The sequence below is a fragment of the Amblyomma americanum genome, chromosome 7 (assembly GCF_052857255.1).
Source record: "Amblyomma americanum isolate KBUSLIRL-KWMA chromosome 7, ASM5285725v1, whole genome shotgun sequence".
Lineage (NCBI taxonomy): Eukaryota > Metazoa > Arthropoda > Arachnida > Ixodida > Ixodidae > Amblyomma > Amblyomma americanum.
This window is the reverse complement of record NC_135503.1, coordinates 36,913,294-37,057,472: the sequence shown is the minus strand read 5'-3', so window position 1 is coordinate 37,057,472 and position 144,179 is coordinate 36,913,294. Positions and strand designations below refer to the sequence as shown.

At 46.9% G+C, this 144,179-nt stretch overlaps 3 protein-coding genes and 1 non-coding gene across 7 annotated transcripts; 3 read left to right on the top strand and 1 right to left on the bottom strand.

The window, feature by feature from the left end:
• The first annotated feature begins 38,505 nt into the window (after nt 1-38,505).
• LOC144098905 (THAP domain-containing protein 5-like) lies at nt 38,506-44,202 on the top strand. Of its 3 annotated transcripts, XM_077631847.1 has the most exons (7): nt 38,506-38,742; nt 39,644-39,800; nt 40,250-40,330; nt 40,410-40,469; nt 40,531-40,611; nt 40,691-40,750; nt 40,962-44,202. In XM_077631847.1, exons 1-7 carry the CDS (start codon nt 38,581-38,583, stop codon nt 40,985-40,987), a joined length of 627 nt encoding a protein of 208 aa, XP_077487973.1. In that variant the 5' UTR covers nt 38,506-38,580; the 3' UTR covers nt 40,988-44,202. The 3 variants fall into 3 exon arrangements, with proteins under 3 accessions (XP_077487973.1, XP_077487975.1, XP_077487974.1); XM_077631849.1 differs by lacking the exon at nt 40,250-40,330; XM_077631848.1 differs by lacking the exon at nt 40,691-40,750 and having other exon boundaries at nt 40,531-40,646.
• A 9,264-nt stretch (nt 44,203-53,466) lies between these two features.
• Nucleotides 53,467-120,190, bottom strand: LOC144098904 (E3 ubiquitin-protein ligase SHPRH). 2 transcript variants are annotated; one of them, XM_077631846.1, is made up of 24 exons: nt 119,903-120,190; nt 119,147-119,412; nt 117,674-117,911; nt 115,837-116,128; nt 112,159-112,297; nt 110,958-111,209; nt 109,183-109,417; nt 108,051-108,251; nt 103,185-103,348; nt 100,103-100,276; nt 95,765-95,847; nt 93,387-93,481; nt 87,533-87,853; nt 86,566-87,490; nt 85,857-86,030; nt 83,904-84,097; nt 83,442-83,512; nt 81,848-82,000; nt 78,678-78,779; nt 72,980-73,237; nt 71,583-71,675; nt 56,699-56,785; nt 55,738-55,916; nt 53,467-53,810 (listed from the first exon to the last, which is right to left on the bottom strand). In XM_077631846.1, exons 1-24 carry the CDS (start codon nt 120,078-120,080, stop codon nt 53,666-53,668), a joined length of 5,019 nt encoding a protein of 1,672 aa, XP_077487972.1. In that variant the 5' UTR covers nt 120,081-120,190; the 3' UTR covers nt 53,467-53,665. The 2 variants fall into 2 exon arrangements, with proteins under 2 accessions (XP_077487972.1, XP_077487970.1); XM_077631844.1 differs by having other exon boundaries at nt 86,566-87,853.
• A 205-nt stretch (nt 120,191-120,395) lies between these two features.
• On the top strand, nt 120,396-120,468 carry TRNAT-UGU (transfer RNA threonine (anticodon UGU)). The gene has a single exon. It is a non-coding gene; the product is annotated as a tRNA-Thr (tRNA).
• A 12,668-nt stretch (nt 120,469-133,136) lies between these two features.
• Nucleotides 133,137-137,838, top strand: LOC144098903 (headcase protein-like). The gene has a single exon (XM_077631843.1). The coding sequence runs from the start codon at nt 133,795-133,797 to the stop codon at nt 135,073-135,075; it is 1,281 nt and encodes a 426-aa protein (XP_077487969.1). The 5' UTR covers nt 133,137-133,794; the 3' UTR covers nt 135,076-137,838.
• Nucleotides 137,839-144,179: the final 6,341 nt, after the last annotated feature.

The window sequence follows — 144,179 nt, the reverse complement described above, 5'->3', positions numbered from 1 at the left end:
CTTGCCTTCTCTTGGAATCCACTCCGCTACCCTTAAATACCTGCGGTTATCTTTCCTCTGCATTACATGCCCTGCCCAAGCCCATTTCTTCTTGATTTTAACTAGAATGTCATTAACCAGAGTTTTTTCCGTGACCCGCCCTACCCTCTTCTTGTCTCTTAAAGTAACACCAACCATTTTTCTTTCAATAGCTCGCTGCGTTGGCCTCAATTTACATTGAACTCTTTTCGTTAGCCTCCACGTTTCTGCCCCATAAGTGAGTACCGGTAAGATACCAATCAGCGAATTGCCGGACCCCGCCGGATTTTTTCTTCGATGATTATTTTAACGCGTAGTGTTAAGGGTCTCGTTAATTCAGCGCAGAACCCGGCGTAGTTGGCGTCATCGCCGGTGTGTGCGGAAAATGCCGATTGGTCGAAAGGGTCGTGACGTCACACGCTGAGCTGTGGAATGAAAATAATTTCAAGATGAGTTAAATTGTGATTACGAGGTCGTAGCATGTCTCAGAAGTCGTCATGACAAGTAAGGATGTAAATTAATTGCGCTGAAAAGAACATTGGGGAAATTAGTTGGGAACCGAACCCACGACCCTTGGGTTGTGAGTCGCACGCGGTACCGTAGGGCATCGAGGCCCGTTCGTTCGACTTGGTCAGAGGGAGACCATATGTGTCATCTGCTGAAGAAAAAAAAATCGAAAGATCAACAACAAAAATTAGAAATAAAAATTAAAGAACTTAAAATGGAAACAAAAACTAGAAATATACAAATAAACAAGAGCGTCCGTGCCTGCGAAGTGATATGCAGAGAAGACCCCAGGACGCTGAATGGGACACATTAACGCTATCGCGCCATACTGTTCATGCGGAGCTTACGTGTCCTCTGAGATTTTTTAATACTGCTTATAGGAAACGATGGTAGTGCTCCCGGTGACTAATGTATCGGTCTAGCCTAACGCCTTGCTTAGTTTGCTATTTCATTTCAGTGTCCCTTCAAGTCATCCGCGGCTGACCTCTGGGGCAGGACTGAGTGGGCGTCACTGTGACGGTGGATCCATTGTCGTCTGGTGGTTGTAAACTGAATCATGCTTATGATAGCGGCGACGGTGACAAAAATTTTGATTGTGATGGTGCGTTTGTGTTCTTCCATATGAATCTGGGCAATGCCCCATTTCTGATGTGATGGATGCTTCCAGCGAGTGTTCAAGGACCAAGATGCTCATAACGTTTTTTTCTGGCAGTCATACCGTACTTTCTTCCGCGAAGGCAAGAAATACAGCTAGTGGCAGAAGACAAGCTCTCTTTCCTTTCGCCGAAGCTCTCCATCCGCATAGCAGCGCAAGCCCGCTAATTTGCATATACCGCAGCACCACCTCCCCTGCTCAATCCCTCGCGCACTGAGCTCTTCCGAGGGCGCAATAACAAATTATGAATCGTTATATGCGATCACGAGACAAAAAGTTGTGCGCGCGCAGGACAAAAGAAAAAAAAACCCTAGGGGGGAAACATTTAAGCCTTGCTCGAGAGAGGGAGCTCGCGCCGTCGCCGAGCGAGCGATGAATATTCATGCCAGCTACCCCGGTTCAGCCTGGTCGGGAGACCCTCACTATACTTCGCGTTTTATTAAAACGTGCACCCCCGGCCCTGCGTATAACTGAAGACTTCCAGACGCGTGCCCAGGCACTTGTCGATTCGCAACGTCGCACGAATGTTCCCGGTGTACCTTGCATTTCATCCCGTTCTAAAGAATGCATAGGCGCGCCCGAATATTTCTAGAGGCGTCGATCGACACATCCGCCGATCAAAGTCGCGGCAGCGTGCCGTGCAACAATGATTCAATGCGATACTTCTGGCCTCTTTACATAATGCTTACCAGGCAACTTTGGTCGGCTACCTGTGTAGAACAATCACTGCACGTAATAGATAGTGCTTAACTGAACACTGAGCTGGAACAGCACCATGCAATTATTGTCCGTAGTAAAAATCGATTGTCCGGGCCTTTGTGGCTATACTGAAGTTTGTTCAGGAGCGTAAGGCGCGTCTGTTGGTCAGAAAATAGAATTTAAAAATTGAACACTTTATGCTGCCCTTTGATTCAAACTCGTGAAGTCGATACTGACAGTGACTCCTTGATCGGAGTTTGGAAGTGAATGGCGGTACAGGCTATAGCCTCAGTGATCCGCATGAATTTTAAAACTGGCCTTTACGTCATCGCTGTTTGGTTGCGAAAACGAACGGCCACCGGGCGAACTTTGTATTTCATATTTTGGCCTATTCCAGTTTATAAATCTCCGTTTTCAATCAATCAATCAATCAATCAACCAACCAATCAATCAATCAATCAATCAATCAATCAATTTACACCCAGTGTGTTCTGACAGGAATAACGCACACCAATGTTTAGACTAAAAATACGCAGCCACGCAAAAAGAAGCATGAAATCACATAAGGTGAAATAAAAACTTACTCCCAGGCCAGCACCTCTTTTAAAATAAAATTCACTGTGAGGGGGTAGAATTGGAGTGAAATTAAAATGATTATTTCTACATTTTCAGCTGCAATGAAGTGGAAAAAAAATGGTTGTTGGGGAAACGAAATGGCGCAGTATCTGTCTCACATCTTGGCGGACACCTGAACCGCGCCGTAAGGGAAGGGATAAAGGAGGGATTGAGAGAAGACAGGAAGAAAGAGGTGCCGTAGTGGATGACTCCCCATTGAAGTGAATTTTTGCATTATTCCTTGTGCCATAGTATACGTTACGCAAAGTCATCGGTCTCGCCCTGACCGCCGCCGAGTCCCAAGGGATTCCGGCCGACGGTTAGGGGAATGAATGGTGGTTTAGGCTACAGCCTTTTCCCTCGTCATTTTTGACGGGCGCAAATTAAAGTTATTTCTCTCTCTCTCTCCGCTAAGTGACATATATAATCCTTACAAGGGACCGCCGCCTGCTGTACCCGCCGCGGTGGCTCAGTGGTTAGAGCGCTCGGCTACTGATCCGGAGTTCACGGGTTCCAACCGGACCGCGGCGGCTGCGTTTCGATGGAGGCGAAACGCTAAGGAGCCCGTGTGCTGTGCGATGTCAGTGGACGTTAAAGATCCCCAGGCGGTCGAAATTATTCCGGAGCCCTCCACTACGGCACCTCTTTCTTCTCTCAGTCCCTCCTTTATCCCTTCCCTTACGGCGCGGTTCAGGTGTCCAACGATATATGAGACAGATACTGCGCCATTTCCTTTCCCCAAAAAACCAATTTTCATTTCATTTTCATTTATCGCCGCCTGCTTTGAAAAAAAAAAGCCAATCTTTATTATTCGTGCATCCTCAACTACACTGACGAATATACGTTGTGTACACAGCATATTTTCCGAAAAATAATTTTCGATGAACTAATAGCAGCCAGGCTCGTCTACCCAAGGGAAGGCCCGAAGGGGACCGCTCCTCGCCCACCCTTGAAATCAAGCTCCGCCCTCCCCTGCAAAAAACGCTAAGGCGCCCGTGTGCTGTGCGATGTCAGTGCACGTTAAAGATCCCCAGGTGGTCGAAATTATTCCGGAGCCCTCCAATACGGCACCTAATTCTTCCTTTCTTCTTTCACTCCCTCTCTCATCCCTTCCCTTACGGCGCGGTTCAGGTGTCCAAGGATATATGAGACAGATACTGCGCAATTTCCTTTCCCCAAAAAACCAATTATTATTATTATTACTCCACTCCAATTTCCTGGCTGTGTTTCTATCGGGCATGCGCACTCTACCAACAACAATGAAATTCTGGCTGTGAGCCGGATGCCAGCTATTGTTATAAAGTGGTGGAGGCGCACTGTTGCGTGTCTCTTCCCTTGAATTATGCGCAAGACGAGGGTAACCTTCAAGCACCAGATCGAATTCGCCTATATGCACGTCATAGGTGAACTGTAATGGCGAATGGAGGGAAAGTCAATTTTAATTTAATTTATTCTCTCATATTACTTTACTTTCAGTTTCAGCAGCCTAACGGTGGTTCTGACGTCGCAAGTAGTTTGAATTCGCGTGGAACACAGAAAAACTGCGATGTGATCATCGTTTCGTCATTTCATTTCGCTCCACTTATTATGGTATAAACTGCCTCGGATGGTGGAATGACACGTGAACAAACGGCCATGACATTGCAGTTTTTGTGTGCCATACGTAATCTCCAAGCTACTTGTGACGTGACACCCACCATTCGGCTGCAGAAACCGAAAAATAGAGAAAAAAATTAAATTAAAATGATATATCGGGCGAGGGGGAATTTCGCGGGAAAATACACGACCGCCTTTTGAACAATTTAGAAGAAAAACCAAGTAACCAAAACTTTTCTGACGCTAGCGTTTTAACTAGTTTATTACGAACACTGGAATAATAATAATATAATTGGTTTTGGGGGAAAAGAAATGGCGCCGTATCTGTCTCATATCGTTGGACACCTGAACCGCGCCGTAATAATAATAATTGGTTTTGGGGGAAAGGAAATGGCGCAGTATCTGTCTCATATATCGTTGGACACCTGAACCGCACCGTAAGGGAGGGGGATAAATGAGGGAGTGAAAGAAGAAAGGAAGAAAGAGGTGCCGTAGTGGAGGGCTCCGGAATAATTTCGACCACCTGGGGATCTTTAACGTGCACTGACAACGCACAGCAGCACACGGGCGCCTTAGCGTTTTTCCTCCATAAAAACGCAGCCGCCGCGTAAGGAAGGGATAAAGTAGGGAGTGAAAGAAGAAAGGTAGAAAGAGGTGCCGTAGTGGAGGGCTCCGGAACAATTTCGACGAGCACCGGAAGAACTTTTTGATTTCTGCTTCCTTTGTTCTGCGGCCCAGATACTTTTCGGTATTTCTCCACTATATCTTGCACTTGCGATGCAGCGATGGCGTAGAGGTAGAACATCCGCCTCGCGTGCAGGAGGACCGGGGTTCAAATCCTGGTGCCGCGCAATTCTCCACCGGGTTTAAAAAAAAAAAACCGCGTGTCGATGGAATTGCATAACCAGGCCTGGAGTGCGGCCTTATCTCGGTGACCAGAACCGACAACGCACTCTCTCACCAGAGCAGGATTTGGCCACCCTGGTGTAGTACTTGGCCACAACCTTCTATGATCAAACCAATTAACCCTCGGCCCTCAGTCCCCAGCGGCTGCAGAGCAACTGACCACGGCGGCGGTCAGACCTGTGACGCAGCGGAGGGTGCTAAGAATCTCTGGCTCCGGACAGGCCGCCATTGGAATCTGAACCTGGCAACGTTTAACGCTAGAACTTTAGCTAGTGAGGCTAGCCTAGCAGTGCTGTTCGAGGAACTAGCGGGAATTAAATGGGATGTGATAGGGCTTAGCGAAGTTAGGAGGACAGGTGAGGCGTATACAGTACTAAAGGACGGACACATACTGTGCTATCGCGGGTTAGAGGATAGACGAGAACTAGGTGTGGGCTTCCTCATTAATAAGGATATAGCTGGCAACGTAGAGGAGTTCTACAGTATTAACGAGAGGGTAGCAGCTATAGTAATTAGGCTGAATAGGAGGTACAAGCTGAAAGTGGTGCAGGCCTACGCACCCACATCCAGCCATGATGACCAGGCCGTTGAAAGCTTCTATGAGGACGTAGAATCAGCAATGAATAAAGTAAAATCGCAGTACATTGTACTGATGGGTGACTTCAATGCGAAGGTGGGCAAGAAGCAGGCTGACGACCACGCGGTAGGTGACTATGGGATAGGCTCTAGAAATAGCAGGGGAGAGTTATTAGTCGAATTCGCGGATAGAAATAATTTACGGATCATGAATACCTTCTTCCGCAAACGAGAAAACAGGAAGTGGACCTGGAAGAGCCCCAATGGTGAGATTAAAAATGAAATCGACTTCATACTATGCACTAAACCTGGCATCATTAAGGATGTGGCCGTCCTCGGAAGGGTGCGTTGCAGCGACCATAGAATGGTAAGGTCTAGAATTAGCTTAGACTTGAAGAGGGAACGGAAGAAGCTAGCGAAGAAGAAGACCATTAACGAGTTAGCCGTAAGAGGGAAAGCACAGGAGTTTAGGATAGCGCTGCAAAACAGATACTCGGCTTTAACTGAGGAAGATGATCTTGATGTTCATTCAATGCACGATAACCTGACATCAATAATTACGGAGTGCGCAGTAGAAGTAGGCGGTAGGACAGTTCGAAAAGATACCGGGAAGCTATCTCAGGAGACGAAAGATCTGATTAAGAAGCGCCAAAACATGAAGGCATCTAACACTACCGATAGAATAGAACTAACGGAGCTATCAAAGTTAATAAATAAGCGCAAGGTAGCCGACATAAGGAAGTTTAATATGGAGAGAATCGAGCATGCTATAAAGAACGGAGGTAGCCTAAAAACAGTGAAGAGGAAACTAGGCATAGGTAAAAACCAGATGTATGCATTAAGAGACAAGCAGGGCAATGTCATTAGCAATATGGATAAGATAGTTAACGTAGCCGAAGAGTTCTACACAGACCTGTACAGTAGCCAATGTAATCAGAGCGCTAATGAGAAAGACAGCAGTGCACAGCAATACGTCATCCCGCCAGTTACGAAAGATGAAGTAAAGAAAGCCTTAGAAGCAATGAAAAGGGGAAAAGCAGCTGGGGAGGATCAGGTAACAGCAGATCTGTTGAAGGATGGAGGGGACATCGTGCTAGAGAAACTAGCCACCCTGTATACGCAATGCCTTATGACCTCGACTGTACCAGAAGCTTGGAAGAATGCAAACATTATCTTAATTCATAAGAAGGGAGACGCCAAGGACTTGAAAAATTACAGGCCGATCAGCTTACTATCCGTTGCCTACAAAGTATTTACTAAGGTGATCGCTAATAGAGTCAGGGCAACGTTAGACTTTAATCAACCAAATGATCAGGCAGGCTTTCGTAAAGGATATTCTACAATAGATCATATTCACACTATCAATCAGGTGATAGAGAAATGCGCAGAATATAACCAACCTCTATATATAGCTTTCATTGATTACGAGAAAGCATTCGACTCAGTGGAAACCTCAGCAGTCATACAGGCATTGCGTAATCAGGGGGTAGAAGAGCCTTACGTCAAAATACTGGAAGATATATATAGCAACTGCACAGCTACTATAGTCCTCCATAAAGTCAGCAATAAAATTCCAATAAGGAAGGGCGTCAGGCAAGGAGACACGATCTCGCCAATGCTGTTCACCGCATGTTTGCAGGAGGTATTTCGAGGCCTGAATTGGGAAGAGTTGGGAATAAGAATAAATGGAAAATACCTAAATAATCTGAGATTTGCTGATGACATTGCCTTGCTGAGTCACTCAGGAGGTGAACTGCAAATCATGATCAACGAGTTAGACAGGCAGAGCAGATCGATGGGTCTAAAAATTAACATGCAGAAAACCAAGGTAATGTTCAACAGCCTAGCAAGGGAACAACAGTTCACAATTGGCAGCGAGAGCCTAGAAATGGTGCCGGAATACGTCTACTTAGGGCAGGTAGTGACAGCTGACCCGGATCATGAGAGGGAGATAACTAGAAGGATAAGAATGGGGTGGAGCGCATATGGCAAATTCTCGCAGATCATGAGTGGCAGTTTACCAATTTCCCTCAAGAGGAAAGTGTACAACAGCATAATCTTACCGGTACTCACCTACGGGGCAGAAACGTGGAGGCTAACGAAAAGAGTTCAGCTTAAGTTAAGGACAACGCAGCGAGCCATGGAAAGAAAAATGATAGGTGTAACGTTAAGAGATCGGAAGCGGGCAGAGTGGGTGAGGGAACAAATACGGGTTAATGACATCCTAGTCGAAATCAAGAGAAAGAAATGGGCTTGGGCAGGGCATGTAATGCGAAGGCAAGGTAACCGCTGGTCTTTAAGGGTAACGGAGTGGATTCCAAGAGAAAGTAAGCGTAGCAGGGGGCGGCAGAAGGTTAGATGGGCGGATGAGATTAAGAAGTTTGCAGGCAAAGGGTGGATGCAGCTGGCAAAGGATAGGGTTAATTGGAGAGACATGGGAGAGGCCTTTGCCCTGCAGTGGGTGTAGTAGGGCTGATGATGATGATGATGATGATGATCTTGCACTTATACTACGTCTTATGAAAAACTATACTTGTGGGCGGAAGTAGTTGTGACAGTAACTAAATAAAATACGGTCGCATTCGGAGCTCCTTCTTTGCAACTCGATTTTACGACACATCGAATCTTTTTTTTTTTCGGAAACATGGTATCGAGAATAGGTGATTGAAATAAATGACTCTGTACGTGTTTCGTGATCCGTACACCGTGATCACCGTAATTCGTGATGCGACATCGTTTGGTAACCGGCTTCTTATCGTGTCTCTTGACGTTATGACCCGAATCACGTCGGTGGCACCGCGGGCGAACAAAGAGACGCTAAGAAGTGCGTATTCTTGTTTATGCAAGCTGCTGGCGTATGTATATCTTCACTGACTTGGTGACGCGTACCACAATGTTCGTTTTAAGCAAGCAAACTGAGCCATGTCAGTACAGAATTCATATCGGTTCGCTCTGCAGGAAAGAAGCGTGTGCATCAGCCGTAAGCTAGATATATTTATTTATTTCAGTGAAGCCTTTTTAGAGGTGTCGCAGTGGGTATGAGAAAGGTGTACATACAAAGTACACTATAATGTTCGACATCCCGACGGCGAGAAACCAAAAAACGAAAGGAAAACAAGCTCAATTGTTTCAAAATAATTTATAGCTGAGCACCTCGCTAGTGCTAGGCACTTAATTACAATTTAAAATATCACCACTTAGTTACGCGGCGTTCGCCAATGGCGGCCAACAAATGGCTTTAGTTGTTGATGCCCAGTATATAATTCAACACTATAGTTACAGTGCCTAGAATATACTGGCAGTATATTCTAGGCACTGCACTAATGTCGAGCAAAACTGGGCATGAGCACAGTTTCTCTCGAGCGGACGAGCGGGTGCACACCGCACTTTGAAAGCATAGAATGTTCATGTCATGAAAGACAGAAACACTGGAGAGGGAGGGTACTGAACCGCCTTGATGTCAAAATGTTTAGAAAAGCTGCACTCAAGAAAGCCACCCGCATCTTTGTTCGCCAGGGGCAAATCCACCGCTGAAAGAGAGCTGCTGATCTGAAGATGGCCCGAAACGTTATCCACGTGCAAGCAGGGCAATACGCAAGCCGGCGCTCCAGAAATCGGCCACACTGTGAACAATAGCAGACAGTCAAAAATTATGTGCACACCAGGCACGTATCTAAGGGAGAGATCCAGGGGACACCCCGCCCAAAATTACATACCCACAGATCCTGGACAAGAGCCTTTTTCAACGGAAAATAATTTATGAACGCATTTTTTCTATATATCTGAAGGTTTAGCTATAAAAGTCAATATATCCACAGATATACGCTTATCCCCCTATCCTCTCTTCCTGTCCCCTCACCTCTTTCATTTCATTCCTCCATTCTGCCTGCTATCCTTTATTTCCGCTGCCCCAGCTCAGCTGCTTCAGTATCGATGGCAGATGCCGGGGCTAGCAAAAATCTTTTCCTTCCTTTTTACTATTATTTTTAATAAAACCACTACCACCACCACCGCTCAGCAGGCTTGCATTTTTTGCTATTAACGTTCTTGCTATTGTCAAAACATTCTCAATTAGTTTTATATAACATATGTTCATATGTAAATAGAATACTTGCATGTTATATCTCTCTTCTCTCCATCCTTTCTGCCTGTCCCCTGAACTTTTGAAGCGAAAAGCTTCACCCGCTAGTCAACACCGCGCTTCGCGCGAGCCGGCGTATGACGGAGCACGGGTGACGTCACGTACGGCGCAGGTGGCCGCCGCCGACTCCGTCGCCTGACCTTTCGCCGCTGTCTCTCCCTCTTTCTCTCCCTAGTCACTACTGCGCATGCGCCACTAGTAGCACCGAGCCACAGGTGTTCCGCCGCTGCGTAGCGCCGCGCCTTTCCTCAAAATCCAACTTTCAGTTTTCAGTTTTCTCTTTCCTCTTTCGTTAAAGATCCCCAGGTGGTCGAAATTATTCCGGAGCCCTCCACTACGGCACCTCTCTCTTCCTTTCTTCTTTCACTCCCTCCTTTATCTCTTCCCTTACGACACGGTTCAGGTGTCCAACGATATATGAGACAGATACTGCGCCATTTCCTTTCCCCCCAAAACCAATTATTATTATTCTCTTTCCCTCCCTCCTTTATCCATTCCTTTACGGGGGGGGGGGGGGGGGGGGGGGGGTTTCTGGTGTCCACTTAGACATGTGAGACGGTTACTGTGCCATTTCCTTTCCTCAAAAACCAAACAAAACAAGTGAGCCGACGGCGTTCCTAGAGTTCATTGGCGTTAACTTTGCAAACTCCGTTCATTTTCACGAAATGAAAGGCGCACAACCGGCTCTGTGGGTCAGTGGAGACCTGTCTCGCTTTTCGCTTTGTATATTCTGGATTAGCTGGGCTAATCTATATATTTTTTTTTCATTTCACTTCTACAGTCTGCCTGCTATAACCTTTATTTCCGCTGCCCCAGCTCAGGTGCTTCCAGTATCGATGGCAGATGCCGGGGCTAGCAAAAATTATTTCCTTCCTTTTTATTATTACTTTAAATAAACCGCTACTACTACTATTATTAGTTTTTTTATGAAAGAATTCACTCGATGCGAGAGATGAACCAGCTTTTGCTGCGTACCGGGAAAGTCGACCATTTTCCCATTTTCCCAGTGGACCATATTCCCATAGCAGTACCTTACAGTATTACAGCTGCCTCACAATTACAACTGATTTCCAATATTCCTGGACTCGTGTCTGAGCATGCATGGCCAAGTACCGCCCCCCCCCCCCCACCCTTTTTTTCCCTCCCTCCCGGTACGAAAGTTGCCTTGAGCACCTAATAATAATAATTGGTTTTTGGGGAAAGGAATTGGCGCAGTATCTGTCTCATATATCGTTGGACACCTGAACCGCGCCGTAAGGGAAGGGTAAAGGAGGGAGTGAAAGAAGAAAGGAAGAGAGAGGTGCCGTAGTGGAGGGCTCCGGAATAATTTCGACCACCTGGGGATCTTTAACGTGCACTGGCATCGCACAGCACACGGGCGCGTCAGCGTTTTTCCTCCATAAAAACGCAGCCGCCGCGGTCGGGTTCGAACGCGGGAACTCCGGATCAGTAGTCGAGCGCCCTAACCACTGAGCCACCGCGGCGGGTTTAAGCCTTGAGCACCTACAGAAAAAGAAATCACGGCTACTACAAGCAGGGAAGGACTTGCGCAACTCTTGGAGGAGGCGATCTTATTTTCGCAACGGATTTCTTGAAATTTCTTCGAAAAAAAAAAACGTGGGTTTTAATAATAATAATAATAATTGGTTTTTGGTGGAATGGAAATGGCGCAGTATCTGTCTCATATATCGTTGGACACCTGAACCGCGCCGTAAGGGAAGGGATAAAGGAGGGAGTGAAAGAAGATAGGAACGAATAGGTCCGTAGTGGAGGGCTCCGGAATAATTTCGACCACCTGGGGATCTTTAACGTGCACTGACATCGCACAGCACACGGGCGCCTTGGCGTTTTTCCTCCATAAAAACGCAGCCGCCGCGGTCGGGTTCGAACCCGGGAACTCCGGATCAGTAGTCGAGCGCCCTAACCACTGAGCCACCGCGGCGGTTTTACTGATTTCAAATTGAAAATTTCTCGTTGATCGCACAGACACGCGTTGGTCAGCGTCGCGTGTGCGTGTGCTTTGCCACGTCTTTATCTTGCCTCCACAGCGTAGTGTCTGGATACAAAGTGGGCCCAGCAAACAATTGTACTTAGTCTGGGTATTTCCCGTAATGCCTGAAGCGACCTATCTTCAACGCTCGGTGACAGAAGAGGGCAGTAATGGCTAAAACCCAGTTGCCTTTTGCTGCAGCCAATAAATCACAAACCTGAAAGCCCGGCTTTATCATTCTCGGTGCGAACCCAGGTCGGCTAATCAATCCGAAAGAGGCGCTACGGTCGAGCGCGGTTTCTAGAGGACAAAGAAGATATGGTTTCCGGCTCATTTCCGCTGTTGTTCATTAACATAATCAGCATAATAAATTTCCAACGCTCATCCATTTCGCTTATATGTGTGTGTGTGTGTGTGTGTGTGTGTGTGTGTGTGTGTGTGTGTGTGTGTGTGTGTGTGTGTGTGTGTGTGTGTGTGTGTGTGTGTGTGTGTGTGTGTGTGTGTGTGTGTGTGTGTGTGTGTGTGTGTGTGTGTGTGTGTGTGTGTGTGTGTGTGTGTGTGTGTGTGTGTGTGTGTGTGTGTGTGTGTGTGTGTGTGTGTGTGTGTGTGTGTGTGTGTGTGTGTGTGTGTGTGTGTGTGTGTGTGTGTGTGTGTGTGTGTGTGTGTGTGTGTGTGTGTGTGTGTGTGTGTGTGTGTGTGTGTGTGTGTGTGTGTGTGTGTGTGTGTGTGTGTGTGTGTGTGTGTGTGTGTGTGTGTGTGTGTGTGTGTGTGTGTGTGTGTGTGTGTGTGTGTGTGTGTGTGTGTGTGTGTGTGTGTGTGTGTGTGTGTGTGTGTGTGTGTGTGTGTGTGTGTGTGTGTGTGTGTGTGTGTGTGTGTGTGTGTGTGTGTGTGTGTGTGTGTGTGTGTGTGTGTGTGTGTGTGTGTGTGTGTGTGTGTGTGTGTGTGTGTGTGTGTGTGTGTGTGTGTGTGTGTGTGTGTGTGTGTGTGTGTGTGTGTGTGTGTGTGTGTGTGTGTGTGTGTGTGTGTGTGTGTGTGTGTGTGTGTGTGTGTGTGTGTGTGTGTGTGTGTGTGTGTGTGTGTGTGTGTGTGTGTGTGTGTGTGTGTGTGTGTGTGTGTGTGTGTGTGTGTGTGTGTGTGTGTGTGTGTGTGTGTGTGTGTGTGTGTGTGTGTGTGTGTGTGTGTGTGTGTGTGTGTGTGTGTGTGTGTGTGTGTGTGTGTGTGTGTGTGTGTGTGTGTGTGTGTGTGTGTGTGTGTGTGTGTGTGTGTGTGTGTGTGTGTGTGTGTGTGTGTGTGTGTGTGTGTGTGTGTGTGTGTGTGTGTGTGTGTGTGTGTGTGTGTGTGTGTGTGTGTGTGTGTGTGTGTGTGTGTGTGTGTGTGTGTGTGTGTGTGTGTGTGTGTGTGTGTGTGTGTGTGTGTGTGTGTGTGTGTGTGTGTGTGTGTGTGTGTGTGTGTGTGTGTGTGTGTGTGTGTGTGTGTGTGTGTGTGTGTGTGTGTGTGTGTGTGTGTGTGTGTGTGTGTGTGTGTGTGTGTGTGTGGTGTTGATACCGGAGCGACGGAGGGGAAAAACGCAGACTTCTTGCCGAGTTCATTTGTCACCTGGCTTCTATCCTTATTGGGCATAAAGAGCATAATAAAAAATTGAAAATTGGTTCTTGAGGAAAGGAAATGATGCAGTAACTGTCTCACATATCTCGATGGAAACCCCGAACCACGCCATACGGGAAGGGACAAAGGAGGGAGTGAAAGAAGAAAGGAAGAATAGGTGCCGTAGTGGAGGGCTCCGGAATAATTTCGACCACCTGGGGATCTTTAACGTGCACTGACATCGCACAGCACAGGGGCCTTTTGCGTTTCGCCTCCATCGAAACGCGGCCGCCATTAGCGCTGGGTTTCCAATGATCAGAGCATAATGATGTAATTGGTTGTGATGAAGGAAATGACGAACTGCCTCAGTTCTTGTTGGACACCACAACCACGTCGCGAAGGGAGAAAGACAGAGGCGACGGATAAATTTCAACCACCTCCGTTAACGTGCACTGACATGGCACAATGCATGGGAGTCTTGCATTTCACCCACATGCAATTAAGTGCTGCGTGATGCCAGTGTACGTTAACCCGTCATCTAAATTTAGCCGGCGCCCTTCACTACGCGGCGCCTCTGTCTCTCTTACTTCTAGAACTTCATTCTTCATCCTCTCCCTCGCGACGTGGTTGAGGCGTCCACCAGGCAGTGATACAACTATCGCACCTTTCTTAATAATAATAATAATTGGTTTTGGGGGAAAGGAAATGGCGCAGTATCTGTCTCATACATCCTTGGACACCTGAACTGCGCCGTAAGGGAAGGGATAAAGGAGGGAGTTAAAGAAGAAAGGAAGAAAGAGGCGCCGGTATCGGCCCTGGGCATATTAGCGCGGCGCGTCTTTTCTTTCACTCTTTGCTCTCCTATCCTTTACCCCTCCTACTTTCATCACGCGGCAGCGAGCGTGGCTCGGCTTTGTGCCAGTAGGCAGGCCCGTGATCTTTCCTTTTCCTTCTTCCTCTCAGAAAAATCAACCAATTAGTCGAGCCTGTGAGCTTGATTCCGAAAAAGGGGGTGGTGGAGGCATCCTCGGGCTCCCCGTTGAATGCCTCCCTAACTCCGGGTTAACTTCAACCAACCAGTGTTCCATAACGCGCCCTGACAACGCACAGCGCACATGCGTCTCTTTCATTTCGCCTCCATCGAAATGCGACCGTCGGTGCCGCGGGATTTGTTTCCGCGTCCTCGTTATGAGCTGGCGAACCCCGTATTCTTCTCTGTGTCAGTCGTCTGCATAATTCCCTTTTAAAGTTGCTTGTCTGGACTACAGGATATATGACAAGTGCTCTCTCTACATATAGAGAGTGATGGTCGGGTAGTTATAATACCGAAGATGCGGTATTATCGTGCAGTTAGGTCTAATAAGCGCGACAGCGCATAACCGAGCAAGCACGGGAAACTACTGGGAATTCCCACACGCGACGCGCCGCACCGCACCGCACCGCAACGTGGCAAGTTGAGAGATCAGCACAGGAAAGCAAATAGTGGGAAAGAAAGAGTGGCGTTCTTACAGGCAGACAGCGCCAACAAGTCTCTGTGGCGCTTCTCGACGGCATAAAAACGCGCGAAAAGAGAGCGACGACTTCGCGCGCGCAAAAAAAGAAAACTACAAAAAGGCGCCCACGCGTGCACACACCCGCATACTGTTCGCATCGCAGGAAGAGCAGCGACAGCGCAGCGCGCGCCACGGTTGCAGTCGGGCGTTCATAATTAATTCCCGCAGCGTTCCAGAAAACAGATTACTCCGGCCGCTAATTACAAAGAGCTCATTAGTATGCAATAATCTTCAGCCACCTCCACTCGTGGTAGCTCTCACTGCTCGGCGGGATTATTCTTTTGCGTCTGCCGCGTGTCTGTCGTTGTGTCGCTGCGCGCTTTAGTGATTCAAGCGTATTTGTTTCGCGCGCCTCCCTCGTTCGCAACCCGGCCTGTCTGCCTGCAAGCTTGGATAAGCCTTTCAAGATTTTTCTTCTGTTAAAAAAAAACAAGAAAATAAAACAAAAAGGCAAGTCCCTGAGTCCTCCATCTCGATATGTGTGTGCCTCTCTGACCGGTAGTTTCGCGTGAATATTTGGCGTTAAGTTGGAAGTCAGTGCCATAAAATAGGAGCTGTCGCGGCAGCGGATTTGAAACTTCGTTACTACCTTAAGCGTTAAGTGTTTATCGTCGCACTATCTATGGCGTCCTGTTGTTGAGCTCGAGTTCGCGGGACCGCATTCCAGCCACGCCAACTGTATTTAAATGTAGCCGAAATACAAACGCCCCCTTGTGATGTGCTATATCAGCGCAAAAACATGTGTTGTCGAAATTTATCCCGAGCCTTTAGCTACGGCGTCTCGAGGAACCAATGTGCCGTTACAGAACGTTTAACTCTGCACACAGTAAGGCAAAAATGCGGGCACGGTGTGTACATGTCCCCGCTCGGTTGATGATGCCTCGAGCTAGAGCTCATTTCCCTCAAGTCCCTCGTGGCCTGGGGTCCAGGTAAGCACCAGGTAAGGTGGTGCTTGGTGAGGGGTGTATAGTGCCCATGAGCCGGCTGACGTGCTTGGGAACTCGGCCTCTCAGGAAGTTTCGACACGCGTGTTGCGAGTCTGTGATCACATGAGCGCTTTGGCCTTGGGACCCGTAATGCCTAATGGCTATGGCCATGGCGGTGGTCTCCGCGGCCGCTGGTGTTTCGGCTCTTACAGAAGCAGTGAATAGAGTGGAGAAGCAGTGGTCCACTGCCTCCACTGCGTGCTTTTCATGGTGCGGGTAAGCTGCGGCGTCCACATAAACCGCGTTCGGGGAAATGGCTAGGCGTCGGCGTAGGTACACTCTAAACACAAATACACCCATGGGGGAGTAAAAAGGGAGTAAACTGTCCTCTATCGCACACCCTTTTATAAAAAGATGCGCGCTAGAGGACAGTTTTACTCCCTTCTTACACCTTTTGCTTAGAGTGTAGGGTACTCGAGCCCCACTTCAGTGAAGTAGGCACGAACTGTGGCGTTGTTGGGCCTGTACTCCCATGCGACCCTCATGTGTCGCCCACTAAAAGCTCCTGACGGGGAACGGAGCCTAGAACCTTCTTTCAAATACTTCAGACGGAAGATTAACAGGTGTTGCGACAAAGCCAGCATTAACGAATATCAAGCGCAAATGGCTCTCGCGAAATTCACTTCCGCGCAGCGTTCTAACACCACTGATATACATGCAACCGCGGGAACCACGGACGTGTCCCCAAAGCAAGCCGGACGAACTGTGGCCACTTCCAGTAAGCAACGAAGTGTTTAGACCGCATAACGCGAACAAAATACGCGCACTTAAAAGTTGACCGGTGATCACACCGCTTTCTTTTGGGTGTCGGGATCGGCAGTCGGGCATCTTATAAGGTAATAAGCCCATCAGCCGAAAGCAAAATCCCGAGCACTGCTTTAGCGCCAGCCAGCTTGGTTTTACGACCGCTGAACTCGGGCTTTATGACACACCAAAGATGTAAATGGACTGCTCATAAACTCACGCTATACGCGATCTGTTGGGCCGGAAGCAAACGCGCAAGCCACAACCAAGCATATTTTTGTGTAGTGCATACACGAAAACAGTTGCAAACACGGTCGCTAGTCCGACGTTTTGCAGCGTACATTGTAATGTGTGCATGAACAATTTTACGAGCACCATAAACTATACTGACAAAAAAAGACTTGCGAGCATGTAGGAAGGGAGTTTATGACGTCGGGTACACAGACCAGTTGTATACCGTGCTCTTTGAAGCAGATTAAGCCGCTCTGCTTAAAGGCTTGGTCCAAGGACAACATATATAGCTTAATAACCTTCAGCACAATCGCTGCTGAACCTTCGGAACTTGTTTTTAAGCAGACAAAGGTACTAGCAGCGCGCTTTCGTGCAGGGATTCAAAAAATATTGTTGCAATGTGGGCACACACTATGAAAAACATGGAGCTTGTATTTTATTCTTGTAAATTATAGACGATGTTACACCACTGCAATGGGAAACTTAACAAACTGATAAAAAGAAAAAAATTAGTCATTGGTTTGACGGTCCGCAAATTGATGACACGGTCCTCAAGGTGGCATGTTACTATAGTAGGATACAACTTTAAAAAATAAGAAAATTAAGCATCAGTTGCTGACACTGGGCCACAGTCCGCGGCGTACTATATTACTCTTCTAGCCAATCGCAACATTAAATGAAATCAACTTTTTAATGTTTGACTATATTAAACAAACCAGGTGTCAAAATTCTAAAGCTCACCATTTTTTTTTCTTGTGTTTAGCCTCTTGTTTAGGTAGCAAGTCAAGTTTCAACAACGAACTACTTTTTTGTCGCGCAGGGATTCTGAGCGGCGGTCCTGAAAGTGGGCAGACTGAACCGACTATAGAGAACAAATTCCGGACACCATAAATTCCGTTTGCTTTCCCGGACGCAGTCTCACCATTACGGCACGGACGTAATGCATATTTCTAAATCCGCCGAGTCACAACTCGCTTATATTTAATCGCACGCTGTTTTCCACTCGCGAACATTCCCCCGTTTTCAAAGGTGAAAGTTGTAGCAGAGTCGCGCCGGGTTCTAGCTATGTTATAAATGCATTCAAGAGCAGATATTCACCAGACGATAATGATACTGTTCTTTCAGTAATGAAAGCTGCTGCTGATGTGATCTACGACTCACTCTCATATTCGTGATAGAGAATGTCATTTAGTCGCTTTTCCAGATAGAATGAAACCTATACCCAGATGTCTTGAACTATTATCACTCGATATCAATTTCCCGCTCGCTGAACGTGTCACTTACAACTTGACACACTGCTAACATCGAAAGCAAGAGATGTCTAACATCCAGTAATGGTCTGAGCCAAGAATGTCGACGCGAACAGCGCTTTTAAGCACAGACCATTAACTGCAGGCCTACACAAGGATTGCTTATAACAATAAGCAGAAGTTTTTTTTCCACAAGTTATCTTTCTTAATTTTGGAAGAACAATCGACTTTACGAAGCAGCACATTTTACCCAAGACCCTGGAAACGTGCGGTATTCGTGAAGCTTCGAAATTTAAGAATGAAACTGAACTCCAGTTTAAGAGAAAAAAATATTTTTCCGTCATAACTGAAATGCGATGCCTACCCCATTAATAACGGGGGAAATCACTTTTAATTTATTGTGTGTCCTCTCCATTAATTTTTTCTGTTCTCTTGTAACGCTCGTAATCATCAAACTTTTGTTCAAACAAATGTTAAAAAGATATATTAAGCTATCTCTTTACTAGTCTGGAGTGTGCTAGATCTATAATAACTTTCCTCTCAGTGTGTATACTATATACCGTCTGCTTGTAGATGTCTCATGGTTTATCTTTAATCAACTTCGGACGGTTGTTACTGTGGTTCAAGCGTAACTCGCAGGGCCAGCTCCTTTTGGAATAAGCCCCATTTACTACAGCTTGTGGGAAGTGATACAACATACAAAGAAGCTAAAAATGAAATGTCATGAAATATGGGAATATTAAACCAGATAACTGCTCTCGCACTGAATTGTCCCGCGAGCTAATTGTCTTTTGTTCTGTTGTCGTTGGGGCGACAAGATGCACTCGAAGCTGTTCATCAGCGGACGAATTCTTTCGTATTCATGCCAGTAAGTGAACAATACCAACTGTACCGCTTAAAATGCGTCCTTCTCGTCCCGGTTCCTTGTCACTGCTGTGCTGTTTGGCACCCGTATGTCCGAACGCCAGCTCGTCCGCAGGCCTTCGGCCAATTTGCGCCTTCCTGTTTCGGTACCTCGGTGGGCTGTCATATCCGCCCTCGATAAACTCTAGTCGACGACGTCTGAACGTTAGTTTCTACTATAGCAGCATATTAACACGCATAAGAGTATCAGCAAACTGCAGCGAACTTTCCAGATACACCGATTCGCCAAATTTCTTCATTTAAGAGACTCCGTCATAACATATTTTGAGAATTTCGCACAGGATAAACGCCGGAATTTGTTTTTGTATATCTTTCCCTTCTCAGGCAGCGCGACGTGATGACATGTACATTCACTGTCGCAAAGAGGAGTGCGATTGCCCCGACGGAGATACGCGGAAGCTTTCAAACAATTCAGCGCACCTTAAAAAGAAAAAAAAAACACCGAGTTAGGAAAACGCTTGATGACCGTTCCTGCATTTGCTTTTTGCACTCCTGCGTTCCTGCATATGCGTTAAGATTTCGTGCGGCTTCCTAGACAAAACGAACGAATAGAGTTTTAAGCATAAGTGGGTGGGGGTATGGGAGGCTGCAAAGGGGAGGAAACAGCCATGAGGTGGGAGATGGAGTGGAGGGCATCGCACAACTTGTTGCCGCGACACCTGGCAGCTGCAGGGTTGGGCGCGGCAGGCTAGCATTATAAGGCCATCGATAAGCGGCGCCGACAAAACGGCGGCTAACAAGCAACAGGCCCTTGGCGGCAGGGCGGCGATGGGGGCGCCCCCTGGGCGCAGAATCCCCGCGACGAAGAGGGCGAACGCGTTCGTGCACTCCCGGGGGATGACAGGTGCACCGGGAAGACGCCAGCAGGTCGCCCGGCACGCCGCCCGGGGGCGCGGCGGCAGCCGGGCCTCCTCCAGCCCGGCGGACTCCCGCGGTTTTCTCAATGGCCATAGTGGCTGTTCACACCGGCGGCGTGCCGTTCCGCGAACACCCGAGCCAGACGACGATTCAGCCGAGGATAGAGCGACGAACGCGGAACGCGGGCGGGCGATGCCGAGAAAAAAAAAGAAAGAGAGAAAGCAAGCACGGCGCCCTTTCGAGCGGCAAATAGGGATATAAAAAGAACGACCGGAGGCGGCGGCGATTTTCGAGCGGCCAAGTGCAGGCGTTAACTGCGCTCGATTGCCAACTTCCTCCGGGCTCATCGGCGGCAGCACGTCCCGGTATAATCGCCAAATTGAGGCACCCCCCCCCCCCCTTCTCGCTTTAGCCACCTACCTCTCCGGCATGGACCGCTCGGAGCGGGGCCCGAAAGTAAAATAATGACGGCGCAAGATGCAAGCTGCGGCCCTATGTGAGAGGACGGTGTGAATCTTGGCGCCTTCGCAGCAAGCCGCACTCACGCGCGCGCGCGCTTCGGGGCGTGCTCCCGCAGTCGAGGCCTAGCGGCAGCGGCTGGCAAAACACGTAGGGAGTCTCGCTCGGGGCGCTTCGCGAGTTGTGTGCAGCGCATTCAAAAATGGGCCAGTAGAAACTCTGCCCAGTCGAAAGAAGAGATTGCAAACCCTCGATTCGCCCGTACAGCTTTCAACTGGCTCGCACGAAAGCGGGCTAACCGAGTTACATTCAAAACCGATAGTGCAGATGGAATCGCGTCCACGCTCGAGGAGTGTGTTTGTGTGCAGCGTTTCAAAAGACAGAAGACTGTGCGCCCTAGACCATCGCCGCACGCTGCACGCAACTCCTTGCGGCTGCGCGGTCAGGAGACAGCGGCTAACAAGGGTCATCATCGGGCCGCCGCCTGCCAGACGAGCACGGCGCGTGAAGGGAAGGCGTCGCCCTCTCTCGGTCCGGTTTGCAGAAAGAAAAACAGGACGCGCGCGCGTCAATGAGAAACGCGCGGGCAGCAGGCTTGCATATGCGCGAAAACGAGTCGTCGTTACCGCGTTGAGTGGGCGATGCATCATGCGGCTAGCAAGCAGCGCGGGTCTTCTGCCTCGCGGGGATCGCCACCTCGGCCACCTATCAGCGTCCGGTGCCTCCAGTTTTTCAACGCCGTGGACACCGCATCCCCCTCCCCTCTCACGTGCACTCCTGTTGCTGCTTGGTTTGGCATGTGAGGATGACCGTGTGCAGCTCTCCAACGCTCGCAGCCCTCTATTCCGCGCTTACGAGGCTGAGCGTCGCCACGCGAAGGCAGGCTACGATGAGCTGAGTCTGTCCTGATCCTACGCGGCAAAATGATTACTATAGATGGGGTAAAGACAAAACACAGACGAAAGAAAGCGGGTTCAACAAAGTACGACACGTAGAGGTTGGAATTTTCGGTTATTTTCACTTAATTCGGCGAACTTTTGTCGTTGTTTATTTCAGAACGCTGTTTTCGGTTTCTTTCGGCAAATAGGTGTATGGTTTATGGGGGTTTAACGTCCCAAAGCGACTGAGGCTGTGAAGGATGCCGTAGTGAAAGTCTCCGGAAATTTCGACCACCTGGGGTTCTTTTACGTGCACTGACATCGCACAGCACACGGGCCTCTAGAACTTCGCCTCCATCGAAATTCGACCGCCGCGGCCGGGATCGAACCCGCATCTTTCGGGCCGGCAGCCGAGCGCCAATAACCACTCAGCCACCGCGGCGGATCTTTCGGCAAATATTTTTCCGACGGAATTTCCTTTTTTTTTTTCAGGTGATATATGTAGTATCCCGCAACTTTCATAAGTCATGTAGGGTTCATTTTAATTTTTTATCATAAGCAATTGATGTACCATTAAAGAAAATGCAAATATGGTCGTATTTAGGGCTTTGATTGCAAAAGGATATCCTATCACCATCGGAGAAAGTAGCAGCATGAGAGTAGGTGATTGTGGAAATGGAAGATTGTGGAAGAACGTATGTGGAAGTTGATTTCTCAAGGACTCATTGCACAAAAAACAAGTGGAAGGCAGCTAAACGCGAAATAGCAAGCAGTGAGCTATACGAATATCCATTTGCCACGCTTAGGCAAGTAGAAACACGTAAGCTTTTAATTTTGTCAGCCACCATCCTGTTGGAACCACTTCATCTGACTGTGAGAATAACACGTGCATTATTTCCTGCTTGCGACTCACAACTGACCCTATCACTCAAGAAAGGAATTGTGAAAGCGGCAAACGCTGAATAATAATAATAATAATAATAATAATAATAATAATAATAATAATAATAATTGTTTTTTTGGGGAAAGGAAATGGCGCAGTATCTGTCTCATATATCGTTGGACACCTGAACCACGCCGTAAGGGAAGGAATAAAGGAGGGAGTGAAAGAAGAAAGGAATAGGTGCCGTAGTGGAGGGCTCCGGAATAATTTCGACCACCTGGGGATCTTTAACGTGCACTGACATCGCACAGCACACGGGCGCCTTAGCGTTTTTCCTCCATAAAAACGCAGCCGCCGCGGTCGGGTTCGAACCCGGCAAACGCTGAACAAGAACAAAGTTTCGAATAAGAAAGAACGAAAGAAAGAAAGAGTGCAATGGCCCTACGGCGGGTGCTTGGTGCATATACGTTCGCACCGGCGTGTGCATGAATTCGCGGACAAATACAAATATACCTCTAAACGAACAATATCATGCTGCTAAATCCAAGGATCCTATTTGATCACCCGACGCTGACTGGCTTAATAATAATAATAATAATTGGTTTTGGGGGAAGGAAATGGCGCAGTATCTGTCTCATATATCGTTGGACACCTGAACCGCGCCGTAAGGGAAGGGATAAAGGAGGGAGTGAAAGAAGAAAGGAAGAGAGAGGTGCCGTAGTGGAGGGCTCCGGAATAATTTCGACCACCTGGGGATCTTTAACGTGCACTGACATCGCACAGCACACGGGCGCCTTAGCGTTTTTCCTCCATAAAAACGCAGCCGCCGCGGTCGGGTTCGAACCCGGGAACTCCGGATCAGTAGTCGAGCGCCCTAACCACTGAGCCACCGCGGCGGGGTGACTGGCTTCCGCACTTCGTTTTTTTTTTTCTGCTGACCGAATGCAACTCGCATTCAACAGCCACCTAGCAATGGCGTATACATGTCAAGAGAATTACTGCCCTCTTTCGGTTACGGCCAATTCTAAGGAAATGAATTCGACTTACATTTCGCAGTCTTAATACTTCGTTTAAACCAAAAGGCCAACCCCTATATAGACTTCGATGTACGCCGTCAACGCTACGAGGAATTATTCAGCTCACTCGGACAACGTCTATAGCGAAGGTGAAGAAAACGTGCATCTGCTTGTCACATTCGAGCAAACGAGCAACCACGCTGTATGTGCAAAGATGGACGCATCGATTTTTCGCGGCCCGTGCATTACCGGCTTCTGCTTTGCGTTAGAATTACACGCTCTTGGTCACGACTGTTCACAAGTCAATGATGGGGTAGCCGTGCTCAAGACAAAGCTACAGGGACTGGTCGACACTCCAGCCATCACTTGACGAACGTCATACAAAACCGTGCAGTGCCGATGGTTCTTGTTTCGTAGACCACGGCCGGACTGGAGGAAGCTGGGAGCGCGTCATTACTCTCCAGCCCGGCCGTGGGTAAAACCTCTAGGTTAAGTTGATGTCTATGCCACGGCGTACTGCGCTTTTACAACGGTTTGGCGATTTCTCCCGGGTGCTTGCGACGTCGCTGTTGTAAAGCTGCACGACTTAAGTGTGGCTAGCTACAGTGGATATCACGAGCCAGTCAGCACCTGATCTGTCACTTCATAAGCGTCACATGACCGCCTTCTCACAAACGAAAACGTATTATACTCACTGCGTCACGCCGACCATCGCAAAGGTGATATGATTTCCTGTCACTCCTTCGCACAATAAAAGTCGCGGCGTCTCTCTACGCAATATTAATAAAAAATACGGTTTAAATTACGCTAACCACATTATTAGTTAGTGGAAAGCATATGCATGTACAGAAGTCAACCCTGCACCATTACCAGAGTCTAAGGGCCAGTTCATATTTCGCATGACTAACCGCGGATGGTTTGAGGTGCGACGCTCGATATGTCAGCGCTGAGAAAACGGTAGCGAGAGGAAACGAAGTTTGAACGTTTATTTACCTATTACCCATAATTGTGAGCGAACAGCATACATTTCCCTGTTTTATATTTTTCCTCTTAGCGTATGACATCAAAAAACCATTTTCAACTCAGAGAAATAACCAAACACGTGTGCGTGCGTGCGTGCGTGCGCAAACTGGTTGTTTTTTTCATATTGTACGGACGTGTACAGTCTGTATCGCCCTGTGTAGAGCGCCTGACAATATAAAGTGATATTAGACAGCAGCTGCTTCAGCTGAAATGCTCAAGTCGACTTGATTTGTAGGTCTATGTGACTACTTCCATACGCAATGCTTTGCCTCTACAGAACCTATAGCAGATGCGGGGAGGGGTGGCTTTCTGTTCAGGGGAGAACACCGATGACGTAACACGGGTGGCCTAACAAGGGTGAATGCAGACAGTGCATGCCTTCTTCGGCAAGAAAGAAAAGAAGACAGAGAGGTTAACCTTTAATCGGAGGAGTATTCCGGTGTGTTCCGGCATGTTTCGGTAGTCCACTGAGGAAAGGAAAATGAGGTGTAGGAGAAACAGAGGGTAAGAACCAAACACCATCGCAGCCTGTCGCGAAAGCGCGACACATTCAAGAGTATAACGAATATGCAACAATATGGAAGGAAGCCGCATGGATAAAGCCTTCTGGGCTGACGACATTTGTATCAAGAGTACGGGGATTTCACTCTCCGTCAGAGGGCGAGGGAGTTTAGAGCACAGCAGAGTGTTCGTCTTTCCACCCTAAACACAAGGCCTCTACAAAGCAGGTTTCCTATTGTCTCGTCACAGCCATAGGCCGAACTGTCGGCGATGCCAGTGAGTAATTAGTACCGACTTGAGAAGGCAACGCCGAGCCAGGCGACACAGCAGGTTGCTTCGCCTCACGTTGGCCATGGAATGGGTGAAAGAGAAATGAGAACTGGTTGTTGGGGAAAGAAAATGGTGCAGTATTTGTCTCACATCTCGGCGGACACCTGAACCGCGCCGTAAGGGAAGGGCTAAATGAGGAAGTGAGAGAAGAAAGGAAGAAAGAGGTACCGCAGTGGAGGGCTCCGGAATAATTCCGACCACCTGGGGATCTTTAACGTGCGCTGACATCGCACAGCACACGGGCGCCTTAGCGTTTCACCTCTATCTAAACGAGCCGCCGCGGTCGGGTTCGAACCCGGGTATCCGGCTGAGTAGCCGAGCACCAATCAGGCTAGACACATGCTTTCACACGTCTACTCGGCTTGCCTAAGGTAAAACCCTACCATTTTTTTGTTGCGTGTACAATTACTTGAAAATGTGGTGCAAACATAACGAAGTGCTGTCTCGCATATGATAAAGTGCCGAAAAGGACACGCTTTTTTTTCGGCGAGCGCGCTGTCACCTCCTTTGCCCGTGGGCTCTGTACAAGCGCCAAGTTCAGTTCCCCTCAGTATAAATGCTCTGCCCCATCATGCATGCCGTAATTGAAAGCAGGAAAACCTGTACAGGGATGCACCGAAGTGAACATCAACTGGAGAGGATTGCCACTGCAATCACTCGTCAGTCGTCACACACTACAGTCCACAATTACGGCCGTCCTGGTGAAATAAGCGAGTCAGGGCAGCCCAGCAATCGTATCTCGAGCGTGTTGAAGCGCAGATAAGACCACGGAATATATTGCTAACGCTCGACAACTTTTTCCTCTCGTCAACACCCAAACATACAAAGAGAAAAAAGGAATGCGCATCACTTGTTGCGATCACCTCCCGCATCTCTGCTAAGCCTAACAGCCAAAGAAGCGGAGTAGGAGGAGGCGCACAGCGGTCACGTGGCGCGTCCTCCTCTCCCGCTGATTGGGCCGGTGACGGATGGCTGTTTTGTCTCGGGCTAATTAAACCGAGTAACGAGCTGGCGGGAACACATGGCAGCCGGTCCCACCGGACGACGACGAGCAACGCGCCTGAAAAACGGCCCTCAGCGCGAGTGGCCAACGAGGACGCCTTGGGGCACCGCAGCAGAAGCAGAACTCCCGCATGCGACGCCGCCGCCGACAAAAACAGCGCCGCGGGTTACCAGAGGTGTGACTTCTAAATGCGAAAGGAGGCGGGGGGAGCGAAATGGAGAGGGCAATTTATTTGGCGCACAGAGGAGGCGTTGAGAAATTGGAATCTCGGCGCCTTTTGACGGCAGTCCGAGACGAGGACGCCCGAAAAGCTGTTGCGGGCCAAGGGGCGAAGGGGGGTCGCTTGCGTTCAGCGAAGCGTGGCAGTGGTCTGGTGATAACTCTGCACGCCGGTGAGGCACGTATTTTTGTGGGCGCGAGCTGTGGCGTCAGAAGGAAAAGATGTCCTCTTTAGCTTCGTTGTGAGATCAGCTTCTGGAATGTAGCGCAAGGATCTTGAGAGCACCCTTTCGGTAACGTACAGTAATCTCACCTTTTTTCGCTCATGTGCTGAATGCTCTAATGACGGTACGCACCAGATGCCGATATCGAACAATACTGCGGAAGTCCCGATGTATACTATAACAATATACTGTAACAACAATATACTACAACAATCTACTATATACTATAACAACAGCACAAGCCACATAGAGCCATTGCTAAAAGCCCTGTAGGTCACGCAGTGGTGGATAACTGCCTTTCGTCATGAATAGCATGCGACCATATATATGCATTCGGTTTTCTAGTATATTTCACTCACTCCTGTTATGGGCCAGCGAGACGACTGCGGTGAACAGTCCGGAGAAGTGCAGTGAGTTAGGCTTTCCATTCTGGGCAGTTTGACACCTTTGTACGCATTTTTCATTTGTTTTCAATTATTTTCAATTAATTAACTAATTAATTAAGTACACACTCTAAATTTTCTTAATTAGCATCATCAAGAATTGGATTTACATTCTGAGCATTCTGACAACTTTGAACCCCCGATTTTCCAATTTTTTTAATTTCTTTAATCAATCAATTACAATGGTTTCGTTAACTCGTCATCGCCTATCACACAAATTACCATGATACCATTACCACAAATTACCATGATGCGAGGCGGATACTCAGACGATTAGGCCACCGCTGCGGTCGAATTTTAGGATTAAAATTTGGCGACAAAGGAACCCTAATGGGTTTTCACCGAATTTTAAGAGCAGGCTTTTTTGTCGTTTTCCCGAATTTCTGGTTTCTCCGAACTCCTGCAAGGAAAGCGGGTCAGAAACTGGAATTTTTGGGACTGATTAATAAAATTGTCGGGTACGGCACGATACATCACTATAGCCTTGTATACATGAGCCCGACGTTGCGGGTCCAGTTGGGGGATCGAGTTGAGCAAGGTCAACCCATCTCGATGAATGTCTGTCTACATGAACTCGATACTAGCGAGCTCCTCGACTAGAACACACCGAACCGTTTTTCAATGAACTTCGAATCATTCATTTGCCACAGCTGTACGAAGTTTTACTTCTACAACGGTATAAAACAGGTGTTAGCCACAATAATTGCAATATGCTAAATCTGTCAGGATTACAATGCAATGAGCCAAAGTACACTACACGTGCGACACCCAAATGGTATGTGCCTAGGATGCGGACAAATTATGGTTATCAAATGTTGAGCTACACTCTCCCACGTCAACTAAATAAGGAGTCCGAATTGATGTACAGCTAATGCGAAATATGTTACTTTTGTTCATTTTCTTTTTTTTATCCCTGGAAGTGCTACCATGTTGTGTACCACTGCAATGCCCTTGTGGGGTGCGTCGGCCTCGTCAAGCCTTCCCAATGGCTTTTTGTCGGCGCACCCAACATCGTCATGATGTTAAATAAACATGATTGATTGATTGATTGACTTTCGCGGTGCGCCCTGCGAGGCGCGGCCGCACGAGTAGTAAACCGGCGCCCGCTTCTGCTCTCCCCTGCAAAAAAATGCTTTCCCCAAGCGTGAAAGAGGATTAACTGTATCGAGACAGCGTAGATTTCTCATAGCCTTGGAATTACGAACTATTTAAGACGCCATGAAATGTCTACCTGCGAACCTTCATTCACCGAGTGAATCTTTTCAGATTCTCAAGAGCCAAAATACACGGTATACTATATATGCCGGAACGTATTCACCATGGGCGCGGCATCACACATACATTTCAACACCATAAAACTGATACTCTTTCTCGCGAAACTGGCATCCCCGATTGTCTTCCTTCCTGCCTTCCAGCAGATCCTCCGCTCCTTGTCCACCTCAGTGTGCCTGCCTGCTTCGGGAAGCGTAGACATATGCCCTCGTTATTCCGTTGTACACAGCCCTACTCCACAATCTGTTTCGGGCGGAAGAGGTCTCTTGAGACGGCTGGCGGTCGGAGTGGCCCTTACCCGTAGGCCGCCGTCCCCCTCCTTCAAGCAAGAAATTTTGAAAGAAAAAAAAACATGCTGAACTCCCCCTTTTTTTCCGCCCGAAAAATTCCAAAGAAAAGCATGATTGAAATGGTGACCGCCACACCCCAGCCACACCTTCCATGAGTAACTCATAAATACGGCCCTGCTGTGCATTGCACATCGTATTTATACATCAACTAATACTACTATCAAACTAATATTCGCGCTTTGAGCCATGTGGCGGTAGTGACCGATGTGCGCTGCCTGCGTTGGCGTGGGTAACGCTGTGGCAGAGACACGGCACTACAGAGCAATACGCTCTGGCGTTGACAACTTCGCTGCAGAAACGCGTTACTTTCATTGACGATGAAAAAAGTTAGAACAGTCTGCATTGGTGAGTGGACACCTCAGTCGCGCGTTCAGGTATGTAAAGCCTTCTTGGTTTTTAGTAATATATGTCGTGCGTGTCGACGAGACTGCTGGTCAGCGTCTTATAACGGTGATAAGCACGCGCACGAAGGGAGAGCGTCGTCTGCTACGCTGTTCCGATCACGAGGACATAGCCCTGCCAAAATATCTATTCGCTAAAAACCGGCGGGCATTAGAGCACATGTGCATGATTAAAATGTGACACTGAGACGTGCTTTCCCTCTTTTGTTTTTCATTATGGGAGTCCGCTTTGGCGAAGCAGAGTTAAGATAAGAAAAAATAAAAGGAAAGAAATACAGCAGCACGTGGAAACCATTGCCTGGAATGTCAACCTTCTGATTTCAGCAACCCTCTGCGAGATGGGAACGCGATGAAAGGGGCACCAACCAGCTCTTTAATCAGTCTTTGAGTGCCTAGACGGTATAAAAAAAGCATCGCAGCTTTCAAACGTATGAGTGTCATATCTCAGTCATGTACATATGCTCTGCTGCCCGCCGGTTTTCTGCGAACAGGTATTGTGGCAGGGCGTGTGTCCTCGTGAACGGAACAGCGTAGCAGACGACGCTGTCCCTTCGTGCGCGTGCGCCAACTCTCGCCGTGTTGCAGGCTTATTGCCGTTAGAAGGCGCTGACCGGCAGTTTTGTCGACGCTCGCCGCTCGCGCTATATTATTATAAAATAGAGGTGTGCGCCGTGTCGGTTTCGAACGGCGGTGGCGTGGCGGTCGTTTCTAGTCGGCGGCGCGGCGCCTCTCACCGCTGCTGTTCATGCTTTATATGATATGTATGGAAAGAACGCTACAAGGAAGCAATCTACATTATAATCTGTCGTACAGATTAGGCGGAAAGGTTTTTGAGCAACGACTACCGGGTTTAATGTATGCGGACGATATTGTACTGTTAGCAGATAGTCAGGAAGATTTGCAAACTCTGGTTAATATTGCTGTGGAGGTGAAGAAGACAGTCTAGGTTTCAGTTTTAACGCAGCTAAGTTCGGTCTGATGATTTTCAATGATACAACTGATCAGGAGCTTACAATACAAGGACATGAAATACCCCGAGTGGCCGAATACATATATCTCGGGGTATGGATAAACGAAGGGCAGTTGTACACGGATAAGCAAGAGCAGCCTGTCATAGCAAAATGCGAAGAGATGCCGGGATAATTAAACATAAGGCACTGTGGGGGTACAACAGGTATGAAGTACTGAGAGGTATTTGGAAAGGAATAATGGTGCCGGGGCTTACTTTTGGGAATGCGGTTCTGTGCTTAAGGGCAGAAGTTCAGTCGAGTTTCTAAATCAGAGAGCTGTTCGAAGATTAGCACTAAGTGCTTACGGGAAAACCACAAACGAGGCAGTACAGAAGGATATGGGCTGGACATCGTTCGAAGCACGGGAAGCTCAGACTAAAATTCTATACGAAGAACGCCTGAGGAAACTAAACGATAACAGGTGGGCAGCTAAGGTATTTAAATACCTGTACAGAACGAGCGTTGACTCACAATGGCGGAAAAGAACTAGGAAGCTAACCAATAAGCATGCCAGACACGAGGCCGGAGAAAAACGGAGCATTAAACGACAGGTTAAAAACGCGGAACGTAAAAATTGGATAAATTCAACGGAAAAGAAGCATAGTGTAGAACTATATCTATACTGGAAACAGCAGATCAGGAAGGAAGCGTTTTATGATAACTCAAGAGGCAGTGCCCTACTCTTTGAAGCTACGTCAGGGTGTCTTAGAACGCGCAGCCACAAAAAGAAATTTAACGAAGAAGATGACACATGTGCTGTGTGTGGTAAATCTGTAGAAACAATAAACACCTCATACTAAAATGTGATGGCATCCATCCCGATGTCGATGCTGGCACAGTCACTCTTCCTGAGGCCCTAGGGTTTAGAGATAACAATACTCATGTAAATAAATCTGCCGTGGAAATTAGCAAAAAGCGATTGGAAGATTGGTGGCTCAAAAGCAGAGAGGTGACATACGGTTAAAAGTGTAGGAAGACGTATTTAAAGAAGATGGCGAATTTTATTCATCGGCGGCGGCGCCGGCGGCGTGGAAAGCAAAACCACAAATTTAAAAAGCTATTTCGCCACAGCCTTCTTTGCTAAATTGGTTGAAATTTTAGGGCATTTCGTACTAAGGGCTCAGAACACAGAATACAGAGGAGTTGAAAGGTGAGAAATCCTTTGTATTTTAGCACCATATTTTTAAAAAAAATAGGCACCTATCAGAAGTGCGTATGTTGATTGTTTTTGTATATTTCTTGCTCACGAACGTGCAGCACCTTTTCTTGTTTTCTGCGTTGTAGTCGCAATTGTTTTCTTTCTTGCTATCCTTCGGTTATACAGGTAATTTTTCATTGCGCAGAGTCAGTGAATTCGTCTAGAATTCTTAATACGGCACCGACGCACGCGACACTCGATATGTTAATCGTACTTCCACTTGTTCTAAATTTGATTGTGGTTATACATTATTCCTTACGTAAAAAGAAGCAGACCTTTTCTATGACCGACCAACTTTTGGTTGGTTCAGCCCTTTACCTGTCAACCAATCAGTAGCTGTTATAACACAAACATTTCCGTCTGGACAGTTTGTGAAATCACTTGTTCTGAATATTAATCACCATTTGTTTAAAGTAAATGTTCTTATAAAGGCATTTTCCCGGAATAAAAAGAAATACAATACTTTTTTTTTTGCAGCAGGTGAACATTTTTCTAGCTGAGATATGTTACGAGTTTTGGGACATATCGCTGATTCCACCCGCAGCCACAGTGCCCGCGACCCTCAAGTCGTGATTAATAATAATAATAATTGGTTTTAGGGGAAAGGAGATGGCGCAGTATCTGTCTCGTATATCGTTGGACACCTGAACCGCGCCGTAAGGGAAGGGTAAAGGAGGGAGTGAAAGAAGAAAGGAAGAAGAGGTGCTGTAGTGGTGGGCTCCGGAATAATTTCGACCACCTGGGGATCTTTAACGTGCACTGACATCGCACAGCACACGGGCGCCCTAGCGTTTTTCCTCCATAAAAACGCAGCCGCCGCGGTCGGGTTCGAACCCGGGAACTCGACCGCGGCGGCTGCGTTTCGACGTTCCGAAACCGTGGTTTCTTGTTGCGCTATGTTGCGCTTTTGAAGAAGTTTCGGAATGCCACGTTGCGTTGTCTGGTGACGATACGCATGCGCAGATGTGCGGAGAGCAGGGTTGTTTTTGTTTATTTTGTGTTCATTCATTGCAACACGTACACTTGACATGTTGGCTCCTTGACATGATTATATGCCTCAAACGGGGAAAAGAATTAAACAAGACAAAACCAAATCTCAAACGCAGCTAGATTTGCGGTGAAAAATATATTCATATTTAGAGGGCGCGCCATCGTGCCGAGTGAAAACGTCGGCGGCGCAGCGCGGGCAGTTGACGGCGGCGCGCCTCGGCGCACACCTCTAATTAAAAGTCAGGAAGGCTGAACATGGCGGTGGTGTCCACCTGCAAAAACTGTGCTTTTGCACAATATTGCCTGCTTAGCAATGCTAAACCACCAGCCATTTGTTTTTGTCTCTCATATGCCAATAGGTGGCGTAATATGCGAAAAAATGCTTACCTGTAAAATTTTTAACGGTGTATTTTCCAAACAACGTATATAGTTGTATTCACAAATTATTCGATGCTACCACTATGACGTCGTGGTTTTGCGAACATGCATGTTCCGTAAAGATGAGTTGAACAGAAACAATTTAAAAATTCGAGAAGTACCGGCAAATACGATCCGAAAATTCTTCTCGCTGCTTAATCGCTTCACATGCAAGCGAAAACGCTAGCGAATCCTGCCGCCTCGTCGCAGAAATTAACCTATACTCGCGGACAGCTTTTTGTGACTATGCAGTGGAAGCTACGAGGGCGAGGCGCAAGGCTTTCTTATGACGCTCTCACGAGGGAGAGAGATAGGCGTTTCAGCTAGTGCCTCGCCCTCGTAGCTTCCACTGCATAGCCACAAAAAGTTGTCCGCGCGAGTATAGCTGCTTTGTGTCGTCGCGGCGGCTCGGCGGCAAGAGCTGTGAGATTCCAAAAAGCCGCTCAATCGCTCAGTCTCTTGCATGTGAACCACAGCTTAACTCGGAGGACCAATAAAAGCAAGCGAATATGCACCAATATCAAATCAGCGAAGAATCTTGCCCGCATGTTCCACCGATACCATCACCGCAGACGGCATTACCCAGCACTCAGCGAACGGACAGACACGTCCGGCTGATAGTGCTGCATCTTTCCGCATGGATGACAAATGAATCAGTATAGTGTCGAAGCCGCAATTAAGTACCACACACGACGTTAGCGAACACGGCAAGTATGAAACAGCATCTACAGCCCCGGTAATAATAGATGAACTTCCGAAAATTCTTGCCGAGTAGAGCAGGAGGCACGATCCGAGGCAGACGGTCAGGATGCTTTTGTTTTACATCGGGAGTTGTTTTACGGAATCATTTCCGTGTGGTTCGAGCCGGAGCCTCGCAAATGCGCAGACTAGCAGCAGGTTATGGAGCCATATGCATGCAGATGGCAGAAGGTAAGCGACCCGGGCTCGCCGCCATCGCTCTTCTTAATCGCATTCTTATAAGCCGCCAATTACTTTTTTTTTTTGCTACCAAGCTCTTATACAACACTTACTTGCATGGCAGGGTAGGCTTCAGCGTTGTCCTCACCAGGAAGGAAGTTAACGCACGAGGGCACATTTTCCACTTCATGTCTTCTCATTCACACACCGCACACGGCTACCCTCACTTGACGCGAAGTTAGGCCTAGCGTCAAATCGCTTCGTTCGCTTGCTGCGAGACGTTCCTCGCCAAAAGCACCAAACAAGTGGCATGAATTGATGCACGGGACACTCGCTTATCGGTCACAACAGCCACAGTGTTGGCAGAAGACGCTCGCCAACGAAAAAAAAAATAAAGCGTAACAGGCACGCAACGACACCGCTTACATCACCGAACCATAGGTCGAACTAAGTCGTTCCCTATGCATGGTTCGCGTTTCCCCGCCCAACTCCGTGTCGTCATCAAATAGGAGAACAAAGATTGAAAGAAAAGACGCGCCGCGTTTTTTCTGGAAGGGCATTGATTGAGGGGCGTTCGCTGGGCAGATATCTTGACGCGTGTGCGTGAAGGCTCTTCAGGTCTTCAGAAGTTTTTTCGAAGGTCGACCGACGAGGGCTCCCGTCTTCCTTCTTCGGTGAGGCCGTTCCACGTGTTGGGGTTTTGGCCAGGTGTTTTTTATTGCAGTACCGATAGCTAAGGGCAATGTCCCCTTAGGCCTAGCGTAATGTCTTTAGCTTCCCCGGGTGAGGGTCCAGCTCCCTGGTTCACCATGCAGCCTGCCGGCCCAAAGTTTGCCCTTAGATGTTTTAGGTAGAAATGGCGTCAGTGACATCCCAGTGGCGCTTGTACCCTTTGGAGACGGGGCACTAAAATTGAAAAATTCTAAACTGATCCAGGAGCAGCTGAAGGCTGTTACCAGCCGCCACCTAGAAATCTCCGAAGTGCGCCCTTTCGGCCGTAGTGGAATTTTGTGCCGATCCTCGGATGTGCAATGCGTGTCAGAGTTGCCGCGCTGCACATTCTTCGCGTCATTTCCAGTAAAGCCTTTAATACCAGAGCAACTTGCGTGTTCAAAAGGAATCATCCGCGGCGTGGACCCATCGGCGTCTCCTCAGGAACTACTTGATGACTTTCTGGACGCCGGCGTTGGTGTGTTATCAGTTTACCGCTGCACCAGAGATGCTAATGGCTCACGTGTGCCGACAGAGTCCGTGATTGCCACATTTGCAGGATCTTCATGCCCGTCTGAGCTAAAGGTTGGGCCATAGTGTACCGAGCCGACCCGCTACATCCTCGTCCGTTGCAATGCAGGAATTGCTGGCGCTTCGGTCATAGCAGCAAAGCTTGCAAATCTGCGACGCGTTGCCGACTATGCGGGCAGAATCATTCCGCAGACCTCTGCACATCTGAAAGTCCCATTTGTACTCTATGTGGCGGCAGTCATTCGGCTGATGATGCTGGCTGTCCCAAACGTTCAGAAGAGCAGAATGTTCTGGACATCATTCAGCAGAGAAGGTGTTCTAGGGCGGATGCTTATGCACAACTAGACCGAAACACTCTTATGCGGGCATGGCAAGATCATCTGGTTCTGAGGCAGAGGCGTTGCTGACAAAGTCGGTGGTGTCAGTGGTCGAGAAGGCGCTTGCAGGTGTTGTGGACCGTATGCTGACTACATTAACTGAATCTCTGTCCCAGGTTATTGCAAGTCAGGTTGCTCATTCAACTGTTGGCCTTCCTGTTCTATCAACCAGTCCTTCTCATAGCCTCTCTGGTGGTTCTCCCATGGCTCCTATTCCTGCTGAGTCCTCGTCTGTGCCTGTACATGGTACCGGGGATACCAGCATTTATGCTGCTTGCACTACGGACGTAGAGATGGGGAATCCTTCCCAGAAGCGTCGTGCTGCTTCTTCTCCTTTGAAGCCTGCCCTCCCAAGCAACAAAAGCAAGAAAGGTTGCCCCAGAATTCCACATAATTCTTATTTATTACATGAGGCTGTCACAGCCTCTCTGCTTTTACAGTAAAAATAGCGAGGTTAAAAGTACTACAGTGGAATTACCGTTCAGTGGTATCTTCTTTTCACGATTTACAGCACCTTGCCTCACAATTAGACCCAGACATAATTTTACTTCAGGAAATTTGGCTTACTTCTATTAGGTCATTCTCTCTCCAAAATTTTCGGGTATTCCGAGCCGACCGCAATTGCGGTCGGGGTGGTGGCTTGTTAACATTAATTTCTTCTAAATTTGTTCATTGGGCGCATATAGCACACCAAATTCAAACACCTGACTGCGAACTGTTGGTTGTTGATATCGCAATTCCACAGTGTGCTCCTCTTACCGTTGCTAATGTCTACTTTCCTTCAGGTGTCCACAACACAGATCATTTAAATGTTCTTTTGCGGTCTAACAATAGAGTAGTGATTGCTGGTGATTTCAATTCCCATCACGTAATTTGGGGTTTTCGTAATGATGCATGTGGGCAGCTTCTATGGTCATGGATGTCGGCAAGGAACGTGCGTTGCTGTAACAGTCCAGGAGTAATTTTCTTGCGTTCCGACTCTCGGTCTGTCACTGACGCAACACTGGCTGTGAACGGGGCGCAGGTTTCTTCGTGGTCTACAGTGGATTGTGGTACTTCCAGTGACCACTTTCCGATATCTTTCACAATAGCAGCTTCTCCGCTAAGGGCGACTGCTTGTCCACAAAAATTCGTAAACCACACACTTTTCAAAAAACTTATGCAATCCTCTTTCCCTCTTTCTCCTCCATTGCATCATCTGATAACTTGGCTCGCGCTAACCAAGTTCTCGGTTCTGTGTTAGGGGCCTCTGAGCGTTCCGTGTTCACGGTGCAGTCTACGACGGTCAAGAACAAACAGCCCTCCCTGTGGTGGAATGATGACTGTGAGAGAGCATATCGACTTAGAAAATCTGCCTGGAAAACCCTCTCTCATAACTTCTGCCCGCGGAATTGGATAAATTGCAGATTTTTAGCGGCTTCATTTAAAAAGGACCATTGGTAAAGCGAAGGAGGAGTACAATGAGAATTTGAACAGTTATCCATCTAGCCCTAATAACCGCAAAGCTTTGAGCTGATTCATGGAACGCACCCATAAAACACCGACCTCTCATTTAACACAGTCAGTGGTGTTAACACCAGAGGATGAAAAAAATCAACTTGATCAGATAGCACAAGGCCTTGCTCTGCGCTTTCAAGCGCGGTTGGTGGTTCCATTCGTACTACCCCCCCGCGCGCAGACTTCACTGCGGTTACACCCTCTGAATTATTTTCCATTGTTACTGGCCTCAAACCTGCAGCTCCCGGATGCGATGGTATCTCTATCGGTATGTTGAAGTCTCTTGTGGAAGAATTTACCTCGGATGTATTGCATATGGTTAATGTGTCCCTGGAGAGAGCTTGGCTCCCTCCTGAACGGAAAATTGCGAAAATAATCTTACTTCTCAAGGACCTAAAAAAGGGTTTTGTAATTGATAACATTCGGCCGATTTCCCTCTTGTCTAATTTAGTTAAACTTATTGAACGCATTGTGCACAGCCGTCTTACAGATCATGTTCTTGCAGTACAAGCCTTCAGTGCTTCTCAGATAGGGTTTCGTCGGGCGTGCTCGATTTGGACCGCAAACTTAGATTTCGAAAGCAGAATTAGGATTGCAATGAAGAAGAAAGAGGTCGCGGCTTTAGTCACCTTGGACATTGCTAAAGCATATGACAGCGTAGAGCATTCGATACTATTGAACAAGCTGGACGAAATTCGGCCGCCTTTTTACATTCTTGCATGGCTTCAGACTTTTTCACAGACTAGGGGTGTGCCTCAGGGTTCCGTACTGTCTCCGTTACTTTTTTAATATACTTGTGCGAGATATACCAATTCAGGGTGACGTCAAAGTGTATGTGTATGCGGACGACATCGCCTTTTTCGCTTCTGCTAGAGACAGTCACTCACTTTACGAGCTTTTACAGGCCTACCTCAATGCACTGGAAGTATGGCTGGGCAAGTTACACTTAACTCTTAACGTGAACAAATCTTCCGTTCTCATTTTTCCTCCAGCGTCCCCTCTTTATATAAGTCTACAGTATTGTGGCGCCCAAATCCCGCAAGTTGAGTCCTTAAAGCACCTAGGTGTAATTTACGACCCTCATCTAGACTGGCGACCTCATATCAGAAGTATAGTCTTAAATGGTGAGAGAGCTCTCGGTCGCCTTATGAGAATCAGCAATAGGAAATTTGGTATGCGCAGAGACACTCTTATTTCTCTATAAGACTTACGTAAGACCAATTTTGTAGTTCGGTTGCGTTCTGTTCTCCGGTTGCCCTAGATATAAAATTCAACCGCTGGTTCTTTTGGAGAGGCGCGCTCTACGGCTATGTCTGGAATTACCAAAATCAGTGGCGAATTGTGTCCTCTTTCTGGAAGCTCGCATACGGGACTTGTACTCTTGCTTCCAGCTTCTCACAGTGCGCACCTTCGTACGGGGACTTGAGCCAATGCATGGAGTGGCTTCTCCAATTTTTTTGACGAATCCAGCTTTCTTTCTAAATAAACATTGACCGAGTTACAAACTGCCTCAATTTGTGTTTACCGAGCACCTTTTGTCTAGAATTGCAGTCTCGCTTAGGTCTGTGCAATGCGTCAGCGGTTTGCAGGCTGCACCAGCTGTTTGCTTCGACCATATGCTGCCGCTTTACGCAAAGCACTTATTTGCCAACGAGCTAAACGGTCTCTCGGAGGAATATCTGTTGCAGTTGTGGGGACCTGCCCTGCAGCCTCCTGTGTTTGCTTTCCCGCGAGGCACCGTGCAGCGGCAGTCTCACCACGAGGATGAACGCATTCTCTTGTCAGTTACATTAACTGGCAAGAGAGGGCGCCAGCATCGCTGCGCGGGTAAGTCCCTTGATAATAGGAAAGTTCCGGCATCCATTGAACTTTGCCGCCGCCGCGCGACCTCCTCGCCTTCTCCTCGCCCCTTTCGTTCCCCTTCCCTGAGGGCCGGCTCTCCGCCCGATTTCCTGCGCGACGGTTGGTCTCCCTGCCGTTGCCCTTGGAAACGCGTTGGTCCGGCGTTTTGGTTGTGTTTTTCTTTTTCCTTCGCGCCATTTTTCTCCTAGGCTCGGCGAGCGAATATTACGCGAATATTGCAACGTGCAAGCGCTATGCCGTGCTGTTGCGCGTACAACTGCAGCAAGCGGCCTGAAGATGGTTATGCGGTATTCATGATACCTCAAGGCAAGCGTGACGGCTTACGCAAGAACCAGTGGCTTTACAATATTGGCCGAAAGAACTTCATTCCTACAAAGAACAGCGTTGTTTGCGAGGTAAGGCGCCTTTCTCACTGCCCGTAATAACGAGTCACCTGACGCTGCGTTTTCTTATCTTCCTGCTTGCTCCTTAATATTTTTGCTGCGGCAACTTGTTCGTTCCATGAAAAAGATGTTGTCCTCTGCAGCATGCTGAATATTTTGTGAGGCTCCATCATTTCATACGTTGTCGACTTCTGTACAGTCAGAAATACGGTACTATAGTCTGCTTTCTGCTGTCAACGATATGTGGGAAGGTACAGCCTCCTGATTGCATTTGTCGCGATTTTGCAAGGATCCCTGTCCTCCTTTACGAAATATCGAAATTGTGGCTTGCAGAGGAGCTGGTCTTTCCAGCTTGTACTAGTGTTCGTAGGTTACTTAGGAACAATTAATGCTGGCCCTGAAAAACTCATTGGCAAGTAAACCCGCGGTATTGCGGGTAATGAGCGCTAGCGAGTTCGCGCTGCGTTTTTTTTTTTCAATTCTTGAATGTGTCTTGCCATGCTTCCACGCATGAGGGGGTTAACAGGTATGGCTTGGTTTTATCAGGGATACGGCCAATGAGCAGGGGGTGTTCACATGATCACACACGCTTCACTTTGATCGTGACTACTAAACGTTGGCCAGGAACCTTCGCTTTGAAACCTGGAGCTCTGAAACCGCAATTCCGCGTTTTCTTTTTCTGCGGGAAACCTTTTCCCGTCGATGTAAAATCAGCTGGAATCATCGCGCCAATTTGCTGTGTTTACGAAACTTAAACAATCAATAATGATTGTGGTTATGGCGCAAAAATAGGGGAACATTTTGCGAGCAATTAACAATTCTTAGCATGGTAGCATATTAGTTTTTCAACTGTATGCAAGAAGATTTTTTTTTCATCTTGCCTGAGTGGTTAACTCGTCGCTCTATGTTCTAGCTACATTTCACTGAAGACCAGTTTGAGCCACGAATATTACACGAACTTGGGAAAAAAAAGCTGAGGCCCAACGCAGTTCCGACTATTTTCTCTCACCGACCTGTCCCGAAGCAAAGGAAGCCTCCTCGACAGAGACATGAACCTCCCGCTGACAGCAGTAAGTTATTTTTGTGGCTTGCTGTTTTCCAACCTCCATTTATGAAAAAAAAACAAGTATAAGAAATTAAAGTAAATGTACAGACGACTCGTCAGATGTTATAATAGAGATAAGACTGACAATGTAACTCAATGAAAATTGAGGTATATCAGTGGGTCACGTGACGGCGTCAGATTATATAGTGATAGCTAATCATGGTGACTGTTACGGATATTAATAGTAAATGATAGATAGTAATAGGCCCGGATAGTGATGTGATAGTGTTCGTTACTGATAGTGACGGTTATGATAGATCACTTGACGGAATTACAGTAGATAGTAATAGATAGGGATAGTGATAGTTAATGATGTGGCAGTTATACTTTCACATTTCCGCACGGTGGAGACTTAAGTGCACTCGGTAATTTTTTTTATTGTTGCATTCAATGAAATTACTCTCTTTTGCATAGCGCATGAGGCCACTGCATGCTTGACCCATCACTGCAGTGCGTCGGCAATAGGGCCCGCCACTTCTCCTAGTGTATCTTGCTGTAAGCTGCTGTCTCCTTAAGCACACACGAAGTCAGTGAGTGGCCGCGTACTCATACAGCTGTTTAATTTCTCCATCAGCACCATCTAACGACTGCCGTGGCGAACCTGGTGCGAGCCACGAACCAGCTTTCATCAATGGTAAATTATACGTTTTATTTATTTCGTTGTTGAATTTTTTACACTGCTGTCTTTTACACAGCGGAGGAGGCCACCGCATGCTTGCCCCAGCATTGCAGTGCGTCGACAATAGGGCCCACCACTTCTCCCAGTGTACCCTCCTGTGAGCTGCTGTCTCTTTAAGCACACACGAACTCAGTGAGTGGCCGCGTACTCATACAATTATTTAATTCCTCTATCAGCACCATCTCAAGACTGCCATGATGAACCTGTTCCTTGCCCCGAAGCGGTTTTGCCCAATGGTAAATGGCACCTTTTCTGCATTATGTTGCGGCAGCCAACGATACAGTGCTCTCTAATGCAGTTTCTGCTGCCACCAGACCTTTCTTTCATACTTAGTCACAAGAAGGGGGACTTTCCGGGTTTGTAAATTCGCACGCGATGTTTCTCGTTCTTCAGTGTACGCTTGAACTACACATACATTGCAGATACTAATTTTTTTTTTTTTTTCAGCATTGCACCAGGCACTCTTGGATTGAATAGCAGAATTTTAGTGCAATCAAGAGGACACAAATAGGAAATTACCAGCTGCAAGAAAAAGATACTTGAAGAGCGAGGCGCAAAAGGAACAGCTGAAGAAAAAGCTCAAACATCTTTTTTCAATGATGATCAGATGTCACTGGAGCGGCTGTCAAATCAGGGATCGCGGTGGGAAGCTGACACACTTGTGAAGTCACTGAGGCTGCGGCTGGCATGTGGAACGCGGGGCTACAGTGTCCTAAGGGAATATGGTTACCCTTTGCCCTCAGAACGAACCCTGCAAAGGCACATCAAACATGCAAAGTTTCGACCCGGACTTCTTACTGATATTTTGGAACCCCTCAAGATCAAGGGAAATAGTTACCATACGCCAAGCCTGTTGTACTGTGAGCTCAATTGCCTAGTATCCGGTCGCTTTGCGTAGTTGATTTTGACGGTTTTACCTTTCTTTTCATTGTTACGAAACTAATATGCTGAACAGTTATACCTATATGTTTGGCTGCGTTTCTGCTTTTTTTTAGTGGTGTCTCCTGCGTGTCTTAAATCTGTATGTTTACTTAATACATTAATACTATCGCGAGCTTACTTTCAGTCATTCCTAACATCGATTTGCATTCTACTGGTGAATCTCATGAAGCCGGAGGAACGCCACACCATTTTGATGGTAGACGAGATGCAGATCACGTCGGGTCTCGTATATGATCATTCATGCTGTGAAGTTTTGGGTGCACCCACACTGCCTTTGTCCGATGGTTCGCTTCCTGATGACTGCTTAGCCACACACACTTTGGTATTTATGCTGGGAGGTCTTTCCACCAGATGGAAGCAAACCATCGGATATCAACTAACCGGCAACTCTATCCATACTGCCAGCTTTAAAGCTCATGTAGTTGACCTAATTACCGCCTGCGAGTCCATCGGAATCAATATTCATGTTGTTGTTTCTGACATGGGCAGTGCGAATCAGGCACTTTGGAAGTTCTTTGGAATCACCGTAGGAAAGCACAGCAGGCCGCGAACCAGTTGCCCTCACCCCTGTGATCCACAGAGAAAGCTTTGGTTTATGGCTGACGTGCCACACTTGTTGAAAAATCTAAGAAATCATTTGACAAAAGGCCAGCTCATTTACCTTCCCGACGAAATTGTGAAGAAACACGATTTTCCGACAAACTGCGTGAACGTCGAGTTTATAAAGGCCCTAGTGAGGCATGACAAAAAGGATGACAAGCTCGCACCGCACTTGAACGCGTCTATTCATGACCCGAATCATTATGATAAAATGAAAGTAGGCCTGGCTTTTTCTCTTTTTCATAACGACGCGGCTTCTGGTTTGCGTCTGCTTGAGGAAAAGACAAAATTCCCAGAAATGTGCGTACTACCTCGTGATTCATTGAAAAAATATTTAGGTGGTTTCGCCTGATTACCTCACGAACGACAAACCTCGCTTTCAGCCATGCGGTTGAGGAGGCTTATCATGACAGTGTAGCATTTTTGCATGCGACAGCTGAAATGTTCTCTAAAATTGTTATTGGCAACCAAAACAAAGCGGTTTGGAAGCCTGTACAAACAGGCATCATTATAGCCACAAGAACATCTCTGGAAGCCCAAGATGTTCTTCTCAGCAAATACAACTTTCAGTACGTCTTCCTATGCAGATTAAGCCAAGATGGTCTTGAAAATTTGTTTTCCACCCTGCGTGCGAAAAATCCTGTCTCGCGACTGTATGAATTTAAATGCAGCTTGAGGAGCGCAACTCTAGCGCAATTCCTCAAGCGCAGCAAGCATGGTAGCTATTCTGCTGAAGAGGAGGGCTATTTGTTGATAAATTTGTGGGACACAAGTGAGGCAAAAATCACGACGAGCAACATTCAAGTCCGAGAAGACCTTGTAGATTTAAGTCCTGAAGTAGAGGAATCGATTGCCTACCTCGCGGGTCACGTTGTCTCCAGGCTGACAAAGCGGATACAGTGTGAATATTGTCATAATTCACTGGTTGATAATGGCATACCTTCAAAGTTGATAGAATTCAAAAATTTTTCTGTGCACCGTCAGTCTCTGACTACTCCGTCTCAAGGCGTGATTGAGGTCACCAAAGTTGCTGAAAACTTCTTCCGCAACAATAAAGAAGCGCTGATACATAATTCTGTAAATGTGACCGAGGTGCAGCAAAGCGTTACTCGAAACATTTCAGGGCAAACATGCTTTCCTTCTTGTCACAACGTGATTCCTAATATTGTTCAGATATTCTGCAGTCTGCGAATGCAGATTCTTGTGAAAACTGAAGCGTCAAAAAGGTTTTCTGCGGCTGAAAGTGCGAGATGCGCCAGCAAGAGTATTGGCATGCATGCCGCAGTGTAAACCATCAGGTGAAGTGGCAGTAAGCAGTTGCGCAAGACGTAAATGGGGTGCAACTGCCTCTGTAAAGTTTTGTACATAACCTGCATATGAGCCTTAGGAGAGGGCGTAAAAGTCAAACGCCACAGTCGCTACCCACTGATATTGGTTAAGGCAGACTTTTGCGTGGTGTATGAAGCCAAGGTTACCAATATTCACTGCAGATATACTGCTATTTTCTAAGTATCACTTGTGCGTTTTATCTGCTACAGTCAGATACAGCTCAAAAAAGAAACCAGAAGGAGACCCTTCCGCAAATGACATCGACCAATCACCATGACGGCGCGGTTAATCCTATTTCACACAGAAACCTACCAGCCACATGCGATGTCATGCGACGTCATAACAAATGGTTGACGCCGTTGATTGGAAGGCATCCTTCGAGGGTTGTTTGCTGCTTCGTTTTTAGGTTTTTTTGCAAGCGAGGCCAGAATGCAATGAATCACCAAAGCATCCGCGCGTTGCATCTTCTCTGCAAATAGCGACTGGACTAAAAACTTGCTAGTTCTTGCTCCTGCAGCGTCGCCTTTGTAAAAACAATTCCGCAGTTTTTAACAGACAAGCTTTTAGCGTAAGATCCCGTTGTCCGTCAACTTTCAGTTGCATGAAATTGCTGTGTGCATGTACAAAGTGATGTTGATTTGAGCTATGACATACACCACTGTTGTATTTCCATGAGCATGTTTTTTCTCAACTTTCATCAATACTGCATAGCACATTTCTGTACTAGAGTAGATGCTGAGTATTATGTGATACTCCCGTCTGTTACGTGTATCTTGTCAATCGACGTTCTTGTGCGTGCGCGAAAATAAATCATCCAGCTGACCATGCTCTCATTTTCTTTAATGATACATTTTTTTTGTGATGCCTAATCAAAATACCAGCTTTATATCCCCTACTACATACTGGAACGAAATTTCGGCGACAAGTATAATATTACATTATCGAGAGGCATTTATCTTGCCCAGAGATATAGAGTGCATTCTCTCATAGGTATATTCTTGAGTTTCCTTGACACTAGTTCCTAATAATTTTCGATGAATTGCGGTCGATGAATGGTTGTCCGCGCTCCTTGAGCGCATTGAAAGTGCGCAACGGTTTTATTCAGTGAACAGACTAGAGTGAAAAAACCACTTTCACACTGATTAGACAAACATATGGACGGAAGATGCACTCATGACTAATTTATTGTAAGCGGGTGCACGCTAAATAAGACCTGCTGCACGCAAGTATACACAAGCAAAGAGAAACATTTCGAAGCAGTTCATGTTAAACCTAGTTAAAGTGCTAGCTGTGTTGTTGTGAAGTTTATATTTAAGTTTGGCTAGCTAGCATAATGCATTTACACTTGCCCTTAGTTTTCCATCTATAGTGGAAAGTTTGGATTTAACTGCATTTAAACAATTAGCAGTAATTAATTCGGGTCGATAACTTGCGCAGCTCATTTGCAATCAACCTAAGCTTTCGAAAGGTATATGACTCGATGCTATAATGCCAAGGGTGGTTTTGATTGCATATAGCTCAGTAACGCTAATTAATAGGGATCGCTAACTGATTCAGAGCATTTGCATTCATTTTAAGCTTTTCAACGGTGTATGACTTTATCGTATAGCTTAAAGTTTGGTTTAATACAAAATTAACTAATTAACACAGATTAATGCGGATCGCTAACCAGCACAGTGCCATTACACTTGGCCTAAGGTTTCCAACGATATATGACTCGATGCTGCAGCGCAAATTTGGGTTTTAATTGCAATTTACTAAATATCAATTAATTTGGCTTGGTAATTGGTCATAATAAGTGTATAATTAACCAATTATCCAAACTAACGGTTTATCACGTGACATATACTATGCTTAGACAGATAGCTTGGCAGTAGCGAAATAGACCATGTCCTGCTTTGACCTTCTCTGATCTTGAAGTTTAAAACACCAGCCTGGGTCGTTTTCCGAAGTTTTACCGCGGTGACAGAGTTCACGCCCTAAAAAAACAAACACAGACAGTCAGAGGCAGTACTTGATCAGGTGCACAAAGTAAAACACCTTATCATGTTACTTAAAAAGCATCTGCAGTACCGAACTCACCTGAAAGCTTTGTTTACATCAGTATTCGCCATTCAAACAGTTCTAAGAAGAAACCGATCTCTTTATGAACGATACTTTGGGCATTCTCAATGCTTTTCTCACAATTTTTCAAATATTTTGCGCACTCCTGGAGCGCATATCTGGCCCAAAAACACGCGCTTCACTCACTGCTGCGAGGAGAAAAAGCGTGTGCGCAGAGCTCGCAGCCGCCACGCGAGGATAATCGAGGAGGAAAGTGCGGCGCGGAGGAGAGTGTCACTACTTTCATATTATCAAGGGGCTTTATGCGCGGGAGACTGCCAAAGCCCGCACGCGGGAGAGTGGGCATGGGGCTCTTTGGCTGGGATCGTCGGCGCAAGCGGACGTGTCGCTCGCGGCTCTGCTCTTCGCCGGCGGGGCGAGGAAGCGACGGGGAGACAGGCTCCCGTACTCGTCCCGTCCGGCCTTCGGAGTATAGTTATATCCCTTGCCCCAGCGCGGGCGAACATTCGCTCGGAACCTTGCTGGTGAGTTGGACAACCTCGATTTATTAGCGTACCTTGTTGCTAGCTGGCGTTATTGTTGCTGTAGCAATAAATGCCTGTTTGTGTCAGCCAATGTGTCATTCCTTTGTTCCCTCAGAGCAAGGCCCGCCGTGGTTGGCATGCGCTCGGTAGCGTACGTGATCACAGGGTGGGGTCAGGGCGGGTTTGAACCGTGTCAGCTGCTATTGAGTGGGGAGAACGTATACATCTCCCCAAGTAAACCCCACACAGTATCCGAGCAATGCTGCAATTTTCACAGATGCCTCTCAACAAGGCGAAAAGGCAGCAGTAGGTGTTTATTCACACACACTAGATTGGCGTTATTCTCCCCAGGTCCCTGATTATACACCAATTTTCACTGCTGAATTTCTCGCTATTGGTTGGGCCCTTCAAAACGTTCCCAGCAATATTTCTCAACTCATCATTCTCTCGGACTGCCGCTCAGTCTTGGCTGCACTAGAAAGCTCGCAAACTGCTCTCCTGTACCGATCCCTACTGTACTTTGTGCCACGTCATGTCCTAGAGGTGCGCTTTCAGTGGATCCCAGGGCACTGTGGCATTACTTCAAATTGCATGGCCGATTTCTTAGCGAAATCAGGCATGAATGGCCCTGTTGCCCATGGCGTTCCAAACCTCACACTTCTGACCACGTCCCGTTATGAGCGTTACCAAATTCACCATTACCTGAGCCATGAGCCAATCCTTGGTACAGCGGATTTCAAACATTTGAAATTCCCATGGAACATACGTTACTGCGCATCAAGACAATGCGAGGTTTCCATGACGCTGCTGCGCTGTACGATTCCTCGCCTTAATCTATATTTATGCCGTTCTGGGTTCACGCCGTCGAATCTATGTGCGTCATGCGGGGACGTTGAATCGATAGATCATTTCATCCTCTACTGCCAGCGGTTTGCACGGCAGGGAATTCAGTTTTTGGTAAATCCTCTCGCTCAATTAGGACTGCCGTTTACTCTTCCCGTCCTCCTCTCATTCGGTGCAACCGTCAAAGGGCATGCCATTTGGCAGGTGTGTCAGCTACTCCACAAGTATACCATTTAAACCGGGAGATTTTTGTGTTAACTTCTCGATACCTTTTCTTCTCTCTCAAAATTATTTTCTTTCTCATTAAGATTCAGAATTTAGTAATTCTACTCGCACCGCTTTGTTTCCTTGATTTCCAATCCGATTTCCTCAAGCTCTCTCAAAATTCATGATTTCCTTTTTCACTCACAATCATCTCAATTGATTAGCCGCTTGAGATAAACCTGGATTAGACTTTTCCTATTTGGATCTGCACCAAACCCTGGCCAATCCCCCACCGTGGGTACGTGCCATCATATTTCAGACAACAACAACAACTCTCAAGCGCTCGAGCCATGTGCACGAGCATTCGTTAATCCCACGTTGTTTATACGGCACCTAGGAATCGCAAACGGTAGAAGTTGCGCCATTTCGCTTTTTTCGCCAGCGCTATCACGGCCATTTGCCATCTGCGTCGTAGCACAATGTGGCGGCGTGCCGCGTGATGATGCATTTCATTTGCTGATCAGCGGGATAGAGTTGGAGCGGCCACGCCGTGGCAGCTCTTGGTGGCCATCAACGCAATTATGCGAAATTTAGCGGTCTTGCCACAAATGGCACAATAGTTCCGGCAAAATGTGCTTCAGGAATGTTGCACATCGGCATAGGCTCTACGCCAAAAGGGAATGAAACAGATCTGGTAATTCGTGCCTGAGCACTAACTCCACACTTCAACTAAAAAAAGTGCTGGAGTCCTAGCTGATATCTCTCTACTCTTACTGGGATTCTGCTGGTTTCTGCAGTACTAGTTTATTAGCAAATTCCCAGCAGCTGCGGGAACCAGAACCTATTGAAACCATATGCAACAGCTAGAACCAGTAGCCGCTGGAACCATTAGCTTAGCAGCGGAAAATTACATTCCTATAATGTCCTTTCCTTTTCTGACCTTTCTGAAACATTAAAAACAGATGTTAAAATAACTTCCTAAATGTTAAGCACACATCACAAAAAATATATAGGGAAGAACATTCGCAACCTATAGTAGAATGGTAAACTCATCCTGTATGTAGGTCCATGCAGATCTGCCCATGGTACATGCGGGAGGCCAGGGAGGCCAGTCGTGCCCATGTGCCGTTACCATGGCAACCGGGGAGGAGGAGTGGGTGCGCCTTGCCTTTCCTCAAAATGCAACTTTAATCCCTTTTCTTATGGCACTGTTCAGGTGTCCAAGGATATATGACAGATACTGCGCCCTTTCCTTCCCCCCCCCCAAAAAACAATTATTATTATTATTATAATTTCCAGTTTTCTCTTTCTTCTTTCCCTCCCTCCTTTACAGCGTGGTTCGGGTGTCCACGGAGATATGTGAGAGGGTTATTGTGCGCTCGCGGCTCCATCTGACATGAGGTCACACCGAGCGGCTGGCCCCCGCCCTTTGGTATGACGTCACACTGCGTTCATCACCTGAACCGCGCGTCGTCGCATGCGCAGCATTGCGTATAAAAGGCAGAGATGTAATCTGTGGCTGTATCACAACGCTTGATATGGATGCACAGAAGGAAAGCCCAGCCGCTGCTAAACGGCGGTATAGACAAGAGAACATTAACTCTTCCGATCCTGAGGTTGTCACCTGGCAGTTGGCTACTCAACAAAGAGAAAATGAGCGTCAGAAGGCGAAGAGAGCAGCGGAGACGCCCAAACAGAGAGAGGAACGCCTTGCCAAACGGAGATGCCAGACTGCCGAGCGTAAGAGACGCTGCGTAGCCACCGAGATGGAGCCTATGGAAGGCGCCAGTCAACGGGAACCAACCGAATAGGATGTGAAGGCCCGTCGTGTGACTGATCACACCATTCGAGTTTCCGAAAGTGCACCTGCGACCCGGACATTTCAAGCGGACATGTCTCTCATTACTAAACATACAGTGCCAACAAGCTCAGCCAGATAAACGTACTTCCCGCTACGTATATCCTGGCATAGCGGAGCTAAGTCACTGCCAATTTTTTTTCCAGCTGGATTTCGTATTTTTCAGCTAGGAAATGCAATATCCAGCTGTAAAAATTTCATCTGAATTTTTTCCAGCTGGAATTTCTTGTTTTCCAGCTGGAAATGAAACTTCCATTTTCATTTGGGTCTCTTTGCTGTGTGCTAGCAGGAGTGGGTGCGCAATGTATGTAGTGCTACAAAAAAAACAAGGCAACTCGACTCAAACTTTTATCCATGCGATAAAACAAGCATGCCCTATTGAAATGCCTAGTGATCGAAGAGGGTCGCTGAACAAACTTTCTACCAGTGAACTTGGAACCCCCCGCGCAAGCGCAACGTTGGGTGCTAGCAGACGACGCTTGTTCCAATAGCTCAACCCAGAGCCGTATAAAGCCGTGTACGGCTCTGGTCGACCGCAGCGCCGCGGTGGCAGGAAGCGCGGTGGGCCGGCTCCTCCCCATGGGTACAGTGTTCTATAGAACACTACTATGGGCGCGCTGAGGAGTTTCGAAACTTAAGTATATCTATAAACGTTGGACGGGGCGCTGTCAAGGGCTGGACACTTCAGTTAGTTCCGGTTCCAACTACTTCAGCCATCGCCTCTTCAGCGCACTTGGTGACCAAAGGAGACCTGATATTTAAAAAAATTATTAAATCCTGAACGTGCACGCCGCGCAGAAAAAAAAAAGAAGGAACTGACGTCGCATGACGTTTAATGATGATGCTAGATGTGTTGTATGTGCGTTTTTTCCCCTGCTGGACACTGCTGGGTGCCGCGGTGCATGTTTGGTACCGCTGCCACGCTGTCATGACAACGACCGACCGACGCTCCAGCGTAAGTGTGGCTCCCATACAAGTCAGTGGGTATGAAATTGGTGAAACTGGTTTTTGGGAGAAAGGAAATGGTGCGGTGAGACGCAAATGGTGGGGTATGTGTCTCACATAACGGCGGGTGCCTGAACTTAATAATAATAATAATTGGTTTTTGGGGAAAGGAAATGGCGCAGTACCTGTCTCATATATCCTTGGACACCTGAACCGCGCCGTGAGGTAAGGGATAAAGGAGGAAGTGAAAGAAGAAAGAAAGGTGCCGTAGTGGAGGAATAATTTCGACCACCTGGGGATCTTTAACGTGCACCGACATCCCACAGCACACGGGCGCCTTAGCGTTTTGCCTCCATAAAAATGCAGCCCCCGCGGTCGGGTTCGAACCCGGGAACTCCGGATTAGTAGCCGAGCGCCCTGACCACTGAGCCACCGCGGCGGGTCATATTCAGTGGGCAAAGAATTGACAACGCATGAACGCCACCATGATCCAAAGGTTTGTGTTTTACCAGATGCTTGCTAGATGCGGCTAAGAACGAAGTTTGAACGTGGCGACGGTGGCAACATAGTTCGCTGGAAGATGACGGCATGCAGTGTAGTCAGTGTAGTTGTCGACTGCTGTAAACAGTGTCAAAATCGTAGCAGTTGGAGCATTTGTGAAGGTATTAGGGTCGCATACCTGCTGTAACATCGTATGGGCGCCCTGTTTCTCTGACTTGTTCTTTCAATTAAGGTGAGTACCATGACGGTGACGCACGCGCTTGTATGTATACATTTCGTCCGTCGAGCACACATGATCATGTAGTACCTCTGTTTCCGATTGCAAAATGCATGTTGGAAATTTGCTTTGGCGCAGTCAGAGTTTCTTACTATTATAACTAGAGGCTGGTGCCCCGCCTATGGGAGTTTGCATGGAGCTTCCTTGGGACCAGCTCGGCCACCATGGGCACTCTATGGGGCGGAGAGCTACCGACTGCGGAACCACATTTGGCCAAAAAATAATGCAAAAATAAATGTTCGATAATCAAGAATGTCTTAACATTTAATATCCTGTCTATAAATTGCAACAAACGAGCAGAAAAGCATGTAAATGTAAAGATGCAAAGTTTGCCCAAAATAAGCGTATTGCAGACCACAAAAGCCAATATTTCGTGCTTAACAGGAGCACTTGTAAAAAATATGTTTTCAGAAAAAATGTCGTTTAAACATTTTAAGAAGTTTTTTAATGAAACTTCGGAAAACAAAAACCTTTTATTGGTGTCGTATGCTGTTGCTTTTCGCTACTATGGCTTTGACAACAGCTCATTTGCACTACGGCGAGGTAGGCGCACGCTGCGCAGCAGAGGCAAACACAAAAGTTTTTGGGACATGGAGATCGTAAAAAAAGCCTGATTGTTTGGCACTCGATCTATGCATGCAGCCACATACTGGAGCGTGTTCTTTGCACTTCCCGGCGCGACGTGCACAGTGCAGCCCTCAATACCCGGCCGCGCCTCCAGCAGGCGAGAAAATCCAGGTTTTTTGTGATTTCGATGCTCAGAAAAAATTTTGTGGGCGTCAGTACGTGCTATTGGCAGCAAAGCTTACTGGATGGGATTTCTCGGATAAAAGAAAAAAAGTAGCGCTGCCTCTCAACCCAGTCTCTAGGTAACATTACCAATGGGTGGAAGTAAACGCCCCGTGATACATTCGTACATTTCGGGCGATATGCTTGCGTGACAATGCCGAAATAATCCCCCCCCCCCCCCCCTCCTCACATTACGTTGACTTCCGATTCCGATGGTACGTACGTGTTTCAGATGGTCACGAACGTCAAAGAAACTAAAGCGCGGCAAGAAGTCGCACAAACGCCAAAAGTGCGGTCAGACGCCCGCAATTAGGAAGTAGCTCTAGCGTTATCAAAATTCTAAATGCACGCCGCAGGAATTGTAACGCGCGCACGTAATTTGAAAATGTAGCTTTAAATGCACGGCACTACGACTGACGCTGAATGTGACAGAGGATGTCAACTTGACTGCCCGGACTGCTACAACCCGCTTCTCGGTCGGACAGCCTACCCGAAAACTTGCACATTTTGATTCCAAGCTTCCAGCTGCGATAATTCTGGACGTAGCATAACCGGCAGTTGTGCAATTTGCTTCCTGGAATTTCTTAGGTCATTTTCTCTAGTACTTGCTATCGGTGCAGTGCCGTGAAAGCATCCGAAAGCGTGCTGCAGCACGCGGCGCTTCCGCTCCTGCCGACCCAAAGTTTCATGAAAGCTGCGATAGCTGGTGCAGGACTTGTGACCAAACTTGACTGTACGGAGCCTATACCCAAAGGGAATGTCGCCAATGTCCACAGCAACGACTCTGAGTGTTCTATTTTGGATGGTCAGCGTTTTGTTGCAATAAATTTCAAAGGTTTCTTAAACTGCCACGGGCCTCATACTTTTTTTTTTGCAGAGGACGACATTGCCGTGTCGTTTTTGGCGCGGGGCGAGCTCATAATTGGATCATTCATCCATAGCAACGCTCACAGCGTCATCACAATCGACTGCACCAGCACTCGGGTGGAAGCAGAAATACACGAAGCGGTGCCTGCCCCCTTGATTTTCCACATGCATTAGTGCTGCGAAACTTACTTCGAAAAGCATTTAAGCGCTATTGGGTATGAAAAACCTGTCGTGAAATGTTGGCAAGTTTACACAGAGGTAGTGCAAGATGCCCGATCTTTTTACAACGCTTTTACGCATCATCCCGGTGCGTAAAAGTGCGAGGAGCTCTTTGTCGTACACAGCTCCTCTCTTTAAGTGCCTTATTCCCACAGCTTAATCCTCTTAAGCAGTCCGAAACCACTCCCAAAAACGGAAGTTTGAAACCGAAACTTCAAAAGCGTTTACTTATTTGGTTCACTCGCTTACTCATGAACATCGTTCACAATCGTCCAATATTAAACAAAAGGGCCCCAATCAGTATCCTAAACATCACAAAATGGGTTTAAAACTTGAAAATATGCGAGGCTTTAATTATTTTCTTTGCTGCAATTTTTGGCATTTAAGTTCAAACCTTCACTCAACTTAGACTTGGCAAGAAAAAAAAACTTAAGAATATGGACAAAACGGCCTTACACATTTTCCAAATCTCGAACCTAAAGTAAAAGGCAAATTTCAAAGTAATCACACACCTAACACAAGGTAATAGAATGCACAAGTTGAAACGTGCCGGCATTCAATAAAACATACATTACACCTTTTTTTCATCGTCCAAGGGCTGTTAAAGAACCAGCTGAGCTAAAGAAAATTCCCAGTCTTGCTTTTCGCATCACAATTTATAGCATAAATGTGACCGAGTGCAAGCTCCAAAGAAATCTGGCGTGCCCGTTTGCCAACCTGGTTTCGAAAGCCAGGCTGTTATGGCTCTACTAAAGGTGAGAAAAGCATGCAAGCCACTGAATAATGCTCAAGAAAGTTTTGACTCTTTGTATTGGTAAAAAACCAGTTTTTTTTTCCCATTTCAGCCTTCCCTGTGTCCTTAAACACTCAAGCCCTTCAGGTTTTTTTTTATTATACATGCCATAACTTATTCAAATTTTCAACCAGTGTATCTGGTGTGGGTGCAGTGATTGAACTCTGGAAGAGATGGACAACAGCAACAAAAAACATGCACACAACAGACAGTTTATTACAGAATTGGTAGATTAAAAAAATGAGAATGGAAAACTGGCAGGTAACAAATACAAAGTACAATATGTGTATGTATGAATCAAAACCTAAGCTCAAGGTGAATCTTATGGTGCTATATATACATATATATATACAAATCAAAACGCAAGAGTTCATAGGATGGTAGGAAGGAAATAATTCACTTGAATAAGTCCTTCAAGTCATTGATGGTCATTTTTTCATGGTCCTGTAATTCACTCTGGGATGTTTGTGAAGATTTCAAGAAGTCAACGATACGCTCTTCGATTGTATTCTTCACCATGAAGCGATGCACATAAGTTTTCCTGTGCAAGCATAGAACAAGAAACAAAGCATTATTATACACATCATTTGTGGCCTCAGTTTGTGGTAGTGAATTGTTAAAGACCATAAAGTTAATTTTTAACTTCACCAAACAAACTATGATCATCACTTCAAACCATTTGGGCCTCAGCTTTTATTTGTTATAAGCCTTAAGTTACGTTACAACAAAACTGTTCAAAATAAAGGACTTTCAGTCAGTACAGGAGAGCATGACTGCACAGAGGAATCATTTTTAGCTTGACCAGAGATATACTAGTTTTTTTTTTTTTGCACAAATGAAATCCCAAATAACTGAAGATGGAGATGTTTTCACTATCTGAAAATTTTTCATCATATGAGGATACTGAATGTGCTGACAGCTGGCAAATTTCCTTGTTTATTTCACATAAGTTGTTCTGCTGGCTCATGCAACTCTGGCTCTTAAGACAAAGCAAAACAGAAAATAAAAACTGAAAAAGTTAAATCCTGGAGTGCTCTCCAGTGAAGTTGAGTTAGCAGCTTGGTAGCATTATTTAGAATACATTGAATTCAAAAGTTTGTCCCCTGGATCTTAGTACTACAGTCGAGCCCATTTATAATGTTCTACTTATAACGAATACTCGCTTAGTACAAAATAATGATGGGACTGTCACAATTTTCGCTAGGGCATAATATCAAGGCTCAGACAGAGCAGACATCTACGGTCACAAAATTTGGTTAGGGTGAACCTGCAGGTGTCAGGGAACTCTCGTGTCGGAATACACTGCGTGGTCTTCTCAGCGGTTCTACATGAACATCGCTAACATTTTTGCTTTTCGTATGAAGGCAGTGAAAGGGGTGTGGGTTACACAAAGTAAAGATAAAAACAAATTCTACGATCAGTGCGAAACATCACCTCGGCTTCAGCACACTCAACTGTGGGGCTTGCCGTTAACGACCTTGTAGCAGAGGATGAGCGATACACTGACAGATTGTCAACGGTCCTAGTATCTTCCCCTTCAAACGTGGGACTCCACAGATATTTTTGTGGCAAATCATATAAGAGATATCGTACTTGAAGAACAGAACTGCAGGAAGAGGACACAACCTCATCTGGCACTGAATCTCGTTTGTCAGTTGCACCAGTTATCGCCTGCGCAGCATGCCCTGATCAAAGATTCCTTACAAGCCAGATTAAACTGTACAAGCTGAAATAGCTTGAGCACCTACTTCATCATAACTGCGGATTTGTATGACCCCTGGCCAAGAGCAGATAGCAGTCACACCTCACAGACATCGGCGCGGCATATGAGCTTCCCAAAAAGGCCCTTTCCCTTGCACTGCGACTGTGATAAGGTCAGTACCTCTGCACTTGATTTGCCTCAATAATTCACTCTAGCTAAGACAAAACTTGGATGGTGTAGAACAGTTCCTGTGCGCAAAAGCCGGCTGCCATCATCATTGCACCCGCATGCAGCATCGACATGATCTTTGCAAAAGGCTGTCACTGGTTGGTGCTCAGCAAAGATGGTGTTTGTTCTGTTTAGTGACGAGACCAGCCTCTCCCGTGCCCCCAACATGAAAACGAAATCAATGCTTTATTGCTGCCTGCAGGCAGTGTTCATATAAATGTACACAGGTGCTGCCCCCTGGTCGCGCCTATCTCTTAGTGCCATCTCTCGACTGCAAGCCTAAGCACAAGGCGGCAACCACCGCAGCATTCTTGCAAAACCAGTGTGCCGTAAATGCGGAAATTATCATACAGTCGAAGCCGGATAAATCGCACTTGAAGGAGATCATGAATAGTTGGATATACTGAAATTCGCAGTTACAAGGTAACCAATTGACATAAGCCAACTTCAGTTTGGCCTTGGTGTCCTCTTAAGGAAGTCTAACATGAGCCAAAGAGGAACAGCTTGCAGCTGCTGAAGCAAGTCACTTCACTCTCACCGTGTTTGCCCGATGCGGTGGACTCGGCCTATGGCCTGCAGCTCATCACCGAGGTTAAGAATAGGTTCCACGAGAAAAACGTGCGTGGCTTCAATCAGGTTCAGGCCCTTGGCACCTAATCTGAGTGGCAGCAGCAGCACCGTGATGGAAGGGTCATGCCTGAACAGTGCCAGGTTATTCTGAACAAAGACAGAGCGAAAACACCATTACTGCACTATTTCATGCGACACGAAGACAGCTCGCTGAATGCCGAGGTTCTCTTGCAAAAACAGTCACAGCTTACAACAACACTTCTGGCGTAGGAAGTGTCCCCTTCGCTCCAGTGAAAAGGGGGCGGTAACCAATAAATTGACCCCGCCATACTCAATGCACATGCTATTCCTGCAGGCTCCATAATGCTGGTATAGCCCCCAACACCCCACCACAACGTCAACATGAGTAACAACCTTAGTTTAATGCCAAATCTTGCCACATTCCGATTTCCTGCCACCAGGCGTTGCTGGACAATGTTCATCTTGAAACACACTCTGTAACATATTTTGTCAAGTTTCTCTTGAAAGAACAAATGCAATTATATATTAGACGTTCCAATCTACAGCAGTGTGTTACTAAAAGGGGCTCTCTAAATACCTAGCTGCTGTCACCTAAAGCTTGTTCGTTTCTCAGACAGTGCATTCCAAGGTGATAAGACTCCAATATCTACACTTCCAGTTATAGCAACCACTCGGTACCCGCCAAGTAATCCGTTTAGTGTGATTCTTTGCAGCAGTGGTTGCCCGGTTAAAATCTTGGCGAGACTGGCCTATTTTATAGTAATGAAATAAATAGTCTCACCGATCACATCAAGCAGATCAAAACTATAAACTTACAAGGTGTGTTTTCCTGATAATATCAGCCCTATTCCCATCTCCCAATTGTACCAAATACTGAAAGAAGCACAGAATTTGGCTGGCGCACATACCTCGAAGGTTGATCCTGTTTTAAGTAAGGAGCATGACACTTCATTTTCCTCCAAGGCTCTTCTCAAGACTTCTAATACTACAGGCCACTAGGAGAGGGTTGGTTAAAAGAGCAAAAAAATAAAGTCAAATACACGCACTGTAGTTGGTGCACATGTGCCTCAAACAGAAACATGTTTTCATACCCGACATCAAGAATAATAAAACAGTACAGGCCATGAGTAGGAAGCTGTTTGAAGACAAATGAAGTTTGCTCTGGGCACGCTGTGGCTACATTTAGCTTTGAGGTTTATAAATGGCCCGATTCTTGCCAGGACGAGCACATCTCAGTGAAGATGACAGACAAAAGCTACCACGTGTTTCAATACCTATACGCAAATGAAAGTGCCTCCCCAGTCAAAATAAGAAGAAACAAAAACAAGTGGGAGCTATAAAATACCCAGCTGGATCAATGTAGCTTCCACTTGTACCCCACGAACTTTTAAAACTCGCACGTGTTCTTTCATATTTTTTTTATAGGACCAAATGACAGTACAGTTGAATTTCTGTGTAACAAATTCCTGGATTTTACAAAATTTTTCAATTCCTCAACACATCCCTCATCGAAGCCCATGTGTAGGCGACCTCCATGTAACGAACGCGTTGCAGAAGTTGACCTTGATGTAACGAATTCGCAGCGCTGATTATCGAGCTGTATCTTGTAATGTTTTGCCCGAAATTCGGCCGAGGAGTGCGCAGCTTTAATGAATATTGTTTAAGTAGGTTTTCATATCAAAAGGTAAAGTAGACCGCGAGCAGAACGCTTGCAATCGCAACAAACAAGGAGACCTCGGTGATGATGATGTTGAGCGCCGCTCTGTGGCAACTTCTAAGCTTTCATTTTGCGGCTTGACACTAGGTGGCACTACTATGACAAAAAGTATAGACTGCAGGCTTGGGTGGAGAACGAGGGGGTGTTAGGGGAACTACAGAATGGTGTTACGTCTCGCCTACAACGCGCGGTATAGCCGGCGCGGATGCAACGGACGCCGCGGCTTCGTTCATCGCTGGCCGCAACGCCTCCCGCCAAGCGCGTCCAGACAGGTTTCAGTGCCACGTGTCGTCGTGCGTGCGTGTGTGTGTGTGTGCATGCTGCTGCCCACGCTTGTCAAAGCGCGGCAGCCGGGGAGAGGAGCTCCCCATCTGGGAGGCGAGGAGGTCTGACCGGCGCCGGCCTGGCGGACGCGCCCGTCACGTCTGGACATGTTCAGGCGTCGCCGTATCGGATGACTCTTCCCAAGCCGTTCCCTCTTGCCCTCGACTCCGTGCGTATAAAACGCCGCTGCCCCGGACGCCGAGAGAGACTTCGATTTCGCCCTTCGAGTAACGTGGTCGCCCTGACCGGCTGCTCTTTTGCGATGCCAGAATAAACTAGTTGTTCTGTTGCCAGTCGTCTCATCCTTTGCCGGGACCTTCGGATGTTTCCTGCTTTGCCCCAGGCCGCCAGGCCAACGCTACCCTTGGGGCTTGCAACCCAAATGCAACAACTGGTTGCCAGCGGTGAGATCCCGACAACGGAGGCCAGCAGCGAAGATATGCGGTCAACTGTATGCTGAGCAGCACAACGACCATCCGGGAGCAGTGCAACGAGCCCTGTGTGATGACTGGTTGCCTGCAGCGGAACGACTGCGCTGAATTCTTGGCTGCGAGGTTTGGTGAGTGCGGGACTTTCTTCTTCTGAGTTTTGCCAGGCTTTTGTTAGTGTCAGAAACAGAGCTGGTAATTGTGTTGTCGTTGCTGCCGGGTTAGTTTGCGGCAAGACAATAGTAGGCAGTAGAGAAAGCAGCATTCGGAGCAGCCATGGATTTGAAGTCGTTGCGCAAACCGAAATTGCTGGAGCTTGCAAGAGAGTTGGGTCTGAATGTCTCAGACAAACTCAGAAAACCAGAACTGCTAAGGGCTATTCTTGAGTTGGAGGCTGAGGATGACGAGCTGTCGGAATGCCTTGAGACCATTGAGGAGAGGGAGCAAAAAGAGAAAGACGAGCGCGAACGTAAAGAACAAAAAGAGAAAGAGAAAGAAGAGCGCGACCGTCAACACGCTTTGGAAATGAAGCGTCTCGAGGTAGAGATGGAACGCGCTCGTAATGGAAGTCAGGCACACGGTGCAGGAGAACGGGTATCGTTCAAAATGACTGACCTGATGCGGCCGTTTAAGCTTGGAGAGGACATTGGTTTGTTCCTGGTTAACTTTGAGCGAACGTGCGAGAAGCAGGGGTTCTCTCGGGAAACGTGGCCACAGCGCTTGCTCACTTTGTTACCCGCCGAGGCGGCCGACGTAGTCGCTCGCTTGAAGAGAGAGGAGGCAGAGGATTTCGACCAAGTGAAATCGAGTCTGCTAAAAAAGTACAGGCTGTCAGCGGAGGCGTTCCGTCGGAAGTTTCGGGAAAATGAAAAAGGCAGAAATGAGTCATATACAGAGTTTGCCTACAGGCTTATGTCAAACATGCAGGAGTGGCTCAAAGAAGAGAAAGCGTTTGGTGACCACGAGAAAATTCTGCAGTGTTTCGGGCTGGAACAGTTTTATAGTCGGTTACCTGAGAACGTGCGGTATTGGGTCTTGGATAGGCCAGACGTTAGTACAGTGGCTAAAGCCGCCGAGCTAGCCGAGGAGTTTGTGACGCGTCGGGCTCGCGGAGCTAAGGACGGTCAAAAGGGTGAATTTGGCTCCAAGTCTGAGAGGCCGAAGTTCACACCCATGAGAGCAAGGGGGGACACGCGTAGTGCGGATGCGAGTGAAAGCAGTCCGACCGAACGTAAGGAGACGGCGGCAGCCGAAGCCGAACGCAGAAAGCGGTTCGAGGCGAGGCAAGCGCGCGTGTGTTATACGTGCCAGAAGCCGGGTCACTTTTCGGCGCAGTGTCCAGAAACAAAAACAAAAGTCGTGTTTTTGTCATTATGCAGCACTGACGAGAACATGAAGCTTCTCGAGCCTTACATGCGAGACTTCCTCGTGAACGGGAAAGAGTGCCGAGTGCTTCGTGATTCCGCTGCTACAATGGATGTAGTTCACCCCTCTTACGTAGAACCCGATATGTTCACGGGCGAGTGCGCATGGATCAAGCAAGCCGTGGAAGCTCACAGCGTGTGTCTGCCCGTAGCAAAAGTGCTCATTGAAGGACCTTTCGGAGCAATTGAGACGGAGGCAGCAGTGTCATCTATGCTGCCCCCCAGTACCCGTACCTATTTTCGAACCGGTCCGATCACCTCCTGCGCGAGAAGGGTCTTTTGTTTGGTGAGGCTAGCGTTCAGGCCTTAACCAGATCGAGAGTTCGGGAGCTCGCTGCAAAGGCGGTAGTTGCGGGGCCGACGTTGTCGAATAATGAGAAAGGGTCGGAGGCGCAGCAAGCTGATACTCAGAACACGTCCGAACTGAATAAAATTGAGCCTGTAGCGCTGAAGGCACCAGGTACTGGAGAGGAAATGCCCGAGACGGGAAAATTAGAAGAGCTATCTGCAGATTTGCTCATCGCGCCTACGTCCGATGGACTTAATAGGTTGCTAAAAGTCAGCCGGTCGGCTTTGATAGCCGAGCAAAAAAAGGATGGCAGCCTAGAAAACATGCGCTGCAATGTCAAGGAAGGTATCGCCAAGAAAAATGTTCGTTTTGTGGAAAGAGGTGGGGTCCTGTTCCGGAAGTATCTAGACCGCAGAGGAGTCGAGTTCGATCAGCTGATCGTGCCTCAGTGCTACCGTCAGGATCTGTTGCGCTTGTCGCATGGCGGTTCGTGGTCCGGACACCTAGGAGTTAAGAAGACTAAGGACCGTCTCTTGCAAGAGTACTATTGGCCAGGGTGTTTTCGTGACGTAGAACACTTTGTGAGGACATGTGACACCTGTCAGCGGGTTGGCAAACCAGGGGACAAATCGAGGGCGCCGTTGAAGTTGGTACCCATCATTACGGAGCCTTTTAGACGGCTCGTTATTGATACAGTGGGACCTCTGCCGGTAACAGCCACGGGGTACAGACACATTTTGACTGTGATCTGCCCAGCGACAAAGTTCCCTGAAGCAGTGCCGCTTAAAGAACTCAGCTCAGTTGAGATAGTCAATGCACTACTGTCCATATTTGCGCGAGTTGGTTTTCCTGCGGAAATCCAGTCAGATCAGGGCAGAGTGTTTACCAGCGCTTTGACGACAGCCTTTCTCGAAAGGTGTGGGGTTAAAGCTGTTACACAGCTCAGTGTACCACCCACAGTCGAATTCCGTTGAGAAGCTCCACTCCGTCATGAAGCGCGTGTTGAGAGCATTGTGTTTTGAGCAACAAAGTGATTGGGAGCTGTGTCTGCCTGGGGTGATGTTTGCATTAAGGACCGCGCCGCATGCGGCTACGGGGTTTTCGCCAGCTGAGCTGGTGTACGGTCGCTCGCTGCGGTCTCCGCTTCGCATGCTTCGAGACTCGTGGGAAGGCAGGGGCGACGACCCAGTCGTGGTCGAGTACGTGCTTAGTCTCCTCGAACGCTTAAGAAGGGCACAGGAGTTGTCAGGTGAAGCAATCGCAAAGGCCCAGCAGAGGGCCAAGGTTTATTATGATCGGACAGCCAGGGCCCGTCGTTTTGAGGTGGGCGATGAGGTGATGATATTGCGCACATCGCTAAAAAACAAACTCGACGTGCAGTGGGAGGGCCCAGCACGGATTGTTCAAAAACTGTCGGATGTTAACTACGTGGTGAGTCTGCCAGGAAAACGGAAAGCACAGCAAGTTTACCACTGTAATCTGCTCAAACCCTATAGACAACGGGAAGCAGTGGTGTGTATGATGGTAAACGTTCCCGAAGAGCTTCCGGTCGAGCTTCCGGGACTAGGCTCAGTGACGAACAGGGAAGACACTGATCAGGTCATTAGTGACTTACTCAGTAAAGCACCGCTGTCGCCTGAGCAGAGAACCGAACTACACCAACTCTTACAAGAGTTTCAAGGTCAGTTCTCTGAGAGGCCTGGTAGGACTTCTGTCCTTACGCATGATATAGAACTTACCTCCCCAGAGCCAGTACGATCCAAGGCGTACCGGGTGTCACCCCGCCAGCGCGATATTATGGAGGCTGAGGTAAAGAAAATGCTACAGCTCGGTGTTATTGAGGCGGGTGAGAGTGATTATACCTCCCCCTTGATTTTAGTTGAGGTACCGGGCAAGGAACCTCGTCCTTGCGTTGACTACCGCAGGCTTAATTCCATCACTAAGGATCAAATTTATCCGATCCCTAACATCGAGGAGCGCCTTGAGAAAGTTAGTAGCGCTCAGTTTATTTCCACCCTAGATCTTGTCAGGGGTTATTGGCAGGTTCCACTTACAGAAGAGGCTAGTAGGTATGCGGCGTTCATTTCACCAATGGGAACATTCCGTCCTAAAGTTTTGAGTTTTGGTTTGAAGAACGCGCCATACTGCTTTTCAAGCCTCATGGACAAAGTGTTGCGGGGACAGGAAGAATTCGCTTTACCGTATTTAGACGACGTAGCGATATTCTCCGCCTCCTGGTCTGAGCATATGGCACACTTGCGGGCAGTGCTAACCCGCCTGCGCGAAGCGGGCTTGACAGTCAAGGCTCCCAAGTGCCAATTAGCACAGGCCGAGGTTGTCTACCTCGGTCACGTGATTGGACAGGGTCGTCGCCGCCCCTCTGAAATAAAGGTGGCCGCTGTGCGAGACTTCCCGCAACCGCGCACGAAGACCGATATTCGGTCGTTCTTGGGTGTCGCCGGCTACTATCAGAGGTACATCCCCAGGTACTCCGATATCGCGGCTCCCCTGACGGATGCTCTAAGAAAAACAGAGCCCCAAACAGTCATCTGGAGCGAGACAAAGGAGAGAGCTTTTAGCGCCCTAAAGAGCGTCCTAACAAGCCAGCCTGTGCTACGATCGCCAGACTATACCAAAGGGTTCGTTGTTCAGTGCGATGCTAGTGAGCGAGGCATGGGCGTTGTACTGTGCCAAAGGGACAATGGAGAAGTGGAACACCCCGTCCTGTATGCTAGTCGTAAGCTGACCTGTCGTGAGCAGGCGTACAGCGCCACCGAGAAAGAGTGTGCGTGTCTCGTGTGGGCCGTTCAGAAATTGTCATGCTACCTAGCCGGCTCGAGGTTTATCATTGAGACGGATCACTGCCCTCTCCAATGGCTGCAGACCATATCTCCCAAAAATGGCCGCCTCCTGCGCTGGAGCCTCGCTTTGCAACAATATTCCTTTGAGGTGCGTTACAAAAAGGGGAGTCTCAACGGTAACGCCGATGGCTTAAGTCGAAGCCCCTAACGTAGGAATCCGCCTCAAAGTTGTTTGTTAGTGATGTTTTCTTCCTGAGGCAGGATTTTTAACATATTGATTTTGTTTAGTGTTTCAAAGTGATTATGTGCTTTCTAGTGCAATTTTCCAATTTGTGGACGCGTTCTGAGTGCTGCTTGACTACTGTAAGGAACTAGGCAGTAGTATAAAAGGGGAAAGAGCCTGGCAGAGCTTAGTGAGGGTTGTCTCGTGCTTGCTGACTGAGCGGTTGCGTTTCGGCGTAGTTCTAACGCTTGCTGGGAACGAGCACAAAAATGGCAACTCTCCCGAAGTGACTTTGCAGTGTCCTATGTGATCCTGAACCCGAGAACGAGGCCTTCTCTGTGCGCTGCGCTCAAGCAACGTCGAGGGACGATCGGTTTCGATTACGAGCATCATCGAGCGACATCCCTCTGGACAGCGGATGCAGTCCCCTGACCATCGGGATCTCCTTCTCCCGGCGGGGCGGTCTGTTACGTCTCGCCTACAACGCGCGGTATAGCCGGCGCGGATGCAACGGACGCCGCGGCTTCGTTCATCGCGGCCGCAACGCCTCCCGCCAAGCGCGTCCAGACAGGTTTCAGTGCCACGTGTCGTCGTGCGTGCGTGTGTGTGTGTGTGCATGCTGCTGCCCACGCTTGTCAAAGCGCGGCAGCCGGGGAGAGGAGCTCCCCATCTGGGAGGCGAGGAGGTCTGACCGGCGCCGGCCTGGCGGACGCGCCCGTCACGTCTGGACATGTTCAGGCGTCGCCGTATCGGATGACTCTTCCCAAGCCGTTCCCTCTTGCCCTCGACTCCGTGCGTATAAAACGCCGCTGCCCCGGACGCCGAGAGAGACTTCGATTTCGCCCTTCGAGTAACGTGGTCGCCCTGACCGGCTGCTCTTTTGCGATGCCAGAATAAACTAGTTGTTCTGTTGCCAGTCGTCTCATCCTTTGCCGGGACCTTCGGATGTTTCCTGCTTTGCCCCAGGCCGCCAGGCCAACGCTACCCTTGGGGCTTGCAACCCAAATGCAACAATGGGTTCCGGAAACAAAGGAGGTTGGAGGACAATCTATTTTCATTGACACAGTGTATAGAAATTGCGGAAAAGGAACATAGGCCCTTATTGCTAGCATTTCTGGATATTAGGGGAGCCTATGACAACGTTACTCAGGAGCATTTGTGGGACATATTGGGCACATTGGATGTGGAAAATGGAGTAATTAATCTTTTAAAAGATATATATAGAGGTAACAGAGTGCTCATAAAATGGGAAATAAATGTATCAGGGCCTGTAGAGATACAGCGGGGGCTTAGACAAGGATGTCCTCTGTCCCCTTTGTTGTTCATGTTGTACCTGCAAGGTTTGGAGGCCAAGCTAGAGGGGAGCGGACTAGGCTTCAACCTATCTTTTTTCAAGCAAGGGGAATTGATTAAACAGACATTACCGGGACTAATATACGCGGACGATATAGTGATAATGGCTGACAACAAGGAAGACCTGCAGAAGTTGTTAGACATATGCAGTACAGAGGGAGATAGATTAGGCTTCAAGTATAGTAAGGAAAAATCTGCAGTCATGATATTTAATGAAGAGGGCGGAGAGCATAGAATACAGGAGTTCGTGCTAAAAGTAGTGAATGAGTACAAGTATCTTGGGGTGTGGATAAATAACAGTGTTGAGTATCTGACAGAGCATGAAAAATATGTAATGAATAAAGCTAGTAGGAATGCAGCTGTCATGAAAAATAGGGCACTGTGGAATTACAATAGGTATGAGGTGGTAAGAGGGATCTGGAAAGGGGTGATGGTCCCTAGCCTGACCTTCGGGAATGCGGTCCTGTGTATGAGGCCAGATGTTCAAGCAAGGCTGGAAATTAGGCAACGGGGAGTAGGGAGGTTAGCTTTGGGAGCACATGGCAATACACCAAATCAGGGGGTACAGGGTGATATGGGATGGGCGTCTTTCGAGAGCAGAGAGGCTAGCAGTAAGATAGCATTTGAGGAACGATTGAGAAAGATGGAGGAAAAGCGGTGGGCTAGGAAAGTTTTCAGATACCTGTATATAAAGAATGTTGGCACGAAATGGAGAAAGCGAACTAGAAAATTGACAAGCAAATATCTGGACAGCAGTGAGGGGGCAAATCAGCAATTATCGGTTAAGAAAAAGGTTAAAGGAACAGAGAGAGCTTTGTGGAAAACAGGGATGCTGACGAAATCGGCACTGGAAACATACCGGACCTTTAAACAGGAAATTGTCAAAGAAAATATCTATGATAATTGTAGGGGAAGTTCTTTGTTGTTTGAGGCCAGGACTGGAGTTTTGCGGACTAAGACGTATAGAGTCAGGTACCAGGAGATAGACACTTTGTGCATTGCGTGCGGAGAGGAGGAGGAAACGGCTGAACACTTGATACTTTTCTGTAAAGGGCTTCACCCTACAGTGGAAGGCAGCGGGGCTGACTTACCCAAGGCATTGGGGTTTAGGGATAGTGAAGGGAAAGTGGATTTTAAGAGCTTAGAAGTAACCAAGCGAAGGTTATCTGATTGGTGGCTAAAAGCAAGACAGGAGTAAAATTTCACAAGACATGGCTAGGTGGCTTGAGCCACCGCCCGATGTAAAGGGTTCAGCCGTATCCATCCATCCATCCATCCATCCTTGTGGGGTCATTCCACGCCAAACGTCCCAGGCGATGCGCTCGACCATCTCCAATTTGTTCAAAAAAATTATGGAAACTTATCGTAATGTGCGTAATGAAAGCCTGAAATATTTTTGCTGAAAAAAATTTATTCGTGAGGTGAGGACAGTTGGAATATTTAGAAAAGGCAAGAAACCAGGCACTGCTCAAAAATAAATAACTATAGTCGGATACAACTCAAGTCTGCAGTGAAGCTTCGCCCACATTTAGGACCGGCGCACAGAATTCCTCCATGACAAAAATGTTAGCCGTTGTTAAAACTTCTCTTGTCGCCTAAACAAGAAGCTAACCATGAGAAAAAAGTTATAAGCTCTAGAATTTTGATACCTGGCTTGTTTAATAAAGTCAAATATTAAAAAGCTGATTTCGTTCACTTTTGTGACTGGCTAGCGGAGTAACACAGTACGCCGCCGACCGTGGCCCAGTGTTAACAACTGCTGTTGTTTTAAGTTGTACCCTACTATAGTTCAAATTTTTAGAAAACACTTCAAAAATTTTTTCATTGTCATGTGCACAGATTCTTTATTTCAATATAATTCGGAGCATGCAGCTTTACACAGCATAAATATTCTTTAAAAATCGAAAAAAGTATGAAAATGTATCATATTTGTTGTTTTTGTTTTAAATAACAACTTGCTCTCGGAAATACGGAAATAGCCGTTCTGTTTCTCAAGATGTTTAGTACCTATTATAAATGTTACAGGTGATGAAACTGCGTACACCAAAATAAGAAAATAATAAAGTTGCAAAAAGTGCATTTTGAGCCAAAAACACTCATTAATTTCACCCTGAGGTGGTCCAAGTAAAAATACAAACAATAACGAGTTATGTAGAACGGTTTATTTCCTTTCATTTCTGAAATTTTTATCGAGGTAATTTTTGTTTAAAGCGAGAAAAGAATTTTTGAAGTTGAGCTCTTGGGCCGCAAGTTGCGTCATCTCTTAACGCCACTTCACCGCAGAGCACGACACTGCCGACACTGTATCCACGTGAAATCGATAGTACTTGTTCTCAAGTGAGGTTTGCACTGCAGGCAAGCATGGGAACGTTGAGTAGTCTGACAAGTTTTCGTGGGAAAAGATTTTCCTAACGTTGCTAGGGCCCAAGAGAGCTAGCTGTTCGGTGTGGTTCTGTCGCAGTCAGTCATTCTTGTCGGCGCCATGACAGATGTAATCACCAGCATAAGAGCTTGCGAGACGCCGATCTGGAAATGACTAGAATTATCCGCTGTTGAAACAATCCGCGACGCAACAGCAACACGCAGTACCTGACTCTTGTGGCCGTCTGAGGCTCATGTCCGGTTGTTTCCGATGTGATTTGTTTGTTGTAGTTGATTTAATCAGTGCAATTTCAGCATTAATACTCCAGCGACAACTGTAGACGAGCCACTATGCTGGCGAAGCACCTTCATGCGAGCGACGCACCTATGCGCGAGCGGGCCGCGTTCACCGTCAGAGCGTCTCGCGTTACTCGCCGCAGCGGTGTGCACTTCGCGCCTTCACGTGCATGCGCTCTGAGGCGCGCCCTCTCCGCGATCTTTTCGGATATAAATAAAGCATTTGTGATATGGCTGCCATGCTAGCTGGTCATCCCTCCTTGTGGTCTTGGCCGCCCCACACCAAAGCGGGCCTGTTCGAGCTTCAAAAGCAAAAACGATATCGTTTATTGCGTACCATCCGCAGAATGTCGCGCGATACCTTCTTTAGCTCCAGCCCTGAAAATGCACGACAGCGAACGACACCAAACGAAGTTATCTGGCCATAAGTGTTGTGCCATGCCAGGTGCCATGCTCTGCGGTGAAGAGGCGTTAAGAGACTATGCAACTTGCGGCCCAAGAGCTCAACTTCAAAAATTCTTATTTTCGCTTTAAACAAAAATTTCAGAAATGAAAGGCAATAAACCGTTCTACGTAACCCATTATTGTTTATATTTTTACTTGGACCACTTCAGGGTGAAATTAACAAGTATTTTTGGCTCAAAACAAACTTTTTGCAACTTTAGTATTTTTTTTACTTTGGTGCACGCAGTTTTATCAACTAACATTTATTATAAGCACTAGACATCTAGGCAAACAAAGCGGCTATTTCCGAATTTCCAAGAGCAAGTTGATATTTAAAACAAAAAATAACAAAAATGATATTTTCAATTTCTCATACTTTTCTCGATTTTTTTAATAATGTTTATGCCATGTAAAGCTGCATCCTCTGAATTATATCGAAAGACAGAATCTGTGCAAATGTAAATGAAACAATGTTTGAAGTGTTTTCTAAAAATTTGAACTTGTTATTAATTTTTAAGCAGTACCTGGTTTCTCGCCTCTTCTAAACATTCAAACTGCCCTCACCTCAGGAATAAATTTTTTTCAGCATATTTCAGGCTTTCATTGCGCACATTACGATAAGTTTCCATGAATTTTTTTTTAACAAACTGGAGATAGTCGAGCGCAACGTCTGGGACGTTTGGCATTGAATGACCCTGTGGTGTCTTGCAGCGCATTTATGGTAAGCCTTCTTCATCAGCATGTTGATGTGTGTGTGCTGGTGTGTCTTTACGGTGTCGGTTCGTTGCAATGAGTTCCGCTGTGAGGAAACGCAAAGTTTTGTCGCTTGAAGATAAGCTCTAGATTTTGAATGCGGTTACCGCCGGTGAAAAAAAGGATGTCGCTGCCCGCTTCAATACACCAGCCAGCTTCCTTTCAACCATTCTTGCTATAGAACAAAGCATCCGCAGTGCGATGGAGTCGGGCATAAGTGCCAAGAAGAAAAAACTGAAGACATCGACGTATGCTGATGTGGACAACGCCGTGTTTGCATGGTTTTTGGACAGACGAGTACAAAACATGCCCATAAGTGGCACGATTTTGCAGCAGAAAGCCATAGATTTTACTTGCACCCTGGGCCATGACGACTTCAAAGCAAGTAACGGCTGGCTACAAGGATTTAAAAGCCGGCACGGTGTCGTCGGAAAAGTGATATCTGGCGAGTCTGCCTCCGCAGACAGCGATGCTGCTGCCTCGTGGGTGGCCGAGAAGCTTCCCGACATTTTCAGCCACTCGGAAGCTGCCGACATTTATAATGCTGATGAGACGGCCCTGTTTTACCAAATGTGACCGAGCCGCACGTTGTCACTAAAGGGAGAGGACTGCCGCGGGGGAAAGCAAAGTAAACTCCGTGTGACGGTTTTGCTTTGCGCCAGCACTGATGGCAGCGACAAGCAAGCGAATCCCATTGGTTATTGGCTGCAATGCCCGGCCCAGACGTTTTAAAGGAACATGGCGGATGCCAGTAAAATATGTGGCAAACTCCAAAGCTTGGATGTCGCGGGCAATTTTTTCCGACTGGCTGAAGGAGCTCAACCAAGATGTCAAGCGACAAGGCCGCAGCATTTGTTTGCTGCTTGACAACTGCTCCGCGCACCATGTGGAAGGCCTACAGCTTTTGAACGTCGAGCTGCAGTATTTGCCACCAAACTGCACTTCTCTGATACAACCCTTAGACAAAGGGGCTATTAACAACTTTAAATGCTGTTATCGCCGTCGTATGATTTAAAAGATGCTCCTGGACATCCGCCTTGAACAGCCAACGAAAGTGGACATCTACCAAGCAATCAAAATGCTTGCTGCGCCGTGGCAAGAGGCCGGATCACAAGTGATCGCCAATTGCTTCGCCAAGGCTCAGGTAAATAAGGCCGTTCAAGCTACAGTAACTGAAGACAAACGTTCAAGCCCACCCAAGGTCGCAGAAGCATGGGATGAACTACGCATGAACGGTGGGGTGACCGACGGTGTCGAACTGTGCGACTTTTTCTTTGTGAACAACGGCGCCGTGTCTACAGAAGAGATGACTGATGCGGCACTTGTGGAAACCGTTAAAGATAGCCTTGACGGTGACAGTTCGTCGGAGCCTGATACGTTTTGTGCGGTGCCTACCGCGAGGGAACTGATGGACGTGGTGGACGTTCTGCGCCGTTTCGTCGGCTCGCAGGACGATGAAGCAGCCCTGGATGCCTTAGCTTCCTTGGAGCGCCGAGTAGTGGCTTCGATCGGGCAAAAACAGTAAGTGAAAATTACACAGCTTTTCTCTATTAAATAAATTTTTTGAATGGAGAGTTCACTTGAATCGATATCTGTTGCAATTTTATTTCGTTTTGGTGTGATCCTTACCAGTCTTAACCCCAAACTGCATGTAACGAAAACCTGGATATAACGAAAAAGTGCGAACTTTTTTCAATTTCGTTATATCCAGGTTTGACTATAGACTTCACTGGCCACTTTTCATGGCCTGTGCGGAGTTTTAAGAACAAAAAACACAATCCCATATATGGACAGAGAAATAGAGATAAACAACAACTAAGCTGCTTTTACTGTAAACTGGTGTGCAACAAAATACCAGCCATGCGGTTTTTAATCAAATAGCATAAAAGAAGCCCAAAATTTATAGTATTAAAACTTATGTGTAACATGCTGTACATGGGCAACATCAGCATCATCATCATCAGCCTTACTACACCCACTGCAGGGCAAAGGCCTCTCCCATGTCTCTCCAATTAACCCTATCCTTTGCCAGCTGCATCCACCCTTTGCCTGCAAACTTCTTAATCTCATCCGCCCACCTAACCTTCTGCTGCTCCCTGCTACGCTTACTTTCTCTTGGAATCCACTCCGTTACCCTTAAGGACCAGCGGTTATCTTGCCTTCGCATTACATGCCCTGCCCAAGCCCATTTCTTTCTCTTGATTTCGACTAGGATGTCATTAGCCCGTGTTTGTTCCCTCACCCACTCTGCCCGCTTCCGGTCTCTTAACGTTACAGCTATCATTTTTCTTTCCATGGCTCACTGAGTTGTCCTTTACTTAAGCTGAACTCTTTTTGTTAGCCTCCACGTTTCTGCCCCGTAGGTGAGTACCGGTAAGATTAAGCTGTTGTACACTTTCCTCTTGAGGGAAATTGGTAAACTGCCACTGATGATCTGCAAGAATTTGCCATATGCGCTCCACCCCATTCTTATCCTTCTAGTTATCTCCCTCTCATGATCCGGATCAGCTGTCACTACCTGCTATAAGTAGACGTATTCCGTCACAACTTCTAGGCTCTCGCTGCCAATTATGAACTGTTGTTCCCTTGCTAGGCTGTTGAACATTACCTTGGTTTTCTGCATGTTAATTTTTAGATCCATCGATCTGCTCTGCCTGTCTAACTCATTGATCATGATTTGCAGTTCACCTCCTGAGTGACTCAGCAAGGCAATTTCATCAGCAAATCGCAGATTATTTAGGTAGTCTCCGTTTATTCTTATTCCCAACTGTTCCCATGGGCAACAAATGGCTTTTATCTAATTGCAAGATCCAAAAGTGTTCAATATGCACTGAAATCTAGCACCACCAATGCCTTGAATATGACTTCTCCATGTAACTGGTTTCGAGAAGCCGCACAGTATGAAGCATGTGTGCTTTGTGTCATACACGGTTCAGTGACTGATTGTCATGTGAACTGTAAATAAATAAATAAAATAATAAATAAATGAACTGCCAACAAGCATTTGTTCCTGTCATTTGTAAGCAGCATATGCACACACAAGCTAGTATTTTTTAATAATTTGTTATGTCCATTTTTAAGGACTACCTCTCAACAAACTCTACGTGCAGCATTGATTTATATTTGTCCTGTAGCATGCCACATTCATAAACAGGGATACAGAGGAGTCTAAGCATGACTATCCTTTCTTTCACTTTCTAACTCCCTACACTGTTGCACATTGTCCATCACATTTAACCATATTAACCACCGACTAAAATTTGGCAGCTGAGAGCAGCTGCACATCACACATCACAGAGGATCTAAACATAGGCTGCCAGGTAGGCTGTGGATTACTAAACAGGTCAGTTCATTGAAAGCCAGGTTTCGGTAACTTACATTGGAGAACATGAGAATTTTGGCATTAGGGTCATCTGCCTTGATCTCTAGTACAGTCTCCAAAATGCCGCCAACCTTTGTGCTGTGGCTACCCTGCAAATGAACATTGCTCACAGTCAGCGTTTCAAGTCATCACCATTATCGGAGAATGTTGAACTTAGAAGCAGCACTACATATCTTAAAGCGCCTCAATAGAAGCCGAAGCAAAAGGCTTATTAACACAAGACGATGATCACACACCACAAGGAGCTGGCTGATGGTAACATTTCAGAACTTCCTAAAAGACACAAAAATTAATTTAGACCATTTCAAAAAACATATTTGACCTTCACACAAAACACAAATGACCTGCTCAGACCACACTGAGTGCATTCCGGTTCAGTGTAACCCCTTTAGGACACAGTTCTCAACTATTCAGAAGACCCACAATGTTCTCCTCGGTAATGAACTACATCTTGATGAGAGCACCCTGACTTCCCGCTGTTTCTAGACTATCAAAAGTGGGAAAAGCTTCTTCAACAGAAAGATGTTGACCAACCAAGAGTTATGAAAACGCAAGAAAACTTTCAAGTGCATACTGCCAAGTATACTGACGCCATGTGTTTTATGGCAGCAGGATTTTCCTTTTTTTGGGAAAAGGGGGGGGGGGGGGGCTCAGATGATGCAGGTGTAGTGAGCAGTTCTATCAACCATGTCCAAACAATGCCCCTTTGCTTAACCAGTAATTCTCTGCCTTCATTGAACTACACTGCACTTCAGACAAGATGAAATGAAAAAACCTGATAATCGGTTTTTGAGGAAAGGAAATGGCACAGTAATTGTCTCACATATGTTAGTGGACATGGGAACTAGGCTGCTCTGCAAGGGAGGGAAGGAAGGTGGGAGTGAAGGAAGAAAGAGGGAAAAACATGGGGTGCCCTGAGGTGAGAGAGAGGAGGAGGGCTCCGGAATAATTTCTACCCCATGGAGATCTTTAACATGCAGTGACATCGCACTGCACATGGTTGTATTTCGCCTCCATCGGGTTCGAACTCGGGTGTTCCAGCTCGGTAGCCGAGCGCCTTAACCACTGTGCCACCGTGGCGGGTAAGAATAGTCGCGACAGAGTGGAAGCATCCCTGCCTCGCATGAAATGGCTTCCAAACACATCAATCGTGTAAAAATTGCGAGCCACAAGTCTTTAGTCCGTTTTAGGCTGACAGCATAAAAAACAGGGCCCCTTTGACGGTAAATATGGACTACCATACACATGTTTTCAGCATGTTTGCAGTGGCTTTCGCAGCTCTCTAGTTGTGCAATGCCAGGCAGCAACCATGAATTGCAAAATTCGTGCACATACACACTGCAGACACAAGAACACTGACTGTTACCATGACAGCATGAAAAACAAGCCCCACCTTGATGGCGAACCTAGACTGCTGGGCCTGTGGAGAGTTGGTGTCGACGTAAAAGATGTCCCCAGCAGCACAGTCACGCCGGCATATGGCGCAAAGAAGCTTGCCATTGCGCGAGTGTGATGGTGTGTTACAGATTATCCGGATGCACTCCAGGCAGAAGCTGTGGCCGCAAAGCATCACACTCCACCTTGTGCCCAGTGCACTGCAGCAGATGGGGCACGGTTCGGGGTTGCTCTCACCGTTCTTGTGGCTGCCAGCCTGTGGTAGCAAGGGCACAACACACTCCATATGCTAACATATACATAATTTGTGCCAATGTGATAGCAGCCATCTTTGAAACCAGGAACGCATTGAAAACCTGCAAGTTTTTCTGGTACACTTACCGCCACTTGCTCCGACGTACTATCAGCAAGAAATTAAATGCGAACAAGACAACTGAGCCACCAACAGCAAAATTAGGCGCTCTTACCCAAAGGAAGCTCAATACATGCAGACTGCAATTTCACTTTGAAAGAGCAAGGACTCTTCTTTAGAAGTGTTAATCAACCTCACTTGTATCTGCTCTCCAGGCACTAATGAACGCAGAGGTCTATCCTTATGTTCAATTACATTACATTGTTTTATTTTTGAAAAACAGTGCTCAATCACCTGCAACGAAATCACCTGCAGCCTTGACTCGACGGCCTCGCACCAGCGACAGGCCGATATGTTGGCGGTGGTTTCTGGTCTGCGTCAGCCAGTGGCACACATGACGGTGTGAGTTGTCGCCGCCAACATATCGATCTGCTGCTGCAGAGGGGCCGTCGAGTCAAGGCTGCAGGTGATTTCGTTTGCTCAAACCACACTTGAGAGTAGCACGATCGTGGCGCGCAAGTGCGTTAGTCACGTGGTTTATTTTGTATTTCGCGGGCTTTCTTTGGAGCTGGGAAAAAAAGACACACGTGAAGGTTTCCTTATCGTAAGTGATGGAAAGAGGGTTTCTGAAGGTGCTCGACAACTCTTCAAATGCAATTTGCTGTCTTAAGTCAATATTTATTAATTTAGATAGTTTAACTTTATACTATTAATTAATTGTGAAACAAAAAATTGCCTGTGGTGCGCAAGGTAGCTGTCACCAATATGAAACTGGTTTCACTCTCCTGTCTCTAATAACTTATTTTTTAACCATTGGATCAAGTTAGCTGGGACACATGGTATATAAAACGGCTGTCGCAAGCGTGTAGCAGAGCTGCCATGGACGAGCCTCAGACGCTTAGCAAGAGTGTTTGCTCTTCGCTGAATTGCAGGCTTAGCCAAGTTAAGCCACTGCCAATTTTTTACTTAAGAATGCTGTTGGCTGGTAAGGGGCATTAGAGTGGAGAGCAGCAAACATTCTTACACTATGCAACAAAAAGCAGATTGTTGAAAAAAAAAAAGCAATGTGCAAACGACAACACCAACTGGAATACAAAATTACAATGTAACTGAAATTCAATTTACAAATTCTGTTTAGACCTATTTTCAAATGATGAGACTGCATTGGGTTATGCGACAAAAGCTGGTAAGGAATCCCAATGTGAAATATAGCTCTATGAAAAAATGGTAATAAAAGCAACGTTTTCAAGTTCTTTTAGTCTTGTGGAACTAAGTAGTGTGCTGTGTAAATATTTGACAATCCTGGATAGAAAAAAATAATAATGAAGGCTCAGCCAGTCCGATTGCCAACGATGTGCTGAACAAGCTAACTGCAGTGAACCGAGCACTTCTGTGAAGGAATCCTCATGTGAAAATTGATAAAACGAACCTTGCTGCTCTGCATTGCATTTTCTCGAGCCTTTGAATCAGCCCAATTTGGAAGAGGCTCAATAAAACTGGCATTCTTGAATGCAGGTCTCATATATGTTAAATAAGCTGCAAGTTTAGCAGACTGCTATAAGAATTTCAATTTTCTAAGCAAGGACCTAAGTTTCTTTTCTAGAGTTGAAGAGATGTGATTAATATTTGTACTCCACTAGACTATTATACTACTAACTATTTGACTTTGTGAACTGTATTTAGTGCAGCAGAACCCAACATATACCATATTTTTGAACATATAATCCACCTCTGCATATAACCCACACTCCTAATTTCGACCCCCGTCTCCCCTCAACAACAACAACAAAAAATATCTGCTCGTATAACCTGTACACTCACCTTAAAAAAGCACAGTGCAAAGGATGTGGACTACTGTGTTGAAAGAAGTACTATTAGGCATTTTTATAACTGTGTAGGCAGTAATCGTTTGTTGTTTCTTTCAAGAACTAGATGTAGTGCTTGATTTGAAACATTCAATTATCACTATCACTGCAGTCTTCTGAGGCTTCATCACACTGTCAAATATTCACCCACACCATTGCTAATTGTGTCCAGCCTATTTTTTGCTTTTGCACACCATATTGGCTAGGGTTGCGGTGTCAGCAGTGTCAGCAATCAACGATGGCAAGCCAAGCACCAGCTAAGGAGGCTTCCCCACATCACATCTGTGTCGCGTGGAAAATGGTACCTCAGAGAGAAAGCTATCACCGTTTTCACCACTTCCGCGACAAGCTGACATGAGCGGAAAATGTTAACTGCAAGGCTACAACTGTGTTTCCCACAGCTTCTGGGGTGCTGTCAACGGGTGTGAGAGGTGTGAACACGTGCTTATAGCCTGGCTACCAATTCTTCACGTCGCTGCATCTTTTCATGGCACTGTTGGCAAATGTGAGATGATAACACTGGTGGGAGATAAAACACGAACATCGCCTTAACTAGTTCCAGATGCACCACTAGTCACTTGTGTACTGCGGCGAAGCCTGCCAGCTGCCATCCAAATGGGCAGAGTTGTAACATGTTACCACCAAGTGACTGTAATAAATTACATTTCCTTGAAGATTTTAAAGCGCAGCTCTTAGGCACCTCTTCCTGTGTTCCGCATCATAGTCGTCAGCACTACCTAACCCTGGCAAGTAGTGGCAGAGCCGCATGTCACCTGCATGGGAACATCCCGGAGGGTAACTAGCAGCGCAACATGCCACCTGCCAGCCGTGGCAAGTGGCGTGAAAATACGTGAAGAGCTGTGCTCATATTTTGCATTGACTATCGTAATCATCTATCCACTTTTTAATTGATTGATTACTTTTTCATATAGTAATGTTCAGGGTAATTAATTTTTTCCTGTAATCAATTATTGCTATTCAGTTACTTTTTTACAGAAACAAGTAGTAATCAAGGATGCAGCTCTAGAAGTGAATGGAGCGGCTGCAAGGAAGAATCGCGTGTTATCATGTCTTGCCACGACCACGTCATGGGCGTATCCTACAGCAGCACCCATCCCAAGAAATATCACCTGACCGTTTTGTAGGGGCCCCACGCCCGGTCAGATGCTGCTGCAATCCACCTCTCACTACACCCAACTCTGTGGCTTCCACATAAAGAGTATGAAAGCACAGATACTCCTTAAGAAGGCACATAGAGCAAGGATTTTGTTGTAACCAGCACTACTGCTAGTGTTTTGTAGTATCAAAAGGAAATGTATCAGAAGTATTGAAGTATCAGAAGGAAATGTTGACAAGAGATGAATAACAGCACACATACTCTCTTTCTGCCACACCCTACTGATAGTTGATTTCTCACTCCTCGTATGAAAGACTACGGTTCCTCTGTAGCCCATGTAAATATCTTCCAGTGCATCTACATGCACTTATTTAATGCCCAAGTTATGCAATGCCCCATTAGTTTCTTTCTTGTCTTTTTCAAAAGTTATTGCAATGACCTTGAGCGTGCAGTTACCTGCCATGTAAATATGTGTGGTGGTACGTGGGGCTTAATGTCCCTATGCTGCACATCAGCTATGAGAGACGATGTAGTGGAGAGAGATTAATTTCGACACCTGTGGCTCATTAACGTGCAATGGCATCACATAGCACAGGGACGTTTTTGCAATTTGCCTCCATCAAGACACAGCTGCTGCGGCCGGGATTCAATCCCGCATTCTTGCGCTCAGCAGCCAAACACCACAGCCACTAGGTCACCGCAGCAGGTAATGTATTTTTCAGTTAAAGTAACTACAAATGTAAAGTTGCTTCTTCAAGAAAAATTAAGCCATATACATCGTGTGTCAGGTAAAGGCTTTCACAGCACTGCCACATTCATGACAACAACAAGCCTAACACACGGCCCATTTTAAACAACGCTGCAAAAATTACTAAGTTGTGAGGTCAGCCAAACAGCCAAGTACCTTCGAGAGGCATGCAAGCATGGTAGTAAAACAAGCATATTTAATTGTAATGGTCCGAAACGACACATGGGCTATAAGGGACATCTTAGTGGAGCGCTTCGAACTGCTTTAGACCACCTGGGCTTCTTTAACATGTGCTGACATTGCACAACGCACGGGTGCCTTTTGCATTTCGCCTCTATTGAAATAAGGCTGCTGCAGCCGGGATTGAACCCACAACCTTCAGATCAACAGCAAAATGCTGAAGTCACTGAGGCACTGTTGCAGGTCAGCTTGCAAAAGAGGTGCTTTAAATGTTTTCATAATACAATTAAACAAATATATTTATTTACTGCACAAAACCTGACAAAATAAACCATACAGTTTAGTTCATAAGCAGTGAGGTATGTTACTCTCACAGCCATAACTCATCCAGCTGCAACAAAATTCTGAACTACATTTTCAAGCTTTATGCAAACTGACAGAAAACTACACTTCCACACATTCAGACAAAAAAAGAACTAATTAAACTAGACTGCAGCTCATTTAAAATATTATGGTTTATGGGGGCTTGATATCCCAAAGTGACTTGGGCTATGAGGGATGCCATAGTGAAGGGCTCCGGAAAATTGTAACCACCTGGGGTTCTTAACATGCACTGACATCACACAGTACACAGGCCTCTAGAATTTCACCTCCATCGAAGTTAAACAACTGCCACCTCATTTAAAATATAAGGTGAGAGCCATAACTGGCCACAACTGACAACTTGTAAATTTCTTTAAGGTAACTGAACTGCAAAAATTCTTTGCAACGAAATAACTCGCATTCACAGCCTCATTTACACTCCCTGTTCAGCCCACAAAAGGGGGATAGCACAAGAGATGCACCAGTACCCTCCAAGGTATCCTTTTTCATATCGTTTTTGCCCTCTCCAAAAAAATTCATCATTAACAAAAATTTTATAACTAAAAAATTTGATAGTGAAAATTTTAAATGCTAAAATTAAACATTAATTCAAATTTAAATTTGTGCTTAAATTTAGATTATAAAAATTAAATTCACAACCGAAAATAAAACAAATATATAATTTAAATTACAATTTTCATTACATTTAGAATATAAAATTTGAAATAAGAAATAATTTAATAATTAAACCTGTATATTTCCGTTCTTAAAAATTGGAAATTTCAATTTTATTTAAATTGAAATTTGCAAAAGAAAATAGCCAAAGCACTACTCATCAACGATTCAGGGAGGCTCCCGATTACGGCCCTCGCTATGATACAAAGCAACTCTGTGCGGTAGGTGTTGGGATATGACTGCTAAACTTCTCACAGTGGCCGATGTTATCGTTTTACATGTCCATATTGTACAAGATGGCTTGTGCGACATTTCAGACTGCGCACTATAGGTATAAGTAAGGCAGGAGACCATAATGGCATGGTGAAAGCAAAGCGTACGCCTTATCTGCATTACCTTTTCCAGATTTTGCAGGTAAAAAAGCTGGCCCAACTTTTTCTTCAGGTCATTTTTGTAAAGTTCCTTTTCAAAGCGAAACTTTTCCCACTGCTCTGGCACCTGTGTGAAGTCAAAAATAAAACATTCATCAATACTACAATCAGCATAAGTCTACCTGCTTATCCAATAATGTGCTTAAGCCCTAGACAGTGACAAACAAATGTCATAATAAGAGCTAGCATCAAATGGCACAAAACAGCCTCATGTGGACCAGCATAAAAATTTATTTGACTAGCTGAAATTGCACTGTTTACTCAAATAAACACTTCACCATAAGAATAATACAAATTCAGCTGGAAATGTTTTATAATCTGCTATATTCTGCACCGAATACTATGGATGGCTTGGCAATCCCAAGAAGCTTGCAGAATTCAAAGACTTTATTATTAATGCTTCAAAAGTTCATGATGAGAACAGAAAATCTGGCTCAGTTAGGCTGACATGGCCATTTCTAAGCAACCAGTGCTAACTAGAGTAGCTGGGCCAATGAGCCTAAAGTCACTGTGTACACAGTCGACATGAAACATTTAAACCTCAATATAATGACGTCCGTAAAATCTGCAATATACTTCGTAACGCTGAAATTTTGCTACATCGCAACTCAGCCCCTAGCATGCAAAGAATCCTTCAAAACGTGTTACAGACCACTCACGGGAAAAACCAGGTAAAATGGTTCGTTATTATGCACTTCCTTCGCCATCAGCAATAGCGTTCTGCATCGTTTATATGCCCATAAAGGTCGCATTGGGTCTCACTCACGTTTCAGGCTCGTCAAACGCCTCAGTATGTTTACTGCATCAAGCACCTCTAAGGTGATGACAATGAAGCCGCGAAGTTTAGGTTTCGCTTTCATCATCGCCCTTCTAACCGCAAATCGCCAAGCACATCGCCGACATGACAGTGCGTTCCGCTGCTGCTACCACTGCGGCCTTGTGGTAGCAGCAGCTTTGTTTGCCTCGCACATTAATTATGGTCATTTAGTATGGGGTACAACGACACAATCAAATCTTAATAATATATTAATCATGCAGAAAAGGGCTCTACGTATTATTGCCAGTGTATCCTTTACGGAACACACTGAACCACTCTTCCAGAAGTATAATATAAGAAAGATTCACGACATTTACACATACAGACTTCTGCGGGATTTTTACTATAGCAGCAGGAAACATAATTTTACGTTAGTGAAAATCGCGAACCTGCATCAGAATGTACCTGCCTACACTACACGCCGCACAGAAATATGGAATGTTTCGAGATACAGAACTAATTATAGCAAACAGATGCTTGAGAATAATTTACCAAGGTTGTTGAATTCCCTAATTGAAATGGGTATCGACATTCTAAGCATGAACCCGTCAAACTTTAAAGCCTTCATGCGTTCCTATACTGCATAAAATGTAATATATTTTTGTCTTTATTATTTCTTTAATATCTCTGTCTCTCCTTCATACATATTTGTGAATGTTTCTATGTTTTGTTTTGGGCTTTCTTTATTCACTTCTTGTGTTCTGATGAGCTGACTGCCACCGCTGCTCTGTCAAGTGTACACCAGGATGCAGGACCGGTCAAGCCTCCAGGAGGCTTTTTGCCTGCCATTCTCGACATTATATCTGTATGGTGTAATGTTGGAATAAATATTTGAAATGAAATGAAAATGAAATGAGACAGGAAAACGCAGGAAGGCCGGGAAAAAAGGAGGAATTAGGGACAGTAGCAGCAGGTCACACCGGCTCCCCCTTCCTTTTTCCTCGTCAGCGAGAGCAAGATGAGTGCCTTCTAGTCAGCACGCAATCAAATAAAACTGAGCACAATCCGCACCTCGTCACTTTTCCACCGCAAGCGCAAGGATATGTGTGTCTTGGTGTCCGTGCATAAATCGTCTGTGTGAGAGGCAAGGTTTTCAATTGTGAGGCATAATGCTCACAGCTCATGGGTGTGCTGACGGCACTGACCCTTCCTGTCATTTTACCAAGTTTCGGGAATTGAACACGATAAACGTGGCATGCTAGCTCTGAGCACAGAAGGCGTGCCGCACTCAGTACCAATTCCGAGCAAAACATATATTAGTGTGGACAGAGAAAAAAGAAAGAAAAATAATGTAGTGAGAGCCGAGCGGCTGGTGTGGCTGGCTGCACCTCTTTTTATGCCTTCAAGTGGATTCGCTCAACACCACATTCGCCAGCTTTGCCCATATTACCCTGGACAGTGAGGCAGGTAGTGCGCCCCTCCACTATGGTCATGATCATTACTGTCAGATATTCCGCTCTGGTATTGTGTCTTAGTATGCCCTCTGCTTAAGCATTCGAGTTTGCATTACAGTTTTGGCACCGCTTTGTTCCGAGCCAGCAATAAAATTTTGTTACGCTGGAAGTGTGGCAGAATTTGCTTCGTTATACTGAAGCCAAAAATTTGTGGTGTTCTAAGGACATGAAGTTATAAAAACTATCATGGATTTCGTTTGATTAAAGTTCATTTTAACTGTAAAGACAAGAAAAGGTCATAAAGGGTGGGTGGAGCCACTAAATGTGCTCTGCTGCAAAACGGCTCTCATTCAGTAAGCTTCCAGATTATTTTCCCACAAGACAGCAGAAAACTAACTGGACTGGTTAGGATTCATACTCACAGCACAACAAAATGAAGAAACAATACTAGCTTCCTTTTTGTTTTCCATCTCTATTTTAGCATGCTGTAAATATTGTTACGTGGCAGCCAGCTGACGACCATGGCTGACGCAGGACGCCGAAGCTCCAGGACCAGGATGTCGATGATACCCCGCAAGCTCCACCAAATGTTACGTGGCGGCCAGCCGAAGAAAGAGACGCGATTATTGATGGCAATGAGGTGATTTAATGGCTGCTGGCCTAGCGCGAGCGCTCCTGCCTGCGCCACTGCAGTCGTCTTCTTCGTCACAATATGAACTCTTTCTGCACTTTTAACACCTTGCACAATTCTTAATGCTTTAGTAGATGCACCCTTATAAATCACTAGCCCATTTGTATAGCGTATAATACGATTCCACCCATTCAGATGCCAGCAGTCCATCTTTGTCAAAGCAAGGACTTTGATGCATAATTAACCTATGCAAATCTTCTGAAGTGAGTTTTCATACAAAAGACATGTGATACCTCCCAAGGCCTCAGGACATTGACAGGCAAAGGTGTTGCGTCTTTCTCTTCGCTGGGCTTGGGCGCTTGGACTTCCAAACGCACAGTCGCCATCTCAAGCTCGTCCAAGGCTCCCACAAAGTCCGTGATGTTCATGTGGACTGCTCGCATTGCCTAGGCACAAAAATTGTTTTCAGCAGGGCACAAGAGAAACGGAAGCACAACTTGAGTTATAAAATTCAGCAATTAATTTTTTGTGGATGAGAGTAGACTTAGAAGCTTAACGACCTGACACACAAAGAATCTTGTTCTGTGCGAATAACAAACACCGGGTTATAAAAATTTGGCGGCCTCCTTAGTGACAAAAAGGCCTAATAAAATCCCTTTATCTAATGAACAAATTATAGTTCCAATGAAAACAGTAGCTGCCTAAATGCATTCTTAATTTACCAGAACAGCTCACAACCCATCATTTACATCACAGTTTCAATTAGTGTTGTAATATGCAAGCAATTTAGCTTCAAGTCTTGTCACATAGGAGGACACCATAAGCTAGAAGGTTTGAGTACACAATGTCTCTTATTCAGCTTGTGCAGCTGTTGTTGCTTGGGGGGTCTTACAGCTCCTAAGCCACACTAAAAGGTTATAAGTACTTGAAAGTCGCCTTGACCACAAAATCGAACTGGAAAAACTTTCTTGATTTAATGCACAAATTATAGTACACCACAAAATGTCAAACCTAACACCTCACACTAAACATAGTAGTGCGAGTTTCATTAAAAAAGAGGAAGCAAGTTTTCTGAAATGGTGCTGTTTTTAAAGCACTGCAAGACACCCCTTGCAATGGCCATTTAAACTGTAGTTCAACCAAATGACAGGTCAGCTTTCTCACTGTCACTGAACAGAACAGCACTTGATCAAATGCATGCAGTTACATGGCATTTTTTTTATAAAACTTAGATCAACCACTTAATCATGTGGCCATGCAACACGTGGCAAATTTATGAACAAAAATATCATTGCATTTTGACATTTTACCGCAAACATTCAGTTCATATTTTATTTTACTGAACTGCAATTTCTGCTCTAGGCTTGAGCTTTGTGTGTGCCACAGCCGAACACTGCACACAGCCAAGGCAATCCACTAGCCGCTTGTTTGTCTTAGCACTTTGACAGTCTTCCAGGCCACTTTGAGGCATAAAAAATATATATAAAGGTTCTTAAGCTGGAGTTATATCAGCCTGGATAGCAACCATTCATGTGATTGAAGAACATCCAGCCGTAGAAATTTCGCACATTCGGCCAATATGGCGAAATAGACGGCTGCTGTCTTGACAGTTGACCCCTACAACTAGAACTGCTAATCTCTGTAGCCTTGAACTGCCGCTGAGAGCTCAATGACTGCTGGCACTGCTCAAGTCAACAGCTGTTGAAAACACTTGTCCAACAGGGATACAACGCTGCTTTTGCAGTTGCTAGACAACAGTTGAGTTGTATCCATCACATAAGCAGTGCTGTGCTGTGCGGCAAATCCCGATAACACATTGTGATTCCTGTCAAGGCTTGAGGAAAGAAAAGTAAGGCAAAACAACACATTCGCTGCAAGAGCACTTACCCGAAATTCCTTCTTCAAGGCAGTAAACAGTTGGACATGCACCTGACCATCAGCACATAAGGTTTCATCACCTAAATGTAAAAGAACAGGTGAAATATTTATCCATAGGTCACACAAATTGGCACCTGCAGTTCCTAGTCTGCCACATTATTAAACATAAGCACACAGGCCACACACATCAGAATTGTAACAACTAATGTAAAATGCCGAAGTTTCCACCTTAGAAATGAGCTTCTGCGTTTTTTTTTTTTTTACAGGACTGGCTTGAGGTGGCCTTGTACAGCTTATAGCAAAGGGTTCAGAATGTCAACTCCACCATTTTCCGACACATTACTTCCAAGCAGCAACTTAAACTAATACCAAACAAGTTAGATGAGCAGATGGAAACACAGTGACTGAAAAGATTAATGATGAGGCGAAGAAGTGCACATGTAGTGTGTTCACGTAATCCGACAGACATGCCTCCAATGAAGGAATTCTTGCTGAGGCTCTTGATGATCTTCTCTACTTCACTCTCTCCCCAGTTCCCACGACGGAGTGAGCCGAAAACCGCCTCTTCCCTGTCCTGAGCTTCTTCATGCGAAGCGTCCTCGGTGAAGCAGAACAGGTGGTTTTCATACATGTTGAACATCTCATGTACTATGCAGTACAAGCACCTGCACAGAGCAGCAAAAAAATTTCAACTCTGGTATTGAATTTCGTCTTGAGACTGTCCAAGGCCATTTACTTAGTATTTTTCATTTACATACTGTACTTAGCAATGAGAAGCTTTACTGTGGATTTGAATTTCACACTGAGACAACCTCAGGCCATTTATTGACTTCTTCACTTATTAACTTTATTTCCAAACCTGAATGCATTAAGAACTAAGTGGGAAAAAAATATTAAACACAAAAAAGAATAGGGCTTAAGAACTATTTTGTGGGCGGCATTCTTGAAATGTGCACTGCCCAAGATGGTGCCACGAAGGCAATTCCTGTCACTGGGTGCTTTTTACAAAAAGAAATTGCTGCAAAGATTAGGTTTGGCTTAGTTTGACATCCCAAAGCGACTCAGACTATGAGGGATGCCACAGTGAAGGGCTCCGGAAATTTCTACCACCTGCGATTCTTGCATTGAACTGTGCACTGACATTGCACAGTACACGGGCCTCTAGAATTTCGCCTCCATCGAAATTCGACTGCCGTGGCATGGATCGAACCAGAGTCTTTCAGGTCAGCAGCCAAGTGCCATAACCACTGAGCCATCGCAGCAGTAAAGATCAGGGTGACAGAATTTCTTTATTTATAAGTTGATGATGATTATGGGTTTTTATGGTGCAAGGGTATCTATGGCCAAAGAGCGCCATGGCACAAGGTATTTTCGACTTCTCAAGGTGGGGTCAAAGACCCATTTCCCAAGCATTTACCCTAAATAAGCCGAGCACCAGACCAGGGGAAGCTTGTACCCATTGTATCACCGGTGGGTACCCAACGGCACTGGGGATAGAACCCCGCACCTCCCGCATGCGAGGCGGATGCTCAACCACTCGGCCACCGCTGTGGTCTATATTTATTTATAAGTTATTGGCACTGACAAAATAAATGGCTCCGACACATGACAGCATAGAACTGATACTTCATAATTGCAGTCAAAGCAATGCAAAGACTGAGCCTGAAAAATAAAGCAACAAACTGGTTTTACAAAATGCAAAAAGTAACTGGGCAGTTGCAGCAGCAGTACAGGAGAGAAAACTGAATGTGTCAGGTAAACACTCGCATCCTCCTACTTCATCATCGTCATCACCAGCTTTACTACGCCCACTGCAGGACAAAGGCCTCTCTCATATCTCTCCAATTAAGCCTGTCCTGTGCCAGCTGCGCCACCTTATCCCCGCAAGCTTCTTAATTTCATCCGTCCACCTAACTTTCTGCCGCCCCCTGCTACGCTTTGCCTTCTCTTGGAATCCACTCTGTTACCCTTAAGGACCAGCGGTTATCTTGCCTTTGCATAACATGCCCTGCCCAAGCTCATTTCATCCTCCTGATTTCGACTAGGATGTCATTAAACCGGTTTGATCCGTGACCCACTCTGCCCTCTTCCTGTCTCTTAACGTTACACCTTCCATTTTTCTTTCCATTGCTTGCTGCACCGTCCTTAACTCACGTTGAACCCTTTCCATTAGCCTCCATGTTTCTGCCCCACAGGTAAGTACCGGGGATAGCTGTTATATACTTTTCTCTCGAGTGATAGGGTAAACTGCCATTCATGATCTGAGAGAATCTACCAAATGCATTCCACCCCATTCTTCTAGTTGTTGCACTCTCATGATCCGGATCTGCGGTCCCTACCTGGCCTAAGTAAACACATTCCCTTACCCCTTGCAGCACTTCACTACCAACTGTAAACTGCTGTTCTCTTCATGGACGTACTTACTTCTCCCTTTTCTTCTTGCTAGGCCTGAGATGGCATTCAATGGCTGACATGACTTCCTCAGCAGATGGCTTGGCAGAAAGACCTCTCACAGAACTCTGTAGGTCTTTTCTGGACGCTTCCAACTGTGCGAGCCGTGTGGCAACCACATATTGCAATCCATGAGCATTGCTAAACCTGAAAACATATTGGCACACAAACAGACACCCTCAGTAGCTGTCGGCGAAAAACTGCTGAATTTCAGCACTTGTGACACCTGAAGCATCAAGCACAAAGCAAAGTGGTCATGTTTGACATCAGTTCTTATGTTCAGATATGAAGTAGCATGCAACAAGTTAAATGAATTGCAGCATGCAGACATTTGCTTATTCTGTGCCTGCAATGAATTTTGTATTTTAAATATCACATAAGGATGAACTCTGTATGACATCTGCAATAATCTAAAAAAAAAAAACTACCAGCAAAAAGTATTCACCACAAACTATTCTACATTAGGCAACCCAAGTACAGTTCAGCCATCTTTGCAGAGAAGCTTGCAAAGCGCAATGCTGTTTTCAGCAGCGACAAACCGCTTTAAGAAAAAAGGGCGATTAGGTTTATCAGGTAGAGCTATGTACAAAATAAAAACTGTTAAGAAAAAAAGCAGCTTGAAGTGTCATTTGATTACATGTAAAGGCAGACAGATGGCCGGACAACCTTCAAGAGCACCTACTTGTCACTGAGGCTCGAACCCTTGACACTGGACTTTTTCGCTTCAAGGTCATCCTTCACTCTTGCCACAAGCCACTCATCCCTACTTTTTTGCAAGCTTGCATCCAACAGGGCACTCCACCATGGCCGGACCTTTGAAAGTGAAAATTTTTTCATAATTCCTTCAACACTTTGCGATGCTTGGGAGAACTGCTCTCTGGCAGAGTGGATTGGAGTCAAATAGCCTTCCAGGTAAGACTCTCGCAGCTTGGCAGCTTCTTCTAGCAGCCTGTCATCACTTGGAGCTTGAGGAATGTAACAAACTTTCCGTTTCCCGACAGCTGGCTTCATCACCTCAGCTGGCTTTCTTGCTGCTTCAATTCTAGTTTGCAAAGTGCCGCCCTGAGGGACAGCGTCTGTCATAGAACCACGATTACCAGTATCCATAACACTATTTAATGACACATCTACAAGATCACAAACCGCCTTTGTGCTGCCTGAAGCTGCGCTTTTGTGGTCACAGCGTCCAGAGTTCTTATCACAGTCTAATGTTCTATTTGAAGGGTCACTGCTGCCATCCCCAATGGAAGCACGAGCTACTTCATTTGCAGGACCATAACTCAGTATAGCGTCATAAATGTCTGGTATAACATTGCTGAGGTCACTGTAACCAGCACTCTGGACACTTTCCTCTGCTTCCTCAGCGGGGGTACTGCAACCAGCATTTTGAGCACTTTCATCTGCTTCTACTGCAGGGTTGCTGCTACCAGCACTCTGGGCATTTTGAGCACTTCCAGCACTCTCCCCTGCTTCCATTGTGGTGTTGCTTCTGCCAGTACTTTCAGCACATTCCTCTGCTTCAATTGTGAAGGTGCTGCTATCGGCACTTTGAGCACTTTCCTCTGCTTCTGCTCTGGAGTTTCTGCTACCAGCACCTTGGGCACCCTCTGCTTCCACTGTGGGGTTGCCGTTCTCAGCGCTTTGGGCACTCTCTGACACGGCATCCCGAGCAAAATCAACACCAGGCAAGGCATCACTCTGGCTAAGGTCAGATTGGTCAGTTTGCTCCCCATCAAGTGTTGCACACCCACTGCCAGAGGCGGGACTGTCGGCTGTGGATGATGCCTCAATTGCTTTTCGTGGAGGCTGGCGAACGTCCAGCAGCTGTGCCAAGTTGTGCAGAGCATGCAGCTGCTGCAGCCGATCTGTCTTGATGTCCTTGCTGTGGTCTCTGGCTGACCAAAGCACTTGTCTGTAGGTGTCGGCAGCCTCCTTAAATTCTTCGCGGATAATGAGGATACCCGCCATTCCTGCAAAGAGCAGTGGATGCAGCCTCCTCATATTGCAAAACAATGAATTTATAAAAGCAAATTTCAAATATTAAGACTAAATATCTCCGCAAATGACCACATAAAGAATGTGTGCAGGCTGTTTTTCGTTTCCTTCATGTTTGATTCCTAAGATATGTGTGATGCATGTTCTACCAGGGTGTGCATGTTTTATTGATTTTACTTTTTGTTGACTGTGCTTACATTTTTTTAGTTAATCCTGTAATGAAACCTACTCCTATAATGAAACTTTACTGCAACAATGTCTCCCTGACTGATATGTATACATAATGGCATTAATAAGCAAATAATAGCAACATGACCACTAGCAATGCTGATGTGCTAGTTTAAATACCATTGGAAATACTTTACGGTCTGCAGCTGCAAAAGAGCTGCGCAAAGAATACCACATATTTTAATGAAACTGACCAACATTAATATGTTGAACATACTACAAGCTCACCAAAAAAGAGTACAAGAAAACCCATTTGCCCAGGGTTGCAAGAAATTTTGATTTCAAACGTTTTTTTTTTTCCTCCTCTGCAAATTGGTGTCTGGAAAAAGATTCAATAGTTGTATCTATATTTTAAGAGTAGGCCCAAGACGTAAATCGCTTTGAGCCCGTCAATGCCCCAAAACACCTTTCATGGACGGTGGATAACCTGCATATCCAGGACATAATTGCAAAATTTTCAAGTACAAAAGTGCAAGTACCATACAACTGCAAGGTGCACAGAGGCAGAGTTACGGGCTACACTAGGGAGGGACAGTGGGTGCGGAGCGGTCCTATTTGCACCATGCATTTCTTGAGAGCTTTCTTGTAAAAACAAGAGGGGGCCAATGTTGTTTTCCCACACAAAATTTCTTGCTAGAGGGTGGGGTCGAACTCCCTCTCCTTTTAAATCTAGAGAACGTTAGCCTCATACCTATACCACATGGGACACCATCACACAGTAAAGAAACAGGACTTGCAGCAACAGCTTAACTCGTGTCCTCTCTTTGCAGTGTTGACTGGCAGCACCCTATTCCAAAACAATGTAGTACACATTGCTCACCATATACGTATTGGTTTATTCACTGCAATGTATCCATTAATATATCTATGCGAATACACAGCCCATTGCCCGAGTAGCTAAGTGCCAGCATTTTACACTAGAACCACCTCAACTCAGGATTGCGTCATATGTCGGACCAAGCCTTCCTTTAAGGATAAAAAAAAAAAGACGAGAAGAAAAATATATGTAATCCTTCGTTAACTCGAAGACTTAAAAACAGAGGAAAATTTCATGAATCACATTTAAGATAAGCGATGTGTTGAAATTTTAAGCATGGCACTCATATGTTGCGAAAATTTAAGCCTTCTAACTATCTTTATTTTGCCACACAAATTTAATTATGCAAATTGAACACCTAATTATAATAAAAGGAGTCAGACACGTGCAACCACATGGCGGCGCAAGCAATATCACCAGAAAGGAGGAGCATTCAATCGTGTTGGTAATGCAACCGCCATAATAGTGCCAGTGGCAGCTGCCATTTCCATCCCAGCTCAGATGAAACTGCTACCAGTAGGGGAAGTTAGACCACTAATCCACCATCTTTCAAACCTGGCAGCAACACACATCTGCTGTAGGCTCTGGAATCGTACAAGTTCAGAACAGTGGCAAGAGATGCACATTGTGGTGCTAGGGGCAGAACACTGAATTTTAAACACTCAATTATTTTCGGGCGCAGCAGAAAGCTTGCCATCTAAGGTGCTCGGTTCCAAAACGGCTCTGTTAGAAACGCAATAGACGATTTTTACTGAGAATTTTTCTATCAGTGCGTGCACCCATTTTAATGTTACAACGTTAAGGAGCCCGAGTCGCAGAAAAGCCAGCATCGGTGGCGTTGAATGCTGAAGTCCCTAACTGGTCAACAGGACCATGATAGGGTCAGACACAGGACCTCATGCGGGAATTCTAAACAACTACTCGCATCGCTCACGTCAAACGTGACAACAAGCATGAATTGAAAGCAATTAAAACTTGACATGTAATGTGAATTAAAGGGCACCGCATGTCTCAAATGATTTAACTTTATAAAGTAATTGATTTGGCTTGAAAAAAAATTTAAAGAAGTTTAGGCGAGATTCAAACCCATGACCATTTGGTTGCGAGTGAGACGCTACCGATTAGGCCACTAAGGCACGCTTTCACAGCTTGGGAACAAACGGAAGTTTATAGTATGCACATCATGTTGTGGGAGGTGGTGGTGGTATATCACGACTGTACGTTATTGAGTATGCGTGCAATCACAGAGGACCATAGCCTGCTATAGCCGCTAACACATTATAACCTTAAGGCGGAGCTGAAGTGCCTCCCTAATTTTTATATAGGCTGATGATGGAAACCACGATCAGCAAAAGCGATGGTGATTGCACATTGGCATAAGTGATGTACTAAAGAATAATATAAATCTCACACCCCAGACAGCAATTAGACATTTTAAATATAGAATAGTGTCCATTTCAGTTCCCACACCGAAAGCTATTACGTTACAGTGGCGTACACTTCGTCAACAAAAGTTTTAGTGAACCGTGGTAGCTACCTCAGCCAAGAAATTCAAAACACAGTGGTGCCATCTAGTGACAGAACCTAAAAGCACATCTTCGGCAATGTGAAGGGTATGTTGCTTTTCATCTAAGGGTGCACTGGAGAGAGCATAAACTTTAATGAACATTGAGGAACACTCCTGAAAGAAAAGCACTGTGCATTTAAAACAAATCAGTGATATTTTACTGAGATGTGGTCACATGGTGCACTACACTAATAACGGCAGCGTATAACCACAAGGTGACACTTTATGCAATTTTCAATGCCAGGTTAAAATTAGGAATCTTCGTTTCTTCTTCTTAAACCTTAAACTCATGACACGTTTTGCTTGTTTGTTTGATTGTTTGTCTGTAATGTGGCACACAAGAATGCAAACCACTGCAAACCACAGCCCCTTTTTTATGTTTTCGCAGGCCAGAATTCAAAATATCGGGATTATATATATAGGAAATATACCGAAAAATATCGCCGGGGCGGACGTGACTGCCAAGCGCGCAGCTATGGCGTCGATGAAGATAGTTTAGTTTGTGGGAGTCCCAAAGCGACTCAGGCTATGAGGGGCGCTGTATTGAAGGGCTCCGGAAATTTCGACCAACTGGGGTTCTTTAACGTGCACTGACATCGCACAATAGACGGGTCTCTAGAATTTCACCTCCATCGAAATTCGACCGCCGCGGCCATTATCGAGCCCGCGTCTTTCGGGTCAGCAGCCGAGCACCATAACCACGGAGCCACTGCGGCGGGTAGATCATTGTGAAAACCTTTAAATATAGGCAGTGGCAAATGCATGGTACATTCTAAAAGTTTATTGTGTAACATGAATAAGTTCTAACTTGACTGATATTTCTAAGTATGCGAGTCCAAACTAATGAGGGTTTATTGTAGACTGTGGGGACCTGCCCTGCAGCCCCCTGAGTTTACTTTCCCGCGAGGCACCATGCAGCGGCAGTCTCACCTCGAGGATGAACGCATTCCCTTGTCAGTTACATTAACTGGCAAGAGAGGGCGCCAGCATCGCTGTGCGGGAGACTGCCGAAGCCAAAGCGCGGGAGAGGGGGCTTCGGCGGGGATCGTCGGCGCGAGCGGACGTGTCGCTCGCGGCTCCGCTCTTCGCCGCGGGGCGAGGAAGCGACGGGGAGACAGGCTCCTGTACTCGTCCCGTCCGGCCTTCGGAGTATATATCCCTTGCCCCAGTGCGGGCGACATTCGCTCGGAACCTTGCTGGTGAGTCGGACAACCTTGATTCATTAGCGTACCTTGTTGCTAGCTGGCGTTATTGTTGCTGTAGCAATAAATGCCTGTTTGTGTCAACCAATGTGTCGTTCCTTTGTTCCCTCAGAGCAAGGCCCGCCGTGGTTGGCATGCGCTCTGTAGCGTATGCGATCACGGGGTGGGGTCCGGGCGGCTTTGAACCGTGTTAGCCGCGATTGAGTGGGGAGAACGTATTTACCTCCCCATGTCAACCCCACATCTGGCAGCCCAACGTGGGGCCTGCTCTTGGAACATTGGACAACTGTCGGTTCGGTTCGAGGAACGCTTTTTGTCCGGACTTGACAAGCGCTAGGCCTAGAATGAATTTTGATCGCTAGAACCTGCGGCATGCTTTCTTGAGTGCGAGGTGTATTGCGCTGCAGCATGTTTGAACTTTTTCGACATGCTCAGCAAATTTTTAATTAAGATTTCTCTGGATTTTCTTCGTGAGAATCACTTGGTCCGCATCGAGGGGGCGTGAGGCCTAGCGCCCACGGAGTTGCCGAGCCCGAAGTGAGTGAGTATGGAAGCCGCATGGGTGGTCCGAGTTTCTGTATATATTTTCTCTACTGTCTCTTTTTCAACTCTGGGAGTCGCGGCTCCGGGAGCCGGGTGGCCTGGGGCCACGGGTGCCGCTACGAGCTCGCTGGTATTGCAGCTCCACACCGGGCGCTTCGACACCGGGCGCTTCGACACCGGGCGCTTCGACACCGGGCGCTCCGACACCGTCCAATACGGTGGGTGCCGACCGCTCAGAAGCTGCTTTGTGCAGTGAGCGGGGTAGGACCACCCCACAAAGCTGTCTCCTAGCGGCTGCGCACACATAACCCGTTTCGGGTCTTTGTTGTGTTCACGGTCGTTGTCGGAGTGGAAGTTAGGCCTGAGGCTTTTCGGAGCCGCCTGCACCACGTCAGAAGAGACAAGACCACCGGACCGTGTTGTTGAGAGGCGGGCGCACTTTGCTGCCCGCCCCCTTTTTTTTGTAACCTCGCACGAACTGAGCAGTCTCGTTCTACTTAAGGTCCTTACGTGCTAAAGGTATTTGACCTAAAGACCTTTATAATAAAGGCTTTTGGCCTAAAGGTTTTTACCCTGAAGGCATTTACCATGAAAGCCTTCACACTAAATTCTTTACATTAAAGGCCTTTGATCTGAAGGCATTTGACCTAAAGGCCTTATTTGAAGGCATTTACCTTGAAGGCCTTCACCCAGGTGAAGGCCTGCCAGGTGTACACACTACAAGCCGGTGGGCAGGTGGGCTGTCTGCCACAAAGCAGACTTCACGGACGTACATATGTACACCCGAAATCGGAAAATGTGCCTAGTAGCGCCACTGCACTAAAAACAGCTTGTACTATAGCTATTGCACGGCAAAGCATATAATGAAGAAGGATGGAAAATTGGGCTAGTTGGTAACAGTTCATGGTGGGTGGAACAGCGCGAACAGACGATAGACGATATTCTGTGTCTTCTCTTCTCGTCTATCGTCTGTTCGCGCTGTTCCACCCACCATGAGCATATAAAGAAGTTTGCTGGCATAAACTGCCACATAATCCCCAACAACTTTTAAGTACAGCTAGCATTGCCATCATTTCCTTCTCTTGACTGCATGGAACCAAGAAAAAGGAGAATAAAAAAGTTCATTCTGGCAGATGCCACAACAAAGTTACCATTCATGGCTAACACCATACGTCGGTGCGCTTCTTCACATTCCACTTTTGTCTTCTTGATCAGATGCGTCAGAAGTTGCTCCATGGTCAGTGATCTGTGCAAAATAAAAATTGACGAGGCACATGAAGTGTAAACTAGCACCACTTCGAAATGGGGTTGTCGCAAAGTCCAAGTTGTATCAGCTGTCTACAATTGTTTTCCAAGACCAGCAGTGAAATAATTTCAAAGAGCTGATTGGACAGCAGCACGGAGAGCAGCCATATCAGGCACTATTAAATTTCTCTTGCAGACCGAAAAAAGCACACCGCTCTGCCCAAGACAATACTAGCCCCAATATGAAAAACTTGCTGCGCTTTTGTTCCGCTTCCACTTAGTTTTCATGAAGTGGAACTACATCTCTTCTGATGAGAAAGTTGTTTCCTGTGCTCAGATTTCTGTGCTTCCTAAATGCAGACTCAAGACCCATTTGATTGACCAAAAGCACACTACCACCAAAGTGAAAACCTGCCGCGATTTATTTAATCTTCACAGAGCCTTCATGAAGTCAAGCTCCACGTCTTTCCCAATTTAAAGCAAAGCCATGCAAATAGTAGACCCACGTTTCTCACAAGCATGAAAAAATGAAAACCACCCTAGCGTTTAACACCACTGATCACCAGATGTGAGAGCTGCACATGAGCTGTTGCCATGAGCATGTGCACACCGGCACCAGCATAAGCACGGGAGCGCAGGCACGCGTCGTGGAGCCAGGGCTTTGGTTGCGTGTGCACTGCGGTGCCATTCCAGAGGAAGTACACTGAACCAAAGCCACATGAAGCAGAGTTCCAGAAACATTATTTGCTCGAGACAAATACTTCCAGATTTCGACAACCAAACATTAGGATTGAATCAAATATAGAATAATTTACCATTCAACCGAACATTCGAAACTATCATATATTTGCGCATGCCTAAAATTTACCATAAACTAACCACAAGTCTGTCATAGTAAGAAATAGGGCCAAGTAAATATTAAATGCCCTCAACATAGCCTTACATGCTTGTACAACTTCAACACCTGTTAAAACACGCTATGCGGCTAACCACAAATGAGCACATCCCTCGGCCGGGAGTGAGCCAGCTGGCGCACTATGCACAGCAAAATGGCTCCAAGAGATAATTACCGCATTTACTCGAATGTAACGCGACTGCGAATGTAATGCGAGAGGTGACTTTACATGCTGCCCAGTGGGAAAAAATAAAACCACAAATGTAACGCAAGTAAGGACGCAAAATAAAGTTAGTTTAATAGACATTGTGGCCAACATGTTTATCCCTCTTCCTCCCTTTCGGAGGCCGAGTTCTCGGAAACGGAGTCATCCTTTTCGCTGTTGTTCGCCGCAGAGAGAATCCATTCCTCTTCATGAACGTTTGGGCCCACCCACAAGATGCTCTGAACTTCCGATCTCCCGAGCAACGTCTCTAACTTTCCGACGGATCAGCTCAACACTGAACCCCATAAGACGGTTGCACTACTCGATAATAAAGTCCGCCACTTTTTTCTCTCCAGCTCGATGTGATGGCCGTGGCGAGGCCCACGAAATCCTTTGCGATCGGGGTCACATTTAAAAAGCCCCTCCCGCTGCAGCCACCATCCGCGGATGGTTGACTCGAGGTCAAGTCTTCGACCTACCCCTCAGCTAACACAATCGCTTATCTCTTAAAGCAAGTGTCGTACTGAGCACGACGCGTTGCCATCATGCGCACTGAATCAATACACCGCGAGCGACGCCACAAGAACACGGCGCGACGCCGTGTTGAGCGCGATGTCGCAATGAACACAAGAAAATGACACAGAACAACGCTTTGACTTTGGATGGATGAGGATTTGGCTTCCGTGGTACCCATGTTGCCAGCATAAGATCGCAAAACTGCGGAAACCGAAACCAAGCTGATTGCTTTGAAACGGCTGCACCGCGGCACTGCTTTAGGCCAATTGAAGTGCGGTATTCGATTATAACGCTAGGGTAGACTTTAAGGGGAAAAAGTCTGGGAAAAAAACTAGCGTTACATTTGAGTAAATACCAGCGCCCGATACTTAAACTTCGCACTTTGCTACTGCTGCCAACTGTCTACTGCGGTATTTAAATTATGCAAGCCTGTTCAGTCTTGTTTAACTTTTCCTTTTTGCTACTATGCACACCCCACAGTAACACAGCTGGTCAGTATATGCTGCCTCTATAGTACATGGACACAAGGCAGCTACACAGTCTGGTGGTATGTGCGGCAGCTGCGGTGGGCACGGGTAAGCAGAACTTGTTTTGCCGACTAGATAAAAGTTGCTACTGACATCAGCGCATCTTCATAACATCACAGCATGAAGGGAGTGTGCACTCACTCTGTCTTCATGGCCAGAAAGGCGCCACGAACAGCACGTGGGTGGCAACATGCCTGCCGCAGCTGAACCAGTGGCCTCAAGAGCTGCAAATAATCAGACAAATAGGTTATAAAAGCAGTGAGGAGCACAGAGGTGGGCTTTGGCAAGGTATACAGCATAAAACTCGCAAAAACTGCAACTGAAGCCTTAAGTAACGTACAGACTGCCAACATGAAAACAGCGTCAGTGCAAACAAGTAATGGTATTTAGCAAATACATACAGTAAACTCCCGTCAATTCAATTTGCATATCTCATAATAACTTTAAAGTTACAAGGTGTAAAATTTTCATGTAACACAAAAAATTCCGATATGTACCGTGCGTTTGTACGTAACGTTAGTTTGGCTTAAAGAGACCTCCAGAGCAAATTCAGATAACTGGCTTGCAAAAATTTGGAAGGTGGAAAAAGGGCAATCAGTCTACAGTTCGCATGGCCCACAGGTCGTACTTGCAAATCTAACAGCAAGTCTGCAGTAGTGATTCGCAGTGCACAGCCCTCACCATAACTATGCACCACCTATCTATGCTTCAAGCGCGGTGAAGCCACAGTCCATTTCCCAAGGCAAAGACAGAGGAGGGAACGTGTGAGAAAAAGTGGATGCCTTTAACCTCCTCCCTCGCATGGCTACATACGAAAGTCTTTGAGCCGCCGCAGTGGAGGTGGTAGCCACTGCCACCATCATGCGGTCAACATGACCATGAGCAGGACTTTGCTGGCCGGATTTCCTCCACTGCCCTGGCACTGCATGAGACTTATTTGATTTTATTCAAAGTGCTCAGTTGGCATACTGAAAATGGCATTGCAAAATAAGGATAGAAGGCTTAAATTTTTAAATGCATGATCCAAACTCTGCTTACCTAAGACCTCCTTTCATCTTGTAATTTTTGTCCATCTTTATGACTCTGGGTTAACAAGGGTAACTGTAATAACTTTTCTGATGATAAAAACTTAATACAAAAGGAACATACCCATTATAAGACAGTAAGGGATGGCCCTTCATTATCTGCTCTGCATTCAGTGACATAAAGGAAACAAGAGAAAGAACTGGCTAAATGAGGTAAGTCAATGCAATCGTTCTTTGAAACTTGGAACCTATCCAGCAAGTTGGTTGAGATCAAGAAAAAATGGGAGCACACAAAACGCAAAGCTGGCAATGAAAAACTATCTAATGAGGGTGCTGCGTGCTTTACATATTGCTTCAGCTGCCAAATGAGTGAACTGAATGCTTTGTATTGCTCAGTTGCACCGGGCTTCACGAGTTTAGTGCACAGTCATGCTACAAGCTGCACCAAAGATCCAAAATTAAACCCAACAGCATAAATGATGAAATCCTTATTCTGTGATGTCTAACACTGTTTAAAAATGTAGCAAGGATAATAATAAAAGAACAAGACCTAGCAGGCACAGCAATCTGCACATCAACGCAACAAAAACATAGCAAAAAGTCACAGTTGAATAGTGTGTTGGATACCTCATACCAGACCAGAGAATGAATTTTTCACACAATGTCCAGTGCCTATCGTCTGTGACTACTTGTAGCCAAGGACTTGATTACAGTCGCCAACCGATTTTTCGGACTCGAAGGGACCCGAAAAATGGTCCGAATAATCGACCAGTCCGACAAATCCGTGAAGTACAAAAAAATCCCTTTATTGAGACGAAATTGGCTTAAAAATGTCACTGATTTTACCTTGCGGAAAAATTTTTCTTGCTGGTGACGATTTACGCCTGTATTTGCGACAAAGTTGTGCTTTCACTGTGGGCACATTCCAAGCGCACGTGGGCACATTCCAAAACGAAAATGTATTAGTCACCGGACTACTCGTCCGCCCTTGCACCATCGTCCTCACTAGCGCTGCCGTCGTGATCGCTGCTGCGGTCCCACGGCTCGTCGTTCTAACATCGTCGTGCAGCGAAATTCCGCACTTCGCAAACAGCCACATCACGACATCACATGGAACAGCTGAAAATTTTGCCCCGTTGCAGCTATCATACATGTATCACGCGTTGCGAACGTCGAACCTGCGGCCCGGAGCGCAGTTCGTTTCTTCAGCGTAAAGAATGACAGCCATCTTGAATGTAGCCGTGAACGAGCGCCGGTCACTTACCGGACACAAAGCACAAATGACGAAGCACTACATTAAAAACTTGTGAAGCGCAGCCGGCAGCAGTCAAATGCGTCAGAGCCAAAGAGAAACTACTCATAAGCGGCTTCGGCTCTTCCGTCGGCTGCTGACACTCCCTTGAGCGCCGAGTGCGCGGTTGAAGGTAAACAAAAAAAACTTGGACGAAGCCTATGAAGAGTAGAATGCGAATGCGTTACCAGGTCGCCGCCGCTTATCAGCAGGTGCAATCTGTAGCCATGTGTGGGGAGTGGGTTGGTGCAGGTTTGCTGCTTATGAACAGCCACCATCGGCCGCCGCATGCGGGGTGGGGATGCCGGTTCTGCGCGTCGACATAGCAGCTGCTCAAGGCAAGCACCAAGAGCGATGCAACGAAGCCGCGCAGCAAAAATGCAACCACGCTGTAACATGCCTGATATTTCATTTGTCTCGCCTTTATTTATGGTGCGATGCTTTGGTTTCGATTTTAAGTCGACCCACCCCCACTTGAAAAATTGAATTTTAAAATAGGTCGACTTACAATCGTGTAAATACGGCAATATAATGCCAATTTTCGTTATTTAAGGCACGTTTCTAACACAACTGCCAAATTTCAATGTTGGAAAGTCAAGGAAAAAAACAGTTTTCTTGATTACAATGAATTTGCTAGGCACGTCTTGTTAAAGGGTGCTTCCACCGAGGCGCCAGCACATCAGTGCCGAAATGAAACACGTCAGGCAGCCAGGCACACCGCCGTATGGCCAAACTATTTGGTGGAATGTCACAGTTATGGATGCTCCACCCCTGTAGCCTTCCTTCCCTTCATCGCCAAGAAGAGCTATCTCCGGGTGTAATGATGTGCATATTTATAAAGTTAACTGCACAACATGAAGCTATACAACACTGTCTGATTGTTCTATGCCATTTATGTCCCATTCAGGGCCAGAAATTCTAGGAAGGTGCAAAAGATGCACAAAAATAATGCATCACATATACAGTAAACCCTCCTTAACTAAAAGTCGCATACCAAAAAGTACTGGTTAGTTCAAAAGTTTTCCATGTCACGTTATGAACAGAGTCACACGCTCAAAGCTTGCATGCTTTATGGCAACCGTTTTTCTTGATGATGATGATGATAGATTTTTATGGCACAAGGGCATCTGTAGAAAAAGAGCGCCATGGCACAATGTATTTTCGACTACTCAAGGTGGGGTCAGAAACACATTTCCCAAGCATTTCACCCTAAAGAAGCCGAGCACCAAGCAGGGGAAAACTTGCACTCATTGTGTCACCGGTGGGTACCCGGCGGCACTGGGAATCGAACCCCGCACCTTCCGCATGCGAGGCGGATGCTCAACCTCTTGACCACCGCTGAGGTAACTGTGTTTCTTTCACTGCCTTCTTTTACGTGGGAATCGTTCTAGCATTACAACTGAACACTCAATTTGTGTAGCAGAGTTTGTGTTGCAAGTTAAAGGCACCTAAAAGGCCTTTTTCACAAACACAATGCACCAAAGATTACGATAATTAGCTTATCTCAAAACTTTATCTTGAAATTCTAATCCATTTTCAAAAAAATTCAGGGGGGCGCTTTGTTGACCTAAAGTGCGGTGAGGCGAAGGCCTTTAGAGCAGTGTTGCTGCTTGTGTCACTGATGTGTGGTTAAGATGTTAATTAAGTACTTGCGTTTGCCCGCATTCTGAGACTCCATTGAAGCGAGCGCTACGAGGGAGGCTGCGCGCCACCAGACTCGGTCGACAGCTGCAAGGCGTCTGGCGCGAGCGCGGCGCGCATGCCGGTGGTGCCACATTGCGCATGCGCAGCGAACTACCAATGGCGCAACATGGCCTCCGAGATTACCCGCTCGCGCTAGCGCAAGCGGGTATCTCAGAGGCCATACGCGCAAGAGCATGACGGGCGTACGGACAGAGGATGAGCCATTAAAGGCTTTCGCCTTAAATATTCCAAGTTAACGAGGATTTACTGTAGCTTCTAGCTCGGTGATTGCCATGACAGTCACAACATGATCAGTGAGCTCATTCATAGAAATCAAGAGGACACTCATTAGTCTATGTTTGAAGTCGCCAGTTAAAGCCATTATCAGAAGTTCATTTGTGCTCAGAGCATGAACACTGATTCATAAGACTGTCCCCACCTCAATTGGCAGCGTAACTCGATTTCACTCCTTCCACTCACCAGTGCAACTGAGTGCCTGTCCAGCTTTTCAATCCTGGCATTGTGATCAGGAAACTTGCGAATCTGCTCCATGAAGAGTGAGGCACATTGATCAGCTTGTCGTTGGTAGAAAACCTCTTCTACAGCGCAAAACTGTAGAGGGTGAAAGACGCTTTCCTGAGGCGGAACACCAATCTGAAACAAGAAATTACAAAATTTCTGTGAACATCAACTCGTGACAAACCTTTGCCACTGCAGCAGCGCATCTGGACGAGATAACAGCAAAAACATAAAATAACTGGTTTCCAAATTCACCCGGAGCGTTTAGCCCTAACCACTGTCAAAAAATGAATTCGCCATGTGAACATCAATGCATTCAGTGCACAGGGCTGCCTGTCTACGGATCTGGTATACCTGCATGAACACTTGGAAACCTCACGTGGCTGAAATGAGAGTTTATCTCCTTGGTCACCACCCCAGGAGTGCCAGTCACAAGGTCACTTGACCGACATAGGCATGCAAAACAACGGCTAGTAGAGACAACAGTTCAAACTATCTCCCTTGTAGTGCCTGTCCCATGTTGTCTTCATCGTTTCTGTGTCTCTCATTATTAGCTGTGCTTAAAGGTTTCATAGCAATCTTTACCTACAAGCCCAGCTGCAAGTCTTGTGAAATTATGCTTCCAACATCTGTAAAATTTAGGCACATTTTCTGCAATGTTCTTTGTGAAAGGCAGAAAATGAAAGCTTGCTAGTAAGTGCAGAAATGAATGGCGATAGTTTGAAGCAGCAGTCAGCACGGTTAATGAAAAGGTATGCCCTTATGTTACTGATATAAAACGTTCCAGTCGCATGCACTGGACTGGTTCTTCTCTCCCTTTCCATCTGTTAGCACTGTTCAGTCATTTCCATCAACATGCATCGACCTGCCCGACTAAGCCCGAACTTTTCGAAGTGTTGCAGTCAAGGCAACCAGCTCAATATAACCAGTGTAGAGACACATAAATGAATTTCAGAAACTCTATACTAATTTTTAACAAAGCATTTACATGGAAAAAGGTTGAGTTGACTGCACCACTTGAAAATCATGGATCAAAAAGTGCAGCAATGGCAAGGCAAAGATATAGATGTTAAATGCATTTCATGCAAAACAAACAATGGCTGCGCCAAAATCCAAGCTCTGTGCAAGAGGCAGCACATAATAAGAAGCATCCAGAAGTGTCAGCATAGTGAGGAAAACCTGGTGTGGTAGCCCGGGTCATAAGCCTCCCCCTAGTTCATCACTTCACGCTTTGCTTCAAAGTGGTGTTCACTGTCGGAAATTGCTGTAAAACGTCACTTGAAAAGCCTACCTGGCAAAAACAATTAAATGTTTCTGCAACAGGTGCAAGAAAAGCAAGTTCAAGGTATTGCTGTGATAAAAGGCGCAACAATGAAGAAATAACCATAGAAAACGTTTTGGGACATGAATGAAACTCTGAAATTATATCGTGAAAATCAACAGGGCAAATAAGTTAGTTAGATAAGCAAACATTCAGCATATAAAAATGTGCCTTTCTGTAGGCATAGACATGGCGCATATCGATACGTGCAGGAATTTCACACTTTGCAAATCATGCGAACGTGAGGAAGAAAGCGCATTTTCACTGCCACCTGCAACATTAAAAGGACACTGAGGAGAACTCTATCGGATTTTTTCGTTAGCAAAATCTGATAGTTCGGCATTTCATGGCTTTGTTGCCGCTTTTCCGGGAGCAAAAGATGCATTTATTTCAAAGAAATTTGGATTCAAAGTTGAAAAAGTTTTTCCCGCCGCTCAGATTCAAACTCGAGAACTCTTATGACGTCACAGAGAACTCTTATGACGTCGTAGGACGGATTGACGTGAAACATGACGTAAACGCAGACTCCGCGATTTCTGGTGGCTAGGGGTGTGGTCTAGCAGCTGCCGAAATGAAAGCTACCGCCGCCGCATGTTGAATGCATCTATCGGGGGTCGCTGCCGTCGCTTCGTTTACCTTTGCACCGGCGTCTTGCCAGTGTTACGATGGATCCCGTTCCTGAACACGACGACGTAGTTCTCGCAAAAACTCCGGCCTGCATTTCAGCGACCTCAGCCCCACAGAGCGTGCGATGCTTTAGAGGGAGCACGGTTAGGTTAGGCGCCGGCGGGTCGTTTCCCCGTTCCTCAGTGAGCAGCCGTTGTAAACTAAATATCATAACCCCAGTGCGGGGAGTCGCAAGGGGCCAGTACAAGGTTGGCGCGTTACACCCATCGGAGGCTGGCCGGGGCTTTGGGGCCAACGGATTGTGATTCCTTGAACGGCGCGGAAGGGCCAAGTTATTTATTTTTTTGCGACAAAAAATGGGTGGGTGCTCAAGGGCGGTCGCGTTTAAAGTTGACGGCTTGAAACTAAAGCCGGCGCTTGACGCTTCAACGTCTTCTGCTAGATCCAACGGGTCCACAGGATCAGGCTCTCTCGCCCACTTGCATGTGCCTTCAGATGCGTACTGTGAATGGATTAAATTAGCCGAGAGCTCGAAAAGAACAGCTCCGCCCAACTGCCAAAGCTACTGAATTACGTCACAACGCGCACCTCGCTGCGGAGCCGAATTAGTCTGGCCGAGCCGGCGGCGGCTGGCGCACTCGGCGCAATTTTCCAAGTCTCCGCCAGTGCGGTCCGAGTGCGCCGAAGCCGCCGAATGCGTGGGCGGTCAAGCGCAGTTGGAGTATAGAGGGTCTCGCTTTGGCCGACGTGACATCGCCATGCAGCGCGCGCGCGCGCATTACGCATGAAGGCTTGAGTGACATGAAGGCTTGGGTGACAACTGTAGCATCACCACCATGGTTATACCCCATCTCCTACACTGCTACTGCACCTCCTCTCAATGCTAACCGTGGTGTGGTCTGCACCCACCACAATCTCCTGGTGACACCTCTGGAAATATCCTTCGATTCTGTTCGAAAAAGAAAAGAACTCCCAAGAACAGCACACATCTCGTGCTGCCCAATACAGCCAGTGTTTTCCCTCACTGGAAATGATAGAAAGAAAATGTCACCCTACTCACACTCTAGAAAGCTCTTGAAAATGCGCCCCGCTCACCTGGTCAAGAACGTTTCTCTTCATGGTCCTCTTGAAGCACCTCGACAGCACGCTCACAAGTGGCTCAGTGTCTCCACAGCAATAGGGCAGAAGAAGGCACTCACTCCACCACAACTTGACATCATAAGGCTCTTCGCCAAGAAATAAGAGCAGTCCATACAAATCTGCATGACAAACAGAAATAAGAAATATATCCTGAATTTTTAGAGCAATGAGAAAATGCTGGCCCACTGAGGGCTAGAAAGCTCTTTTAGCAACATACTCCCATTGTGTAAACCCCCAACTACAGCAGGTCATCGTAGACCCGTAGCAAACTTCACAAGTGCACTCAGGTTTCTCCAAAACACTAACAAGGTACAAATGTGATACAGTGGTAATAAATTTAGACTGCCACACTTAAAAAAGCTCAACTTAAAGGGAATAGTGCATTTGCTCAAATCTAAGCCAATGATAATTACAAAAAATTTGAGGTCACTTAATTACCATTTGACAATGCGATAGCAATAGACCCTTTATCTAAGCTCATTCACACCAATGATAACCCATTTTGGCATGGCACCTACGATTGCGCACAAAACTTTTCAAACTCTATTTCGAAGTGCCTAAAGACGTTCTTGCAAAGTCAGTGATGCCGGCTATATTTCAAATCCCAGCTGGGCAGAATGACAGGGCCGTTTCATGCCTAGAAACAAGGATCAGTTCGTGTTTCAAAAAAAATAAATAAAGATGGATGTCACGAAATTCTATGCTGCGTCTAGGAAGTACTGTATGGTTCTAGAACATTTTTCTTCTCCCATGCAGTAGAATGGTTTACTAGAGAACATTTTAGCTGCTTTTTCCTTGGGGAAACAGCTTCAAATGATAATGAAAATGATTAAATGGGCATAAATGTGCTTTGTGAAGAACAGGGCTGAAATTCCATGTCTGTGGAAGTGTGCGGAATGTGTGAATTTAAGTTTTTGAGCAGTATCTGTCTCATATATCTTTGGTTCAGGTGTCCAAAGATATATGAGACAGATACTGCGCCATTTCCTTTCCCAAAAAAACCAATTATTATTATTATTAAGTTTTTGAGCCACTCTTGTTATCTTTATGAGTAAAAGGTTCAAATTATATTACAGAAATTTTCAGATTTTTTTTAGATTGTAGAACATGATGTGTTTCTGAAAGGGGTAACTGAACCTGGTTCAAATCTCCCACCATTCCATGTGATTTGCTGTATGCTTGTCAGATGGCGCTTCTGTGCACATTTTTTTTGTTGCCACTAAACTGGCCACACGCTGAAAATTGAGTTTGCACATGAAAGTGCCCACGTGCTCTTGTTTTTGGACTGACTTGTGCACAGATAGAAGTTCATGAAAACGACATCCGAAACACAGCGCGAGAGGCCGGCATTTCAACAAATGGGGTGTTAGGTTGTGTCGTTGATGTAGTGGTCTAATGCAGCGGCCAGCAAAGCTGACGCGTTCACACTGCCACGGGTTTGAATCCTGCTGAAGGCACTTTTCTATTTACTTTTTTTTTTCTGTGTCTCGTGGTCTCATGACATCACGCACCCCACTGACCAATCAGAAAATTTCATGACAAAGGCCAGATGTTGCACTTTTTCTCCGGAGGGGCTATCACATTAAAACAAGGACGCTATCACTGGACCATCTTTCAGTGTGGCACAGGCGCAGTACGTAGCCTGCTTTGTGCCACGATGCAACAACTCCCATTAGCAGCAAGACTTAGCAGCGCTTTTGCTGTGCACTTCATTTCTGTGTTCATGTCCCTTCCACTGTTTTCCACACTTTGTCAACTACTGCTCACCCAGCTAACTATTCTTGCTACTAAGCAGTGTCACTGCACCGCAGCTTGTACTCTTCTTAGCAGCAGACAATTCATCCAAATTTAAAGCACGGTGAGAATATGGCATGGACAAAACGAAGATATGCGGTTCGGTACTTTCAACAAAACAAGACTAGAGCAACCACTCCACTTTGCGGCAATAAGAATGGCACGTTCATGACTGCGAAGAGGCCTCAATCATGCTGTATGTGCCAAAACAGCGCATTTGGGTGGCACTGCAGGCAGTTAGTTGTGGGATGAAGAGAGTAAGAAATATCCATTGACAACAGTGAATGGACATTTAGCCAGACTCATAATGAGCATTCACATGACCAAATGAAAACGCCTTTTTGTCTGCCTGCATTCGAGCATTTCTGTTTTTGTTGTTGGTCTCACCTTTTTTCAAGTTCGGCTTTCAATCAAGGCTGGCTCAGAATCAAGTAAATAGGGCAAAGGAAGGCTAAGGCTACCAGCATGACAAAAAGCAGGCCGTGGTACCCTGCTCAAGATGCTCGTCACCCAGAGAAAATTTGTACAGCTAGGCTCCATCAATGTCATAACCTCCTCCTTCCACGGTGGCCATCCTCTGGATTCTTCCTATAGTGGCCACCTTCCGGTTGGCTCTTGCCATAACCTCCCAAGCCCCCACTGTGGCATGTGGCCACGGTTGGTGGGAGGCAATTGAATTCCATCAATTAAGTCAAGTTAAATTAATTCACTAAGTAATCAAAGTCTTATGGCTGATGCTGTAGATTCCAAGATAAAATGCGGGGCTATTGGCCAAACTAAAATTAAACAGCCTTCACAGTATAAAACAACTAAGTCAGGGACAATTCTTGGTGCACATGATAGAATAACTGACACAGGCAATCAATATGCATAATTTGCACAGCCAATGAACACACTCTTGACGCATCACAGCTGCCGTGACAACTGCAAATCCTCCAGCAAACCCTCGTTAACTTAAACTTCCATATCTCAAGATGCTGGTTAAATCAAAATGCTTTATGTCACACAATATACTCTAATAGGCACCAAGTATTTGTCGCCACCCCTCTGGAAAGCTTTCATGATGAATTCGGATATCTCAAAATCAGACCTGTGAAAAACTTGAAAAATGGCCATAATAGTATGCATGGTCTGTAGGTCATATCCCCCACCCTATGCTATGAGGGCCGTTCAACTCAATCCGGGACTTTTTTTTCTTTCCAGGTTTAAATGGACGCCTAGGCTGGAGGTTTTGTATCCAGTAGAAACTTGCACCTGTGTCCTGTTACTTGTAGACGGCACTCATATCCCGCGCTTCTGAATAGACTGTTATTCAAGATGGCGGACAACAGTGTGAAAGTCTACGTGAAACAGCATGTTGTGATAAGTTTTTAGTGAAGGAGGGCATAAAACCTGCTGAAATTCACAGAAGACTTCATGCCCAGTATGGTGATGAGACACTTCGCAGTAAGACATCTGAATGGTGCAAGCGCTTCAAAGATGGCCGTATCTCTATTACTGACGATCCCGGTCGTGGTGGCTCACAGCCCACGGTAGTCATTCCTGAGAACATTCAGGGCGTGGAGCAGCTGATCGTGGACAATCGTCGCATAACCTGTCGTGAAATTGCAGGGGTGTGTAATCTGTCGTTAGGAACAGTGAACACAATAATTCATGATCATTTGTTGTTCCAAAAAGTGAGTGCACGCTGGGTCCCAAAGCAGCTGTCTGCTTCTGACAGACACAAAAGAATTGAAATCTGTAGAGAGCTAAAGGAACGCTACGAAAGGGAAGGCCAGAATTTTCTGAATCTCATCATGACATGTGACGAAACATGGATTCACCATTTCACCCCAGTATCCAAAAGAGCACTGATGCAGTGGAAGCATATGGAATCACCACCTCCCAAGAAATTTCGAACAGTTGTGTCTGCTGGCAAAATGATGGCAAGTGTATTCTGGGATAAACAGAGAATTATTCACATTGATTTTTTACCCCATGGTGTCACTATCAACAGTGAGTATTACTGTCGTGTTCTGCGTGATGTGCACAAGAGTTTACGGAAGAAACGTCTGGGTTTGATCACAAAGGATGTGGTCCTTTTGCAAGACAATGCACGACCGCATACTGCTCAACGCACATTCCAAACAATGCAGGAACTTGGCTGGGAGATATTACCACATCCCCCTTTTAGTCCTGACTTAGCCCCAAGTGATTTGCACCTGTTTGGGCCCCTGAAGGAATTCCTTGGAGAAAAACATTTTAACACTGATGATGAAGTGAAGAACAGTGTCCTACAATGGTTCCATGGTAATAAGAAATCTTTCTATGCCGAACCATTCCAGGTGTTAGTTAAATGCTGGGATAAGTGTATAACTGTAGCTGGAGGTTATGTGGAAAAATAAGTACCTTTTCTACACTTTGAAATTTCTTCTTCTATTTGTTTTTAGAAAAAGTCCCGGATTGACATGAACGACCCTCATAATTAAGAGTTCAGATTGCACAGTGAAGTTTGTGCCATAAAACCGTGCTAATAAGATGGCTTAAATTCTCTCAATGCACAATTTGTACACTGATAATTCAGGTATACCACATTTTCTGGACTATAGTCCATGGACTACACAACTGAGCAGGCGAGAAAGAATCTGACATTGACAAAACAGTGCACAGATGCGAGCTGCTTCCCTAAAAGATCTGAAGAAAATCTTGGCTACTTTCTCTGAAACATCAGGCATTTGTGCTCGCGGACTATACACTGGGTGCAGCCTATCTTAGCAAAAACTTTTTATCAAAATTTGCCCCTGCAGACTATAGCTCGGAAAATACAGTACTTTGTCCATAGACCATTAATGCACTTCCACCCAGAATGACGAATGGCTTTCTTGCCATAGTACAACAGCACGGCAAACGAGTATGAGCGATGAACCAGACAACACGAGTACTGTTGATTGTCAGCACTAGTGTTTCCTGGTTCTTCATTCGTCCTCGTTTTTGCGCTGTTATACTATGGATCGTAACCAACTTGCCCAGCTTTCTGTCCTTCCTCACCGTGCAGGCTCCGCTGGATGGGGGTCCCAGTGACACACCAGCGATTGACGGCTGTGAGCTTGAGGGCCATCTGGGCTGCCCGGGTGGTCGTGGCCTCGACCATCTGGGCCTCGTCCAGGCAGAGGCGCCACCAGTGTAGAGCAGTCAGGGGACACGGCGGGTGCTGGAACTTGCGTGGCTTGCGTAAACGGGTGTCTGCGTCTAGGAGAAGAAGCCTTGGCTGTTTTACGGCGATAGCTATTAATGGTTGGATCAATGATGTTGGCAAAGACGTCCACAGAGCAAGAGGGGTAAGGTGTGGTGTGAGGAAAGTAGGAAAAAAGGGGAGAAGTAGAAAGGAGAAGAAGAGCAGGGTTGGGCAGGAGGAGGTGCCAAGGCACAATGCAAGAGAGCACAGCACTTGCAGTGTGGTGTGGAAAGGAGGAAAGTGGTGTGTTAGATAGCACAGCATAACAGCTATAGTTGGGTCCTCTCATTAAACAGCCAGCATAGCACAAACGTCTGTCAGTTTTTTACGTGCACTGCATCAGGGTCTCTGGGACTGTGCACAAGTGCAAGTTCCACATTCCGGCATCCACATCCAGAGTTTTTCAATGACACAGACACAGTTTGCAAAATCCCAGTTCAAAATCATTGCGTCTCTTGTAGCCGGCTAAGAGCTTAGCAGGAAGAGGCACCACCTGTTTATCCTGGCACAGATTATTAGCAACACCCCATAACTTTTGCGTAGCCCTGAGGGATTGAGTTTGCCACCACAAGTGACACCACAATTTGCAGGCTTCAAAATTTTTAAATTAACAGGTAAGATATTGAAATAAATATGAGCCTGTGCAAATTTTGCGAACAGTACAGCAAAAGATGTCTGGGCTGAACTTGACAGAGACTGAAACGGCTCAGAGCCACTTATGACCAGCATACAACAGTGAAAATGTTAACTGCCCTCACACATTTTGCTGCATTCTCTACAGTGCTAACTCTTGCCATGAAGCACTTTAGGGGCACTTCTATAAACAGGAAGACACTTCACTCAGGTGAAGGAGGTCAGCTCAATGTGCACTTCGCTATCCAAATACTCATGTCTCATAATATTCCTCACCAAAATCAGCAAACTGCATACTCAGCAGAAACTTACTGCTGGAGTGAGGCAAGTCAGTAAAGTTGGCCTCCTTCCTGAGCACTTCATAGGTCGTCAGTACAACATCATATCTGGCAAACGTCAATGGGGAGACAAAGCCATCGCTCTGCACGCCCTTGTACTCCATGATGTGCAGCCCCCAATCCTTCTGGTGTCGTTCGATCTCCTCCAGCCACTGGAAGCTGATGCTCGATGGAGACACAATGAGGGTTGTCTTCACTCTCATCTTTTCCTGGGGTAAAAAACGTTGACAAGTACAGTGCACTGAATAGCTCAGCTCTCCATGTGAAATAAAGGGTGGCGGAAGCCAAAGTGATGCACCTGTAGTTAGAAAGGGCACGGGAACTAGAACCGATCATAGATCATGCAAGTTGCAAATTATCCACACGGGAAGATTGGAACGAAGGCAGAGAAGTCAAGTGGTAGGTCCCAAAAGTGCTGCTGCAATCAGTAAGACGCAAGGTTTGCCATGTACAGAAATATAACCAGCAGGTACTATGTTTCCAGCTCATGCAAATACAGTTCTTGTAAATGTACAGCAACAATTACTAAAAAAATTCACTATGTTTACACTATGCTATTAAGACCCAAAGCTCAGAAAGAGCAAGCATAAAAGTTGGCTGTTTTCTTTTTGTTCCCTGCCTCTTTCACCTCTTCCTTAATTCCTTCCTTCACGGTATGGTTCAGGCGACCGCCCACTGCAAGACTGCTCCCGTTCCTTTATTTCTAGGTAATATCGCCTCTACACAGACACATACAGTGCATCCGTGAGGAATTTCTAAGCATTTGACGGTGTCTTAGGACCACCCATCCCACCCAGTGGTGACGAAGGTCGCGTGAGGCACAGGGTGCATGCATGGGGTGGTCACAAAATCTCTGAGAAGGGCTATGCATGCTCAGTGGCCGCTCTGCAAGGTAAGCAGCGGAAGGTGTCCCATAACAGCTCCCACTGTAAAAACTGCACTTATTTGCAGCACACTGCTAGTGCACTACGCGGTGCCTAAATATGCATATAACCACATGGGTCACACACACGCATGCCTCTATGCATTGTTGATGACTGACCATATACAAATTATCCCTCATAAAATCTCTAATGTGTACCAGTAGCTAAATGCAAATACCCAAAATTTATTACACAGTCAGTCTCTCTGAAGTTTAGCTTTAAGTTGAGAGGATTCATTCAAAATATTTCTTCCCTTCTGCAGATTAGCCTTCAAGCCTTAAGAATGAATGAAGTGGACATAAAGAGCATTTGCTGAGCGCACAAACAATCCTAAGTATGCAACAAAGATGTGACTTTGGTCGACCTAATAAGAAAAGGGGGGAAATGTTATGGAAAACCTCTCCTGTTCTTATGACTGCTGTTAAAGAGGCACTGAAGACAAATTGAAGCTAGCCGATATCACCAGATGACAGCGCTCTAATGACAGAGACTGATTTCACTGAAAACGGACATTTACAAATTATAAACGGCAAAAAATAAAATTCACATAGTAATATTCACATGACATGCAGTGATGGCGTAGGCGTCCGCCTCGCGTGCACGGGGTTCGAATCCTGGTGCTGCGCAATTCTCCACTGGGTTCGGAAAAAAAAAATCCACGTGTCGATGGAATTGCATAACCAGGCCTGGGATGCGGCCTGATCTCGGTGACCAGAACCGACAGAACCTCTTATGTACATCCATTTTCTCACAGTTTGGTTTGGGTGTCCAGTGCACCTTTTCTATCCTCATAACCAATTTATTTAACCGGAGCTTTCTCACCCACCTTCGCAGGGTCCACCCAACAGTGTGGGCAGAGGTACTTTGCACCTGGGGCCAGGCCGCCACTTGCAGTGCACTCCAGGTGGTAGTAAGCACGGCAACATGGGCAGCGCACCACCTCCTCAACAGCTGTGCCCAGCGCCAGGCCACCACACAGGCACTGCACCCGAGTGCCTTGTGGGAGGTCAGCCAAGTCTTCCGCCATGGGGTCATCCCCATCAGACAACTCATACTCGTCTGTGTCACTTGCTTCGGCCTTTACCAATGAAAATGAGAGAAAAGGATACACTGCCACTGGTGCTCAATGGGGAGTGCATCTGTACATGCACATTTCTGCCAGTTCCGCACTGAGGAGCACGTCTGAACTTTCCCGTGCACAAGGTGGACCGATTTCTCTAACTGCTGCCCCTGTCAAAACTTACCATACACTGCATCTGAGAATAATTCAGTCTTGTTGGCGAAAAGATACAAAGCGGGAGAGACAGTCTTTGCTATGTCATACCAACTAACCCAAAGTGCCACCTTAGTCTTGTTGGGTTAGCACTACGGCTTGGCTCCACCTCCCTGATCTTTTGCAACAACTGTATGTGGAGCATAGCGTAACAGCTATTGTTTGGTCCTAGCACTATGCAACAAAGCGTAAATGTTTGTCAGTTTTTCATATATAAGCTTCACCATTTATTAATGATAACAAAAAAAAAACCTTGCCTGAACAGCAATAGCCCTAAATGCAGCTATACAAGCTAAAAGGAAATAATACTGCCAAGACTGAGTGCACAGGATCTAGAAGCTCTGTGAGGCATCTTTTGTCATCACTTATGGTTAAAAGATGAACCCCGCAGCTCACTTGGAAGAAAATTAACCACTAACACAAAATGTAAACTAAATGGACACCGTGGTCCCAGGTTTGTGTGTGCCATGGCCAATCACCTCACTAAACGTATCACCCACCAATGAGTCACTGAGGATATCCGCTGTTCATCCTTCACTGCTTGTTTTAAGGCTGGCGGTGGTTACACACTGCTAGCTAGTGCTCGTAACAGTGGCTCTATAACAGCAAACTGCATGACTCGACATCATGCACTATTTCCGACAAACTTCTCCCAGGCACAGCTGGTAAAAACCACAGCCAATAAAAACTCAAAAGCAGCGATGCAGAGCCATATTATCTGAGTCTAGCCTATGTAAGTGGGCTTCACACTCACTGATGCTGGATCAAAACTGGGCATGGGATGGTGAAGGATGCAGGCCAGAAACTCCACCGTCTTTCCAAGTCCCATTTCATCAGCCAGGATGCCACCAGGTCTGGCTGTGAGCGCAAAGTCGATCTTCTCCCCTACAAAGCTGCAACATTAGAGTAGACCACTCTATGCAGGGCCACTTGCACTTCACCATTTGAACGCAAGTTTAAAAAACACAGAAGACAAACTAAAGCTGGCCTCTATCGATTGATTACTATGTCCTAATGACAAAGAGAATACATTCACTCAAAACTGTTTGAAAAATTTTTTTACAATTAAAAACTACTATTGCTGCCGCAGGCTGTTTTCACAAGCAAGTTGTGCTGACGTTAGATACTCTTATCTCAGACGCTACAGCCGGTGATCATGGAGTCCATAATTTTCTCAATGTCATCATCAACACTACAAGTTTTGAAAAGTGGCGGGAAAAAATGCCCATTTCAAACTCCGAATTTTTCAGCCCCACACAGTATCGCACAACATGGGCTTGTCAAAAAATGCATGTAGTCCCGAAAATCCCAAACACAAATTTTAGCAATGGGAGGCTGCACTGTCCAGCTCAAGCCTAGGAGACCAAAGACAGCTGGTTCACCAGGTGCAACAAACAGCCAAGTCTGCAGGAGCCATGGACTATGGGCACCTCCCAGTTTGGGGGGTGCAAAGCTCTTTATTGAATAAAATTTTTATCATCATCAGCAGCAGCAGCAAAAAAATGCCCTTTTCTGCTAAATGAACACTAATGAAGCCACAAGAATCCAACCCAAATTTTACTAAGAGCAAAAAATTCATGGGTAATCAATGCAATTGATGCATAAAGAATGCATGAGCGTGTGAGTTCAGATTTCACAAGCATTTTGTGTTGATGAACTGAATTCATTCAACCCAGTGACATCTTAAGTTTTGTGTTGCCCTGCTACGGTAGTTAAAATCTCCTGCCATGCTGTGTGACTTGATCCATACTCACCAGATAGCGCTTCCTTGCCCCTTTCTTTTTGGGCACAAGTGCCTGCGTGCTTTTGCATTTGGAAGTAGACGAATGTTGATGAAGGCAATGAGTGCCAAAACACAGCGCAAAAGGCGCAGATGATAGGTGATGAATACGACGATACCCAAGAACAGCGTGACAGGCTGGCAGTACAACGCACAAGGCGAAAGGCTATGTCAATGCCCAAGTGGCCTAAAGCAGAAGCCAGCAAAGTTGACCTGTTCGTACCACCACGGGTCTGAATCCCGCACGAGACGATAAGTACGGTAAGTTAATTTTCTGGTTTCTCGGAGGCTGGTGACTGTTTTCGTTTGCATAAGTGTCCTAATACTAACGCATTAAAATTCAGTGGAGCTGCTCTGAGTGTCCCTTTAACATTCACAAGCATCATCAAATGTACCAACTGCTAGTTAATAAAGCAGCCAAGACTACCACAACGTGCTGGTTAAAAGGCCAACACACAGATGGCTCCAGACACAGCAAGTACTAGCTGGACACAACATCACAAATTGAGGCAGTGAGCTCTGCCTAAGGTCCAGGTAGCTCAAAATAAAGCTGTCAAGGGCGTGTTATGCGTGTGAATACAGAAGAAAGCAGACGGTAGGATAGACACCACCAAAGCCAAAATTTTAGAGCTCCGCATGTAACATGCAGGTGCCATTGGTTCAGTCCCCACATCTTCTACTTCCAATCCACCCTTCTACTGAATGACAATACCCACTCATTTCACCTCACCAAACTAAGAAGCACTGCATCTTCTGATGGTACTTGTCTAGGTGTCAGTACCTGCCGAGATCTTGCACTCATGATCCAACACACTAGCCATGGAGGCTTTGTGCTACTAAACTCACCACAGAACTACAGACAAACACCTTTCCTAGCCTGTACTTGTACAACCTCATCCACTCCTCTAGATACCACCCCACTTGTCCCTGGTGTGACGGTAAGCCCACCCTATTCCACATTTCGTGGAGTTGCGCAAGAAAACCATCCCCTCTAACAACATCACAGACTTCATATGAGCAGTGGGAGGCAGCCCTGACCAGCAATGGTTTGGAGGACCAACCTCAGCCCATCCTACGGGTCCAAACATCAGCGCAAGCCACCGGAGTCCTGAACCTTCTCACCTGACTCGTCCAACAATTAAAAAGCTTATAAAGAGAAAACTTTCTCTCTCTCTCTCTCTCCTTTGCTTTGTAAATGGGTGCAGAGCAGCATTCGAGCATGCAAATAAACCAATACATTGGAGAATAAATGTTACAAGAAATATTGTAACTGCAAAATGTGTTCCATTTGAAAGGGCACCACTTCTAAAATATAATATTGCAAGACAATTATTCAAAGCATTTAATAAAAAGAGCCAGCAACTGCCTTCAGACACTTTTTGATGCTTTTGCTTTCCTTTTGTCATTTCAAGAACACTGACAAATGACACACTGAAAGCTGAGGCTCACTACCAGCACATGTGCTACCGGGCCAGTAATATGCCATCATGCTTTACCAATTTTTTTTTTTCCATGTATTAGCAACCTCGCACAGTACACAACTATATGCGTTCAGATCACGTTGCCACTGCTCCAGCAGTGTGTTGCAGTGTGTTCCTTAGCAGTCTGCTTTCCACCGTACTATGGAGGTATCACGGACAGTGCCATCGTGACTCTAGATCAGGGGTTTGCATTAGCAGAAGGAAGCTTAATTAAAGGTCAGTCTAACCCAGCCGTGCACCTGTGCTTACCTTGTGTGCACATATGCGGACGCCAAATGCCATGAAGCTAGCTAAAGCCCTTAATATACCTGGTGCTATAAAAAGCGCTTCCCAGACATGCATGCTGACATGCCACTGAAAGATATCCTTAAAAAACCTAGTTGGGCTACTTGATGCATTGCTTCTATGAGGTAAAAATTAGTTCCTCGACACTGATTTGCAAGTTGCAAGTAGTCTGTACCCTCTCATCTCTCTTCATCATGTCGTCTTATAGCCATTTTTAGTCTCCATAGATCACAGGAATGATGACAGTGACCTAACCTAACCTAACCTAACCTAACCTTCAAATGGCTGCAGCAAATCAAAAGCCAGCTTTTGAATAGGCTCATACATTCTCTGGCGTACTTGGAAGCAGAAAAGTCAGCTTGAATGTTTGCGAAAACATGATCTATCAACTGGGCAACTTTGTCCACCACTTTCAGAAACTGCTGAAGAGCCCTGAAGGGTTCGAGATATGTGTCATTTGACCAAATCAGCAGTGGAATTTCCCAAAAGTGAAATCTAAGACTATGCAAAGTTTTCCTTTTATTTCGGCTGAATTTCTTATTCCATAGCCCACTGTACATGCTGCACATCATAATCACATCTATCAGGAGCAATGCACAACAGTTGTCCCTTCCCAAAAATGACAGATAAAAATTTTCAGCCAGAAGTTGTGCAGATGTGGACTTGTGAGAGCAGAATTTTTTATTTCCGCAATAACAAGCTACAAGCTCATCCTGTCAGCAGAAGCAAGATTTCTACATTTTGCCACAACATGCAAAAATGAATGCCTATCTTGCTCCCACCAGATAATAATTGTATTTGGCATCAAGCCCATGCAACCAGATTTCAGCTTCAACCAGCACTTACAAGGCAAAAAAATTATACAAAAGGAAAAAGCCACACTTACAAGCCTCCGTATTTGTTGTAGTAGAGAACTTTCCCATGCCTGTCAACGAGCTGAGAGTAGAGAAAGTTGTCAACGGTAACCACAGACTGTGGCTGCAGCTCTCTCCTCAACATCCATTTCACAACCTCTCGCTGGTATGGGCGTAGCGTCACATTTAACATTGGATGCTGCACATCTGCCCCACACAACACGTCATCTTCGCCTGTGGTTGCTTGCGAGGATTGTGCAGCAGCAACCCTCGTGTAGAGAAGGTCAAAATCCTGCCTTTGAAGTTGGTGTGTTTCGAGTTGCCCTGTTGAAGCAAATAAACTTTGAGACCAGTAAGCTGGGCTAGTAGATCGTTATTATATGTTGCATGTTTAGCACTGCAAGAACAGTGGAACTAAATATAGGCATGCACAAACCTAAGACCACTACACTCAAACTAAGATTTTATACAGAAATATGATACAGAACTGAACAGCTGAGGTAGAGTTCACGGAGAAAACAATCAAGGAAAATTTCAGTCAATGTCCAGCGTTTTTCTTGAGCGCGCCTCTTTTCGGTCTCACCCTTTTGTTAAATGTGGTCCATAATGAATATTTACTCTTATTTTGTATTTTACAATCATGATGACTCGATTTTAATGGCACAAGGGCAACTTGGCCAAAGAGTGCTATCACTAACACTCTTGGTCCACACAAGGTGTGGTCAAAGCCCCGTTTTCCCATGTACTTCATCCCAAAGAACCCAAGCCCCAGGCCAAGGGAAACCTTGTACCCGCTGGAAAACCAGCAGCATGGGGGTCAAACCTGCCACCTCCCACACACAAGGCAGATGCTCAAACCACTATACTCCATCTCACAAGTTGTTTGCAACACTGTGGATGCTATGCAGACCTGAACCTATCAGAAAGGCCTGCGCTGCATTAATGTGTTCCTCTGAGCCCGTCGTCCCACGACTGGTGACTCCATCACTGGGAAGTAAACAGCACAGTATTCAGCTGCCGCATGCAGGAGACTCAGCAGACTCTGTCGACGCCATGTTTGCAAATGGCAGTGCAGCACTTTGCCGCAAGCCTCGGCAGTGCTGTGTTCATGCGGACTTTCTCTGCTAATTTAACCGGAGAATGAAACGCTCCCTGTATTTCAAAAAAAAGTTAGAACTACCTTTCGAATTGCTGCAATAATTGTTTGAAAAATAGTTCAGCACTGTTCAAACATTGAGGCACATTAATGAGATATCATTAAAAGCCTCATAGGGGAAAAAATGTCATGTCGGTCATAATGTTTGTCCACTGGCTGAAGGAAAGCGACGTCACTTCCAATAAAGGTATGAACAGCTTATAATGCTACCACACTGCCAATACATAAGGTAATTAGGTGTCTCTGCACATTTTCTTGCTGTGTTCCTGCAGACCTGATTGGACAAAGAGAGCTGTAGCTTCTACAGTGCTTCAGACAACTTGTGACATGGAGTATAGGCCACCATTGTGGTATTATTCCATACTTCATTCAACAGACGGCACAAAGCACTGCAAAACGCAAGGTCAGGTTTCTACTAGTACAAGTGCTGCACCATGCACAACCAGCATTTCATTTGCAACTTGAACCTACAACCTAAGCTTCAATGTCAAGATGAAATTTTGGTGCAATCAAATCCTCCTTATGCTTATTTGTCATTTAATTTCACTAATCTGGCATACATACAGCGACAGTTCTTTGCTCAAGCACCCATGAAACAATCTGAGAAGTCTAAAGGTTCCATGCAACCCAGTTTAAGAACCCCTGCAATAGAATGCACTGCTTTAACATTAGCAGTACATCCTCCGTATGAACCAGCATGACATTTGACGTACTTGCAGTATGAGTGATGCCAAGGAAATGATGAACAAGAGTCTGCATTTCACAGTTTGCATAGTTTCGTGGTGAGTCACTGGGGTGGGACAGGCGGTACACACTTGACGGTGGAAGCACCACATCTAACACAATGTGCGTGTCTACCACTTCAGCCAAGATTAGCCAGGCACATCTTCTGTATGACAGAATAAGCCGCAGCTCCTCGGCAATAGGCATTGTTCCACTCAATAACAGCCACTGCAAAGGATGACAAAAGGCATGAACAACAGAGTTGCAAGGAAAATAGGTCTCCCAAAATTCTGCCAGATAATCACTCTCATTGTTGACGGAGACACCAAGTTGCGCTCTGTATTTCTATGTGCACAACAATGTGTATGGCCTTCTGAATGACAGAAGTGGAGAAAATATGCCTCAGTGTACCTTAAATAATTTCTAGCAGTACTTTTTACCCTCAATAGTTAACGGTATAAGTTTCAGTGGGCTGCAACATTATATGAGGGTACATAAAAGCCACATATAACGTTTGTTCACAAAATGCCAACTGTTTTGCTGGTTCATCGCCTTCTGCAAACAACAGAAACGCAATGAGTCGCATGGACTCATAGAGTAGGCGACAAGGAGGCAAATCAGTCACCGTCATGTAGGCGCTCAGAATTGTGACAATTTAGTGTACCCTATATTGATGGAACAAGCTGCTGTATCCAAAACCAGAAATCTTCACGAGAAACACCGCCATAATAAATTGTTTAAAGTATGCTGGGGCATATATTCTCCAGTTCTGTCGTTCCCAAGGCCATGTGCACCATTATAGGACCTGAAAACTTGGTGCCCCTACTCCTTTAAAGCGTGCAAATTCCAGGATTTGACAAGGCTTGTCAGTTGAATGAACCAACAAAGGCAGCAATGCATAAACTGAAACCGTGACATCAACACATATTATATGATGCACACAGAAAAGCTTTTTCCGAGATGGAGCCAATGCGTACAGGTCCTCTCAAATGTACCCTTTATTTTTGTCCATTCTCCTGCGTGAAGCTTACCAACAGTTCTAAAATCACGACTTGCCTCTCACTCGCTTACACTCTGTACAAGTTTCCATGCACTAGCGGGCATAAATATCAGCTTCATTTACTCAGGGAGAATGCGCACTTTGCAATGACCAAAAAAGCTTAGAAGAACATGATTTCAAAGAAACAGAGAGCTTTCCCCTGGCATTCACAACCAACAACAAGCTCACTTTCACCACATGACTGTGCACAAGTCCTGCCAAGCACTGCACAAGTTAGCCTGACCGTATACCTTTGTTACCACGTACCAAGTTTTATTCTTAACACCTTCAAATCACTGAACATCATGCACAATCAGGCTGCAATGTGAGGAATGTGGTGGCAAAACAGAACCAAGTGCAAGTTGTCTTCTTCATTTTAGGCAAAGAAGATTCGCACAAATCAGCAACTAAGCGCACATCATACCTGGTCATTCAAGTTGTAAACAATATGGCAATCAGCTTGTTCATTCTTGCATGCGATGAAAAGTTTGCGGCTGTTTCTCAGCACGCTCTCCAGCATTCCATCACCCATCTCCAGAGTAGACTGAGCTGTCAAATCCACGCGTCCAATGCAAAACAAAGACCGCTCAGCATTTCTGTGTTCATCAGGATGATCGACTTGCAGCACGCAACTGTAGTTGTCCAGAATCTGCTCCAGTTCTACATCGGAAGGCGATTTTCCGCCCTTGCCTGAAAGAAATTTGAGCTCTGTAGGTTACCGGCAAATTTTAGCACTGTATGTAGCGCCATAATTTTAAAGAAAATGCGGCCAACTACACCCGCTTCCGCAAGAACACCCAGTCTGCTTCGCATATGTCGGGTACACTGATACATATTAAAAGCCGGCGCCCAGAAAAAGGTTCAGGTTCAGCACTCGACGTCAATCTTGATACCGACATGACGGACGATTAACAAAGAAAATGGTGCTCAGTGACAAAGCGCTAGCGCAGGCTGCACAATACACATACGACATTCATTACTCATAAAGATATACGTTTAACATGCAACTTACATGGGTGAGTTTGCGGTAAAAGTGTGGCAACGAATGTGCGAATGCTAAAGTGCAGTTACAAAGAACACAAAATGTAATACAGCGTTTTCATACTAAAGTGGCTTGAGTCAATCATTTAATTTGGAAACTATTAACTATTAACTATCGACGAAAACATCGGCCACTTACTTTTCCGTTTTTTTGGAAAACTCGGCGCGGGAGGAGCATCATCTTCGAAGTCGTCAATGATCAAATCACCGCTTGAAAGACGAAGTGCTTCTCCAGAACTTTGCCCGAATTGCACGCATTCGTTGTCAGTACTTGGCTGCAACCGCTTCGGAATCGTGGTCTTCCTGCGCGAGGACATCTCTCAGCTTACAGGTGAGCGATAAACCGCATTCACCACGAAAAGTTTAATCGGCGAAACCGCGACCACCTAGAAGTCAGCGTGCGCGCGACGCGGTCAGAACAAAACATAACAAAGAACCAAAACTATGCTGTAGGCAATAAACTAGCGCTCTCTATTGCAGTGGGTGGCTAAATAGTTAACGATAAATAGCTATAAGACTATTGAAATTACTTCGCACCATAAATAGTGCCCGGAAGCACAAAATAAATGTCTTGAGCATTCAACTAGCTGCATTGGGTTTATAAAACGCTGTGACAGCCGGCCAGACGTGTCGCCATCATAGCTCAGTGGTTAGAGCACTGGTCTTGTAAACCAGGGGTCGTGAGTTCAATCCTCACTGGTGGCTAGCATTTTTTTTTTTTTGTTTTTGTATTTTGCAGAACTGTTGTATACACGTTGGGCAAGCGTCCAAACATTTGCCGTTGAGGTCTAGCCAGTCATGCAACAGAACTACCCGACATTTGCTGCTTCGTTCTTGAGTTCTGTGTATCCAATGGTGTTATTGAACAAATGCTGAGGCTCTATCGCCGCTCTGTGGCCCCAGTTCGCTGCCTATATCCAAAATTTAGCTAGCTTCTGCGTTATAATTTTCGCTGTAGCTGACCTCGCTCCGAAATTAAATGAAAATTGTTTTCCGGGAAAGGAAATGGCGCAGAATCTGTCTCGGCGGACACTTGAACCACGCCGTAATGGAAGGGATAAAGGAGGGAGTGAAAGAGGAAAGGAAGAAATAGGTGCCGTAGTGGAGGGCTCAGGAATAATTTCGACCACCTGGGGATATTTAACGTGCAGCGACATCGTGCAGCATACGGGCGCCTTTGCGTTTCGCCTCCATCGAATTAACGCTGCCGCCGCGGTCGGGATCGAACCCGGGTATTCCGGATCAGTAGCCGAGCGAATATGGTACGTCTCTACACTGCTTTGTAGAGGCCACTTGGCATCTTCCCAGACGCCGTTAGCTCCGGCTCTCGTCAATGCACGAAATTCTTCTTCATCGGTGGGAAAACCATGCTTGGTGACGAGGTTGCATATGGCTCGACCACCCAAGACGTCCCCCCGTGTATCAATACGTCCCTTAATACCCCAAAAAACGGCCTCGAGCCCCCCTTTCTGAGTAAACAGCTCATTCATTCATTCATTCATTATGCCAGTGGACTTTTGCCCGAGGCAGGGACGCCTTGGCTACCAAACACTCCACGCCCACAGACGTACCAGCGCCTATAATCAAGTGCATGTGTGAGGCGGGGCTTCACACTCGACTTGTCACCTACCCTCTAAATTTCCAACCTGTACCCATGGATGCCTTCATCCCTATGACTTGGAGCCAAAGTATTTCTTCGCCCAGAGGTTCCTATTCTTCTCATCCCCCAGCTACGGCCACAGGCCTTCCTCTGCGGCCGCAGAACACTAGTTTTACAAGCAGCAGTAGAAGGTCATTTCTCTTCTTTTTTTATTTCATATTTTCACGTTCTGTGCTTGCTTAAAGGTATATTGACTTCATTCTCATTCAAGCTCACATTCTAGAAGGTCGTCACCTTGGTCATGCAGAACCATACATTTGGGCATCTGCTGGCAAGAAAATTCATTCATTCAGTAAGGTGAACGGGGAGGTTTATGTGAGGGTTGAGACGCCGCACTCCGAAACAGCAGGGCACTGAGCTTGCGCTTGGTGTTGCCACTGGGGCCGTCCAGTCTTCACTGCGGAGGGCAGAGGTGAGGCACGGATGCTCGTCGTTGTTGCATCTTCGATTATTGAAGGCTAGGTGAAGCAAAGTTACAGCGAAGCAAACGGAAATGGCTTTATATAGAATATTTACATGGTAGTACAAAGGTACGGCACGGCCAGAGGTGAGACAGCTGTCATATCTCCTTCCATTTCCCGACAGCCAATTATTTTTAATGCAAAAGCATTACCATAGTCCCATTACGAGAAAAGAGGCGGTGTGGTCGTCCTGATACTGAAAATTTCAGCGATGGCAAGAGAAATAAGGTGACGTCATCAAGCGGGCGTAGGACGCGCACAACACCACCACTGTAGACAATCCGATGCAAGTCCTTCGTCTACATATGCTCACGAATGGCTGACTGAAATGTGGCGCCAGTTTTCCCGACACTCGCACCAAGATTGCAATGCAACCGTTGGTCGCACAGGCTTGCTAAGCATCTGAGACTCGTCCATGACAGCTGACGTGATATGGCATGGTCTTACGACCCCCTATCGGATGTTCTTAATGTCAAAGGTCACCCAATGTCAAAGGTCAAATAAAGGTTATGTGTCAAGGTCAGGGGGTCAAGGGTTCGACACCATAACTGTACCACATATGGTCATACACAGCTAACGTGGTTGGGCTGAAGGTCGTTCAAGGTCAATCTCTGGCCTACGCGACCACGGCATTACCTCGCTTGCGAAGCTTTTCCCTGCAAAATCGAAGTGAAGTCAAACAAGTCGAATGCTGGAGTAAGTGCACGCTATTTCAATTGAAACTTTTTCCGGAAAACGATATATTCAGATACTTCACCGTTCGGATCAATCTAGGGACAGCGATGGCTGGGCGACGATGGCCAGCGATGCGCAATTCGTTTCAGAAGAATTAACTTTTAGCAAGCGAAGCTGCCACAGATCAGTGACCGTCTTTGTCGTGTTCATAGCTGCTGTCGTTGCAGCATTTGCGGGGCAGCTCTTGGTCTCGGTTGTCGCAAAATGCTTCAACAGTAGAAAAAAAAGAGAAACGCTTCGACGCCGCACAATATCAGCGTCGGTTTGTTTACATCTGACCGCTGACTGTTCTGCGGAGCTGTCATTTGGCAACCGAATAAAAATTAGTTTATAAGCTAGCTAATGTGGCATAAATTTTTCATTTAAATCACGAAGATATTTTCGTTTATTTCGAGTTTTTATGCGTTGTTTTTTTCAAAGCATGGTCAGTGCGAGGTTGTTCTCAATGGCCCTTGAGATTCCAATGGCCATTCGCGAACCATCATTGAGTCGATGTCCATCGAGTTCAATGGTCATTGAAAACCGCCGTGTGGCACTGGCCGATCCCCATTGAGTTCGATGCCCATTGACTCAATGGACATTGAAACTGCCCGTATGACAGGGGTATTAAGTAAGTCTCTGCCGATTTTTTAAAAACCTAGGCCGGCCGAGGGAGGACAGAAGGGGTAATGTCGTGACAACGTCCCGCAACAAACCCCTCCGTTCATGTTTAATGCGGTCGATGAGGTATAATGATGGGGGTAGGAAAGCAATAAGGGGGTGCAAGTTGTACGGGTTTACGTCGAGGCGGCGCCGGTGGTCTTCTTCAAGCGGCTTCGATAGCAGTCCGGTTCTCATTCTCCTGCAGGTAGTGGCAGTGCTGTTTCATACGGTTGGGGGGGGGGGGGGGGGGGGGGGGGGGGCTGTGAAGACTCTTAAGAACGAACGTTAAGCGACTAGATCGCCTCTCGACTCTCGTTGTAGATGTGGGTGCGGTATTACTGCGTGGTTGTGTGCTGCAGCTGGCTGTTAGCCCAAGTTCGATGGTAGACCAGTGTATACGTGCCACCACATGTAGTGACTAGTGGCGCGCAGTTTAAATCCCTCCTGATCGCCGCTGCAAACGTGGTGCCAGTGTCATTGTCCATGGTACAGGGCGGCCTCAGTTTAAGTGCGTAGACCGGTGTGTTGGTCCTGTGCGGCCAGTATACCTGGAGTTGACGATGACTTCTGCCAAGCTCTTTGGTATTGGTCGGGAGGGGCTAGGGATCAGTTACCCTGGTTTCTTCCCATGGTGCTGTAAGGCGATCCAATGCAGGCAGAAATCTCGCCAAAGATACGAGTAAGAAGGCAATGTCCAGTGGGTGTGTCGCAGGCGAGTTTCATATGGTTGGCCCTGCACAGCGATTAGAGCATCCACGAGTGGACTATAGCTGGGCGAATCGAGGAAGTTCATTCATGCACGTGGGTAGGCCGGTTTTCACTCTCAAGGCAGAGTTGTAAAGTGTGCCGAGTCTCTTGCAGTTGGCAGCGGTCAAATCGTAATAAGGGGCGCCGTAGCGGCGCTTATCGAGCAGGACAGCGACGGTTAGGCGACGAGCTATCTCCGTCCCTTCGCCACCACTCTTGTTAGAGAGCCGTTTGATCAGACTGGCGTACGTACTCTCCTGCCAGCCCCCTTCAAGAAAAGTTGGAACTCACTGCTAATGAAGCAGGAACGGACAGCACGGGAAGCTCTCGTTAGAGGGTCCTTAGAGGTCACCCCTGTATGGGGTCAAACTGAGGCTCAGCCACCTACAGTCAACAAGTTCTTGGCAATAAATGCATGTTTATCTCTTGAGCAGGTGGAGCGCTGTGGTTTCCACTGAGATTTTAGCTTTTGGATCCAAGTTTTAGCCGTACCTAGTTGGTTTATGGGATTGCCAAATTATATTCGCTGAGCCGTTCGTTTTCGGTTTAATTTTTTTTTTAATTGGGGTGGTAAAATCGTTTTTTTTTTCAGAGTTTATATTAGGGTAGAAATCGGCCTTTTTCAGAATTTTCCTCAGAATTCACGCTTTTTCTTCGGGTTATATTCCGCAAAAAAAAAAGAAAGTCATAAAGAGCAGTGAAAAATCGCCATTGAAAATCGAAAGCTCACCATGCGCGGAAATCGTGATCAGCAGAAGCTGTTAATTACAGTCACTTGTGTTTCAAGACCGTTGGCTCTTACTCATTACGTTTCTCGATTTCTTGGGATCTGCTACCACCTCCCTTCGGCTGTGAAATTTTCTGTCCGAGGAATTCAAGATGGCGGCCCCCATAGTAAATCGATATAGCAACCCAAAATGGTGATTGATTGAGGACGTCATTAGTATATCGAATTGGTGATTGATTGGTGACGTCACTAATGTATCAATTGGTGACTAATTGGTGACGCAAGTTATAAATCGAATATGTCAAATTCGTATTTCCATTGGTGTACCTCACTTTAGTCTCATTCATATCAATTCGAGTAAACCAAACTGCTAACTCTCGTAAATTCAACGTCATCCAGAAGGTGGCGGCATCTTTTTTATCTTTTTAATGAGAAGAGCTCTGCTTTGCTTATGCTACGTCCAAATATGGGCAGGCAGTCGGCATCAACACCGAATGATCTTCCTCCTGGCTAGCAGGGAAGGCCGTACCGTCAGGAATTGCAGCCCAGCCGATCGCGCTTTCCGTCTGATTTTCATAGAAACCTCATATATCACCAGGAGTCCTCATACCACTCTTGGCGCAGTGATGCTGTGGTTAAGCGATGCGCCACTTCCCAGCGATGGCAGGAGCTGCCACCGGTGCGACCCAGGTTGCTCATCCCGAGCAACCTCTCGCGACTAATCAATAATTTAACTTCCACCCAGCTGCCACGAGCTCCTTAATTAACGCTGTCGCGTTAAAAAACACTGCATCTTTTCGATAATTGGTTTTTTGGGGAAAGGAAATGGCGCAGTATCTGTCTCATATATCGTTGGACACCTGAACCGCGCCGTAAGGGATGGGGATAAAGGAGGGAGTGAAAGAAGGAAGGAAGAAAGCGGTGCGTAGTGGAGGTCTCCGGAATAATTTCGACCACCTGGGGATCTTTAACGTGCACTGACATCGCACAGCACACGGGCGCCTTAGCGTTTTGCCTCCATAAAGACGCAGCCGCCGCGATCTTTTCGACAGCTCTCCTTTTCGAGGCACATTGAAGGCAGGTTATAAATCCGGATTTCGCGCATATTAAGGTGTGGTGCGTGTGCGATTGGGGCACCCTTTTTTTGTTTTCACGAAAAGTGGGACTGTTACCTGGAAACCAGGTCTGTGTGCAATGAAGGGCTACCTTTTACTGTCTTTTTTTGCGGCACCTTTTACTGCGACAGCGCGCCTGCCGGCAAAAAGTACTGTCGAGCGCGTTTTCACTAAGGGGCTTTTTCGGGTATAGAAATCGGGTTTAAAGGGGCCCTGAAACACCTTCTGAGGAGAGCGCATAAACTCGCTCAATCAATGCACCGTGTTGTCATGAACACCTGAGCCAATTAATACTCTTCTACTCAGCAGAGAACCCACAGTTGCACGCAAAAGTTGGCGAGCCCTTTCTTGGCGACGGGAGCTGCGTATGAGCAGTGGCACAGTGGACTAAATGTATCTAGTTCACTGCAGCAGTGGCAAGCGCGCAGCCGGGTAGACCATTGCGCGTGCGCAAGAGGCGTACGTAAAACCGCTTTACGTCTCCACTATAGTCGCATACAACTTAATTCTGACAGTCAGGACCGCCGCACAGAATTCCTCCTCGACAAAAATAAGTCCGTTGTTAAAACTCATCTTGTTACCTAAACGAGAAGCTAATCACAAGAAAAAAATACAAGCTCTAGAATTTCGATACCTGGCTTGTTTAATAAAGTTGATTTCACTTACTGTTTTTTTTTACTTAGCTGTGAAACAGACATTCAGTTGACCTGGACTTGACATGGTGTAGAAATAGGAGCGGATTTAGGTTGGGGGCGGGGTGCCTCCTCTTAGCTAGGAATGTTCTTTGGCAAAACCATGAAAACCCTATTTTTTGTCATGAAACCCGCCGCGGTGGCTCAGAAGTTAGGGGCGCTCGACTTCTGATCCGGAGTTCCCGGGTTCGAACCCGACCGCGGCGGCTGCGTTTTTATGGAGGAAAAACGCTAAGGCGCCCGTGTGCTGTGCGATGTCAGTGCACGTTAAAGATCCCCAGGTGGTCGAAATTATTCCGGAGCCCTCCACTACGGCACCTCTTCATTCCTTTCTTCTTTCACTCCCTCCCTTATCCCTTCCCTTACGGCGCGGTTCGGGTGTCCAACGATATATGAGACAGATACTGCGCCATTTCCTTTGCCCAAAAAACCAATTATTATTATTATTTGCCATGAAGGAAATCCTGGAAATGCATTGCTATGACTACCCCTTGTACGCAAACGTGCCTCGACTTAGTACTACTAGTAAGTCGCCGCCATAAGCGTAGGCCAAAACTCAGAAGAGAGCACCACATGATAATTTTGACGCCTGCCCCCCCCCCACCCCCCCCCCCCCCCCCCCCCCCCCCCCAAAAAAAAAAGTGGCTGTAGCTCAACTCAGCTGAACCAGGACATACAAAGCGAAAGCTCCGTTAAGCATGGCTAGACACGGTTTAGCTTTGGTTCATCTTCATGTTTTCGACTTCAGCGAGTCCAAATCACGTGATGTATCACGTGCCACAAGTGCAAGAGCGAGCGTCCAGAGCGGCCAGCGCCAAGCGCAGGAGCTAATCACGTGACATATCACATGCCACAACTGGCGATGAGGAGCGGCCGAGCAGCAGCCAGCGCCGGGGCGGACGTGACTGCCAAGCGCGCAGCTATGGCGTCCATGAAGATGGTTTAGTTTGTGGGAGTTTAACGTCCCAAAGCGGACTCAGGCTATGAGGAGCGCCGTAGTGAAGGGCTCCGGAAATTTCTACTAACTGGGGTTCTTTAACGTGCACTGACATCGCACAGTAGACAGGTCTCTAGAATTTCCCTTCCACCGAAATTCGACCGCCGCGTCTTTCGGGTCGGCAGCTGAGCGCCATAACCACTGAGCCACCGCCGCGGCCCGCGTCGATGAAGATCGAGGCGCCTGCAACGCGCGGTTTTGCGAATGCGGCACGCCTCCCGTTAGAAGTCAAATCCAAGAGCCAGATGACCTTCAGGCTCAGCATGAGAGGAGTCTAAAAGGAGGGCGAGGTGGTGCCCGGGATCATGCAGCTTCTGCATAGTGTACTATACCTCACACAACGTTAGGGTTTAGGGCACACTTGTCGACCCAGGACGTGTTACTGCAACTGAAGATGGAGGTTATCGATCCCCCGCGCAAACGCAACAGTAGGGCCATACTGGCGCTAGATCTTAATGGTGCTTTCGACAACGTCAAACACTCCAAGATTCTGGAAAATCTACACGGTACTCACTGCGAAAGCGTACCTTTAATTACATCAAGGCTTAATTCCTTGCAAGATAGGCAAGCGCACATCAAGATTGGCGACACGAGGTCCGAGCCCTATACCCATAGGCACCAGGGGTACACCTCAGGGAGCAGTCCTTTCTCCACTGCTCTTCAACGTTGCCCTCATGCACGTGCCGGAACAAGTTAATGTCATAAGGGGAATCCGCCACGCCCTCTACGCGGATGACATAACGATATGGGCAACGGAGGAAAACTTGGGACAGATGGAGGAGGCCCTCCAAGAGGCTGCCACTATACGGTTCAAAAAGTATGCCGAAGAATGCGGACTGCGCTGTCCCCTGGACAAGTCGGAGCTCCTCGTTCCTGCGCGGGAAGGGGCATACTGCACCGCTGGAAATCTCGATCCACGATACACCTATTCCTGAGGTGGAAAGAATACGCATTTTGGGGCTGCTTATTAACAACGAGGGTGTGAACGCAGCAGCGATCGCCAAGCTCCGAACGGTGTGCGAGCGAGTCATCCGTATGATATCTCGGATCACAACCAAGAAGAACGGTATGCACGAACAGAATACCCTTAGGCTAATACAGGCCTTTATCATCTGCAGGATAGTGTACGTGGCCCCGTACCTTCGTATGAGAAGACCGATCTAAACCACCTGGACGTTATCATTCGAACGGCTTATAAGAAGGCGCTCGGATACCCATGAAAGCATCTACGGAGCGTCTGCTAAAACTTGGGGCACACAATACTGCTGCTGAATTTATTAGCGCCCATCTTACAAGCCAGGTAATGCGACTGGCCACAACTAAGACAGGCCGCCGGGGTCTTAGAAGATGTAAACATTAGCTTTCCGCGACAAGTGGCTGGGAGACAAGATATACCTAAAGAGAGGAAGAGCAAATTCCTTACGCTTCCGCTTCCCAAAAACATGCACCCGGAGCATCGTTATGCTAGACGAGTGGCGAGGAGCAATAAGATGACCGACTGCTATTCAATAGAAAGAGCCTTCTTCGTGGGCGCTGCGGGTCCTGTAGAGGGGATATCAACAATCTCAGGACGGGCTTTCAGTTCGTAACGGAGATACACAAGCTATGGAGGGAGAAGCGATAGCCCTAGCCGCAACGCACTCCGCATCGACATACATAGTTACAGATTCCCAGGAGGCTTATAGAAACTATACGCGTGGCAGAACCACGCCGCTATCCGCAAAATTCTGAATCAATGTAGGACTTCAACTGCACGGAAGGAGCTAACATGGGTGCCAGGTCGCCAGGGAGTTGAAGGAAACGAGCGCGCACACGCTTCGGCCCGAGCTTTTCTTCCCCGGAATCCTTCTACGTCCTCCCTTACTGATTCAGACAAGCCCTCTCCTTTAACAACATATTCAGGGATATTACAGCATTTGCGCCTTGAAAGGCAGACACTCCCGAGGCCCGCTAAAGGTCTTAGTAAATCAGAAGAGTGTCACCTTCGAAGGCTACAAACTATGTCGCTTAATAATCCAGCCACGCTTCACGCCATTGAGCCCGAGTCCTTTTGGACACAGTGCAAATTTTGTGGCCAGGAGGCAAACTTATACCATATGGTATGGGCTTGTCAGGAAAATAACAGTATTGGCATAACAAATCAGCCAATGTAGGAGGGCTGGGAGCAGGCCCTGTCCAGCTCGGACCTCGTCGAAAGAAGAGCTCGGGCAGCGGCTTTTACCAACGGTGTCCTGGACTAGGGACCCGATCAGCCTTCCCTTAATCTAAGTCATTGTGGCTTTAAATAAATGTTTTCATCATCATCTGCTGTTTTTCCTTTTTTTCCTTGCATGCAAACGATACATCTATCGCAATAATAAATGAAAATTTATGCCAAGTGTATGAAAGGGGGGGGGGGGGGGATGGAGGGTAATTAGCCTAGCTCTCATGATAAAAAGAAATGCACTTCATGTCTGCAGGGTAACTAGACACAAACTGCCAGCCGACCTTTCGCTCTTTCTCAATGTGAGAAAGTGGGGGCACTGTATATTAATTATGTGGTGCCTTTTCACTTGAAACAGCGGGACTCCGGAAGATGACGTCAAAATTTTTGTGGTGACAGCGTACTACGACACCGACGACTGCAGTGCAGGTGTCTGAAAACAAGCCTGATACAACTGTCTCCGCAAAATACGCTGTAACTTTGTTCTAAGGCAGATAACCCAATGTCGTAACATTTTGACCACTTGTTTGTTTGCACCGGCTGCGGATTAACATTACAACTTAAAATTTCGCACGAAGCAATGAGGGCCTCAGCAAGAGCAAATGACACGCAAATCTTGCTGTGCCAGATTGACAGCGTTCAGTAGTCTTTGTTTAAAAGGTATGGCCGCGACCTAGGACGCAAATCCCACGGAGCCTGCCAGAGGCGGTAATTTTTGCAGCAGTACTCTCACAACACGGATTGGATTGGAAAACATTTAATTCGTCAGAAAAGGCAGAATGCAGACGATCCGTGCTAGGTGGCTATCAGTCCACGGCTGACTGCGACCTGGGTAACCCATTCAATGACCCGGGTTTGAACTTCCAAGTCTGAGCTGACCAACACGGCCTCCCACTGCTCGAGAGTAGGAACCTGTATTAGAGATTTCGGGGGCGGCTCCTCTTTACAATTCCACAAAAGGTGATCATAAGTGGCTAAATCACCACATAATGTACATGCAGGGTCGTATTCACCGGGGTAGAATTTTGACAACAGGTAAGGCGTGATGAAGGATCGCGTCTGGAGTCGCCTCCAAGTGGTCTCCTGCTCCTTATTAAAGGCTTTGTCTGGAGGAGGGAATATCCTCCTTTCAAGTTTAAAATGATTAGTAATATCGTGAAAAGATGATAGGCCGTCCTTCGAAAAACTCTCAGCAACGACAGCGTCCCCTGCTCGGCTGACGAATCCTCGAGCTGTTATGTGTGCCGCTCCGTTACCAGGGTTCCCCGAGTGAGCCGGGACCCATATCAATTGAATAATTCTGTCTAAGTCTTTGGTTTGACCCAATATGCTCATTGCTGCCTGAGAAATTCTGCCCCTCGCATAATTGCGTATGGCAAATTTAGAGTCGCTGAGTATGGTAGTAGCTTCTGTGTTAATGATAGCAAGGGTGATTGTCGCCTCTTCTGCCGTTTCCGAGGATTTCGTTATGGTAGTGCCGGAGACTATCAGTCTACCTTGCGTATCCACCGCCGTTAGTGCGAACGCTTGTTTCTGGGGATATTCTGCGGCATCTACATATACTGCATGTTCATCTTGGTTGTATATGTTGTGTAGAGCTTTTGCCCTAGCCCTTCTTCTCCCCTCGTGGTGAGCAGGATGCATATTCTTAGCTAGTGGCTTAACTCTTATTACCTTAGCGATGCGTTTAGGTATCTGTGTTTTGGTATCTTGGGGTGGCAACGGTATGCCTATAGTCCTAAACGATCAAGTATGGTTCTTCCTGCTTTGGTGCGGGAAAGCCGGCCTCTCTGCATTGTTAAGTGTGCCTCTGTAAGCTCGTCTAAGGTGTTGTGTACTCCCAAGCCCAGAAACCTTTCGGTGTAGGTACAGTTCGGTAGCCCTAATGCTACCTTGTATGCTTTTCTAATCATAGACTCTACTTTGGCTTTTTCACTACTGTCTAATTTTAAGTATGGGAGTGCGTAGAAAAGCCTGCTTATTACAAATGCTTGTACTATTTTGCAAAGTTCTGTCTCCTTCACTCCCTTCCTTTTGCTTGCAATTCGTCTAATTAGTCTTACCGTCATATTGACGGTTGTCTGGAGAATGAAAAATCAAAATTGGCGCCGTTTTGTGCTTAGTGTTTCGGCGCTCTCCTAGATGGCGGGACGACTTCGCGATGGCGGGACGACTTCGCTAAGCGAGCGATGCGAGCGCTGATGGGGCAGACGTGGTGAGGGCTCGAGTTACTACTGTTGAGACTTCAGCAAAACAGATGCTGGACTTGTGTATTCATCGTTACATGCTACAAAGTCATTTTTTGATGTGAATAAGTAACGGTGGAAGCACGCTGCGCAGTGTTCTCCACCGATGATTGTTTACGCTGAGGTGTGAGTCACGCTTGCGCGCCCAGCGTTGATATATGTTCCGTGTCGTACTTGGTCTTTCCCGTCTTTCCACACGTCTACATAATTGAGCTTGGTGCATGGTCAAGGCCTTCAAGAACGTATAAACAACGTGTAAGTGTAAATAAAGGTTCCCTATAGACATCATGCAATGCAGTAATGCCGCCGAATGGCAGCGCTGCAAAAGGTGGGTACCCCAGTTAAACCGAGACTCAGTTGCAGTTTATTCGCTACCAACACTGCGCATGTCAATGACCTCGGGTAGCCTGATGATAGTTGGCGCGCATGCGTGACACATAACACCACAAGACACTGCATAATTGTGCTCTTGAGATGCGCATGTGGCGAAATGGGGCGCCACGTGCAGCGTCAGAGCACCGCCTGCTTTCCGCCGTGCATTCGCGCACGCCGCTCCTAAAGCGGTACGGCATGGTTAACTAACCTACAAAAACGCTGCTGCATCGATCGCCGCTGTTTTTCACGGTCAGGGACGCCTCTCCGAAGTCGGTTTATTCAACACGCGGTCGGCGAGCTCGAATCTGTGCCGGCTCGAGCAACGCCGAGCGTTATTTTCGGAGTTAACCAGATACACAAACACGCTCCACTTTCCAAAAACATGCTCTCCAGTCGGCATGGTCTTGTTTTTCCGTGCACGGAAGCTCGGACAGATAGCGCAGAGTTGCGCAAGCGGCAGGAACTGTTTATCTCGCAACCGCCGGCTCCCAGCACATCGCACAGCCATCCCTCGAAGCGGCAATGGACGCGCCTCACAATGTTTACAGCGGCCCGGCTTGTTCAAGGTCGCCGCAGAGCGATAATATCGTTTCGCGAGAGCCGCTCCCCGCGTACTACACTCCGACCACGCCGTCGGGGACCCACCCCTCGCACCTAACGTGCCCCGAGTTTACATACGCGAAGAGGGGCACTCTCGGGCTGACGTCTCGCGCGTGCGCTGGAGAAACTGTCTACATTCGCTGGCGACGCACGGTGCGCAGACGCGCAATCTCACACATGCGCGTCCTGCTCGAGGGACGTTCTCTCCATTGCATGATCTAGCGGTCTCCGTGCGAAAAACTTTTTTGTTGACTAGGCCATCGCCTGCCCCGCTAGCGACTAATGTGACGCAATACCAGTCGTTCCAGCGCGAGGAAGGGAAAAAGACGCGTCGATGGGGACTGAGCAAAGGGAAAAACAGTCTCGCCGGATGTCCAATGACATCCGCCACAGTGACCCAGCATGGCACGTCTGGGAGCCAGAGAGAAAGCCGGGAAAGCCTTCACAGAGAGCACCACCGGTGCTGCAAACAACCCTACGCTGGGTAACAACACGGCCGCGGCGTTCGCCTTCGGCGGCTTCTCGGCGCTCGGCGCCCTCCATCGCGGCGGCGGCGGCGGGCCGGCTCCAATGGGAGAGGGCGAAAATCGCGCGTCGCACGATTGCACCAATGGGCGGCTGGGATGCGCTGCCACTCAGGGCCCCGCCCCTGCACGCCGGCCACGCCGCTGGGAAAGTTTCCCCGCGACGGCAGTGGCGTTCGTTCGCAAGGCGACTCGCGAGGAGCGTCTTGGCCACTTGGTCGGTGTTGCCGGAGTGTCTGCGTCTAGTCAGCGAGCAGCAGCCGCCGAGGCAGGTTGGATGTGAGCGCTGCCCGCAACGGCCTCGTGGATGTGCGGAGGGAGGAAGGCGCCGAGGATGCCGCAGCACCGCGAGAATCGAGTCCGGCCGGCGGACGAGCACGCACCGCAGTATCACCCCGCCCGCTTCCCGGCAGTCATGGAGAACTTGGTGTCTGCCTGCTGTGTGCCAACGGGCTGTCACCTCAACGAGCCGATTCACATGGACGACCTGAACAACACCGTCAAGGTGATATGCAACAACGAGCAGTGCTCGCAGAGCCAGTTTATGCACAAGGCGTGCTTCGAGGAGTGGGAGAGCTCGGTGCTCTCGTTCCTGCGCTCGACGGGACGCGCGCGTTCGTGGAGCGAGAAACAGCGCCTGCAGAACCTCTGGACCAAGAAAGGCTACGACTTGGCTTACAAGGCGTGCGGTTGCCGTTGCGGCAAGGGACATTTGCGCAAAGACCTCGATTGGGTCCCGCCGGCCGCGCGCGACGACAAGAAAAAGAAACAGCGTCGCAAGAAGGGTAACGACAAGCCCTCGCTGGCGCTCAACGGCACTGCCACCAAGCCGCCGCAGAGCGGTGGCTTGCCCGTCACGCGGCTACGGAGCTCGAGCATGTCGAGCACGGGCTCCGGAGGCAGTCCGCCGAGCTCGTCGTCCGAGTTCCCGCCGTCGCCGACGCACGCCAAGCGCGGCGCGGCCGCGTTTTTTCCGGACCGTGAGCGGCACGGCTCCGGCGGTCTGTTTTCGCGCCGGCAGGACTACTCGTCGTTCAACACGCTGCCACGGCACAAGATCAACGCGTACAACATCAAAATGGAAGACGAAGGCGGCAGCGACGACATCCGCTGTTTCATCCTGACCACGCTGAGCGCCAGCAAGATGTCACGCATCCCGTGCATCGTCTGCCAGGCGATGATGAACGTTTTCGACCGCTTTCCGCTCGTGGACGGCACGATGTTCCTGTCGCCGAGGCAGCACAACCCGGGTGCGGTGCAGGTGCGCGTCGACGAGCGGCCCCAGTATCTGAACGCCGTGTGCATGACGTGCCTCGAGGGCTGGCAGGCGCGGCTCGCATGCCGCGGCTGCGGCCAGCGCTGGAACGGTCGACACCTCATCCTGGGCACCATGTACGCGTACGACATCTTCGCCGCCACGCCGTGCTGCGAAGAGCGTCTGCGCTGCACCAACTGCCGCGAGCCGGTCATCACGGCCGACCGATCGCTGCCGTACTTCAGCGACTACAGCCACAGCATCTGCTGCGCCCACTGCGGCACCAGAGACTACCATTTTGTCAAGCCGCTGAACACTTACGCCAGGGTATGAACCTCCCGTGCTGTGGGCGTCTGCCCAGGTAAAGAAAAGAAAGACGTTTTTTGTTCTCGTTTTCATCCCGAGCCGTGATGTGCGGTTTTCTTTGTTTTCCTTCGTTTCTCTTTGCCGCGCGCCAGTGCCGTGTTTATTGCGTTTGTCGCCGGCGAAAGGGCGTCCCGGAAAGCCGGTATGGCTTTTCAAGGTCACTCGCGCCGCTCCTCAACTCGCGGCAGCCACCGCACTCGCCGCCGGCGCGGATCTAGTTCAGCCGCACCGTGTTTGTTTTGTCCCCCCCCCCCCCCTTTTTTTTTGTTAATCTGTTTTCTCGGTGGCTTTCATAGTTTATACTTCGTTGACTCGTTCACATTTCTTCCCACAGTTTTCATATTTTGTTCGTTGTGCGTGTCATCGCTCTGGTAGCGAGTGTTGAAGGGAGGGCCCCAAACCTTAATGATATTTTTTTACTGAGCCGTCGATGCTGCGGTCTTGTGCACTCAGTTGCTCGCCGGGCGAGTAAGCCAACCGTCTAGCCAAACCGGGCGCGGAACTGTTTTTTTTCCTCCGTTTTCTTTCGGTGTGTGTCGCCGCAGAAAAGGAAACCAGCGGCTTTGAATTGTGTGGGTTTTTGGACAAGTACAAAAGCTATCATTCATCACTCCTGACAGCATCATGCCATCTCTGATTATGTCTACGTTTGTTGCCGTGGTGCTTCGAGTTTGTGTTTTGTACATAGTGTAGTGGTTTCTTTTTTTGATAAGGATAAGCGCCCTCCTTTTTTTTTTTTCAAGCATTGTCTTCATGCTCATGTGATGATTCTCGGCTGCTCACATCGACCCATTAAACGCACAATTAACCAGTGACCCACCTTTGGGATCGTTGTGAGCAAGCCCGCCAAGTGAGTGTGCTCGCTGGCCCGCGATAGCGATGTCCCGGTGTAGTTATCAAAATTTGGATTGTGTGAAATAGACCACGCGGTTATTTTTTACGCCAGCCCCGCGTCTCTGTGAAAGTTTCCCGTCATGCATACATTGTCCCATTATTTCATCAGCCATTGCGCTCAACGATTTCTAGAGACTTGCTTAGTCAGAAGGGTGCTGCACTGCTCGGCTCATGTCTCGTCCATCCTTGGAAGGTTGTTGACCCCGGCATTAGCTCTCCGATAAAAGGATTGATTCGCAATACCGTGACGTAAAAAAATGAAAAATTATGGCTTCAGAAGCGGCGCCCACTGCTGTATTCATGCAGTATCACCGCTCGGGCGTGATAGTGCGAGCACACTTCTTTCTGAGATCTCTCTGGTCGGGCCGTCACCCCTGCCAATTGTGTGATGTTCGCGCTCTGCAAGATGCAATCTCTCGATGTTGTCCAGGCGTGTTCGCCGTGCTAGAGTGTCGGTGCCGGCCAGCCTTGTCGTCTTGACTGGCTGCGCTGGCCGTTTCGAGTTTGTAAAACTGTTCGTTAAACTGCGTTTCACGGGAGCAGGTTATGCAATAAAAGCTTCCGTTACGTTGGGAACTGGGGAGCAGAGTGAAAAAAAAAAAAAACTGCTTGTTGTAGCTATAGGTGTTCAGTGGTGCTGCTTTATCACGCTGCTCGTGATATCCGGTGTGCAAGTGTGTGTGTGTGCGTGCATGGTGTGCCGATTGAAAAATAGCATTCTGGGCAGTCGCCTTTTCCTCGCGTTCACTTTTGAGTGTCTATTTTTGTCAGGATGTCTCCTTGCCCCCTAATTATGTACGGCCGATGCGCGCTGCATTGTTCCTTCTGGTCAATCGCTGCCTCGGTAAGATGCTGGCGAGACGTCAGCTACTGGCTGTCTGGTTATGCGTTTCTTCGTACGTTTTCCCCTCGAGTGAGAGAGAGAAAAAAAATGCGTGTACCGTGGGCCACTTTCTTTTGTTTCTCTGTTTAAGTTTCACGGCGCTCGAGTTGTACAGCGTACGCCTGTTATCCATTGTTGAAGTTGACTTCCCCCCCCCCCCCACCCCCCTCCACTTTTCAGTGTTGGTTTCCGTCAGTACCATTGTTGCTTCGTGTTTTTCGCAGTGCATCATCCACACCCGTCAAGTTTCCTATTCCTGTTTGTACACTGTAAAGAAGAAAAAAAAAACGACCCTTTTGCACTCCTTGCTAAATGCCAAACGTCAGTAATGAGCGATGCTTTGTTTTTGTATTGGTGCCAGGAGAAAGCGCGGAACGAAAAAATGTGTAGTGGTTTTTCGTACGGAGAGAGGGCGCCAGTCGTCATTCTTGGCTCGGGCGGCAGGCGCCGGCGGAGTTCGTCCGCATTGAAGTCGAACTCCCTGCGTCCGACGTCTTGGCCGGGATGACCGGCTATTCTCACTTGTCTTTGATGTTTCGCACGCTCACTGTATACAGGGCACTCTGTTGGAATGCTGCCGTTGCGGACTCTCATAGAGCCTTGCGGGCGCGAGAGCGTGGTATTTGTCGGTGCGCTGGGTTGGGAGAAAACAGGGACTTAATCGACTTAATCACGTGAGGACATTTAGCCTCGCTGTGCGATTCGTGTTTTATGTTTCTATGTGCGCATGTCGTTGAAATGTTAAAAGCGGCCTTTATACTGCCTCGCTCACGTGCTCGTACGGCTTTTGTTTCGCTGTTGGCGAGCTAGCATCTGCGCCTTGGCAAGTGAAAAAAAAAGAGGCATTCCGGCAGCTAAGGCAAAAGAGCAACATTTTTCACGCCCTTCCTGTGAGGGCCAGTCATAAGAGCGTAAATTAATTGCCCAATAAAAGCATACCCTCGTGTTTGGAACTGTTGTTTTTGTTTCTATTCGTCGCTGTTGTTGCAACAGTGGCTCTTCGTGCTGGCCTTGATGTTCGAGGGGCCAAAACAGCCTGACTACCCTCTTGGGGACGAGGTGTCGGCCACTGTGTCGCATGTGTGTGGTAGTTGTATTCGAAGCATACCTGGGACAGTTTCACAGAACTCTGCTGAATGTTCAGAACATGCAAGGGAGCGACGTGCCTATGTGCAATGGCTGCACATTGGGGTATTTTTGTCACTCGCATCCGGCATTCTAGTTGTCACTAAGGGGTTGCCATCGCGGAGACTTCATTAAAAGAACTTCGTCGAAGAACAGCGTTACACCGCCTGACCCGTATGCATACTTACGGAAGTTTGGCGTCCATGTATACGACGGACGTGTCAGGTGCGCGTCTGCAGTGTTTCGCAAACAAGTAGTTTGAATCTGATCACAGTTAGGGACACAGCCACATGTTTATGCATGCCTACGTTATCCGAAGCGGTGCATAAACTGAGTAGGCTGTTTATGTAGTTATCTGCGTGGCATGGCAAGTTCTGCGGGCGTCATATATTTGCCCGAGCCGCTCTCGACTGCGAAGTGAGTGACGAAGAAGACCAGACCACGCTTGTCCACGAAACGCTCCACTGAAGCTGTCAACGATCGGTACGGTTCTGCTGCCGGCCGAGCAGTGCACGACAGAGGTCGGCGCAAAAGTCCCCAGGACGGGGAAAAATCTTCCCTGAGGCGAGCGGAAGAGGCGAAGGGCGAGAGGAACCTTTTTCACTGCCAAGGCCACCGAATCAATATCGCGCGGCGGCGCGCTGCTCTGCTGCTGGCGTCTGCTCTGCCGTCTGTCGGCCTCCTTTTCAGGGCCACTGTGTCGAGGGCGGTCGGCCGGTCAGGGCGTGCTCGCCGTCTCGCTGCACGGTTGCGCCGCCGCATCGGGTCGCCGGAAGGGGAGGTAGGCTCCTCCGGACGACCAGCGCTCCGTGCTGCTGGCGCCAGTGCAATGATCTCTCCAGCTTTGATTGGAGGCCGCTTGGTGTCGCCGGGGCACACGTACTGTGCAGTAAGAACGTAGACACGCGGTGGAGGAAAGGGACGAGAAAGCGTACGACAGGTTACACGGGCGACAACAGGGAAAAGAAAGCCACCATGAACTGAAAACAAAAAAAGAAAGTTCGCGAAACCGAGACCGCTCAATGGAGACCACAAATTGGAAAAAAAGAATTATATACTGCGTGGATGCAAGCCCGAAATAGTGGGATCCGGAAGGAAGCGCTGTATGATAATTCAAGAGGCAAGTGCTCTCCTTTTTGAGACTAGGTTTGGTTTATGATGGTTTAACGTCCCAAAGCGACTCAGGCTATGAGGGACGCCGTAGTGAAGGGCTCCGGAAATTTCGACCACCTGGGGTTCTTTAACGTGCACTGACATCGCACAGTACACGGGCCTCTAGAATTTCGCCTCCATCGAAATTCGACCGCCGCGGCCGGGATCGAACCCGCGTCTTTAGGGCCGGCAGCCGAGCGCCGTAACCACTCAGCCACCGCGGCGGCTCTTTTTGAGACTAGATCAGGGCTTAGAACTAGGCGTAGAACGAGACAATGTAGAAGCAGGCGTGGACAGAAAGATATTTGAGTAGCATGCAGGAGCAGTGTAGAAACCAACAAGGTTGTTCTGGTAGGCTGTAAAGCTATACAATCTAGATATCAAAGGCGGCATACCGCGGTGGCTCGGTGGTTATGGCGCTTGGCTGCTGACCCGAAAGACGCGGGTTCGATCCCGGTCGCGGCGGTCGAATTTCGATGAAGGCGAAATTCTCGAGACCCGTGTACTGTGCGATGCCAGTGCATGCTAAAGAACCCCGGGTGGTCGAAATTTCCGGAGCCCTTCACTACGGCGTCCCTCATAGCCTGAGTCGCTTTGGGACGTGAAACCCCAATAAACCAAACCAAAGCCTGCATGGTCAGCCTTCAAGAAACACCGGGTTTTAGGGATAGTGAGAGCAAAATTAACACAACAGCAGTGGAAAATGAGTGGAGTATACTGCGTGAAAGCAGAATGGAAAAATATTGCACAAACCGTTGCGGAAACTCAAACAATGTAGCTTGGAACATAAGAGAAATAAGCTTACAATGGCAAAGAGCGAGGAAAATAGGGCTGAAAGTAAAAATAAAAGCGCGAAATAAATAACACAACCACTTCAGTTTATTAGGTAAGGTGATATACTCGTCAACGCCCCGACTCCAAGGGGATGCCAACAAGGTCTATGCATAATCACTGGAAATTGACTTTAACGTACTGCAACCGCGCTTCAAGCGGCAATCGCGCGGTTTGCGGGACTGCACTGTCATGGTGTATTCCAAAGAAAAGACGAGTAAGACAAAGGAACCTCGTGGGAAGTTAAATAGGAATAGATCGTCTGTCAGTGCTCTGCAGCTGCACGATGTGTCAGGGCATCAGCAGTAAACATCTGCAGGGTTTATGTGGCTTCCGTCACTCGAGGAATGGGAGGACAGGTGACTCTAGTACGTTGTGATTTGTGTGCGGTGCTGTGCAAGAGAGGAATGGCCTGTCGGAGTCAAAGAGGACCTATGTTGGCAGTTACCGGGATGGCAGGACGTCCGGAAACGGAAGTTGTGTAGTTGATGGCTCAGCTGGAAATAGAAAGGCGATGCAGTAGGGTCAGAGCCATCGCAGTTGGCGAGTTGGGCAGAGACGCAGCAGGTGCAAAAAAAAAGAAAGCGTAGAGACGGAAGACTACGTCACTTATCTTTTTCAAATCTAATGATTTATTACAATCAGTGATCCGGAGCAAGTTTCCTTGCTGCGTGAAACCGAAGAGCGTGTTTCAGGGGGCGATTTGGATTCAGATCCTGAGATCTGACTGCACCGTTTCAAACGTCATGTGCAACGCTGTCAAAGCTAGCGCTCTTGTTTGCGCTGCCTGCATCCGCGACCAAAAAAGTAGTGCGTTATTCGTGGTGAGTGAAACATAGTAAACGCTTTGCCTGTAGGCTTACCCCATGACACATTTGTCATGATCTTGATTAAATGCATTCTTATTGCTGACAACACGCTGTCGCTTTATCGTGCCATAGACCACTCCGGCACAGAACGAGCGCGGAGTAACACGCCTCCCTTTGTTTTCCCGTCCGGACTATTCCGTACCTTTCACAGCGTTGCACCTGATGTATGAAACGGAGTATGATGCATCTTGCTCCGGATTGGCGACTGTAATACGCCATAAAGCTATTGAAAGCTGCGTCCTACCTTTCGAAAACAATAATAATTGTTTTTTTTTGAGTGGGGAAAGGAAATGGCGCAGTATCTGTCTCGTATATCGTTGGACACCTGAACCGCGCCGTAAGGGAAGGGATGAAGGAGGGAGTGAAAGAAGAAAGAGAGAAATAGGTGCCGTAGTGGAGGGCTCCGGCATAATTTCGACCACCTGGGGATCTTTTAACGTGCACTGACATCGCACAGCACACGGGCGCCTTAGCGTTTTGCCTCCATAAAAACGCGGCCGCCGCGGTCGGGTTCGAACCCGGGAACTCCGGATCAGTAGTCGAGCGCCCTAACCACTGAGCCACCGCGGCGGGTGGCGAAAACATGCAGTGGCTGCTTTCGGAAGCTTATTTTGGCTGCGTCCCTACGCTTTCCAATAGCTAGCGCATGCATTCACGGTTCGCGTCTCCTCCCAGTTATGTTTCTTGTGACGGAAACAATTAAGGATTGCATACAAAGTAAGGGATGCGTAAATACAGGTGAATTTAAAATCACAGGTTTTTCGCAACCTTGCTTCGAAGCGCACGGTCGTCTAGAGTGGATGTGCAGACAATGTGACTCTTTGGTAACCTGTGCTTGTACACGCACTTTTAACTCCACCGCCTTTCCTTCTCCTCGTATACCGGTTAGCGCATGCGCTGTCAATAATTTTTGTGCGCAGCTTTAGGTGACCTTTCATCCTTCCAGAAACTCTCAACCTTAACTCTTTCCACCCGCCGCGGTGGTTCAGTGGTTAGGGCGCTCGGCTGCTGATCCGGAGTTCCCGGGTTCTAACCCGACCGCGGCGGCTGCGTTTGTATGGAGGCAAAACGCTAAGGCGCCCGTGTGCTGTGCGATGTCAGTGCACGTTAAAGATCCCCAGGTCCCGAAATTAAAGATCCAGAAATTATTCCGGAGCCCTCCACTACGGCACTTCTCTTCTCCTTTCTTCTTTCACTCCCTCCTTTATCCCTTCCCTTACGGCGCGGTTCAGGTGTACAACGATATATGAGACAGATGCTGCGCCATTTCCTTTCCCCAAAAAACCAATTATTATTATTATTAAAATAGAGCATTAGCGTGTTATGCGTGAGTTTTTGTGCACACTTGCTTGTCTTGGTTAACACGAAGTCCCTTTCTAATTCTAGCGGTGTCCTAGCGAGTTTTATTCAAGCGAACTTCGAACTTTTTCGAAAGTATACGATAGGATTTAAATAACTGCACACTTTTCCAACGCTGCTGTCTATGGAAATTTTTTTCTTGCGCGCTGCCGTTTTTTTTTTCTATCGGTCGTAAATATCATTATGCGCTGAAACCCCCGAATGGACAGGTAGAGACGATAGGACGACGAAGACCCGTTTCGGCTCGCAATTCCTGTCCAGTGTGGGTGTGTGCCATCTTTTGTAAACCTAACAACAACATTCCTATCCGCGCAGCATAATACCCTCTAATGAGGGTACTACCCTTCGCAATACCCTTTAACGCGACAGCGTTAAGGAGCTCATGTCGCAGAAAAGCCGGTGTCGTCGGCGTCCTTGGCCGTGAGCGAAAAATGGCGCATCTCGGTGGACACCTGAACCGCGCCGTAAATGAAGGGATTTTAACGCGACAGCGTTGAGGATTGGTTGATTGATTGATTGATTGATTGATTGATTGATCGGTCGATTTTTCCTTCCCTTACGGCGCGATATGTGAGACAGGCGTCATTTCTTTAAAAGCAATTGTTCATTTCATTTTCCTTCCCTTACGGCCCGGTTCGGGTGTCCGCCGAGATATGTGAGACAGGCGTCTTTCCCTTAATTGTCCAACGGGCCACGCGTCGCGCCGAACGGGCGATGGCGTTCCGTGTACACCTCGGCAACGCTGCGACACGCTGTCGCTTAAGCGTACTCCAATTTTTTTTTGTGGTCTTTAAGGTTAGATTTGAAGCATGCTACCGCGCGAGTGTAAGAAAAATGAGGAAAGCTGGGAAAGATGGCGTGATGCCAAAAAGAAGTGTGCTCTACGTTCACGTCTACGAGAAAAAGGGGAAGCCGAAAGCATCCGCGCCACGTTGTCTCCAGTGCCTGTGCAGCTGTTATACCTCTTGTAAGTCATCGGCCGTGTATGTGCTAGTTTTATAGGCTGCATGCTTCTGCCGGTCCACGCAACGACGCAAAGGCGAAGCCACATATGTGTAACAGGGTGTGACTCTGACAATGCATTCTTTCAAGCATATTGATTCGATAAAAGCATCCACGCGCCCTGCATTACCGTAGAATCAACTCTACATTACCGGTCACTGCAGCGCCCCTACATGAGAAAAATAGGTGTTGAAAAAATAGAAGATGCAGTAACTGTCACTTTTCGATGGGCACCTCAACAGCGATGTGAGGGAAGGGAGAAAGGAGGGCCATAGTGGAGGTCGCCGGGTTGAATTAGATCACTTGTGGTTACGGTATTTAACGTGCACTGACATCGCACAGAGCACGGGCGCCTTTTGACGCGATAGCGTTAAAGGCCCAGTCACGCAGAAAATCCGATGTCGGCGTTTGCGGCGTTTTGGACGATAAATTGGGTGACATAGGGTGTGCAAGCACCCCCGGGAAGCAACCTAGCAGGGCAGTCTAGGTCACGTGACCTTGTAGGGTCTTCACAACCTACCCACCTTGGCAGGGGGCAGTTAAATGAATGGTTGATTGCGAGACGTTGGTCGGGAAGGCAATTAGGGTCTCACAAGCCCCACCGGTGGCAGCACCTGCTATCGCAGGGCAGTGGCGTGTAGCTTAAACGCTGCGCCAATGCGTAAGGAGTGGTATGAGGACTACCAGGGACATATGGCTGTACAGTTTAGAAGGACCAATTCTGCACATATGGGAATTAGCTCATTAACGTTATCGCGTCATATCCTTCAGGCGATTTTTGCATTTTGCCTCCATCAAAACGCGGCTGCTGAGCCCCCCGAGGCTGTGTGCAAAAGTGCAAACATTTTATGAGGAAAGGTACAATAACGTGTCACTTTCGGTGGGTACCTGAATTGCGCTGTGTGGGGGAAGGAATGATTGAAGAAGTGAAATGAGGCAGAGAGATGAGCGGCCTG

What these genes read in the sequence shown, in the direction of transcription:
- LOC144098905 (XM_077631847.1), top strand. Translation starts at nt 38,581, where the DNA reads ATGCCGTGCTGTTGCGCGTACAACTGCAGCAAGCGGCCTGAAGATGGT. An exon ending in AGAACAGCGTTGTTTGCGAG is followed by an intron (nt 38,743 to 39,643) that starts GTAAGGCGCCTT and finishes TCTATGTTCTAG; the next exon opens with CTACATTTCACTGAAGACCA. An exon ending in TTCTCCTAGTGTATCTTGCT is followed by an intron (nt 40,331 to 40,409) that starts GTAAGCTGCTGT and finishes TTTCTCCATCAG; the next exon opens with CACCATCTAACGACTGCCGT.
- LOC144098904 (XM_077631844.1), bottom strand. Translation starts at nt 120,080, where the DNA reads ATGTCCTCGCGCAGGAAGACCACGATTCCGAAGCGGTTGCAGCCAAGT. An exon ending in CAAGAATTCCTTCATTGGAG is followed by an intron (nt 83,513 to 83,903) that starts GCATGTCTGTCG and finishes TTTTACATTTAG; the next exon opens with GTGATGAAACCTTATGTGCT. An exon ending in AAACAGGATCAACCTTCGAG is followed by an intron (nt 55,917 to 56,698) that starts GTATGTGCGCCA and finishes GTCTTTGTTCAG; the next exon opens with AATAACCTGGCACTGTTCAG.
- LOC144098903 (XM_077631843.1), top strand. Translation starts at nt 133,795, where the DNA reads ATGTGCGGAGGGAGGAAGGCGCCGAGGATGCCGCAGCACCGCGAGAAT.